The sequence below is a fragment of the Hippoglossus stenolepis genome, chromosome 9 (assembly GCF_022539355.2).
Source record: "Hippoglossus stenolepis isolate QCI-W04-F060 chromosome 9, HSTE1.2, whole genome shotgun sequence".
Lineage (NCBI taxonomy): Eukaryota > Metazoa > Chordata > Actinopteri > Pleuronectiformes > Pleuronectidae > Hippoglossus > Hippoglossus stenolepis.
Window position 1 is genome coordinate 4,252,826 of NC_061491.1, and position 135,661 is coordinate 4,388,486.

General features: G+C 40.9%; 5 protein-coding genes across 13 annotated transcripts in view; 4 read left to right on the forward strand and 1 right to left on the reverse strand.

Annotated features, from left to right (window-relative positions):
* Positions 1-12,836: 12,836 nt before the first annotated feature.
* On the forward strand, positions 12,837-25,045 carry hdr (hematopoietic death receptor). Of its 4 annotated transcripts, none has more exons than XM_047341442.1 (10): positions 12,837-12,981; positions 16,321-16,471; positions 16,648-16,776; positions 16,903-17,014; positions 17,149-17,240; positions 17,630-17,725; positions 18,756-18,796; positions 19,458-19,712; positions 20,926-20,959; positions 22,727-25,045. In XM_047341442.1, the coding sequence occupies exons 1-10, from the start codon at positions 12,964-12,966 to the stop codon at positions 23,035-23,037; spliced, it is 1,239 nt and encodes a 412-aa protein (XP_047197398.1). In that variant the 5' UTR covers positions 12,837-12,963; the 3' UTR covers positions 23,038-25,045. The 4 variants fall into 4 exon arrangements, with proteins under 4 accessions (XP_047197398.1, XP_047197397.1, XP_047197399.1 ...); XM_047341441.1 differs by lacking the exon at positions 12,837-12,981 and adding an exon at positions 14,328-14,491; XM_047341443.1 differs by lacking the exon at positions 12,837-12,981 and adding an exon at positions 14,328-14,491 and having other exon boundaries at positions 19,458-19,547.
* Positions 25,046-36,535: 11,490 nt separating this feature from the next.
* Positions 36,536-44,148, forward strand: LOC118115564 (lysosomal membrane ascorbate-dependent ferrireductase CYB561A3). Of its 6 annotated transcripts, none has more exons than XM_035166802.2 (7): positions 36,536-36,748; positions 38,212-38,359; positions 39,043-39,247; positions 41,525-41,733; positions 41,849-42,003; positions 42,114-42,282; positions 42,373-44,148. In XM_035166802.2, the coding sequence occupies exons 2-7, from the start codon at positions 38,219-38,221 to the stop codon at positions 42,397-42,399; spliced, it is 906 nt and encodes a 301-aa protein (XP_035022693.2). In that variant the 5' UTR covers positions 36,536-36,748; positions 38,212-38,218; the 3' UTR covers positions 42,400-44,148. The 6 variants fall into 6 exon arrangements, with proteins under 6 accessions (XP_035022693.2, XP_035022692.2, XP_035022696.2 ...); XM_035166801.2 differs by having other exon boundaries at positions 36,538-36,690; XM_035166805.2 differs by lacking the exon at positions 38,212-38,359 and having other exon boundaries at positions 36,539-36,748.
* A 4,636-nt stretch (positions 44,149-48,784) lies between these two features.
* loxl2b (lysyl oxidase-like 2b) lies at positions 48,785-90,562 on the forward strand. The gene is made up of 14 exons (XM_035165588.2): positions 48,785-48,943; positions 52,758-53,117; positions 53,420-53,595; positions 67,774-67,985; positions 72,734-72,950; positions 75,945-76,128; positions 79,810-79,961; positions 80,076-80,243; positions 83,062-83,227; positions 83,624-83,864; positions 85,033-85,148; positions 85,794-85,930; positions 86,032-86,143; positions 87,215-90,562. Coding segments are annotated over exons 1-14 (2,313 nt in total). The 5' UTR covers positions 48,785-48,942; the 3' UTR covers positions 87,286-90,562.
* Positions 90,563-96,283: 5,721 nt separating this feature from the next.
* Positions 96,284-111,876, reverse strand: LOC118115385 (golgin subfamily A member 7). The gene is made up of 6 exons (XM_035166497.1): positions 111,787-111,876; positions 110,414-110,539; positions 107,264-107,416; positions 104,427-104,528; positions 102,670-102,722; positions 96,284-98,252 (listed from the first exon to the last, which is right to left on the reverse strand). The coding sequence occupies exons 1-5, from the start codon at positions 111,793-111,795 to the stop codon at positions 102,681-102,683; spliced, it is 432 nt and encodes a 143-aa protein (XP_035022388.1). The 5' UTR covers positions 111,796-111,876; the 3' UTR covers positions 96,284-98,252; positions 102,670-102,680.
* A 21,267-nt stretch (positions 111,877-133,143) lies between these two features.
* Positions 133,144-135,661, forward strand: part of sfrp1a (secreted frizzled-related protein 1a) — a 13,588-nt gene continuing 11,070 nt past the window's right edge. The window contains exon 1 of the mRNA XM_035166350.2: positions 133,144-134,214. Coding sequence (XP_035022241.1) covers positions 133,692-134,214 — 523 coding nt within the window. The 5' untranslated portion in view covers positions 133,144-133,691. The remainder of the gene's footprint in view (positions 134,215-135,661) is intronic.

The window sequence follows — 135,661 nt, forward strand, 5'->3', positions numbered from 1 at the left end:
CTCTGTCTCAGGTACAGTCCTCAGTGGGAGCCAGTGCCACGTGAAAAGCTCTTCAAGCATTATGAAGACACCAGTCCTCACTGGAGACAACTCTTAATTTTACTAGCACCAAACCTGTATCCCACATCTTGTTTGAAAGTAGTTGTTTTTATAATTTTATTTTTTGTGAAATTAATGAGTATTAAGTACAATGATTTGGCAAGTCATATTTATATAGCTGTTTTAGTTCTAGCCATAAAAAATGTAATTTGTCCATTCTTGCATCTACCAAATAATATGGACAAACTATATTGAAACCTGGCTACATAATCTGCATCTCTACACTCTAATGAAATGAATAACAAACATGGCCCCATATATATACCATTAGTTTTCACTTGTTTGTTTTATCTTTTAATCGGCAAACACAGTGATTGTGACTGTGTAATTCCGGTCTTGTTGTGGTCGCTGGGGGGCAGTATTCATCTGGTGCAGGAAGAAATGCAGATCAACAGGTAGGTGGAACTAGAAAACCAACACTATTTGTTTATAAAACATACTTAACTAATTTAAAATCTCCACTTCAAAAGTTTAATGGATAAACAGCATGATGGGAAACTACTGTTCTTTGTGATAAACATATTTTGTTAGAAATATGATTCAGTTAATCCATTTTAAGATTTCTGTATGTTTTCTATCAGCAGACACAAATTTGAACAATGACTAACGTGTTAAGTCAGGTGATTAAGATCTGATGAATGATTTATAGAAATGGAAATCCCAGCTTTCAGTATGACACAATGTTTTCACTTTGCATGAATTATGTTGCTACCAGAGACAAAAGTTTGCCATCTTGAACAGATTATATAAATATAGTATTTTATTCTCTTACTGTTTCATTGGCACCCATAGATTGACCTAAAATACTGGACAAACAGTCAGAGCCTCCTGTGCAAATTTGCGTCTGTCACTGGCCATTATTTAGACCAGTACAACTAGTGATTACTTTGACTGAAAGGAAATATCAAACCATTACGAAGTGAGGAGCTCTGATGTCAAAGCCTGCGTTTTACTTGACACGCTGCGATTTTGTTCTCCTTGTCACAACATTGTGCATGTTTTATAGCAGTCTGGGCACAGAAAGCAAGGTGTGGCAGGTGATCTCACAGACAGACAATAGTTTCTTTGCTGATGATCTTGAATTAAGGCTTGTAGGATGGAATGTAAATAACAAAGCAGTAAGGTTCAGCCGGTAAGGTTGCATATCGCAAAACTGGACTAGCTTTCAGTTGCTTGACAGGTACAATAAATACCTTTCCACGTCAGGAAACATTAGTTCAGTGTGTCTGCACAGGCTGACCTGTGAAACCCTGCTCTCACACCACTGACTGCTGTGGCCACACATTTCTGTCCTTTGTTCCATCCAGTGTTGATTTACCCAGAGTTGTAAATTTCTATTCACACATGAATCTGATGGGCTTGATAGGGGAATTCCTTTGCTGTATTAATCCTCTGCTCACATGCTTTCTCAGACTGTGGGAGAGATCCGCTGGAGGAGATTAAAGGAGCAGGTGAGTCACGAGCAAAACGCTTTGCATCACACTGTATAATTAAATTAAAGTGCGGAGTAGTGGGCAGTGACAAACATTTTTTCGATCGGCCACTGTCAGCCCAACAACTGCCAATTGACAATATAATCAAACTCTGTCTGCAAATTACCATGACATTTGTGTTCATGAAGACTAAGTGATGTTGTTATGTCAATATGTGTGTGTTACGACACTGGGGTGCTGCACGAGCAGAAATTAAGAGAGTGAGTGGAATCCGATCGGCTGAATGAATGTGTGCAGTGATGGAGGGACATTCAACAAAAAGTGCTGGATCATTATGAAGTAATCAGTGTTAATAATGTGGTTGTGTTTTAAAACAAATTTTATATTCATAATTTTTTTAAATATATAATAAGTTCATAGGTTCATTTATACAGTGAATTCTTGAGGCACCCTCCCAAAACAGATGATGGACTCAGCCAATCACCAATAGACAATATATTCTTCCAATTGCCCAACTCCTAGTGCAGAGCAGTGGAATGAGTTGACTGCAAGTTTATGTTTAGTCAGATTCAATGTTTAGATGTCATTCAAATAATAACGATGAATGCAACAGCATTCATGTAGTTGTTAAAAAATAAATAAATAAAAACATTTCCTTCAAACAGGATCCTCTAAAGCATTACGCTGACAGCTGTCCCACTGAGGAAAGGGGGTCCAGAGAAACCCGGCTAAGCTCCTCTCACTGGCCACTGAGGAGAGCCAAATCCTCCGTCACTATGGAGGATAAGCACAAGCTGTGTGAAAGCCCTCGCAGCTCAGCCAGTAACTCGCACCACAGTCTAACTGGCCTGCCATCCGCCTTACCTGTAACCGCCTTCCACACCAGACCTGTGTTTGCCCGGATTGACAGAGGGCAGAGCGCAGCAGCAGCTTCATTCCATCATTATTGTTTCCATCCTGGCTCTTCCCTCTCACCTGCTTCCTCTTCATTTCTGTTCACCATGCTTTGCACTGTTAACTCTGCCGTCTGCTTACACCGGTCTTACAATCTCCTCCTTCCACTTTCCCCACTTTAACTAACCTAACTTTATGACACGAGTGCCTGAAATGTTCAATGCTTTATAAAAATATATCATGCATACATTCTATTCTAGCATGTTTGAGCTACTGCACGCTGTTCAGTCCCATAATGAAGTTTGATCAAATTCACTGTGGCAATGATGAATGCTGTACTAGCTGTAATGAGATTAATACAAATTCTACAAAAGCTCAAACATTTTATCATCTTTTTAATATATCCATTAATTGGCCAGCTTGATTTTCACAGAAATTGTAAATTTGTGATTCAGAGAAAGAGGGTGATGATCTTTAGGCTCCAGCTGCACTAAATAACAGTGGCTGTAGTGTTGATCAATCTGCGACTTAAAAACTCCCACAGTCTCTCACTGATCTGCTTTGGAACAAAACCTCCTCGTGCAGTCATGTTCCTATAATCGAGTGCAGCTTTATGTGCAGCTTTAAGTAAAAAACGGACATCTGATTAAAGCATTGTGAAACATGACCATCTCGTAATTGTGCTGCTCAGAGTTGTTTTTGTTTGTTATGGAAAAAGGGAGTCAATGAGTCACATGTTCCGTATCAACACTCTTACTTTGCAAGCTGTGTCGCCATGTCGTGATCGCAAAAGGTGAAAACACAAGCAACATGTTTCACCACTTATAAAACAAATGTCTGTGACTATGAGGGAAACCCAAAGCCAGCATGTGGACAACCAGTGAAGCACGCCCCAATACCACACCACTATCCTCTCCAAGCATTGTTGACCGCTATACAACGATATACAAGACAGGCTTTCTCTCTCCTAAAAACATGAAGATGAAGCAATACCGTGATATGCTAATAACTTCCAAAGTGAAAATGCTGTAATATTCATTTCAAGTCATATCGCCTCGATTTACTGGCCAAACAAAAACAGACTTTTACAGCTCAGTCGAGCAGGGAGCATGTGTCTTTTTTTGACTTTCTGTAGTGTTTTAAGATTAGTTGTATTCACCAAGAGCTGCAATAGAACTGAGTATTAGCTGATTGTTTTCCTTTTTTTATTATAGGAAGAGGGACTTTCCTAAACTTAATCCTGTGAATGGTAATTTGTTTATTTTCATTACTTCTTCTTAACTATCCTTACTCACTTCCACATTGGATTCATGTGGACATCTCGCCTCATCACTAATTTCAATTAAAAGATACCTTGTCCCTCAACTGGTTTTATATTTAAAGCAGCAGCTGGTAAACACAGAACACATACTGGTGCATCTCAAGAAATCATGGAAAAGTTCAATATTTTAAGATAGTGGAAATATATAATGGTCTGACTCATTACTCATAAACTAAAATGTTTAAATAATCTTGGTCTACAGCTCAGGTAATAAACTAGGGCTGTCAAACTATTAAACATTTTGTGTTGCGATTAATCACCATTTGTAAATATTCCTGAAAAATTCCCATTTTCTCTGTATATTGTTGTGGGAACGTAGAAAGATAAATGACAAAGTGGATACATGCATTAATGCTTTTTAAAATTTTTTATTGATGACAAGTCCAAATGATAGTTATTAAGATTGATAAATCAAACTAAACATACCACACCATAATTAAATGTGGCTGCTCCTTTACAAGTGCCTCTGAGCAAACATAGGATGATGTTATTTAGAATTTTTTTTTTTAAATCAAACTCAAAGATCCTACACAATTGGGACATCTTAGCCTTTTTCTCTCTATTGGATGGGTGTGAATAAAACTTTTTTCTTTCTTTTTTTTTTAAAACAACCAAACCTTACACAATTAAATGAAATCTGAATCTGAGCCCATCTGTAGAAGCGAGCAGTTTTGTTTCAGTTCACACTTAAAAGATGAAAATGAACTTGATCACGTTCATAGTTCATTTTTTATTGATGATTTCGTGTAGACAAACCTCCGGTCATGTGTTTGGTTATGAATCGATGGTCTCGGATCATGTCTGCGTGTCGCCCTCTCATTCTACTACTGAGTCCTGACTGTGAGCAGCCACGTGCCTCGCAAGTTAAACTGAGCACAAAATGTTGAGTCATTTTCATGATGTTTAAATGCAGCCTCACAAATCCTCTGAATCAAATAAACACTATAAATTTCATGTACTGATCAGGTCCTGATAACTAGTGATGAGGTTTATTAGTTAGAGTGAGAGCAGAGTGGGAGGAGGAAACAGAAACTCCAGCTCGGTACAAACCAGTTGCAGCTTTTGCTCTGATCATGAAGCATGATCACTGAGCAGCTGAGACCAGAGAAACCTGTGTTTCACTGTTCTTCTACAAAGTCACTGACCGCCGTTTTCATGAACGAGCTCTGATCTCCCTATGCGGTAAGTAATTGAGCTTCGAGTGAGTGGGGGCGGGTGGCGGTACATGGAGCGGCTGCTCATTCTGCGCATGCAGTTAATGCGTTAAAGAAATCAACGTGTTAATTCCAACAAAACAAAAGATATCTCTAAATATTGCAGTATTTAATTTTGCGTTGGAGTAAGTTACTTTTGAAGATTTTCAGGCAGAGCTGAATCAAGTCTGTCAACTTAATGTTGGTCAACTGTGTTTTCTCAAGTCCAAAGTCCCCACAGCTTTCTAGCAGGAGATGGAGAAATTGACATTTCTGTATTTCAAATCAATTTTAATTGGTTTTCGTAAATATTCAAATATTTTCAGTCACTGACTTTTGAATTTCAATGGCCAGGAGCTATCATTAAAAAGTGACTTTCCATAATATTCTAATTTGTCACCTGCACACACAAACATGAAAATACAAACATTCGAAAATTGTTGCATTGTGAGTTAAGTCAGTCGCTCCAAATGTTCATTAAAAATGTTCTTCCTACAATGACTTGACAACAGATTGTTGTTCAGAAAGCTTGAATAAAAATATTTTATCTTTGTTTGCAGGTGAAGAGTCTCTGAGGAAATGCTTCTCGGTAGTTTGAGGAAATTGAGTTCGCCAACACAAGAGAGATTCTTCCGTAAACTTGGGATCCACGACAACGCGATTGACAGCAAAGAGCTCCTTCCCATGAAGACAAGATCTATGAACTGCTGAATATTTGGGTGGAGAAAGAGGGCAGAGAGGTGGTCAGTTTGAAAACCTGCTGAAAGCATTATTTGATTTGAAACAGAGGCGAACAGCTGAGACGGTCAGTGAGAAAAGCTATTCAGGATGGTCATTACGTTGAGTGTCCATCAGAATCCGAAATACTTTATTAATCCCAGGGAGAAATTGTGTTTGTTCCAATGACTCCATGCAAGATAAGAAATATAAGCTTATAAGAGTGTATCTTACACTCACTACATTGAGATGAGTATCTAGTAGTGAGTGTATCTTACACTCACTACATTGAGATGAGTATCTAGTACACTCACTACATTGAGATGAGTATCTAGTACACTCACTACATTGAGATGAGTATCGTCTAGTAGTGATGTATCTTACACTCAGAGGGAGGAGTTGTGTAGTTTGATGGCCACAGGCAGGAATCACTTCCCTGTGGTGCATCTTGGTGGTTCAGTCTTGCACTCCTGAACGTGCTCCTGTGTGTTTGACCAGAACGTCATGAGAGGGTGGGAGACATTGTCCAGAATGGCATGTAGTTTAAACTGCATCCTTCTGTCTGTAATCGCTATAAGGTGGTCCAGTTCCCCCAGCATCACTGGCCTTCCACGGATCAGCTCTTGTTGTGTCTGCTGGCATCTGCAACCCTCGCTCAAGCTGCCCCAGCACACAACAGCAAACAGGAGAACACTGGCCACCACAGTTCATGAAACATCCTCTGCATAGTCCGGCAGAGGTTGGAAGGATCTCAGTCTTCTCAGGAAATAGAGGCGGCCCTGGCCCTCTTTGTAGAGGGCATCAGGTTCTTAGCCCAGTCCAGCTTATGGTCTAAAATGCCCCAGGTATTTGTAATCCTCCACAATGTCCACGCTGACCCCTGGATACAAACCCTCCTCAGATTCACAACCAGCTCCTTTGTGAGAGGTGAATCCTTTTAGGGAACGAAAAAAAGGGATCAAACATGAGGACTACTCACTTGTGAGTTCTTTTGTTGCTGAGTGCTTCTGCCCATCCAGTACTGGTTGGAGGAGCATTGTACAAACCACAGTTGTGTTTTGGCCAGTAGTCAATCTCTTCAGCCAGAGAAAAGACCACTACCAATCAACAGGGATGTAGTGTCATGAATTGGCATTAGCTTGTGTTGACTTCTGCTGCTGTGCAGGATAAGAGAAGGCATGACTAAGGAGTGCCCTTGTTCCTTCCCCCACAATGCTCCGTCGAGTCCTGTGGCATCACTTAAGGATAACTACGCATAGTGCTTGAGAGTATTAGTAAACATGCATTACTAATACCCGTCCAGCCAAAAACATGCTCGTTGTCTTCTTCAAAGTCAGTATTTTACTGACTCGCTGCTTTGGTCCTCAGTCCCGTTCACCAGTGCTGAAGGAGGAAAATGCAGCTTCTGTTAAGTTACATTTGGGTTTTAATTTGAAAGCTTATTTTACTTGAAATAGTAAGGCGCTCACACCTTCATGCCTGACTTTTAACAGAAGCCAGATGAAGATATGCTGATGTCTGTCATAGTATGTATGAATTAGAGCTTATTGATGTTCTTATTCTTATTTATTTGATTGTAATGTTCTCAGGAATTAATGCACTAACTGAGCAACACAAGTGTGAAGCATCATATTTATGGAAAGTGTTGTTCTGACTCTAACTTATACTTTGGATTGCCATGTCCATGGTTGTCTGTTGGTTTACTACCTGTGAACAGCTGAAATGTTTGTCTTTGGTCTGTGTTGTGTTTCTGGTCTGTTATTACACCTGATCACAACTAATGCTTCCTTATTGCATTAAATGCCTTGCCCAAAAGTACTTGGGGAAATTGGGAATGTATTTCTCCATCCCACAGTTTCCTTCAATGCTTGTGCCTCAGTGATATGTTGGTTCTGTTTTTATTAATTGATCTGTATAGCTGGTAGGGAACTACTTGTCTCCTTTGCTAGTAGAGTGGCTTATCACATTGTTACACCATTGTGTGTTGTTTGACACACTTTTTGTGTCTCTTTCTCATGTTCAGGTCGTACAATGTTGTTTAATCCCCTGACATATTTCCTTTTTATTCAAAATCTCAAGGATTTAGTTTTTACAAAGTAGTTACAGCAATGAAATATCAATCCACAAATTGAGCATCTGAGCAAAAACTGAACCTTCAGAAATAAACAATGTGAATGTGAATGCTGGGTGTTTTTTTAAATCCTTTTTATAAGTTTTCCTATGTGCAAAAACATGTGAAATATTGATACTTAATAAATGTGTTCTTGTTAAACATATAAAAATATATATTTTTAAAAGCTAGTCAAAAAAGACTACTAGGTTTAATAAATAACTTAAGTTTTAAGTAGTCATAGCCAGGCATCGTAAGAGGAGCATAATCAGTTCCAGTCAATTGATTTATATGTATTGCAACAGATTTATATTTAATTTGAAATGAAAGACTCAACATATGTGACAACAAAGTTTAGTCAAATTCTAATACATACAATCATAGCAGTTTTTATTTTTTTTTATTTCCCAGTGATGGATAGCCTCTCCTGACCCCCCGAATATAGAAGGGAGGTCAGTTCACTGCATCAGTGCAAAATGAATCGCCGTGGCAGGAAGGATGGGACGTGATTGTATCTCAGAATCCTCCTTGATGGAACAACATAAGACATTCAGAACTTGTAGCTTAGCAGTCAGATGGTTAAACAGGGCCAGAAAGACCGTGCCAGGGGCATTCTCGGACATTTGGGACGGAGAGATGGACGCTATTTTGGCCAGTTTATCATTCAGAAGGGCATAGTCAATGAAAATATTTGAAATTTTATAAGATTATAAGCCCTACAACAGTAAGAGATGAGGGAAACAGCAGATAGCAGAGTCCCACAGCTCGTCAGAGACTCTCACCTATATCCACCTCCAGTCCTTGAAGGGTTTTTACTCAGGTTTGGATGGAGCAGGGAGGGAGCTGCTCTCATGTCAACATATGAGGGGAATTCATCAGAACTGATCAAAGTCCAGAGCTCAGAGGAGCTGAGTCAGTGTGCTAAGTATATAGATAACTGACCACACCTCGTTATTAAATTAGAACCAGACGTTGTCGACAACAGTTCCAGTGTTGACCTCAGATAATTGTAAAATAGGATATGATGAAAACATGCACTCTTGTGTCAAAAGTTTACAGCATCAGTTCTTTTATTTACCTAGCTGATCGGCTATCTTCATCTTAGTGTAGAATATAATAAAGCCTGATAGTAAAGTCGGCCAACTGAATATCACTACTACAGTTCATTGTATTTAAAACAAATCTATCCATTGTAATTTTTCACAAGATGAACAATGTGGGAACTGAAAAACAATCCCCATGATCAATGGGATTCTGTGTTATGAATGTTGCTGTAAGGCAAACTTGTGACTTTTACCCATTCATGTAACAGTTGCTTGAAAACTACTTTTATGAATTATAATAATTGTTACTGTTTATGCTACAGATTAACTTTTTGGTAGATTGGACTAGTCATACAGGCCATAACCTGTATGCTGACGAAGTAAAGTATAAACACATGACATGATTGGAGTGTTAATTCTAACCTTGACCGCAGTCATTAAATTGTTTGGTCTGTTTAAATTGTCTCCTGAATGGGTAACAACCCACAGAGGCTTACATTTCTGAAACCTCCCAATGACCTAATCTTGAACTGAAGAGGGCCCTGGGATGAGAGGTGAACAATAAGTCCAGCTATTGCTTGTGCACATATGTACAACACTGAAGATACCATGACCTTGGATGAATGAGAATCATCACAGAGATATAAAACTCAAATAGGTTAAATTAACCTTATAGTTAAGCCCCTTTCCACTGGTCAAAACACACTAGGTCTCATTAATATCTGGCTGTTGTCTCTAATGGTAATGGATTCAATTGACGTTCACTCCTGGGTCAAATGCAGTAGAACAGCTCTGATGGGCATGTGAGAGAAAGGTGACACTTTCCTTCTCTCTTTACAACATACATGGTTTCACATTTTCTACCCAATCTACTTTTGATGTCCACGATGTCCTGTTTACTTCCATGCAGGTTCAATTTCCCATTTGCACAATTTGAGGTGAGGAGAGTAAACTGAGTTAATGTGGGGTTATCTTTAACTCTATACCCCACAGCACTGCTGTCAAAACGATTCAGCATGCTGCTTCCACTCAGTACTCAGTAAGAGAAGAAAATAAATTTGATTTTCTGTATCATCAAAACAAATCTTGACCTTGGTGCAACAGTAGAGCAGAAAGCACACACAGCTTATCTCAATGCAAAATTCATGTCTTAACCTTGGGAAAAAAAGGTGCCTCAGACGCTGCTGCCTCCTCCCTTGCCTTATCATCAAAAACACAAGTTCCAGCAGAGTGCAGGGGTAAACGGTGCAGAAATCCTTCCACGTGCAGTACACTCTGAATGATTTAAGAAATAAAATAAATACAAACAGACATGCGGTGTCAAATTTAGCATAGGTGATGTTGATGAGCTGTGGTGCACAGAAGAAGCCTGCAGTCTTTATTGAAACCATCAGTCACCAAATTATGAGTCTAACCTTTGAGTCTGCAACAGCACCATCAGGTCCTCATCATTCTCTCCAACCTCCAGCTCCAAGTTAGAGCTCCTGAAGTTCACACCCAAACTTTCAGGATCACCGTGTGTTGTTCTGTTTGCATTATATGCTGCATATCCCAGCAGAACACGCAGGGTTGAATCCACCCGTTTCCTGTTTGGCTCCATATCTGTGAGCTGCAGACAACTGCTCATTAGATAATGTTAAAGTAGCATATGCAGGAGAATGAGGTTTGCTACAAACTGTGATAATGCCCGACTTCATGCAGTTTGTGATGAGAGGCTTTGAACAACAGTCTGTTTTCCCCATTATCTTGAAGGGCCTCACAGCATAAGCGACCACTTAGTACTGCTGTTCATTTTACATCAGTAACTGTGATCCTGTCCTCATTCAGCTCAAAAACTCTGTTACTTTTATATACATATTCTGCAATGAGAAATGAACCGTGGCCAGAGTAAGAGATGGAGCTGTTGCTTCTCTTGAGAAGTGCAAGCAGTATTACTCAGATGCGTTGTATCCAAACAAAAAAGATAAAATCCTGTGCAAGGTAGTAATGCACTGGGGCCTATCCCAGCATGCATTGGGCGATGGCTATAGGTAAACCCTGGATATTCTATTACTGAGCTAACGTATAAATGCTGTTCAGACCTGGTATTAACATCTGTCCTGAGTGATCTGATCACAAGTGGCCGGCATTAAGTTCAGGTCTGACCATACACTGTATATCCAAAAGATGAAGCCTATGCAGAAGTGCTTGAAAGTGTAATACCGCGGAGATCTGGTAGGGGCTGGCTCGAGTTGGCTCCAAGAAATCTCTGGCTCCTTAGACTGCCATTCAAAAGACGCCGACCTCTCCCATGAAATACTCATTACTGAAACGTTTCCCCCGGGGGATTACGGTCTCATTCGCTAGACACTCTCCTTCTTATCAGAGATCTGGTGGTCCATCTTAAAATAATATCGTAATTAATTAAATTTTAGGTTTGGGTGCGTGTCTGTTTAATTGACACGCAGACTCTCAGATGATTGACAGGCAGCAGTTGAGACTAGAGAGAGATTTACTGGAGGAAAACTGGAGCTTTATTTACATCGTGTTCACTCAGTTCTCTGACATTTACTCTGATCCTGTCATTATTAGTCGATGGAGAAGGTTTTTACATTTTGACTGTTAGTTTGTTTTCGTTAGTTGTGAGTTCACCAGGATTAAAGCTTGTTCTTCAGTAACAGACTCAGAGGAGCTGATATCCAGTTTGTTCAGTAAGTAAACCCTTGTTCTCTTAAAGTTTTAGACTCTTTAGCTTCACATGTGTTCACAATGCACCACAAAAGTTACTGTGTGTTTCTATGTGTTCTGACTGAAGGACAGGAAACTGTTTGCATGCTAGTTACTGCCCCAGTGAACGATGCTAACCAAGCTAGCTAGTTAGCCGATAGCTTTGCAATGCTGGGCCTACCAGTTCCCTCAGGGCTTCTAACCTGTGTTTACCAGGTGTTTAAATTAAGCTTGATTCAACCAACATTAACATGGTGACCTTTGTTTTGTTTCTGCCACATGTGACTCAGTTTAAATTATGTGAGCTGCAATAATGTGAGTTACCACCACCTCTAAAACAGCAGAAATTAAGTAAAAGGTAAGAAACTGAACCTGAGAATGTAGAGAATCAAACACAAAGTTCTGTTTTACTGACATCTCATGAGAGGAAACTGAACACAAGGTGGTTTATTAACTTCATCATCACACCTCATCAAAGAATTAAGGATGTTGTTATCTAGTCTATCTTCTCCACATCCTGAAGAAAGGCACCAAATATTCTGCTCCATACCACAGGTCTCTCTTCTGTTGACACCAGTCATCAGATCGTTGGATGAGTTCCAGTTGTTTCACTTCCTCATCTTCAACTTCAGCTTCAGTCCTTCAGCCTCTGGTAGATTCACGGCTGATAAAAAAAAAAACATACAAAAGCACGTCAGCACAGAGAAATAGAAAAATAAAGTTGGTAACAATCAGACATTCGCACATAAAATCTGATTAAAGTAGAAATAAAGACCCTGGCACCAAGAAATCCAGCAACCACAGCCCAGGAGAAATCATAACACTGAATCTAATGTAGTAGACTTACTTTCTGATGTTTTCCCTACACAGTCAGTATAATCTGACAGCTTAACTACATAGACTTACACCTGAGTAACTTTAGACATACAGCAGGTCATCACAACAAAACACAGAAGGTTAATGCTACTGATTAACCACATGTAAGAAGGTACCTAAACATTATGTTAAACTGAACTATCACCACGTCCTTGTGGACTTCGTGGACTTTTAATAAAAAACTATTTTAAGGTGTCACTAAACTGTTTTTATAAATTGTACTTTCTTGATTCTTGCTGTTCTGGGTTTGTACCCTCATGGTTGATTGGACTTATTGTAAGTCGCTTTGGATAAAAGCATCAGCTAAATGAAATGTAATGTAGTCAAACCAAACCTGCTTAGCACAAGCGCCACTGACGTAGGACCAGGACGTACTGCGTGGTGTGTAGTGGGCGTGGTGTAGTGGGCGTATTAAATAGACCCGCGTCACACCCACCGGTCTCAAAGGACTTCCAGCAGCTCACCGGTCTGAGACAGGAGCTCCAGTGAATCCAGTAAAAACTATTTCTCCCGCTATTCGTTTTGGGATGAGTCTGTTCAAACCTGTGGATTTTCACCTTTATAACATAACATGACCTTCATCAGCACAGTAAGTCTTATTTCTGCTCTTTAACAGCGCAGTGCACAGAAGCTGCTGCTGGCTCACAAGCGTCCGAACTTTTCTCCTCACGTGTTAGTTACATTTCTCTCTCTCTCTGTCTGTCTGTCTGTCTGTGTGTGTGTGTGTGTGTGTGTGTGTGTCCCCAGAGTGTGTTGTTATCTGTTGTGTTTAGTGACCTGTCATGTGGATTATGAGTTGGTGTTAAAATGAGGTTTCCCGTCACAGAGCTCTTGTCAGAAAGTCTCACAGCTCCGTCACATTCACTGAGACTCAGGTGCGACATTCCTCGTCTTCCTCAGAAAACACACAGCTGAAGCTAACTCCGTCATTAAACACACACATGAAGCTACTCCTGCTCGGTGCTAATGAATAAAACGCAACCATCAACTTTTTACGCTCAAGCTGTGAACCGGTGCGTTTCCCAGTCTCTGCTGGAGAGTTGGTTATTTGGAAGCGCACCTTCAAGTTTAAAGAGAGGTGCTGCTGTTTCGACTGAATTAAATGGAGCCGATTTATGGTTTGGTTCCTAAAGCTTCAGAAGAGGTGCTGAATGTTTTCGCGGCGCTGTCTCGTGTATTCTGTTAAAAGTGAAGTAAATCCATTGTTTTTGAATGGAGTTCAGAGATCCTACCTGTCAGAGGTTTAACAAACCTATTCAGCGGTAGGGAGCTTACTTTTTACTGTTGTCAGCAGTTTTAAGCTGATTTTTATTTAATAATGGAAGCGTGGGAAGTCAAATGATAACATTGACAGTGTGTGTTTCTGTACTTGTGTCTTTGTGACGACCATTTTAAGCATAGACCCTACAGAGTGAGGACATTTTGACCGGTCCTCACTTCTTCATTGGGCTGTTTGAGGGTTAAGAATTGGTATTAGGGTTAGAATTAGGTCTAGGTTTGGGTTAAGCATTTAGTTTGGATGATCAAGTTTAGGGTAAGGGGCTAGGGAATGTATTATGCCAATGAGTGTCCTCACTAAGTACGTGTGTGTGTGTGTGTGTGTGTGTGTGTCACAGGTGTGTTCATGCACCGGAAGATGCCCTTGCATCATGTGATCTTCAACGAATAGGGCAGTGTGGCTAATGTTGGGAAATAATGGGTGTGGAATCCAATCTGGTCTATACAAACTTGCCTTATTTGGTTATTCCTTCATCCTGTACCAGGTATTGTCTGTATTTGGGCTCCTCCTGTTTGTGTTCAGCTGTTTTTTTTGTTTTGTTTTTCCTTACACGTGAGACCATTAAGTTTTAAACGTTATTCCTTCAGTCAGCAGTGGGTATTTCTCTCAGCGTGGTGTAGTGGGCGTGGTGTAGTGGGCGTATTAAATAGACCCGCGTCACACCCACCGGTCTCAAAGGACTTCCAGCAGCTCACCGGTCTGAGACAGGAGCTCCGGTGAATCCAGTAAAAACTATTTCTCCCGCTATTCGTTTTGGGATGAGTCTGTTCAAACCTGTGGATTTTCACCTTTATGACATAACATGACCTTCATCAGCACAGTAAGTCTTATTTCTGCTCTTTAACAGCGCAGTGCACAGAAGCTGCTGCCGACTCACAAGCGTCCGAACTTTTCTCCTCACGTGTTGTTAGTTTCATTTCGCTCTCTCTCTCTGTCTGTCTGTCTCTCTGTCCAGAGTGTGTTGTTATCTGTTGTGTTTGGTGACCTGTCATGTGGATTATGAGTTGGTGTTAAAATGAGGTTTCCCGTCACAGAGCTCTTGTCAGAAAGTCTCACAGCTCCGTCACATTCACTGAGACTCAGGTGCGACATTCCTCGTCTTCCTCATTAAACACACACATGAAGCTACTCCTGCTCGGTGCTAATGAATAAAACGCAACCATCAACTTTTACGCTCAAGCTGTGAACTGCGTTTCCCAGTCTCTGCTGGAGAGTTGGTTATTTGGAAGCGCACCTTCAAGTTTAAAGAGAGGTGCTGCTGTTTCGACTGAATTAAATGGAGCCGATTTATGTTTTGGTTCCTAAAGCTTCAGAAGAGGTGCTGAATGTTTTCGCGGCGCTGTCTCGTGTAGTCTGCCACGTTAAAAGTGTGTTAAATCCATTGTTTTTGAATGGAGTTCTGTGATCCTACCTGTCAGAGGTTTAACAAACCTATTCAGCGGTAGGGAGCTTACTTTTTACTGTTAGCAGTATAAGCAGATTTAGTTTGGATGATCAAGTTGAGGGGAAGGGGCTAGGGAATGTATTATGCCAATGAGTGTCTTCACTAAGTACAAACGTGTGTGTGTGTGTGTGTGTGTGTGTGTGTGTGTGTGTGTGTGTGTGTGTGTGTGTGTGTGTGTGTGTGTGCGCGCGCAGTCTATGGTTGCCACAGGTGTGTTCATGCACCGGAAGATGCCCTTGCATCATGTGATCTTCAACAAATAGAGCTGTGTGGCTAATGTTGGGAAATAATGGGTGTGGAATCCAATCTGGTCTATGCAAACTTGCCTTATTTGGTTATTCCTTCAGCCTGTACCAGGTATTGTCTGTATTTGGGCTCCTCCTGTTTGTGTTCAGCTCTTTTTTTTTTGGTGTATTTTGTCCTTGCATGTGAGACCAGTAAGTTTAAACGTTATTCCTTCAGTCAGCAGTGGGTATTTCTCTCAGCACCACCGGATCTCTGTGGTGAAGTCTGACTCTAAGCCTGACTTAAGGAAATCACCTTGTCCAAACATCTCCTCCTACTTCGTGCCAAAAGTATGTGGCCTGATCTGAGCTGGATTTATTTCATTGGCCGAGCGGTTAGAGGAAATGTTTCATCATCTCACCATTAAACAAGGATGTCCTTAGAGAAACATGACTCATTCTTTTTCTTTGTTGCATTTATATTTGAGGTGTATAAATACTTTGAATTACTGCGAACAAGTGTTTTTCCCCTATATGAGTAGAACTGATTTTTTCATTTTATACAAATATATAAATGATTTACCCACAGGAAGAAAAAGAGGGAAAATCTCCATTAAGCCATTTATGCCTTTTATATAAATGTGGTGTTGTAAAAGTGTCATCTTTTTTTATAATATTAACAAAGGAAATGGTTATGATTGCACACAGAAATTATTTGTGTGATCAAATATTCTGCTTTATTTTCTTAATTAACTGATGTTTAATTTATAAAATGTCCCAACATTTATGCCCATCTGAGTTTCTGAGAGTCCCATGATGATGCATTACAAATTGCTCATGGAAAGGTTAGGGCAGCAGCTAATGATTTTATTGTCAGTCTGTTAGTAATTAAGATTTGATGGACTCATTGTTTGCTTTATAAAATGTCCTGTGTAATGATCAGAGAAGTAAAACGATGCCATTTCTGTCGTCATCTGTCAGAGTTTTTCCGTGTTGGTCCTGCTCCTCTCAACCACTGGGGTGTTTCCGCGGCCCGGCATTGACTTTGGAAGCAGGACAAAGCGGGATGTCCACTGCACAGGAAATCTGCAGTACCCGAACGGCAACAATTGCTGCTTGAACTGTCCAGCTGGTAAGTCACATGGAGCAGAGTTTGATTTATTCCACTAAAGTTCTGTTATCGACTTGAATCAGAAATCCATCAGAGGAGCTATGGAGCTATTATTAAACTGAAATAACATGTTCTGTTAAATGTTGACAGCTCAGTTAAGAAGCTAATTAAAGATATTTTTGTTTTATGTGTGTTAGGTACGCATGTGACATCACACTGCATCAAAACCGGAGAGAGGGGGCAGTGTCAGGAATGCGACTACGAGACATACACTGAGCATCCCAATCACCTAAATCAGTGTCTCAAGTGCACAAAGTGTCGCCCAGGTAATTCTGCTTGACAGCTCGACAATTGATTGGAATGGCTGTAGAAGAAAAATCAATATTCAACCTTTTCAGAGCGCCTTGGGTATAAACTCAGACTTAACAGGGCAGTTTTTCTTCTTTTCTCAGATCAGGAAGTTGTAAGGCACTGTATGCCCACCCAAGATACGGAATGTCAGTGCAAAGCGGGAAGATTTTGTGATCCTCACCAAGCTTGTGAAATATGCAAGAGATGTTCAAAGTGAGTTTATACCAACAGCACACGACTGCTGCATGATTAATTTGTGGTTTATCATATGAAAAACAGATTTCTACTGTTTCGAAGTCTGCTTCACTCGTTTGAATTCCTTTTTGTTTTTCCTACCTCCAAACTAGGTGTGAAAAGGACGAGGAGATAGAGAGGAACTGCACCTCTACCACCAACACGGAGTGCAAGAAAATCCAGCCCAGCTCTGGCTCTGTCTCAGGTACAGTCCTCAGTGGGAGCCAGTGCCACGTGAAAAGCTCTTCAAGCATTATGAAGACACCAGTCCTCACTGGAGACAACTCTTAATTTTACTAGCACCAAACCTGTATCCCACATCTTGTTTGAAAGAAGTTATTTTCATTCATAATTTTTATTTTTGTAGAAATTCACTATATTAAGCACAATGATTTGGCAAGTCATATTTATATAGCTGTTTTGTGCTAGCCATAAAAATTAAATTTGGTCCATTCTGCATCTACCAAATATGGACAAACTATATTGAAACCTGGCCATAATCTGCATCTCTACACTCTAATGAAATGAATAACAAACATGGCCCCATATATGGTACTAATAGTTTTCACTTGTTTGTTTTATCTTTTTCATCAGCAAACACACCTGTGATTGTGATCATTGTAATCTCCAGTCTTGTTGTGGTCGCTGGGGGGGTGGCAGTATTCATCTGGAAGAAATGCAGATCAACAGGTAGGTGGAACTAGAAAAAAACACTATTTGTTTATAAAACATACTTAACTAATTTAAAATCTCCACTTCAAAAGTTTAATGGATAAACAGCATGATGGGAAACTACTGTTCTTTGTGATAAACATATTTTGTTAGAAATATGATTCAGTTAACCATTTTAAGATTTCTGTATGTTTTCTATCAGCAGACACAAATTTGAACAATGACTAACGTGTTAAGTCAGGTGATTAAGATCTGATGAATGATTTATAGAAATGGAAATCCCAGCTTTCAGTATGACACAATGTTTTCACTTTGCATGAATTATGTTGCTACCAGAGACAAAAAGTTTGCCATCTTTGAACAGACTATATAAATATAGTATTTTATTCCCCTCTTACTGTTTCATTGGCACCCATAGATTGACCTAAAATACTGGACAAACAGTCAGAGCTCTCCCAGTAAATTTGCGTCTGTCACTGGCCATTATTTAGACCAGTACAACTAGTGATTACTTGACTGAAAGGAAATATCAAACCATTACGAGAAGTGAGGAGCTCTGATGTCAAAGCCTGCGTTTTACTTGACACGCGTGGACTTTGTTCTCCTTGTCACAACATTGCATGTTTTATAGCAGTCTGGGCACAGAAAGCAGCGTAACTGGTCTGCAAATGGCAGGTGATCTCACAGACAGACAATAGTTTCTTGCTGATGATCTTGAATTAAGGCTTGGTAGGATGGAATGTAAATAACAAAGCAGTAAGGTTCAGCCGGTAAGGTTGCATATCGCAAAACTGGACTACGCTCAGTTGTTGACAGGTACAATAAAATACCTTTCCACGTCAGGATGTTTGCCCAGTGTCTGCACAGGCTGACCTGTGAAACCCCTGCTCTCACACCACTGACTGCTGTGGCCACACATTTCTGTCCTTTGTTCCATCCAGTGTTGATTTACCCAGAGTTGTAAATTTCTATTCACACATGAATCTGATGGGCTTGATAGGGGAATTCCTTTAAGTTGCATAATCCTCTGCTCACATGCTTCCCTCAGACACTGGGAGAGATCTGCCGGAGGAGATTAAAGTTGAGCAGGTGAGTCACGAGTAAAACTTTTTGCATCACACTGTATAATTAAATTAAAGTGCGGAGTAGGGTGGGGCAGTGACAAACATTTTTCGATCGGCCACTGTCAGCCCAACAACTGCCAATTGACAATATAATCAAACTCTGTCTGCAAATTACCATGACATTTGTGTTCATGAAGACCAAGTGATGTTGTTTTAAGTCAGAGTTTCCACATGTGTGTTACGACACTGGGTGCCGGCACGAGAGTGAGAAATTAAGAGAGTGAGTGGAATCCGGATAGGCTGAATGAATGTGTGCAGTGATGGAGGGAGATTCAACAAAAAGTGTTGATCATTATGAAGTAATCAGTGTTAATAATGTGGTTGTGTTTTAAAACAAATTTATATTCATAATTTTTTTTAAATATATAATAAGTTCATAGGTTTATTTATACAGTGAATGAATTCCCTGAGGCAACCCCCCCCCTCCCAAAAAAAAAAACGATGGACTCAGCCAATCACCAATAGACAATATATTCATCCAATTGCCCAACCCTAGTGCAGAGCAGTGGAATGAGTTGACTGCAAGTTTATGTTTAGTCAGATTCGATGTTTAGATGTCATTCAAACAATAACAATGAATGCAACAGCATTTTTAAAAATAAAAAATAAAACATTTCTTCAAACAGGATCCTCTAAAGCATTACGCTGACAGCTGTCCCACTGAGGAAAGGGGGTACGGAGAAATCCGAAGGCCAAGCTCCTCTCACTGGCCACTGGTGAGAGCCAAATCCTCCGTCACTATGGAGGATAAGCACAAGCTGTGTGAAAGCCTCAACAGCTCAGCCAGTAACTCGCACCACAGTCTAACTGGCCTGCCATCCGCCTTACCTGTAACCGCCTTCCACACCAGACCTGTGTTTGCCCGGATGCCCGACAGGAGGGTGAGCGCAGCAGCAGCAGCTCATCTCCATCATTGCTTCCATCCTGGCTTCTTCCCCTCTCACCTGCTTCCTCTTCATTTCTGTTCACTCATGCTTTGCACTGTTAACTCGGCTGTCTGCTTACACTGGTCTTACAATCTCCTCCTTCCACTTTCCCCACTTTAACTAACCTAACTTTATGACACGAGTGCCTGAAATGTTCAATGCTTTATAAAAATATATCATGCATACATTCTATTCTAGCATGTTTGAGCTATTGTACGCTGTTCAGTCCCATAATGCAGTTTGATCAAATTCACTGTGGCAATGATGAATGCTGTACTAGCTGTAATGAGATTAATACAAATTCTACAAAAGCTCAAACATTTTATCATCTTTTTAATATATCCACACTGGCCAGCTTGATTTTCACAGAAATTGTAAATTTTGTGATTCATAGAAAGAGGGTGATGATCTTTAGGCTCCAGCTGCACTAAATGACAGTGGCTGTAGTGTTGGATCAATTCAAGTGACTTAAAAAACTCCCACAGTCTCTCACTGATCTGCTTTGGAACAAAACCTCCCTCGTGCAGTCATGTTCTCTATAATCGAGTGCAGCTTTATGTGCAGCTTTAAGCAAAAAACGGACATCTGATTGTGTAAAGCATTGTGAAACATGACCATCTCTCATGTAATTGTGCTGCTCAGAGTTGTTTTTGTTTGTTATGGAAAAGGGAGTCAATGAGTCGCATGTTCCGGTATCAACACTCTACTTTGCAAGCTGTGTCGCCATGTCGTGATCGCAAAAGGTGGAAACACAAGCAACATGTTTCACCACTTATAAAACAAATGTCTGTGACTATGAGGAAACCCAAAGCCAGCATGTGGACAACCAGTGAAGCACGTCCCAATACCACACCACTATCCCTCCAAGCATTGTTGACCGCTATACAACGATATACAAGACAGGCTTCTCCTCCTAAAACATGAAGATGAAGCAATACCGTGATATAATGCCATCAACTTCCAAAAAGTGAAAAATGCTGTAATATTCATTTCAAGTCATATCGCCCCCCTCGATTTACTGGCCAAACAAAAACAGACTTTTAATGCAGCTCAGTCGAGCAGGGAGCATGTGTCTTTTTGACTTTCTGTGTTTTAAGATTAGTTGTATTCACCACGAGTTGCAATAGAACTGAGTATTAATGATTGTTTCTCTCTTTTTTTATTATAGGAAGAGGACTTTCCCAAACTTAATCCTGTGAATGGTAATTTGTTTATTTTCATTACTTCTTAACTATCCTTACTCACTTCCACATTGATTCATGTGGACATTCGGCCTCATCACTAATTTCAATTAAAGATACCTTTGTCCCTCAACTGGTTTTATATTTAAAGCAGCAGTTGGTAAACAAAGAACACATACTGGTGCATCTCAAGAAATCATGGAAAAAGTTCAATATTTTAAGATAGTGGAAATATAATTTGGCCTGGACTCATTACTCATAAACTAAAATGTTATAAGGCATTTTTCCATTTTAGTTTAAATAATCTTGGTCTACAGCTCAGGTAATAAAACTAGGGCTGTCAAACGATTAAACATTTTGTGTTGTGATTAATCACCATTTGTAAATATGCCTGAAAAAATTCCCATTTTCTCTATTGTTGTGGGAACGTAAAGATAAATGACAGAAAGTGGATATATACATTTAACGTTTATTTTTTATTGATTAAATTAAGATTGATAAATCAAATCAAACCAAAACATACCACACAATAATTAAATTTGGCTGTCTCTTTGCTATGCCTCTGAGCAAACATAGGATGATGTTATTTCGAATTGGGACATCTTAGCCTTTTCTCTATTGGATGGGTGAATAAAACTTTTTTCTTTTCTTTTTTAAAACAACCAAACCTTTACACAATTAAATGTGAAATCTGAGCCCATCTGTAGAAGCAGTTTTGAGCCAGTTCACACTTAAAAAGATGAAAATGAACTAGTTCACGTTCATAGTTCATTTTTTTATTGGGATGATTTCGGTGACAAACATCCGGTCATGTGTTTGGTTATGAATCGATGGTCTCGGATCATGTCTGCGTGTCGCTCCTCTCATTCTACTACTGAGTCCTGACTGTGAGCGTCACGACTCGTGTTAAACTGAGCACAAAATGTTGAGTCATTTTCATGATGTTTAAATGCAGCCTCACAAACTCTGGAATCAAACAAACACTAAGTGACTTCATGTACTGATCAGGTCCTGATAACTAGTGTTTATTAGTTGGAGTGAGAGCAGAGTGGAGGAGGAAACAGAAACTCCAGCTCGGTACCAACCAGCTGCAGCTTCTGCTCTGATCATGAAGCAGCTGATCACTGAGCAGCTGAGACCAGAGAAACTCTGTGTTTCACTGTTCTTCTACAAAGTCACTGACCGGCTGCTTCATGTGAACGAGCTCTGATCTCCCTGCGTGTGTCGCTCTGAGCGAGTGAGTGGGGGCGGGTATGGGTACATGGAGCGGCTCATTCTGCGCATGCGTTAGTTAATGCGTTAAAGAAATCAACGTGTTAATTCCAAATAAAACAAGATATCTCTAAATATTGCAGTATTTAATTTTGCGTTGGAGTAAGTTACTATTGAAGATTTTCAGGCAGAGCTGAATCAAGTCTGTCAACTTAATGTTGGTCAACTGTGTTTTCTCAAGTCCAAAGTCCCCACAGCTTTCTAGCAGGAGATGGAGAAATTGACATTTCTGTATTTCAAATCTATTTTAATTGGTTTTCGGAAATATTCAAATATTTTGAGTCACTGGACTTTTGAATTTCAATGGCTGTGAGCTATCATTAAAAAGTGACTTTTCCATAATATTCTAATTTGTCACCTGCACACACAAACATGAAAATACAAACATTCGAAAATTGTTGCATTGTGAGTTAAGTCAGTCGTTCCAAATGTTCATTAAAAATGTTCTTCCTACAATGACTTGACAACAGATTGTTGTTCAGGTGCTTGAATGAAAAACTTTATTTTTGTTTGCAGATGAAGAGTCTCTGAGGAAATGCTTCGAGTATTTTGAGGATATGGAGATCGACCAACACAAGAGATTCTTCCGTAACCTTGGGATCCGCGACAACGTGATTAAAAGCAAAGAGCTCCTTCCCTATGAAGACAAGATCCATGAACTGCTGAATATTTGGGTGGAGAAAGAGGGCAGAGAGGCTAGCCTGAACGACCTGCTGAAAGCATTACTTGATTTGAAACAGAGGCAAACAGCGGAGACGGTCATGGGGAAAGCTATTCAGGATGGTCATTACGTTGAGTGTCCATCAGAATCCGAAATACTTTATTAATCCCAGGGAGAAATTGTGTTTGTTCCAATGGCTCCATGCAAGATAAGAAATATAAGCTTATAAGAGTGTATCTTACACTCACTACATTGAGATGAGTATCTAGTAGTGAGTGTATCTTACACTCACTACATTGAGATGAGTATCTAGTACACTCACTACATTGAGATGAGTATCTAGTACACTCACTACATTGAGATGAGTATCTAGTAGTGAGTGTATCTTACACTCAGAGGGAGGCGTTGTGTAGTTTGATGGCCACAGGCAGGAATCACTTCCTGTGGTGCATCTTGGTGGTCTCAGTCTTGCACTGAACGTGCTCCTGTGTTTGACCAGAACGTCATGGAGAGGGTGGGAGACATTGTCCAGAATGGCATGTAGTTTAAACTGCATCCTTCTGTCTGTAACCGCTATCAGGTGGTCCAGTTCACCCCCAGCATCACTGGCCTTACGGATCAGTTTGTTGTGTCTGTTGGCATCTGCAACCCTCAGTCTGCTGCCCCAGCACACAACAGCAAACAGGAGAACACTGGCCACCACAGTCTCATGAAACATCCTCCGCATAGTCCGGCAGAGGTTGAAGGATCTCAGTCTTCTCAGGAAATAGAGGCGGCCCTGGCCCTTCTTGTAGAGGGCATCAGGGTTCTTAGCCCAGTCCAGCTTATGGTCTAAAAACACTCCCAGGTATTTGTAATCCTCCACAATGTCCACGCTGACCCCCTGGATACAAACCCTCCTCAGATTCACAACCAGCTCCTTTGTGAGAGGTGAACTTCCTTTTAGGAACGAAAAAAAAGGATCAAAACATGAGAGGACTACTCACTTGTGAGTTCCTTGTTGCTGAGTGCTTCTGCTCCATCCAGTACTGGTTGGAGGAGCATTGTACAAACCACAGTTGTGTTTTGGCCAGTAGTCAATCTCTTCAGCCAAAGAAAGACCACTACCAATCAACAGGGATGTAGTGTCATGAATTGGCGTTAGCTTGTGTTGACTTCTGCTGCTGTGACATGACTAAGGAGGCCCTTGTTCCTTCCCCACAATGTCTGCCTTGTCCTGTGGCATCACTTAAGGATAACTACGCATAGTGTTTGGAGAGTATTAGTAAACATGCATTACTAATACTTGTCCAGCCAAAAAACATGCTCGTTGTCTTTCAAAGTCAGTATTTTACTGACTCGGCTGCTTCTGTCCTCAGTCCTGTTCACCAGTGCTGATGAGAAAATGCAGCTTTCTGTTAAGTTACATTTGCCTTAATTTGAAAGCTTATTTTACTTGAAATAGTAAGTGCCTGCTGTCTTTCATGCCTGACTTTTTTAACAGAAGCCAGATGAAGATATGCTGATGTCTGCCATAGTATGTATGATGTCCATTAGAGCTTATTGATGTTCTTATTCTTATTTATTTGATTGTAATGTTCTCAGGAATTAATGCACTAACTGAGCAACATGTGAAGCATCATATTTATGGAAAGTGTTGTCTCTGACTCTAACTTATACTTCTTGATTGCCAGTGTCCATGGTTGTCTGTTGGTTTACTACCTGTGAACAGCTGAAATGTTTGTCTTTGGTCTGTGTTGTGTTTCTGGTCTGTTATTACACCTGATCACAACTAATGCTTCCTTATTGCATTAAATGCCTTGCCCAAAAGTACTTGGGGAAATTGGGAGAATGTATTTCCTCCATCCCACAGTTTCCCTTTCTTAATGCTTGTGCCTCAGTGATATGTTGGTTCTGTTTTACACTGATCTGTATAGCTGGTAGGGAACTACTTGTCTCCTTTACAGAGGGCTTATCACATTGTTACACCATTGTGTGTTGTTTTTGACACACTTTTGTGTCTCTTTCTCATGTTCAGGTCGTACAATGTTGTTTAACTCTGACATATTTCCTTTTTATTCAAAATCTCAAGGATTTAGTTTTTACAAAGTAGTTACAAGCTAATGAAATATCAAATCCACAAATTGAGCATCTGAGCAAAAACTGAACCTTCAGAAATAAAACAATGTGAATGTGAATGTCAGTGTTTTTTTTTAAACTTTTTATTAAGTTTTCCCTATGTGCAAAACATAGACATATTGATACGAATAAATGTGTTCTGTTAAACATATAAAATATATATTTTTAAAAAAGCTAGTCAAAAAAGACTAATAGGTTTAATAAATAACTTAAGTTTTAAGTAGTCATAGCCAGGCATCGTAAGAGGAGCATAATCAGTTCCAGTCAATTGATTTATATGTATTGCAACAGATTTATATTTAATTTGAAATGAAAGACCTTCAACATATGTGACAAACAAAGTTTAGTCAAATTCTAATACATACAATCATAGCAGTTTTTATTTTTTTTATTTCAGCATTGACAGCCTCTCCTGGACCCCCCGAATATAGAAGGGAGGTCAGTTCACTTTCCAATTATGCAAAATGAATCGCCGTGGCAGGAAGGATGTGAATGTGATTGCATTCCTTAGAATCCTCCTTGATGGAACATGTAAGACATTCAGAAATCTGTAGCCAGCAGCCAGATGGTTAAACAGGGCCAGAAAGACCGGGGTACAGGGGCATCTCCGACATTTGGGACGGAGAGATGGATACATTTTGGCCAGTTTATCATTCACAGAATAGTATAGTCAATGAAAATACTTGAAATTTTATAAGATTATACCTCACAACAGTATGAGATGAGGAAACAGTGAGATAGCAGAGTCCCACAGCTCGTCAGAGACTCTCACCTATATCCACCTCCAGTCCTTGAAGGGTTTTTACTCAGGTTTGGATGGAGCAGGAGGAGCTGCTCTCACATGTCAACATATGAGGGGAATTCACTGTGAACTGATCAAAGTCCAGAGCTCAGAGCTGAGTCAGTGTGCTACATAGATAACTGGACCACACCCTTGTTATTAAATTAGGAACCAGACGTTGTCGACAACAGTTCCAGTGTTGACCTCAGATAATTGTAAAATAGGATATGATGAAAACATGCACTCTTGTGTCAAGGTTTACAGCATCAGTTCTTTTATTTACCTAGCTGATCGGCTATCTTCATCTTAGTGTAGAATATAATAAAAGCCTGATAGTAAAGTCGGCCAACTGAATATCACTATTACTACAGTTCATTGTATTTAAAACAAATCTATCCATTGTAATTTTTCACAAGATGAACAATGAGGGAACTGAAAAAAACAATCCCCATATGATCAATGATCTCAGTAAGTTATGGAATGTTGCTGTAGTTAAGTAAACTTGTGACTTTACCTATTCATGTACAGTTGCTTGAAAAACTACTTTTATGAAATTATAATAATTGTTACTGGTTAAGGGTTACAGATTAACTTTTTGGTAGATTGACTAGTCATACAGCCATAACCTGTATGCTGACGAAGTAAAGTATAAACACATGACATGATTGAGTGTTAATTCTTAACCTTGACCGTGTCATTAAATTGTTTGAATTGTTTAAATTGTCTCAGAATGGGTAACAACCCACAGAGGTTACATTTCTGAAACCTCCCACGACTCAGTTCGAACTGAAGAGGCCTCTTGGATGAGAGGTGAAACGTCAAGTCCAGCTGCTTGTGCACATATGTACAACACTGAAGATACCATGACCTGGATGAATTAGAATCATCACAGATATAAAACTCCACAGGGTTAAATTGGTCCCTTGAGAGTTAAGCCCCTTTTCCACTGGTCAAAAAACACACTAGGTCCCACTAATATCTGGCTGTTGTCTCTAATAGTAATGGATTCAATTGACGTTCACTCCTGGGTCAAATGCAGTAGAACAGCTCTGATGGGCATGTGAGAGAAAGGTGACACCCAGGTGAACGTGCTGATTTGACAAGTCAGCAAGGTCAGAGAGCGCCTCAGTTGTTGGCGCGTTTGTGTCCTTGAACATGGCATCGGGAGGAAAAACAGAAAGGCAAACTCCTCTACTAGCAACGAGAAAGAAGGCAATCGTCTTTTTTGGCAGGTTTACCCACGTTTTAATAACCTGCATATTCCCCTCTTATTCTGGTGTAAAAGAGGTATTAGATTAATACTGTGTACTGACACTGCTTCAGGTGTGGCTTTCATCACATTAAATGACATTGTTCATGCAGCACAAAGGAGAAATCTTCCTCTGGGAATCAAACCGCAGCTTCAGGTGAGATTGTTTTTTCACATAGAAGACATCATCACTCTGGCTGTTCTTCTGTCATGTGCACTGAATTTGTCTCATGGTGACCACAGTGCTATTTACCAGCAGGAGCTCAGTGGGCCATAAGATCACTACAGAGCAGTGCTCTCAGTGCCACATCAAAACACAGCTCTGCCCAGTGCTGTGCCCTCCATGTGCAGCTGCTACATGTGGTGACAGTGGGTCGGCAGGGGACATGTAGTTTCCTGCTGAGTGTACAAACATTGGCACTGCTTGGAACTTTCCAAGGTTGATTGTTTATGGCCCTTTCTCTAAAAACACATTTCATCCCAGGGGTGCTGTGAGGGACTGGCAACAAGGGGTCACCAGGGTCTCATCTACATGCTTCACTGAAGTGTGCATTTCCATACAGCCACCATTCAGACTTCTCACTTGCTAATCATTTCTGTCTCGTTTCCTTCTTTCTTTCATTCTTCATTCAATAAGTTGAATAGCGCTCCGCATTCACTGGCCATTTACTCTCATTACAAAAGCAATTTTCTTACATTACCGTTATGAATGTTGATGGGATTTCTGTGGTCGTCAATTCAGATACTAGCCCCATGGGTCAAAGCCAGAGCGGTTAATAGAAGTGTCACAGGCAGCATTCAGCTAAATGATACCTCTGCTGTAACAAATCAGTTTTCTGACTGTAATGCATCAAAGGAATGCTCGCTGAGGACATTACTTAACATTGTGTCACAGGCGTGTAGTGTACCAGTCAAATTACCACTCAGGATATGTGAGGCGAGGTGTAGCTCTATTGAAGATCTGAGAGCTCAGCTGCTCAGTGGCAGTAGTACACTCTGTTTTAGACACCTTTATCACCGCGTATAAATGAGAAGTTTCCCCCGCATGACCTCTTTCAAAATGTACGTCCATCACCTCAGTGAAGGAAGGAAAATACATAACTAAAAATTTGTGTTCACACTTTTTGGTTGTGAAATCAAAACTGAGGAATCTAAGCAGCAAACCGCATCTAAGAAAATCACATACTTCAAACATCTTCAAACAAAACCCAAACTTCAAACAGCTAACAAACGTGAGTTTCCTCTAAAGCCACCTGATGTGATAAACGGCATCGACAGTGTGGTGCGACAAGGACAATGAATTTGAAGTCTCTCAACATCGAAGCGCTTTAATTAATTAGCTGGTGCCGCTGTGAGGCTACAATGGTCATTAATGACGAAAATTGATTTGATTCCAATTAGCTTCTGAATTATCACCATGAAGTACATTTAATATGAATGTGGTTGTTATTCTAACATGGACGCAATAACAAAGTTGACATATCTGATATTCACCTGATTATATTTAACATGTTCATCTTGTCAATTCATCCAGTATGTGAGCATGAACATTTTTGACCAGTTTGTTTTGTCTAGGTGAAAAGTCAGAGATCACAGAAGTTTTTGTCAGGCATCTCCCATTTTTCACTGTGGAACAAAACTGTTCCCCAACCAATCAGTAGATGTGCTGTTAAAATTGAACTAATTCAATCACTGCTTTTTGAAATAATGGTGAGATGTGAAATTACTCCACTTGAAAACCTGTCAATGAAGCTGCAATCACTGAATCACTGTGTGACAGCACATATAAAAGACCTGTAAGAGCTGTTGGAATTCAACGAAAAACATCTATTGGAATCAGTTTTATTTGTGGTGCACTGAAGTATTTGACCCTCAGACCTTAGGATTGTTGATGAAAATCACGTTGATATTGAGCATTTGGTATTCAATCAGGAACCACTTTACTATCAGATGATCATGATAAATGTCTAAAGCCATATCAAAAATCCTTGGAGTGCCTTTTAATGGATAGAAACCTCATGATTTAACCTTTCATATTCTGGTTAAATCTGGCTAGTGTGCAACCGCTCCTATGAGCCTGCCAGCATGACAGTGTGCACTATTATAGCTAAAAGCAACTGTAGCAAAAAAGTAATGTCAGAGTTTCTCCATCATTGGTAAAAGTAAGCTCGGCAACCAAACCCCATGTTAAGAAGATTGCTTTCTTCCAGAGTCCTTACAGTGTTTCTCAGTGATGTACTCCCAAAGACAGATTCCCGCAGATGGAAATAAGATGTGTATGTTTTGGCTGCAGAGCCCACGTGCACACATGAGAGGAAGGAGGCTCCTGCTGACCCGTCATCTCAAAGAAAGTAACAGAAAGATGTGGTTGATCCTGCACAAGAAAGATTGAGCAGAGTGTGACTGTGGGAAAACACAGGCTCGAGAGGAAGCTGCACAGCAGGGATGTTGACACGTTGATAAGTGAGTCCTACTTTTCACAGATATATGATATGATTCATTTTCATTAAAAGAACTGGATTACATCTCTACAATAAGATGGTTGAATGTGTCATCTAATTGTGCTTGTGGATCAAATAATTACAGGATTTTCAACATGAGTCCTTAATATAAATATTTACAGTATACACATGTATTTACTGTCAAATCATTTCTGCTTGTGCATATATCAGAGAGAAATCACCATGGCAACATGTTCTCATCACAGTTAACAACTCTTAACATTGTACTTACTGTACAAATGAATCTTTAATGTTATCCTGTGCCCCCTCCTCACCTACGCAGACCCTGACAGTCAAAACCAGGTGGGTCAACAACCATCTCAGGAGATGACTGGGGCTGCCAAAGAAATTGCCGCTCTTGGTGGAGAGATTCATGGATTCACAGTATCAAGAGCAAGAGAAATGGTACGGTGCAGGGACTCAAGTGATCCAGATCTGTGAAGTTCTGGATCTAAAGTAGGGATCCAAGAGAGGACTGCCAGGAAGTGGAGGGCAGAGGAAGCTGTTCAGAAAGCGGAGGCAAGGCTTCATCACAAGAGGCTGGTGGGAGTGGTCACACAAGGCTGAGCTGGGCTAGGATCCTTTTTCAACTGCTCAAACAAACACCATCAGTGAGCGAAGGAAAGGCCCTGCCTAGTTCAGGAGGAGAGGAGAGCAGCAGTGGAGGAAACAAGAAAAAAGCACAAACAAAAGGCAGTGGGAATGAAGCAACAAGTAATGTTGACAAGATGGAAGAATGAAGTCAAGAAGTAAAAGTGACCAGGGCTCTGCTTTGCAAAGCCACACCACATCCAGTGAACAATGTGCTCCCGAGCTGATTGAATCTGCACATATGGGGCCAAGCAAAGTAAGCAGGCCCACAGTGTTCAAAGCTCGGAACCCTGGTGCACATCTTGACCTGCTGCACAAATTCACTTGGAGAGGGAGGGTACTGATGAAGGCATTAGGTCCTGAAGACTGTCGCTGATGCCATCACAAGTTGAGTGGGTGAAACAGTCCCAACCCTCCAAAGCAAGCCTTGGTAAGAGTTGGGAAGCAGCCAAAAACCCACTAAAAGACATTCTGCAGGAAACCTGTCCTGATTTTCCGTGCTTTCTGCAGCAACATTCAAATGGCCTCCACTGTGTTTGGGTAGAGGGTGAAGTCTCAGAAGCTGCTCTCAGACTCTCCAGAGGATCCCGATGTGCGGACACGGCAGGAGGGGTCGCGATGATGCTAATAACTTCTGCAGCAACTAGACATTTTAAAACATTTAAGCTGCTTCATTCAATATTTTCATATAACCAATGGATCCCATGACTGTGTGCAATGTAGAAGAAATTGCGATTCATAACAAACCCACAGAGAGTTACCTCTGTGAGTTACTCCACATTTCCCCTGGTACATTGGTCTGAGATAGAAAGCAGATAAATGCTAATGTTGCTCTGTCTGCTGGAGTTGTACTCATGCCAGTGTTAGCTAGAATGTGAGCTTTGTTAACTGTCAGTTTGTCTTTTTTGGCCCCCATGTGGCCAAAAAATCTATTGATGCAGCTTTAAAGATATAATATGTAACAATTCAGCATTAAACTATGTATAAACTACAGACTTATGTTGAATATTCAGTTTACTTGTGTACTTACATAATCCAAAATGGTTCTAACAATGTTGAAACCCAGAGAAATCCATAATTGTATTCAAGGGAATTGGGCCTTTTATTTTGGTCGCCTTTTAATTTGCGTCTTATCTGTTTACCCGTGGCTTTGCCTGTCTCTGCTGTAACTTCTGGGGAAAACGCCGTATGAGGAAGGAAAAACACTCTGCTAGTCAGTTAGCCAGTCGGCTGTTTTTCCCTTCCACTGTTAATGTGAAAAAACTTTACTTACATTACCTCATCTGTCAGGTATATTTCATCAACAATGCTGGTAAAGACAGCTACTCCCATGATTCCGTGCTGCTTAATGATGTCGTCAAACTTGGTCTTTTGTTGTTTGTTTTTTTGCTTGAGTGACCTCTTGTGGCTGAAGTTATGTATTATACGTTAAAATGTTTTTCGTAATCAAGCCTTCAACAGGAATTTCTATTTTTCTCCAATTTGACCACAGTTTCCTGTGATTATTGGTAAGACCCCAAAAAGACCAGCTGCCTCTCTTGAGAATTCAGTGCCATTTTTGATAACAGCTCCATTGGCTCCTTAGTGGAGCTGAAGGCAGAGACCCAAAACCTCTAGCGTGTGTGTGATCATGATCCAAAAAGGCTCCCGGGATCACATTGACATCCAGTGGCAATATTACCATTGGTTCACTATGATGAAAGCAGTCTCACGACATTTCCCATTGCCACAACAGCAGACTTTTAACACAGCAGTGTTCACTTAGCATCCCTTCAACTTGAAATCACATTTGCATGACCATTCTTCCGACAGACAAAATGGTCTCACACAATTCCCCTCGCATCCCTGTAAGTGCTGTTCTAAAAAGGATGCTGAGTACTTCTTATGAGCAATTTTGAGTGAATAGGGGCTGATTTTGATGGAGGCGACGGTGATCACTCCATTCAGGCCAAGTAGGAAGGAGATAAAACAGCGTGTCAGTCTTCATACCAAGAGCTCTGTTCATCAGTCTTGAGAAGGGCATAAAAAGCCATTCAGTCTAACTATTTTGGCCTTCAGCAGTGAATTTCAGTGTTAAAATATGAGGCTATAGGAGAAAGTGTAAAATGTATTGCCTACTTGTTGTAAATGAGGAGATTTGGCCTGTCCCTTAATCTGAATTTGTTACACTGATGTAAAACTCTGCTGAGAATGAATTGTAAAAGGTAGAATAGGTCACTGTGACAGAATTCAGGATTGCTTTCTCAGAATAAGGCGAGGCCATTTCTCCTTCACAATGCCAGCCCCTCTATTCACTGCTGGCACAGTGGCTGCACACCGTAGATCAGTATGACATCACGGATTTGAGTCTTCAATTTGCCTCGGGGCAGAATGGTTCATTCCACACACTTTGCAGCTTAATAACCCAAATGTCAGTTTCAGTGGGATTCCCAGCGGGGATCATAATTCCTGCACTTTGTCTTTGAGGAGGGAGCTTTTTGACCTGAGCTGCTGCAGAATCCGACGGTCTTACCTGACGCCTTCTGGTGTGTGGGTCAGCAGTTCAGACCACTGACATGGCAGAGGACAAAACAGTTACATTTGAGTAGCGTTCAACACTAGAGCTGAAGACGATTGAAATCAAGCAGATAATGTAAGATTTTAATTTAATTTAACCTCTACTAATACAATTCATGTTCTGTCCTTTCACAGGATGGAGCGTGTCATTTTTCACTTGGCACATGCATCCCCCAATAAGAAATCTCTAATTTTAAGCCGCAAATCAGCTGTTCATTCATAACTAACCTATAATAAATAGGTGATTAACCCTCGTGTTTCCCACAGAAGAGAACACATTGCTTTTTGACCAGGCTACACTCACTTAAAGTCGTGGATTTAACTTCAATGCTGTTGAATAATGTTTTACAATGTTGTTATTTCCCTAATATTTAGTCTACCCTCCTGTAATTACATAATTATATATTAGCAAAATAGCAGGGTGAAATTGATTGTGCTGCCGCTCCACAGCAAGTGGTTTGCGCTCCAGGTCTGTTGAGCAGAGGGTGCAGCTCTTTCACACTCACATTCACAGCTGCAGATAATTTAAAGTCTCCAATTCACCTATAACCCCAATCTGCATATTGCTGGACTGTGGGAGGAAGCTGGAGTTCCCAGAGAAAACCCACAGAGACACAGTGACGACATGTCAACTCCACACAGAAAGGCTGCAGCCAACATCAGATTTAAACCTGGAACCTTCTTGCTGTGTGGCATCAGTGCTGACTGCACTGTGCCACTCTTCTTCTTCATTCCTACATCAAATGAGGGAAACTGGAACTCAGGTATGTTTATAGTCCTATTATCACCCTCACATATTTTGTACAGAAGTATTTGCAGATGCCGCCACAGTCTCAAGGCACCCTTTAACCTTCCCTGTGTTACCTTCCTAATAGTCAGTATCTCGTCTCCGAACCGTAGTTTGGAGCTCACTGGTAGTTTATCTGAAGTTAGGCTCGTTGTCTGGTAGGTAACCTACCAGACAACGTCCGGACGAAGGATGAAGAGATGTTGAAGTATCGTTCAGAACGCAGCCACTTTATTAGCCCTCCAAAACAGCAGCAGCAACATACAGGGGCGTGGACACAGTTATGCTGGAACCCTGAGCTTATCTAGACACTTTTACTGCCTAACTACTATCAGCATGAGCTGTACTGGGCTTCATTAGCCTGCAGGTACTCTTGACACACATCTGCGTCACACCGCAGTCATAACCTTCAAAAACGTCCTTTCTCTTTTCCACAACACCTCGGTGTACTACGTCATACCCATTGGCTTCTGTACTTAAAGGGACAGGCCAAGACTTTAACACCTGTGTACAACATATGATCGTCCCTGCATCGCTGCATATAACCCTATGATATAATCACATGTGCACGACTATGTCGTCTGAGGTTGTCAGTGGTTACCTCTCAGTGATAATGCAAAAATGATGGTGATAAAACTTCAAAATCGATTGTAATTGCTGCGTTTATTGTGCCATTAGTCAAAGCATCCAAGAAGGAGTACAAGAAAAACAGAACATGGACCCAGACGCCCCCTAACAAAAGCCTGGAGCTGTCCCACTGAGTCGCACAGCCATCTCTGCCCACTCTACCTAAGTATCCTCATCCTCCACCCTGTGCTGCTGAGGCCTGTCACACCGAGGAAGGGCAGAGAGACACATCTTAAAACATGGCTTCAAGGAGTCTGTCAGAGGATCTAAGAGACTTTGATAAAAGAAGGCAGGGACTTGTAGCCACTGACATCTTGATTTCTGTCTGTTTTAGAGAACAGAGACTCAGGCCCTTTACACTGTTTGATTTCAGTACATGTGCAGCATGTAACTAGATTAACTCTCAGCATTGGCGCAGATTAAAACGAAGAAATGATCCCATGATATTCTGTAGGAAGGGAATAAATGCAAGAGCTTTGCTTTGACTCCAGCTGGGGACTTCAGTGCATGTTGTCCACCTCTCCTCGAGTATTCTCTCTGACTCCAAAAACACCTACAACAAAAAAAATGATTGTAACTCTGGTCAGAGAAAGAGAAACAACCATAAAGAGCCTCAATATTTAGATATTTCTTATGTTGTCAAGAATAAATCTCAGCAGTCACATTTGAGTCCAACAAGGACAAGAGGCCCTTAAAGCACTCAGTGCAGGGAGATACTTGCTGAAGAGGGTCTTATTGTTGTGAGCTGGAGAAAAAGCTGCTAAATGAACCTTGAGTTTAGATTCTCTGTATCTGCCTGTGCTGCTGTCACCAAACAACTTGCCTTCACCAATTTGTCCTCACACATGTGCATGCATGTATTTTATTACTGTAAAGTGTGTGTGTGTTTGAGTCTCCTTGCACTGACTGCTCAGAGTTTTAAAAAGCCTCTGACAATGCAGAATAATGGTATCCTGCAGGATGCAGTTACTCACATTAATATTCCTCTTCTCTTGTATTGCCGTCCATGCTTATAAATAATCTCAATAACTTTGTCATTTTAATATTGCATTCCTTTCTTCAGAGTGACTTTGCCGCATCTATCCAGGGAAAACACATGAGAAATACCCGCTGGTGTATTTACAGCAATGTCTCATATTTATGCGCATTGTCCCCGTTAAATACACCAATAAATAAAAGAAATAATAAAAAAATAATATTTTATCATTACATATTTCTGATGCACAAGTTTTGCTCTGCTGCAAAATAAATTACAATGTAAAAAAAAGTGCATTACCAACTTCAAATTTAACTCAGAGCGATGTCATTTACACCATGTTTTTAGCATAAATGTTGGGGGGGGGGAATGTAAATGATGAGACGTTTCTTTTGTTTTCTTACGATAAAAGTAATGATTAATGATTTGGCTGCAACACTGTTTACCCCTGAAAGTCCAAAAGTGTTTTGTGGACTCACACACTTCACCCACCCCTCCATCATCATAGATAATGAGGGAGTTTTCCATTTTGGGTGAACTATCCCTTTAACCGTTAGCAACTGGGCCCAAGACCTTCAGGGGGCCTGAAGGCTCCAGGTTCAGTGCAGCAATTAGTTTATTTGACTGGTGGCAATTAGTTTGCTAATACTGCTTTTACCACTAGTGGCCTTATTGGCACATCTACATGTGCGGATCTTGTGGAAGAGTTGAAGTCTGGTTTTAATGACTGTATTATTTTAGTCTATATGATCCATGGTGTTTGGTTAACACAACACACACACACACACACACACACACACACACACACACACACACACACACACACACACACACACACAGCAAGAGTAACAGAGGTCAGTGATGGCTCCTCTGAGGGTTAATCTGGCTCCAGCCTATAGTGTATGCAAACTAATCAATGAAGTAATACCAGCTATTCAGGCTGCAAATAGATTATGCCAAGGGGAGCCAGGAAGCCTTATCAATAGTTGATTAAAGGGTTTAATTAATGCAATTATTTGTCATTTTATGTGAAAACCTTCTGCCATAATTTGACTTTTCTGCATTAACAATAATCATACTGTGGCCGATATGTGCCGAACAGACAAAAAGACCATACATCTTGTTCTCAAAGCTGTAACATGCACTAAATTAGATTTACTCCCTCTGAATTCTTTCATTGATCATTCTGAGGCTGCAGCACAGTCTGTTAAATATACAGAATGAAACAGGTCAACTACCGAAAACTGATGCATCGCTTTGCAGATTCCAAAGAGACAGCGAAGGCAGCGTCACGCACGGCCCACATGTCACCTCACAGCAGAGAAAGACTCAGACTACAGCTGCCTGCAGGTGGCGCTGTAAGACAACAAATCTGTTCAGGTCAGTTCCCTCAAGCAGTGTGTGTTTGTGTTTGTGTGTGTGTGTGTTAAACAATGCCAAGTATTGCAACACACACACACACACACGTAGTAATACAACCACATTTCCCACAAGGCGCTGCGCTAGCGATAAGGAAATGGGTCAAGTGAAGTCAGGTACCTCTTCCTGATTGTGGAGTGTAAACTCAGCGATTATTCACGACCCTCTACACGTCGCCTGTGGTCTTCATGGATGTGGAGGGTTTGTAAAGCAGGTACACAACTTTACTCTGTTTGATCACGTGACATGTCAGACTAAAAGAGGAACTCAAGGTGAGTTTGAGGCGTATCTGTAGAGAGCTGTGTGTGTGTGTGTGTGTGCGTGTGCGTGTGTGTCAATAATTCATCAGCCACCGTCATAAAGAGGAAACGCTGTAGCTATCATTGATAACTTGAGGACCTCTCAAGACTTTATTTAAAAAAACAAGTTTAGAGGAGAGTCGACCTCAGTATTACCACCGCAAAGAGTAACAAGAAGAAGAAAGTCTGCGGCCGAATAGTTCAAATAATCTCCGTTCCTAAACATTATTCCTTAACCGGAAGGAAACCGTCCCATGGTCAGGGACAGGTGTGAAGGGGACGGAGAGCCACGGTGCGGCGGAACGAGCCCATGGACACACAGTCTGCCTCGGGACCAACAGCGCTCATGTGTATGTTACCGGAGTTTCACATCAGTATGTCGGGTTCCCGGTGTGTTGTGAAACTTTCTGAGTTGGTCTCAGTTCTCAGTCGAGGTGTCAGCTCAGGCTGTGACTCACGGTGCTGTGACTCTGTGGCTTCATGTGGAGCTCACACAGAAACACTCACACGCACGTCTCTCTAGAGTTGTGAGGACACTCAGTGACATAATGCACCCCCTAGCCCCCTGCCCCTAGCTCCCTGCCCCCTAGCCCCTGTCCTAACCCTAACCATCATAACTAAATGCCTAACCCTAGTGTCGCTTTAAATGTTTCTGCTGCAGTGAACTGTGAGATGAAAATGTCTCCTTTGCGTTCATAAGGGATGGTCCAGTGTTTCCTATGCTAAAGGAGATAAGTCAGGCGGCATTGAAGCTCCTTTCCTTATCATTTAGAGCAGAGGTCTTCAACAGGGGGTCTGCGGAATTTTTGGTTGATTAGACAATTTTCTATATTTATAATTGTTTTTTCCAACCAATTTTTCCCCCCACAAATTTAAATGTCTTTAAATACACCTTAACATGCATCTGTGAATTATTATAATAGCTCAGTGTTGTATTCAAGATGTATGTTTATAAATGGCAGTGGCACGGCCACCCTGTACCTTGCACATGTTTAAAATAAAAACATGAATATATGAACCTGTGTATTATTTGAACAGCTTAGTATTGAATGCACAATAACAGGGTAGCTATGTTTATACATGACACTAGGCCCAATTTAATATAAAACACAATTTTATACAATTTATATAGTAGGGGGTCCCTGCTCCATCTCTCCATCAGTTTGGGGGTCCTTGGCCTGAAAAACGTTGAAGACCCCTGATTTAGAGAATTCAAACAGCTCTTGTAATGGCGGCCGCTCAAACACTTCGAGGTTCTTTCACTCAGTTAGGAACCTTCTTAAGCAAAGTGGACTATTTGAAATATGTCAGTCACACGTGTTTCTGACTGTGCTTATATCTCTACTAAGTCTGACACTGTTCTGTGGTTTGTCTGTGTGGAGCAGATACTATTTGGCTGATTAGCCCCAAACTGATCAATGTGTCCCGCTCCCCAGGCAGCAGATGCTGCAGGGCGGCCCCTCGACTCCCAGCTGCACCTCCACCCCCCCAGACTGCTTCCCCCTCAGCCTCCGCCACACGGCCGAATGTAGAAGTGAGACCTCGGCTGAACCAGCCAACCGCAAAGTCAGAGCAAATAACACAGTGAGTGTCGGGTTAAAGATTGACTGTGGCAAATAAAAAAAAATCGTCAGGTGCAGCTATGACTCCTACATGATGAGCAGCTAAGCTCTGTGTTGTAAAGTAGGAAGTGCACAGTTTTACAGCAGCTGTGGATAAGGTAAGGTGAGCAATACATTTCCGTCAAATCTTGAGCTTATAATACAATGTTGAGCTTGCGTTGTTGAATTAAGTGGTGGTTCAAGGTTAAAATAGCTCCAGCCATTTCTGCTGCAATATAGGTATTTTCTGTTTTTGTCCTTCCCGCCTATCATTCTTTTAATTTAGTAAATACTTAAATTTGGCAGGAAGCTGATCTGCATTGATCTGGTGAATATGTTGAGGTTAAAACATCACTGAAATTTGGTCTCTTAATGTGTCTTTGTGTCTTTTAGCCTATTAGTCAACAGCATTTCCGTGAATATTTAATACATGATTAAATATTCACAGTTTCACACTGAGCTGTAGTCATTGAAGTATTGTTGAGACAATGGATATGTGTGACCCAATTGTCTTGTAAGGAACATTTAGTCTTCCTCTGGCCTGATCCGTACTAACTTTGCAGTGACTAACTCATGTTGGGGTTGAATCAGCCACACGACCATCTCTCTGTCTTACCACTGCGCTGCCATGCTGTTCTGATTTTATTTTTATTTTTATCTGTTTAGCTGACGGATCTCTCCAGGATGAGGTCCACCGTGAACTTTTACCTATGCTACCTGCTGTGCCTGTGCCTGGGCTTGGCCTGCGTGGTGTGCGTGTGTGTGTGGAACAGCCAGTGGCGCGGCGGGTTCGCCTGGGACGGCTCGGCCCTGCAGTTCAACTGGCACCCCGTCCTGATGGTCACAGGCCTGGTGGTGGTGTACGGCATCGGTGAGTGACTTTTTCAATTTGGATCTCTGAGTTTCATTTCTGTTTCTCACTTCTTCACACACACACACACACACACACACACACACACACACACACACACTGTATATACATAGACACATGCCACAGTAATTCCTCTGTGGTAGTTTTTCTACAACAGATGTTTCCATGACCAGATCTGCATGCCGAAGTGTCCTTGGGCAAGATACTGAACCCCAAATTGCCCCTGACGGCTGTGCCAGCTGTGTGTGAGTGATGTGTTGACAAAGTGCTGCACATTGATGCACTGCATGAATGTGTGTGTGAATGGGTGGATGGCCAAACCGTACTATAAAGATTTCAGTGGTCATTATCACTAGAAAAAATGTATTACACACACACACACACACACACACACACACACACACACACACACACACACACACACACACACACACACACACACACACACACACACACACACACACAAACCGATTCAAAAGGTGAAACAACACTTGTAATGTTACATGTTACAACTTTTCAAATGTTATCAACATTCATGATTTATACTTTGACAAGTTTCTGTGTTTGACAGAATCGTCTGTGGTTTTCTTTTTAAGAATTTTTCTGTGACAGACAGATTTTCATTTCAAAGGTGGTGGGGGGGGGAGAGAAGAGAGAGAAGAGGCGAGGAAGCGAGAGGCGAGAGAGCGAGAGAGCGAGAGAGAGAGAGAGAGAGAGAGAGAGAGAGAGAGAGACACAGACAGACAGACAGACAGACAGACAGACAGACAGACAGACAGACAGACTTTCCGACACAGGCGCTCTCTGACTGTGTGGTCACTCCTGTTTAGTCTGTATTACCTGTTTGGGCGGAGTGACTCGTCGACTTGTTGTCATTGTTATTGGTGTTTAGAATTTTGTGACATCATAAATTCCCTCCAGAGTGCCACATGTTTTCAACTTGACCAGGTCTGAGTAGCCAGAGCCATAAGAAACACCTGTGCAGATGCTTTAACATGATATAATTACAGCCTACATGAGCTTTCTGCTTTAACTATGACTGAACACATGTAGCCTCCACTTTCCATCTTTAATAATAAATGGTTAAAAGATTATATAGGCTGCATAGATTGTCCCTGTCTGTGACCTGTCTGTAAAACTCTAGTAAACGTTTTTTGATATGTAACCCGATGCAGGCTATAATGACAGTATATCATGTTAATGGTTAGCAGAACATCAGGTAAAGGGCTGTAGACCCACAGTCTGTGGGAAGTAATTTTTTTACAGTGCACACCCACTCTCTCTCTTTTGCTCTTTGACCCTCTGAGTGTGGAAAAAAGAATCATGTGGCTGTTTATGATGAAATGAAAGTGATCGTCACATGGCCGTGTAAAGGCATTGTGGGGGGCCAGGGCTCAGCTGAAGACAAAGGGCACCCCTCTCATAATTTTTTATAAAAACAAAGTAAAATACTGTAAAGCATCTTTTAATTATTTATTTATCTAATGAAGTGCCCATACACGCATATGGACGTTACTCAACATATTTCTGCAAAATGAATTCATTCATTTATCATAAGAACAGGTAACAACAAAGAAAACAATGGTGTATACAATCATGTATAATTTAGTGGTCTATAGAATAAATATCCATCCAAAACCAACTGATCTTTAAATTGTGCTTGGTTTGTTGTGTGTACTACACAGGAGCCTTTTTGAATTAAAGTTAGAATTATAATTTGAACAAACGGCAAAAAACTAACCTAACTAACAGTGATAATCTTACTTTGTAAAATTCTGCACTACCAAGGTAGAAACATTATAACACTGCCTATACAACATGCTCAACTAACAGAGCTCAGTCGATGAGGGCTGTAAACAGCAGTATTGATATTATATCCTATGCTTGGATCACCATTATCCAAGGTAAATATAGAGGTAGGCAGTGTGGAGCAGGGCAACACACAACGTTCCTATTAGTTTGTTTTGCAACAGTAATTCACACGACTGATCTACCAGGTTACAAGAAGATCACTAATGCTGTTTATATGTATATATGACTGCAGTTTTTCTAATGAAATACTGTGTACTGTATACTTAACAATTCAAAACATAAACATGAAAAACCGCCCGGGTCCATGACAACAGACATTGGTTCACACAATATTAAGAATAACAAGCAAAAATCACATTTACAAATAAGCTAACTCCATGCCTCCTCCTCATTGATATTGTTCAGACCTGAACTGAGTTAATCCTGCTGACACATGTGTGTCTCTGTTGGTGCCCCCCCCTGCAGGAGCGGTGGTGTACCGCATCCCCCTGACCTGGGGTCAGAACAAACTGCCCTGGAAGATCCTTCATGCTGCACTGATGCTCATCGCCCTGCTGCTGTCAATCGTGGGACTTTGTGCTGTGTTTGACTTCCACAATGCCAAACACATGGCCAACCTCTACTCCATACACAGCTGGATTGGAATAACTGCTACCGCTCTTTTTGCCCTACAGGTATACGAGTTACAATACACAAACAGAATAACTTCATAGGTCAAATGCAATAAGGTCAGCAGACATTTAATTCTGCTCATTCTTTCTGTGGATGTCTATTCGTTTGTCCATGTAGTGGGTGGTAGGTGTGGCTGGTTTTCTCCTGCCCTGCTCCCCTGTTTCACTACGAAAACTCATGAAACCCGTCCATGTGTGGATAGGAGGCAGCATAATGGTGCTCAGCATCGCCGCCTGCATCTCCGGAATTAACGAGAAACTCATCTTTACTCTGTAAGTCTTGTTTTTACTGCCTTTCATGTTTTCCATCTCGGTTCAAATTTTTAAATCCTCCAACAGTGAACTGCGGTGTCAGCGCTTGTTTTTAAAGTTTTTCTCCACAGTAAAGGAAACACCAATGAAACTCAGCCGTACTCCAGCCTTCCACCTGAGGCCTTGTTAGGAAATTCATTAGGAGTTTTGATCGTAGCCTTCGGTTTGGTCGTCCTGAAGATTTTGTCCAACTACACATGGCAGCGACCGGACCCTCGGCCGGAGGATGTGGCTTATGCGGTCAGTGCGGCTGATAAAGCATTAAAATAGATTTGAGGATTTAATTTAATCGAGTATTTAGTCTTAATCCTTATCTGCTCTCTCCCACAGCCATTGTTTCAAGAAGAAAATGAATGAAGGAAAATTCCAAAATGCTCACTGCATCAAACCAGGCAGGGAGAATCTGCTCATCCATCACAGATCAGAAGAGTCCAGATAGCTCTACTCTGAATGTAAAATGAGCTGCCTGGAGCTTGTAAGAATGATCTGCTTCTGCAAATATTTATTTGAAATTTTATTTAATGTTGCTTTTTTTGCTCAAAGAATAAAAAAAATGTGTTTCATGAAGAATGTCCTGTTGTGCAGTGCGATGCAGCTCACCAATAATGAATTGTAACTTTTACTTTATTGCGGATGGGCCAAACTAACACAGGTTGTTGATAGCTGGGCCATGTACTAAAATATGTTGTTCACTGCAGAGCCACATGCGCGGGGTTGGATCTACTACTCATCCAGCTACTAATTTTTTTTTAATTTCTTTATATATTTTATAAACATCCAAACTTCAGTTAAGGTTGAGTTAGCCAAGGACATGTTCCACCCATTTTGCTCTGAATATTAGCAGGGTTAGGGGTTAGGGTTAGGGTCAACATATATTTCATTTATCTATGCAAACTTTTCATCACCCAACCCTCAAAGTAAAGGTGCCAGATACTAAGGCAGTTGGTGTTAAATTATTATTTAACTATTACTAATCTGTCATAAACACTTTATGGGACACTTGGGAACAAAGAAAATTTGACATATTTATATATTTTCACGTTTTTTAAAATTTTTTAGATAAGATAAGTTTTTCTTAGCACCACCGGCCTAATGTTTACCTGACTGAGCTCTTGCACTGTGTCGGCACTAGGTCTATGTTCATGTTCTGTGGATCTGAGGGTGAATAGCTTCAAATGTATTTGTGTTGTAATTCCTTTTTAGATATGATAATAAAATGGCTCTTAGAATGTAAGTTCCCCGCTTTGGCCTATGAACTACTGGATCGTTAAATTTCACTTGCATGTGTTTTCGAGGGACACCTTCTTCTATCACCAAGATAAAGGATCAACCGTTAAAGTTTTGAAAAGCTGCCATTTACTATAGCACCATCATGAGGTCAAAACTTGCAATACTTTTCCATGACTATATCTGCAGAACTATTGCCATTCCCATGAGCTTCAGCTGCAAAGTCAGCACATGTTAGCATTAGCGTAAAATAAGACCGCAACTTTATACTATACCTGTTTAACATGAACAAGTTGGCATTGCAACTGGCAATCATTTTGATGTTAATAAGTACTGACTCATAGATCTACCAGATTCTGTTTTGTCTCTGCCTTGATGTGCAGCATTTGGTTTCTGTGGTAAAATATTGAGACACTTGATGCAGCCTGTGATTTACAATCTCATTGTATGAATCAGGTACCAGTAAACCACTTACTGGGAGAGAGGGTTGCATTTAGTTAGCAGAGTTATGTCTGTCCAAGTTTAAGAATATATCTCTAAACTAGCATGGCGCTAAGAATCAATACTTCCGACAAGACCCAACAGCCCCCGTTTGAAAGCACATTTATATTCACCAGATTCATGGTAATCCTTCTTGTACTATCTTTATTCCAGTAGGTACTGTTATTTGTCTGATTTAATTTTGAAAGTTGACTGTTAAATGTAAGACACATCTGGTAATGAAAATGTTTTGTCCGACATGATTCTGTATTCTACAGAGAGCTTTGTGTAGAACGAAAAGCTGCAGACAAAGACCTACCCTGTTCCTCTCAAAAGGATTCTTTACTCTGTTTTTCTATAACTTTCACTTTATTTGATCAATAAATAATCTGAAGTTCACAGACTAGAATCTGTCAAAATCTTCTTATCAGATTTGGTTCCATCTGCTGAAAGTCAGCCTTGTTTAGGAAACACCAAGAACAGCTTTCATCCTCTCCCTCCAACCATAATGAAAGCAAACAATCTGGCAGCTCCAGTAAACTCACATCTCTCTTACTGAGATCTGTGGGAGGATTTTCACTCTTGACCTTTAATGTTTACTGCACGTTTACTTCTGTTGAAACTCAAACAATGACACAGTTGAGATCTTCTCTAGACTCTGTACTGTTGCCCTCAGATATGAGCTGGAATATGGCTCCATAGTGAAAAACTAACACAAACACGAATTCGGATGGTGGCCTCAGGTGTGATTCAGCGGATACCCTTCCAATCGACACCTCAAGGTCCACCACACACAGACTGTCCAGATCTCAGTGTTGCCGTTAAAAATATATTTAAAATCTTTGTTTGGCAAGACCACTAAACAGAAGTAGAGAAAACCCAGGGAAAGTCTGCAGCACAGCTATCAACATAGAATTACTCAATGAAACCGCTGAAACACGAGATGTGTCACAGGTCCAGGTTCTGACGGACTGCAGTGACGTGAGTTGGCTGTAACCTTACAGGACCCGATTGATTCATAATGCAGTGATTCTGAAAAAGTCTGAATCAAAGGAAAAGTCCGACATAATCCGATATAAAACTATTTCTGTAAATCTGCCCCGAGAAAAGGAACTATATACTATACCTCTACCACATTATAAAGTTTGTTCAACTGTGCAAAACCTGTGTAACAAGCCTGGGTGAGGCTACACTTTACTGTCACAGTACTGCTTTGACAAACCTTTAAAGTCAGATAATCCAGTATGTAGCTCTTATAGCGATAGAAAAATAATTAGTAAAGTAAAAGTAAGGTCGTCTAATTATCTGCACCAAAATGTACAAAATCATAGATGTCAACATTATGAATGTCTATATATATATAATTATCTTCATCCTGGTTATTCAACAGTTTTTGTAGATTAAATAACTGAGACCTGTGAGAGTTAGAGGTGCAGCTGGATGTTTGGTAACCAGGCTAGCTGTTTCCCCCATAGACTGTATAAAAAGATGGATGACACAATGGCTCCGCAAAAGTGAGGCTGGCTGCAGTATAGATCATAAACCTGGCCTCTTCCATGTTAGTGGATGGGACATGTACCAAACTAAACAGTCAAAGCACATGTATGAAACATTTTTCTTGTCCTGTAGGGAGTTATTATCACACTGATTCATGTTGAAGTGCTCATTTTTATGGTAAGTTTTTTACTAAATAGTTAATTGTTGCTGTAAAAACAGGGGTGAAATATAATCGATAAGCTGAGGCTGACTCATGATTGGTCTTTCAAGTATCAGTGTGACTTTGTTACACTGATACAACAATCGCCACTGCACAGACTCTGGCTCCCAAACACATGTAGCCTAAATGATGTATACGGGATGTTTTGACTTCACTTCTGTAGTGGGAGGAAGTGGAGTCACATCCTCCATCTTTATTTGCAGTCTAAGGTTTCCTCTCCCAGTCTTCATGCTGAGCTAATCTTACCACTTCTAACCATAGCTTCATATTTACCATGACCAGACATGACAGTGGGAAAAGTGTTATCATCTAGTCTCGAAAATATTTTTTTACCTCCACAATATCCATTCCTTCTCAACCTATGAGAGGTACTATCATGTATGTGGTAATGTGATGATGATGTATTTACTCATTCATACCTAGTTCAAGTAGCTTCCATGTATCTGGATCAGGCCTACACAGGTAATGAACAAACGCCACATCAGCAGTACAACTGACCAAACCCTTGCCAAAATGTACCAATACTGAAAATCCTGGTTATAATATCTGTTAACGGATCGGTGAAGAATCAGGTGGCATTTTCAACTTGAGCCCAGGTTTGACAACAGAGGTTGCAACTCAAATGTAGGAGTAGATAAAGTGAGATATTGACAAACTGATTATGTTGATTATCATTGCAGTAAGTGTCATCTTTTTCTCAAGATGAATGTTCTGGCAGCGGTGTTGAAACAGTGTCTGCGGATGGGGCTGAGAGCACATGATCATCAGGTTGAACAAACATCTCAAGGAAAACTATAAATGGTAAGAAACCTGTGTTATGAGAGACATGATGATTGTACGAAATGTCACAAACAGAAGCTTAAACAACAGAGCGAAGCAAACCAGACTCCCCCGTGTTTTTCAAATGACAGATATTCAAGACACTTCCCACAGGAGTGCTGCTGAGGCCAAAAGATTCCATGCAACACCACAGCTGTCCCCACAACACACACTGGTTTCCTCTTGTTCACAAGAAAACAACACACACTGCCAAGTCTGCGCCCCAGGGATGAGCGGTCTGGTGTCATGTTGCGTAGGAGATATCTTGGAGGAGAAGGTGACTGAACACATTATTTTCTAATCCAAGTGAGAAGCCAGCGGCAGCGCATTTGTTTTACTTGGCAAAATCCTGCTTCACAGTTTGTTCCATTATTGAAAGCAAGTAAGTCCTATTTAACACTAGGTGGCAGCAGAGTTTAGTCCAGTCCAGGGTTCACTTACAGCAAGGCTTTATACAGTATACTGCATCCATGCTATGTTAATGTTTATGTTATGTCTCGTGTAAACATTTGTTGACAAAGACTTCCTATTTAAAAGAGTTTCCTTCATGTTTTTTCTTTGGAAAACAAACTGATGTTTGGAGAGAGAGTAAAGAATGGTGAAGAAAGTCTGTTACAGTTTTATGTGTCATTGATGTTAACTATATGCATCTCTATAGTGCCACATGCAATTCACAGTGAATGAATATGTCAATTATCGGCATGCCTCTTGGACATGTGTTCCTCTTTGGTTTAGAATTTGGTGCATCTCTCATTCCAAAAATGAGACAAAAGCAAAATAACTCTAAGTGTAATCATCATCTTCCATCCAAAAGCACTGGGAAATCCCCAAAAAACAAAACATATTCAGACTGTTTGAGTGCTAATGCGTTTTGAGGAAGTAAAACTCACAATACAATATTTCTTTTCTGTTTTCTTAGCATTCACCGACATAGTAGACTGATGAAAGTCTATACATGACTTAGTTTTTCTATTGGGTCCTTATTCATGAGTACAAGGTATGTATCGCCTACAACTGAATTGCTAACTACGTATAGCATTCTCGCAAAAATAAAGGAACAGTGAGGAATAAACCAAAATTTATAGATTGTCTTTTCTTTAGAATTTAAAAATTGTCAAAACATTTAAATATTGGCTGTTATTTTGTGTGGCCTATTTAGCATGTCAAGCTATCAAACTTGTAACCTCTGAAAACTGAGTTGATGGCCACTTGGGGGCAATGAAAACAAGCTGGGTAACTAAATATATTAATTCAATTTTCAGGTTTTGTATATAAAGAAAAGAAAAGGAATAAAACATATGTTTACTTCCACCCACTATCCAGAAATGAACCCAAAAATATCTCAGATACGATCACCACCATATTGTGCATTTGTGCATTTGGCTATCAAGGGATTGTGCTGCAGTAGTAAGGTCTGGTTGGTACATGCTCGACCAATCACAAGACAGTTTCAGCTGTTCTTAAAGCATCAAATAACTAATTCAAACCAAGTTTAGTGGAACACTTATACATCAACATGATAACAACTTAAAATGACAGAAACTTGAACTTTTTAGATGGTCCATCTCCTAACCATAAACAAGCAGGATTTATTACCTATACCGTCGACTACCACCAGATGGCGATCAAGAATATTTGGCTTCACTTTAGGTGAGCAGTCATGTCTCCATCATTATACAGTCTGTGGTTTCCTCTTTGCACACATTCTTTAAGTATAGTTAAATTATAATGTAGGTTGGGTTAAAAGCACTTTTGGTTTCCTAGAGACATTTGCCCAATTTTCTGTAAGCTAAAGTCATAGGCTTACTTATAAGTACTTGTTTAGCTTACTTGTTTTTTAAAACAACATTTGTATGTTGAGTCAAAACAGCCCAACATATATTGACCACAAAGTTTCCGAAAAGAGACCTCGGGAGAGGATACATTATTTGGCAAAGCAGATTTTCATCCTGCAGAGATTTGCATCCCCCAGTTTTTTCAGCCAGGACAATTAAACGTGTGAAATTCTCATTGAAAAGTCAAACACTGTTACCAGCGGATATTTGGGGTTGTTTTGACTCATTATTGAGTTATAGTCTGAGAAATAGCCCGAAAGAAAAAAAAAATTTTTTTTTTTAAATTGATGGCTGAAAATTGTTTTTGTAAACATCACGCAAAACCTTTTGTGAAATCTTTTCGCAAAAGTACATGTTTTTCCAACCATCAGATTTTCTCTCCATGTCTCTTTCTGGGCTCCGTAGAGAATAGATGGGGATGCAAACTCTTGAACCGTTAAATACACAGCTGCCAGATAATTCATTCACAATGCAACTTTATTTCTACAGCTCTCTAAACCAAGTTGTTTCTCATTAATAAACACCATCAAACGAGATGATATCGTTTTTTAAACGCTACATTGAGATGATCACGTCTGGTGCCGGGTTTCCGCTGAAGCTGTGCGCGCTCCCGCGAGGTGCATGCTCTCCTCGGCGGGGAGGCAGAACTCGGCACGACACCTGTGAGGTCATCGTGGAGGCGGGGCCCCTGCAGCTCGGGGATGTGCAGGAGACGGAGTGAAAGTTTGGGGAGAGACAGCTGACCGAGGGTCCGAGCTGCTTTCAGCCTGTTGGTGCAGGAGCTGCAGGACTTTCAGAGCAGGAGACCAGCGACACGAAAACAGTAAGTCCGGCCTGAGCCAATCAAAGCTGTCACAGTGGTCCTGTTGTGAAGACTGTGTGTGAGTAGATGTTGTTAATGGGCTGTGATGTTACTGCAGGGCTTTCATTGTCTTCAGCTCTGGGCTTCAGTGGCTGCACCATGATGGTTTAAACTCATTGTGGGATGATGGGGTTTTTTTTATGCTTAAAGACCAAGTAAGTTTTGTACATGATTCTCATTCATATCTGAGTTATTACCACTTGTATTGCATGGTACCACTACATCTAGAGCTTGATTGATCCGTTAATGGATCATCAGAACATCAGTCATCAACAACCCTGGTGATCGATTAAGTGTTTTTTATGTGTCAAGTAAAAATGTGAAACTTTTCAGGGTTGCAGCTTCTCCAGTGTGAGCTTCTCCTCTGTTGAACACACTTGAGTTTCGAATTGTTGGTCACACAAAAAATAACCATTTTGAAGGGGACACCATGGCCTCTGTGAGCTTTTTCTTTTCCTTTGCCCTTTCATTGACTAAACCATGAACTGATTCATTTGAATAACTGCAAACAGATTAATGAATAATGTAAAACAAGCATTAAGTGCAGCCCTTGTCACATTCTCAGCAAAAAGTGGCACCAACTGCAGGTAGTCATGCAACTATTAGTCTTTGGTTTTTCTTTTATCTAAAACTATTCATCATTTATTATTATTAATTGAAATAAAGAAAATGTCGGCCTAAATCTAATTCGGTGCATTTCAATGTGGAGTTCTTGTTTTCTGGTGTGTACATGCAGTGAAGCTGAGTGCTGCAGAGAAGGGCTGAGGAGAGGCTCCATGCCGACATTCTTATAAACTGACATTTTGACCTTTCAGCCGATGCGTATCCCCTGCAGCAGCAGGTGGGACACGTCTGGCTTCCATGAAGGTGAAAGTCCCACCAACCCTTCTTAAAACACAGTGGTGCTTACGTTGAGATAATGTGGTTTTTGGAAAGAGCGACTTAGTTTAAAGTATCATAATGATATATGATTTTGTTCAAAAGCATCAGTGTTTTTGAGGCTAGAGGCAGCGGATGTTTCAGATATCAAGGTTTCCTGAAGGAAGGGATTTGTTGTGCTGATCGATTACATGTTGTCAAGTGGCTGCAGCTTTCTGAACTTCAACTCCCTCCCCCCAGATATCATTAAAGACATTATTTGTTTTCTGAGCGTGACATGAAAAAGCTCTCATCTAGGAGGAATGAGCTCCTCTCAGGTCTGCATGCATCTCCTCAGCTGAACCTGTCTTTAAGTGTTAATGCTGACGCAGTTTATTTTAATGACAACACATTGGCACATTGCGAGCAGACCCCGAGGCTGTGGGCTCCACTACATCTGCTCGCTCCGTTATGTGAGTGTTGTTTTGAGCTTGTGCAACCACTGCCACGTTACAGTGAGCAAAGTAGGAGTAGGAGCCCTGCAGCCAGATGTTTTTCACACAAAAGCAGAAAAGTTTGATTAATTTGCAGGACACGCAGCTTTTGACGAGTTGGTGGGTGATAGTGGCTTTGTGCATATTTTTGAGATGGGCATGGGTTTGACTGACAACAGACTCTAGGTTACATCAGTTTTTGACTTGGAATTGGGATTTATTCTCTGTCTTTAGAGGCAGGTAGGAGCTGTGGCCATTTATCAGTATTTCTGTGTGGGAGTTTGGCTTTACGTCACCCTGCTGGCGTCAGGCTCCACTCCAACTTCTCTACGACTCAAAGTAAGCCATCAGCTCTCCACACGCAGTGAAACAACATAAGATAAGATTATCATAGTTAGTCCCACAATGGTGGAAATTTGCAGTATTACAGCAGTAAGAGTCGAAAGGCATCAGCAAGTAATAATACTTAAGTGTGAGGAATATAAAAAAAGAACGAATGTAACTAATATGAACTGTGTAAAGACAGGGAAAATATGTGCAGTGTGATAATATGCACAGTGCATGGATTGCACAAGAACTGTTGATATGAATATGACAGATGAATATAGCACAGTGAATATTGCACAGTTAAGAGTTAAAGTCCGTGTGGCAGTTGACCATGCCACGGGGCTCCCACCACAGCAGCCAGAGACAAACCATTCAGGTTTTAACATTTTAACTTTATTCAGAGACCAGGTGCAAACACAAACTTAAAACTCTACATAAAGAAGCCAGCAGTTTCGGCTGGCGTGTTAGCTTTGCAGCTCAGCACTAGTGTCTCTCATGAGTCGCTCTCGTGCTCCTCTCGTCTCTGTCTTAGTTCCATGCCCCAGCATCTGTGTCTCTCTAGTGTGTGTCCGTGTCTCTGAGTGTCTCTCTCTCGATGCAGCTCACCCGCTGCCTTTTAAACCTGAGGATCAGTCAGCTAACAGCTCTCACCTGCGCTCCTCTGGTGCAGGTGACCCTCACCTCCACAGTCCATAATGGTGGTGAATATAGTTTTTACTGGGAGCAGAGCTGGTTGTACAGTCTTACTGCTGCAGGAAGGAAGGACCTGCGATACGTCTCCTTCAGACATTTAGGGTGAATCAGTCTTTCGCCCTGTGCTGTGATGGTGAACTGTAGCCCACAGGGGGTGGGACTGGTTGTCCATGAGAGATGACATCATCCTCCTCTGTTCCACCACCCCCACTGGGTCAAGCAGGTATCCCAGGACCGAGCTGGCCCTTCTAATCAGTCTGTCCAGTCTCTGCCTGTCAGCAGTGGAAATGCTGCTGCCCCAGCGAACTGATGCAGATGCCAGTTCTTTGGTTTTCCCCGGATTGATCCTGAGGCAGTTCCACTGGCACCAGTTCACAAAGTCCTGCGCCAGTCCTCTGTATATGCAAACTTATGCAACTCTTTAACTTCAAAATGTTTTATTTTACATCATCTACATACATGAAGCCTTAGAAAATGGAAACATTTGTTATAAAAGTGCCCCCATTTGCTGCTTTAAGCCCACTAAGGTTGTTATTAATGAATAATGCCTTGCTGAATGGAAAGTAACGTGTTCTACTTTCACACACAGTCTCCAGTTTGCTGAAAAGGTATAGAAATTAAACTGCCTCTGGCAAAAGTAAAAAACAGATATTTTGGGGTTATAATTCTGCAAACATTAACCTTTAATCACCTTATAAAGATGTGCAATCATCTAGCCCACATCCAGCAGACATGGAGCAACTTTCGCATTTATTTGGGGCGCCTGACATCCCTCTCATTCACAACAGCAAACATCCTGCTTCAATTCAACCTGTCCAAAGGTTTTAGGAAAGACAAAATGCTGAAGAGCTCAGCTGGGATGTTTTGAATTGAGCAGTGTCAGGACAAAGGCTCTGTTGCTCTGAAGGAAGCTGCAGGGTTGATTCTCAGTTACCTTCTCACGACACGTCACACGCACAGTAGTCATTTAATGCACTGTCAACATAAACAAATGATTTTGATAATCTGTTGCACAACATCAGTGATGGCTCGCTGATTAAATAATCCTTCCACCCATCCGTCCGTGCGTTTATCCTTTGAGGTCTTGGGGAGACTGGAGCCAATCACAGCTGACATAGGGCAATATTGTTCAAACTATTTTGAATTGAAAATAACAATATGTTTATTTACATAGTGTGTCTCAAGACAAAGTTACAAAGTGCTTCACAAATAAAAACGCACAAGTAAGAACACATCATACACAACATACTGAAAAATAATCTTTTTGTGTAAAAATGTCCTCCCATTGTTCTTCTTCAGTCTGATCCTCTGTGATGTACAGAACAGATACCGCTGTGAACAACCATCTGAGACATTACCGAGGAGTTTTCATGACTGCTCCTCTCTCTTCCTCTTTTCAACAGTGCCAACCAAAATGCTGACCACCAACTACCTGCCTTGCTGCACAGTCATCCTATCAGTGCTGTTAAAGCTGACCCTTGCCCAGTATGAGCACCTCGGCTACCCGCCGGGCTACCCGGACCCGGAGCAGGAACAGTACTCGGCCCCGCAGCTGTCACCAGACACACCCAGGATCCAGCTCCGATTGGCTGGAGATAAGAGGAAGCACAACGAGGGCCGCGTGGAGGTTTTCTACAATGGCGTGTGGGGAACTGTGTGCGATGACGACTTCACTATCCACTCCGCTCAGGTGGTGTGTCGGGAGCTGGGCTACCTGGAAGCCATCTCATGGTCTCCTTCCTCGAAATATGGGAAAGGACAAGGTGGGTGCTGTAAAGCACTGTTACCATGGAAACACACATTCAATCTTCTCATATTCCTTAAAATGACACATTATATCAGGTTTTTACTCTAAGATGAATACTGGCAGCACATATTATTGATGTTATGTATGCAATTCATGACTGATTTGTCATATTATTAATCGGAAAATGACTCAAGGTAAATGTTCCACAGCCTATAATTCCGAAGAAATTAATTTTCTTATGTTGCCTTTATTTCCATCACTAAATGGAAAAATTCCTCCTCATGGAAGCACTGACAAATCTCTCTTTTGTCTCGTCAGGAACCATCTGGTTCGACAATCTCCACTGCACCGGCAAAGAAAGGACCTTGTCGCTGTGTCCGTCCAACGGGATCGGTGTTTCAGACTGCAAGCACAGCGAAGATGTAGGCGTGGTGTGCAGCGACAAGAGGATTCCAGGATTTAAATTTGTCAACACCTTGCCCAACCATGTGGAGGTAAACATGCATTTTCACTCAAGTCCAAAGGCTTTGTGCACTTTTGTTTTTACTGGTATTTATTTCTAAGGCAAAGGACATTTGTGTGGTGACACCTTGTCAGCTTGCTTGGTGACAGCTGGGCTTTATCAGCCGCTTTTCTTTTAGTTTGTCTGAACACAAGTTCCTAAGGTCCTGCTCAGACAGTGGAGTTTGACACATTATTGCCTTCAGCTAATTAATGATATTTATCATTCAGTCCATTACTGTACATACATGTTACTTATGGATGTATTCAGACATGTTAGTTCAGGAAAAATCGGAAAATATTTATTTATATTTTTATAATATATACAATCCAGACTGTATCAGTGATTGTTTTTTAAAGTTATTTCAGCCTTGAAGCGTAAATAATTCCAGAGAATCTGCAGGTCTTGAGACATTAAGTTGCGGTGCCGTAAAAGATGAAGGTTAAAAAAGCGCAAAATTGAAGCAGCAAAGGCCAAGTTATCCTGACTTTTAATTCCTGTGACGAGTCAAGTTCCGAAACATCAGTTGGCTGGAAACAGCTCTGTAATCCTAGAGTCAATAACCCAGCCTCACTTCTTTACTAATACTCCTCTCTAAATAGCTGGCGGTGAGAGTGTGTCAGTGAAAGTGAAGTTAAACTGGTAATTATTAGGTGTTGCACTCGTAACTGTCAGAGTCGTCTGGAGCTGACGGACCTTTAAGAGCCACCAAAAGCAGAATGTTATCTTTCTGCTCACTGAGCAGGCCTCATGAATCCACATTCCAACGTTATGAGCAAACTGCACAGCAGAGCTCACTCTCTGCTGCTCTCTCTCTCTCTCTCTCTCTCTCTCTCTCTCTCTCTCTCTCTCTCTCTCTCTCTGACGCTCTCCTCTGCTACTTTGGAGAGGCTGAAAACTAATCAAGCATTTTTAATACCATCCTCAAAACACGTTTGGACAGCTCAGCAGAGCTTTTCTTGTCTTTTCCTGAAGCAACGGGGACGATTCAGCGGTTGCTATGGAATCGAAGCCCCACCCCTAAAAACTTGTCAACGAGTCCCTGAGCTCGTCACTTGTTAAAGTAATTTATAATTTTTGAATAACAATATCAATGAGGAAGCAGCAAGGTTTCCATCTCAATGTATGATATGATTACTACTATGAATGCAGGGGGACGTTTGTTTTACCTATTTTACCTCAGTTGCACCCTGAGGGGAAAATTTGCAAAAGTCACATTCAAGCGACCGAGACGGACACATGTAGTGTCTGAAACGGCCTTTGATGTCCTGGATAAAGATATGTATCACCAGTTAACAAGTCTGAACACTTCATTTATTTTCTCATAGGTTCCTAATTGTGGCAGTAGCAAGGTTTCCATCTAACTGTATCACAAATTTTAACCAAATTTCAAGTGTATTGTTGAAAGAAATGACAAAATGTATCAAGTCAATTGGAATGTGAATATTAGAAGTTGGTTTGTTGAAATGAACAGCTGGTGGCACTTATGTTCCAGCCCGTTGCCATCAAACCACTGCAGAAGAAAAGGCGTTGTAATCAAACGAGCGCTAGTCAAACATTGAGGAATAATGTAGAACACATGATGGAAACATGACACCGAAACACTCATTGGAGAATCAAGGTAATGCCTTAACACAGTGCTGATGTTTTCGGAGCAGATCTGTTTTTATTGCTCTTGGCAGTATTATGCATTTATCAACTTTTTTCCACCTCAGCCAATTTTCGAAACCTGTTTTGCGATATATGAAACCACTGCAGAAAAACTCTGAACACTACCTGCTCAGCACCAGGCAGTGGAAAGACACTGTCGAGCATATAGCAGCTTTAGTGGAGACCAAAACAGAGCTACAAGAGAGTGAATAATGGACCTTGGCTGAATTAAATCTGCAACTGGTTGATATCAAGTTAATAAAAGGTGTTAATATGTTAATGTTGAGTTCAATAATTGTTTCCAGTGCCTCCAAGTGGCCAAAAAGTTTGAATCTACTGGGTTCTGTAAAAGAGCCGCCTTCCTAAGAATAAGTACAAGTAAAATAAAAAAGTGTAATGTAAAATGTATGCAGCACAGCCAAAGATCTTTTTATTTCACGCACTTCTTCTTTGTCGGAACCCGGCACCTACATTACCCACATTTGGATAATGTAGCTGATGTAGCCACGAGCCTGTGCCATCAAACTCACTACTGTTCTCCACACACCCACAGATCTCTTTTTCCATTTTCAAACTAGTCTTTACCTCCACAAACCTTTTTCACATATGCAGTATTACCCCCCCAACATATGTAATCTTAAAGCTGTGGGAGTGGACCCTTTTAGCTGACTTCCTGCTCTGAGGTTTTACAGACACAAAAGGTAAAGAGATGTCTGTAGAGGTCTAGACGTCTGGAGTCAAGCTGGGATAGCAGCAGAAAAAAAAAGAATCAGACTCAGCTTTTCCATTCACTAAAAGAAACCCATGGACTTATCATCTGGAAGTGGTAATCTGGTGACTCACCCACGCAACATGCTAGGGTGTAATGGCAGGATGACGACATTTGTCATTTTTGTGGTACGGGATGATTAGTAGGCATGTCGCCGCACCACTACTTTCTCAGGTGATGGTTAACCGCAGTGCAACGGTCAGCCTGTCAGCCACTGAGGAAATGCCCAGAGAGTGAGCTAAGAGGGAGGTGAAACATGAACCCTCGCATGCACGTGTCGCTGACCTTTGACATGTGAGCTCCGGCTCCACTTTGCGTGGGCTTTGTCTTCTCCACATTGTTAAAAATAAAAGAGGAGGTGTTACATTTTGAACGTTTCTATTTTGGTCCTTGACTGCGTTCTCATGTGGTCAGGATAGTTCATGGGTCTGCACGGATTCCAGCGACTTCATGTTTAGCTCCGCCCCTCAGTCAGCTGGACAGTAAACATCGTAGGTTGACACCCAGTGTTCAGTTCTGCGTCTCTGGAATATTTAGCGCCGCATCTCGCCAGTGTTTATTTGCGCTGTATGTTCCTGCCGAGCTTGGAGGAAGTCTGCTGCCTCGCCTCGACCTTTCAGTTCATGCAGAAGTGGATTGCATTACATTCCGTCTCAAACCTCTTTCAACATTAAGAAATTCTGGGGTTTATGAAATGTGATGGTTCGCAGTGCCAGTTTCCACAATGGTCCAACAGACTGCCCCATTTATCCAAATTATGTGAACAGGGATTCAGTCACATTTCTCTACCTAAGTTCTTCCAGTGAGCACACAGCAGGGACAGAAGCAGCAGTCAGAAACATCTGAGGAAAGAAAGAGGGATATTCAGAGCCATTTGACCTCATGGGCAAATGACAACTTGTCTTTGTAGACCGGCAACATTTCAGAAATGTCTGTCAGCAGTGTAGAATGTCTTCAGAGATGTAATTAGGGCTGAGAATCGTAATCGCTGTAGCCACTGTCTGTGCAAATATCTTCAATTATAAGTCATCAAAAGCTTTTGAAAAGGGAGAAAAAACGGTGATGGACTCCCCAACTGGTCTGGTCTGCTGGTCTCAAATGTCCGGGTAAGAGGCTCCAGATTATCCGCTTGACCCCCTAGTGTAAACTGCAGAGAGTCCGGGGAATTCGATGGGAGAACACAGCAGGAGATCCCCAAAGGATTCACCCCAAGCGAGTGAGTGAGGGGTTGATGACGCTTCTAACACGCAAAAATGAAAAAAACTGACGAAAAGAAAACAAATATCTCCCGGTGAAAAAGCGATGTCATACACGTAGAAGACAGCGACGAAGATGCAGATGTCAGTGTCGAGGTGCTGTAAACAAAATCGCGTTATCTCAGCAGCGGAATTAATACGTCACTTCCTGCCCCTGCCTGCTGCACCCAGCTACACCCCCCCTCGCCTGAATAATGCGTCAGTACAGAGAACCACCTGCTGCGTTGTACACGTGTCAAAGACAAACTGTGGGTAAAGTCCGGACCCAATTCTCCCGACATTATCCGGAAAATGTCTGAAAATGACTTATTTGAAATTCTTCTGTCTCTAAACAGTGTCCTGCTGCCCTAGTTGGTTAATGGATCAGTCTCCCAGTCATTTTCTTCAGGACATTTGTATGCCTCTGTTTGATGTGAAGTGATGTGAAGGATAGAGCGAAAACTGGGTAAGGGAATGACTTGTGGTCAAGCCGGCCGGGAGTCGAACCAGTGACCTGCTGCTGATGGTTTATGTATGGACCAGTGTAGTACAACCCTGTATGTCACCTCTCTGGCCACACACTATTTAATCTGATTATATGGACATTGTTTCAGGAAACATGTAATTTGCTTGTAGAGACAAATCCACAGAGAAATATCGCCCGAGATCTGTAGACCCACACACGTGTGCAAGTGTCTTTTTACCCAATGCAAGTTTTGTTGACGTGCTCTGTTACTGCACTCAGCAGTTATCCTCGCTCTCGTCGAGGGATAAGGGCAGAGGATGTCTCACCTGGTGCATCTTATTAACCCCTATGTGGCACACTGGGATTTGTGAATATGGGCTTTACAAATACATTTTGATTTGATTTGAAACTGGTGTTTCAGTAAACCCTTTCTAGGTCGTGAATTTGTTCAGTGAAAACATGTGATCACTCATTGTTAAAAAACCTGGAGAGTGGAGGAAGATCTTGGTGATAACAGATGCCTAAAGGCCACATGACACATTCCCATGATGCTTTGCTCAGTTATCCTCTGAGAGACTGCTCTCCTGTTCTGACAGATCTGCTGTAGGTGTTGTGTATGAACATGTAGGGATGAAATCACTGTGTGGGGATTAACGGAACCAAAGTGCTTCTCAGTATCTCTTTTCTTCTTTTACTGCAGCCTTTCTCTTCCTCTCCCTCCATCCTCTCTTTCTCCCCTGCCCTCTCTCCCACCAAGCAGATTTTACGACTCCCATTTTCCTCCCTTTAGTATTTTTTTCCCTCTGAGGCCATTAGGTCAACTCTTCCACTTTTCCTCCCTGTAAACCTCTAACCATGCTGTGGTGTGGCTGTCATAAATAACAGCCCCTCAGCAGGTCTGTACTGCTGACTTGGGCAGATACATGACTTCCCACAATCTTACAATGCTTTTCAAAATATAAAATTATTTTTCACATAGCTGATAGATGTTTCTGTAGCGAGGTAAAGGTTTTCACCCAGAGGCATCACATTCCCACAGTACTATGTAAGCGGATGTTTAGCCTCTGGAGATTCTAAAATTAAGCACTCCTCTACTATGAGAGGAGAGTGTGGCTTGTTTTCTATTTCTTTTTTGAAACATGGATTTTAAGTTCTTAATTGGGCTCAGACAGACAAGTAATCTCTCATTGTTCTGAATGTTTTTATGTCTTTCTCATCGCGTGCAGAACAGATTGGTCACGTTCAATCGACTGTGTGAACTTGTCTGGTGTTTTTCACCCCAGCCGTCCATCTGTTCTCTATCACAGTGTGTAACATGTGTTACACAAGGGTGGACAACAAAATCACACAAGTAATCTGACCTGAAGTCAGGATTAGTTACATTTTAAGTCGTATTTTTAACTAAGCTCGGGAATGTTTGTCAAACTATTATTTCCAAGCTTGTTAGTGGACCATGAGTTGGGATTTTTCCAAGCAGCTTGTGTGGTGTTAGGATGGATAATGTCAGTCATGAAATTCAGTCTGACTTTGGTCCAGGACATTCATATCCTGTTCAGGAAGAAATGTAATAACTCTGGTGATCCCATTCTGTGCCACATCCAGCTCAAAATATATTATTTTAAATCCTTTAGTTGGTGAATAAATCCCCATCAGCGTCAACTTTACTCAACATTTCTTTGTTGTTTAGCACAGCACATGGTGCAGGTCTGTCTGCCTGCTGAGGACTCTATGCTTGTTGAGTGAACGTGCACAGTGAAAGTGGTATCTGCTGAGTTTTTGTTCAATCCTGCCCGAGGACAGTAAAAACTTCATGGGTTTTCTCCCGATGCTGCTCTAACTGGTCAGTTAGACTGTGGCAGACGGTCAATGTGTTTGTGTGAGTGTATGAGAGAGGGAGAGAGAGAGGGAGGGAGAGAGAGCGAGTGAGCAATGGGGCCAATTAGCGCTGCACACAGCTCCACAATACATATTTCTGTTGCGTAAACATTATTTGTATCATTATGAAACCTTGGCAGATTTCACTACGGCCGCCACTGCCCTTGGTAAATAATGGGTAACACTGGAGTGACGTCATGCATGGTTCAAAAATGCATTTTCGAGGTACCTCTGCATCCTATTGTACTATAGACACAACCTAGAACTTGTATAGATCAAAAAACACGTCACCATCATTCGTCACCATATGGTATATAAGGGATGTGATGATGATCAGTTATGGCATTACTGAAATATTTAAAATATTTCTTTTAGCCAACGGTACAATGTTTTCATGCCTGAGTGTGCATACCTCCGGTTTTGTGTTTTGGCTCCGATGGTGAAAACCACTGACATACAGTAGATACAGTACAGAGGAAGAAGAGAGGAAACACAACAGCTGTGTTTATTCATTTCTGAACAATGTCTCATCAGTTTAAGCAGCTGCTGTGTATTTAGTCGCTCTGTCACTCTACACTTTGTCTGCTCAAACATTTATAATTTACATTGCTGTCAATAGATAACAATGCTTTTACTTTGAAATCAACTGATACCAGTGTCACCATCCAGTCTTTATTTTCCACATGTTTTTATGTCACTTCAGCTTTAATGCCACATAAAAGCAATTCATTTCCATCAATCATTCACGGATCTCACATCGGTTTGGGGTTTGTCACGACTCTGTGAAACATCTGTTTTCAGTTTGTTATAACAAAAGGCCCTTTTTAATGGACTCTTAAGGAGGAGCTGCACACTGCGACGCAGCATTCTCTGCATTGTGCAAAGTCTGTGACAACACATCAGCTCTGGGTTTAAATTAGACATGTTTTGAAAGTCGGGATAGGGAGATGTAGACAATGTAGAGAACGGGCAAAGCTGAAAATGTCTGTCGGCTCACTGACATTCTCAGAAACAGGCTTGTAACTCAATAGCACACTGTATATGAACCCAGTGAGTAATTTTGTTGCAGATGTGAGGTGATTTCTGCTGGCAGAGTGTTTTGCTGAAGACCTTTATTGGAACCATATGTTCCTGAGCTCCATGCAGTGGAAACTGTGGACTGCAGAGGACTTGTGTAGTGTAGTAAGTGAAAAAAGAGGCCGTAGGAAACCAAAGGTAACTGAAGCTCTCAAACTCGTTTGCAGAAGCAAAGAAATGATCAGGACTTTGGTCTTCGGCCCACCTCTCTTTACCAGAGACTTTCCTTCGTTCAGTGAAGCTAGAGGGAACCATGAATCCCTCAGGGTTGGCATTTTGGAACCATTTTCAGAACATTAAGACAACTGTCAGGAAAAAGGTTTTCTTTTGTCTGGTAAAACAAACAGGCTCCTATTCTGAACATGTTATTATTACACCTGAGAGGAAACATGTGTAGAATGGTTCAAATGAATGGGCTGAGTTGAATATCTTTGCGACTTCAACCAGAACTTTTGTACAGAAGCATATAGCTGCCATTCCAGAAAAAAACTGATCCGTATGTGATGTAGGTTTGTGATGTTTTCCATGTTATAACATGATATTTTCACATTTTCACAAACTTAGCATATACTATTTATCTTGTTATAGTGCGAAAACCTTCACATTATAGAATGATAAATTCCTATATTTTTATAAACTCATGAATAAGTCCATGATAAATCAATGAATATGGCCCATTGACAGTGTCTGATGAACTTCTACACCATGCTTCTTGGGTCCTGCTGTTAGTGAGCATGGTGGCTCATATTGTGATATGTGTGCAAACACTAAGCACTGAGGAAGAATTTGTCCAAGCCTCTGGAGGTAGTGTTTCTTGTCATTGATTCGCTGGAGGGGCACAGACTGCTCCATGGTAGAACTTAATCATTTCATATGAATGAGCCATATTCATTGATTTATCCATTCTCCACATGTTTCATCATTCTAATATGATATTTAGGTCATGACAATATGGGAATTTATCATCGTATTTATCTTGTTATAAGGTGAAATGTTTGATTCAGAGATTTGCGTCTGTACTTTTGACAGTAAGTCAGGGACAAGGAAATTCTTTCCATTTGTCAAAATAAAGAGTGGATGTTGCCTCGCTTAATTTTGGACTAAAACAATAACTATGGAAGGGTTATTTTAACAATGGCGTCTTTAAAGCTGCTTACTTAAGAGAATCGGAGGAAATTATGGAATAAGGTGCTGTCTTACGGTTGCAAATTATGGACACAGTGGCCAGTCAGGTGGCCTCTTATTACACTGTGCAGCTTTAATCGTCCAAACACAGGCAGTTGTTATGGGAAACCTCTGGAGTATCCACACAGTAAATAGTGCAGGTTAATCCTCAAAAACTTGCATCATCAACCATGGAGACCTTAACAAATAAACCTGCTTCAAATAGAAAAAAATTCTGTAGGTTTCTCAATGTGTTTGTTTTAATCAGAGATGACTTCACTCTGTAACCGCCTTCAGAAGTAGTGATGCCTCATCGGCTTTGATGTGATTCATAGCTGTAGTTTTCTTTATATTTATGTCCTGTGGTCCGCAGACAAGCTGGCATTAAATCATTTGAGTACATCCCTATTACAGCCGTAAGTCATGGCAGCATGGTTTTGTCAACACAGTCTGAGAGCTGAACCTCATTTAAGTGCAGCTTCAGTGAAGGGAAATAATCTGGTCCCAATACATTTCCTGAATTGTCATCTTCTTATCTCAGCCATGGAATTAGTTTGAGTGTTCACAGATTCAGATGGTGTCGTTCTGTTAAATGTGAGTAGTGTCACTGAAAGTGTTAAACCGCAGGAAACTCAGCTCCATGAGGAGTGTCAGGCTGTTTTAGATGCTTGAAATATAAAAGCTGCACTATTTGATCATTTTATTTTCCATCAGTCAGCTTTGCAGAGTCTTTGAGCTTTTTTCCAGTTGTTGTTTTGCTGTCACAGATCACAGAAAGTTACTTTTGTTTACGTCTCACCATTCTACGTCTTATGCCAGCCACAGCCGACAGCTGTTTTCAGAAAAAGAATATGTGCTTCACATATTACGCTGGAAACACTTTGTTTCAACACTTTCCTGTTGTTACAGGGCAGCGTGGTGTAGCAGTGGTTTGTATGTTTTTGTGGATGTTTTTTTTCTCTGTATCTCAGGCCTGTGATGGACTGCCAACTCGGCCTCTCACCTAACGTCTGACCCCTGTCCCCCTCAAAGGATAAGCGCTTTGATAATAGATGGGATAACCCACTGTGTGCTACCTGCCCAGCATCAAACAGTCAGGGGTGTGGGGGTTCAAACACAATCAGATATCTTTCCTAGAACTTGCTGGCGACCAAAACAGAACTGAAGGGAGGGTATATATTGGCTTATTAATCAGGACGATAGAAGCATGAGTCCAGATGAAATGTTGCTCTGTGACTGTTGGGTAATGACACTGACATATTAGACAGTTGCTATAAAGGCTAAAGGCTCATTTATGCTGTCTTTAAATATGAAAAGAAATAAACATCCGTTTCAAACGATATAAGCGTCATAGAGTTGAGATTTTCCAACAAGGTTGTAATAATGCACCTTAAAGAGGCAAAAGTGGTCACATTGAAACTAACCCACAATTTCTTCCTTGTGTCTTCTAATCGTCTCGCTGGAACTATTGGCTACACTGCCCCCAATGATTTCCGGTGGTACTGCTCAGTTTTGTCCGTATTAGCTTTCAGAACACGTGCACATATATGAAATAAATTAACACGAGAGTATGGACAAATCGCTTTGTCCATTTCCATATACGTATCTAACATTTAGCATTAATGACCCTTAACAGATAGCTTACTATATGTTCATTTTGTTCTTTTGCCCTCATGTGTTACTACACAGTGCTAGTACTACTTTAGTCATAAGATTTAACTCTGATTCCTTCAGAACCCCTGTGCAGTGTTTCAGGACATAATGTTTTGCTGCTTGAACCTGTGGCTTCCTGCCTACACAGGGAAGTTCCGTATTTAGTCTTTATCAAAAGAGAGATTCCATGAGCAGGAATTATGGTTTGTAGCAACAAAGGAGCTATTGAAACGGAAAAACAAATAGTAAAACCTTGAAGTAGCCTCTGTGAATCAGAGCTGTGTTGCAACAGATTGAGGCACCTTCGCCCCTGCTGCATAACTCATCTCACTAATGGCTTTTCCATCTGTGCCACTCCTCCCTGCCAAGCACGGACTCAGGGAAGCCCCGCCACCACCAAACCATTTTCTCCAGACTGTGCCGCAACAGGGTAACTCCTGTCGGAAATCCTTTGTGCAGCCAAATAACATATTTTGTCTGTAAACAGAAAGGTGAGGGCCAGGTGAACACTGAAATGGATTAAGAGAAATGACGTGGGTGAGGGTGGAGGGAGGAGGGAGGAGGGAGGAGGGGGAGGTGGGAGGCTGGCACGTGAACCCACCAAGGAGCAAGTTGGCTCTCATGTTCTGACCTCAAAGCAGTCTCAAAAAATAGCTGGAGCTGTTTTTCTTCACATTTTCACATGGACTGTCTCTTGCGCAAATCTAGGTTTTACGTTTCTTGTGTCTATGTTTATTCAACATTAAATCTTGATATTTGAGCACAGGCATGTTCGTGTTGGTCCTGGTTGGTTTGAATGTTTAGCTACTGTCTGCATTTACTTGCTCATCTGACTCCGGGCATGTGGCTCCAACTTGTTTTCGAGCATGTCTGCCACCGAGTCATGTACTGTTTACCCACGAAACCCAGACAAGGTTGTCATCCCCACATTTCCACTCATTATCATTTTCCATGATTTCAGCCTGTATTCGGTTTTATACATCTGTGCAGTCCAGACCTCGCTGCCTCTGACCACAGTGATTAATGTGGTTATCTTTGGGAGAAAATAGCAGAGGTTAGAAAGGCTGAGGACTCACAGTTTTCGCTCGGATAGCATCTGCCATCCCTGGGAGGCAAATGCCAATTTAGGAAACCCTCCATTCTCATTATTTGATGTCTAGGTTATTCTTGGCTGTATATGAGAGGAGTGTGTACCAGTCCTTCTGTTGAGCAAAGCAACGTATACCCCCCTTCCAGCCGGACTCCAGCTCCCTCCCCTCAGCCTGCACTGTCACGTAGCACAAGAATGTGGGTTTGGACTATGGGAGAAGAAAATGTTTATTTAATCCCTGCAAAAGTCGGAGAGAAAAAGCTTGGGGCTTTCTTTTTGACAAAATAGTTTTACTGAGATGTTCAAAATACTATGTGCTTTTTTGATAAAGCAGTCATTCTTGATTAGACTCGTAGTTACAAACATAGATGAAAAGTTGTTGAACTGGTTAAACGTACGTAATCAGAATCAGAATCAGAACAGAGACCCCAAAATCCTCTGTGTCTCCAGTAGTCTGATGCAAACACATCACAGGATACATATGTACAGTAGCTGTAGAAAACATGTGCGCTACAGGATGTAGGGGAATACATTTCTGAGTAATTCAGAGGCCCACAGGAGAACAGGGGTGCACGTGAAGGCCCCATGAAATGAAAACTAGATTTTCTTAATCCATTGTCCCTGTGTCAATTGGTAATTCATTTCTCGCCAAATATGTAAAAAAAAAACAAACATCTAAATTTCTGTCTCTCCTTTTCCTGTAAAATGGTTTCAACATTTTTGATGACTCATCCTGCCCTCTCGGTGTTTACACATTCTGTGTCCAACAATAATACTTTCTGGAATTTTTACCTCCTTCCCCGTGACTATACGTCCTGCCACTTAGTGACCAGCGCACACGGACCCATTCTGTCCGATTCCTCTGTTAAATGTACAGACGTAAGGGAAATCGGATAGAAGTCCTCGAAAACAGAGAGAAGGCTGTCGTCATGACTTTCCATGTTGAGCTGCTATAGTTACTGTCAACTCTGCAGCAGGGGTGGGACCCAATTTAAGTCTTAACAGCAGTGGTACTTGTGGTATAGACACTACATTGGAATAACACTTTATAAAGTTGTTATGCTGAACGTGTTGGCAAATATTTTTCTTTATACATCCAGCAAACAGGGTCTAGTAAGATCATTAGCATTTATTAGTGTTTCCAGCCACTTGACAAGTTTAATCCGATATTCATCCGCCTTTTACCTCTGTTTTGGTCTCCTCCACTTTCTGAGTATAACACCTGCCTCCTGCTTCCCTGTGTTCCCCAGCGTGTTGTTTGTTGTAAAACCAATGGCCTTAAAACCAAATAATGAAGTGAAATATGTTAAAAAAGAAACTCCATAGACCTAAGGAGTACTGGAGAGTTAACTTTGAGATTAAACATAGCCATCCAATGTGATACAAATATGGATTTGTGCAGTTTAATGTCTTTACAAAGCATTTAAAAAATATCCATACTTTTTTTGTGGGAGTATGCAAACCATACAGTACACCAATAAAGTTAATGACTGAAGGCCAATTTACTCTGTAGGTGTAGAGTAGGTTGAGCGTTTAGCCGTGCACAGTAAAATGCGCAAAAGCCGGCTGTGGCTCAGGAGGTAGAGCGGGTTGTCCGCTAACCAGAATGCCTGCAAATCGATCCCCCATTCCGCATGCAGAAGTGTCCTTTGGCAAGATACTGAACCCCAAACTGCTGAACCACAAAGAGCAGTGCATGATTGATGTATGATAGAGAAAGTGCTGCACATTGATGCACTGTACGAATGTGTGGGTGAATGGGTGGAGACAAAACTGTACTGTAAAGTGCTCTGAGTGGTCATCAAGACTAGAAAAGCTCGATATAAATACAGACCATTTACTATATACCTACCTAGAAATAAAACCACACACTACAGTGTATGGCTGATGCCATCTGCAACAACTCTGATTGGTCAACTCCATGTCTCCTCAGTGGCCAGATAAGCTCACAAAAGTCAGTCTCCTTCTGTCTTGATAAGTTCAACGGTCCTAGACATTCCTGTTCTCCTGGGTTGCAATAGTTCAAATATAATAGCTATCATTTATTAGCTCTGACTCCAAAATGGTCCATTCAGTTTCAGTCGCCACCTTTCAAAGTAAACATGCAGTTTTTAACAATTAGTCCTTTTCCTCCGGACTGGATTAACCTGCTTTAGCCGGAGCCACATCTAAATGATATGTGCTCCTGTTACAGCCTCACAGCAGGGAGGAGTTCTGCTGTGGTCCTGCTCGCTAGAGTCAAACATGGCTCGCACCACTGTCCTCCTCTGTCCCGAGCAGCTAAAGTGATTGTAAAGACGTTTAGAATTTCTACCGAAATATCTGTGGTTTGAAATGTTTCTCCTGTGTTCCTGTTTGTTCTTCCAGGTATCAGTCCCAACAGATAAAAAACCCTAATAATGTTTTAAGCAAGTCATTAATTATCACTTAGAATAGTCTATGTTAATGAATGGAACACAAAAATATACACCAACACAAAAAAACATTTGGTGGTCTGTCTAAGTGTCCAAGGCCTGTACTGCTGGAGCCTGCTGCTGATGTTCATGTAGAGGACGTGCAGCGTTTGGAAAGAAAAGGTCTTCTCGTAATCTTGCGCTGCACGTGTGCTCACTCTGCTGTTGGTGCATTTTTATCTTTATTGACTGCTTTCCAACAGCGCGCTGAAATGTGCTTCACATATTACGCTGGAAACACTTTGATTCCTGTTGCTTTTAAAGCCAGAGACAGGTACAGGGCAGCCGTGTCGCAATGATTAGCGTTAAGAAGGTGATTTACTGTAAAAATGTTTGAGCAGAGAAGATTTACAAGCAGTGCGCAGAGAGCTGAGCTGCTGTGTTACAGACTGGACAGGGGGGGGGTTAACATCTCTGATTACATGTTATGTAACACAGGAAGTGCTAAGCAGATGTGATGTATAGTGTGCTTACATCACATCGGATTTCAGAGGCCATAGAAGGAAGGTCCTTTATGGCCAAACTAATCTACTTCTCAAATAACATATACAGTATGTCTATTATGGAACAAACCATATGTAAATATATGTTTGGCAATGATTTTCATAGAGCCACTAGGACATACTTTAGTTTTTCTATGACGTGATACATGTAATTGAAAACAGTTTGCTTTATACTTCTACATCTGCGATTGCATTTTTTGACCTATGTGCACATTTCTCAAAATATCATCCACAGAACATTGATATTCAAGTGGAGGATGCGCGCATACGGCCGATCCTGTCATCGTACCGCAAGCGTATCCCTGTAACAGAGGGCTACGTGGAGGTGAAGGATGGGGGTAAATGGAAGCAGATCTGTAACAATGAGTGGACCCAGTTTAACAGCAGAGTCATCTGCGGCATGTTTGGCTTCCCCGGGGAGAGGAAGTACAACGCCAGAGTCTACAAGTAAGTGTTCCGCCGCAGTACAGTTTGTGTGGTAGTGGGTCACTCAAAGAGGAGAGTGGGATTTTGAGCTTCATTCACTAGTGGCCACTTGAACAGAAATTCAACAGAAATTCATGATGTTTTCAGGTATTGTAAGAATGTGAACAACAGCCGAACGCTGTAAGCAGTTGTTTTGTTGGATAATGCTAAAATCTGGCTGTTTAGTGTGTATGAATATGCATTTCCACGTCAAAGCAAAACAATGACCACACATTTAGGAAACACTGCTGCCCAGGTCAGGCCTCAGGCTAAAGTCCTGATGCAAGATTTTAGTCCTTCCGCATTTCATCCGGTGCTGTGTTTCCATGATGCTTTTTCCAAATTTGAAATTGATTTAATTTTTCTACACCTCAAGTAGAGGTAAACATGGAGCAGTTCTCTGCTTGTTGACCTCATGTCAGTGCAACATCTCAGCTGACATGTGAACTCTACTGAGGGAGTTTCAGAGTGGCAGTTATCTGACCATGTGGTGGGTTTGGTTTACGACCTCAACCTGACACTCAAAACGTACAGCTTGTCAGGCAGCTCTGACCTTAATGTACTTATCATAGTCCCGCTGCTCTTCTGCCATCAACATACAGTTCTAATAGAGAGTTTACACTGACAATTTGTACTGTTAACATGTTGCATGACAATGAACTTGTAATATATGTATCAACAATTTATCTCTGGTCTTTCAGTCAAAAGATACAATTTGTTTAAAACGTATAGTAACCCTAACACTATGGTGTCTCCATACCCTCTACCCAACACAGTAATGAATCTGTAAACACTAAAGTTATAAAATTCAGACAAAGGTCAAAGGTCAACAATCACAAATGGTGCACTTGAATTTTATTACCAAGACAACTACTTACAATGGAGTTAGATCAGAGGGTAAAAATACACTGGAATAACCCTGAATCCTGCATCTTCCAATGTGTGGATTACACGTTTGACATCAAGCCCTGACTCCTGTTTTTCCAACATCGGTGCATTCCACAAAGCTGTGGTAATGTGCGAGTGACTGCTGAGGGATCTAAATCTTGCTTACATGAAGACGACTGCCGCCAAATGGCCACGGGTTAATGGCGGTGCTCCATGAAACCTCCAGTGCTCCAGTTCTCCTTGAATTAAATGTTAAGCCTGAGCTGGAAGTTTCCTCTGCTTTAGGTAACCACAGCAGAGAGACAGCTCCTACATCTTCTCGTCAGCCCGATCCAGCTTTAACCCATGAGACATGCAGTGTGGTTTTACAGGAAGCTCCGGTCTCTCTCAGGCTCGTTTGGTCATTTCTCAGTTTGATAGCATCTGCCCATCTCTTTGTGCCCAGTCAACACAATCACAACTCTAGGCCTCTGTATTTAACATTTACTGATCATCAGCAGCAACTTCACAGCACATCTGTAATAAGACAATAACAAAACCAGGTGATTTTCTGAATGCGGACTTAGTGGATGATGTTACCAAGAAAGCTAAGATGTTGATATCTTTAGTTTTTTCTTTGAATATATTTGTATTGCAGGATCTAAATACTCCCTCAGCACTCAAATTAAGGCTAAAACATTGTTTTTTAATGTTATGTTTGTCTCATGGTCAACTTCTGAACTCGCTTCTATCAGTGCTTTACTTGTTTGTTTGTATCCAGGGTGCAGATTTTAACAGGGCACTTATGTTGCTGGTGCGGAGGCAACTGCCCGAAAGACCAAAGATAACACCGATTACTGTACATGAAAGACTGCAACATGTAGTCTGAAAAAATAGCCTCTGATGTGTGTATCTGCTGCTTGTTGGTTAATCTCCCTGCCCAGATGTGGTTACACACTGTCACTGCTCATACATTCCATTAGACCTCTGATGTCAAGGACTGAGAAGGAATGGGTCAAACCTTCCCATCTATCAAATCATTTCAGAAATCCCTGTCTGTCTGTATGTGGAAGCCGTTCATCTTATCAGCTTCACACTTGTCATGATTATTGTTTAAGGCCCAAAAATGTGCAGTATTGAATTTGGTGTGATTGTGGAATCGTGATGTGTTCAATATTAAAAGGCCTTGAATGAGCAGGCGGCCAGTGCTCTGCAGCGGCAGCAGTGGCCCCTGGGTTCTGTGGACTGACCTGTGGCAGGTCTTTACTTACCGCAGCTCAATTACTGCAAGTCACTTTTACAGTTTCAGAAAGAAAAGCTGCCTCCAGCATCAACCACAGTCCAAGCAAACAGCTAATTTCAAACAGGCAGGTTTGCAATGGGTACTGCACTACAGTCTATCTCAAGTAACACAGCAAACAAGCCGACCCCCAAAATCAGAACAGTGTTCCTAGCATGGGTCAAGTTCTAAAACACTGCTACAGGCAGCTTTTTGGTGTCTTTTGTCAAACTATGATGTGCCTGCTAAATATCTCTGTCTTCTAAACTCCCAGACCAGAGATTACATTTGCAGCCCAAGATGACTTCAGGAATGTTGCTTGAGTTATGTCCTCGGACTTGAGAAAGCTTTTTCAGGGCCACAGACGTCCATTAGGGTTAGGGTACAACGTAATCCATACAGTTACACAACAGTTTTCAAATGCTGTGACCATGATATGTAAAATGAATGTTCACTTTTATTTAAAGGCCAACATTATCATTTATTTTGAGCTGGAAGTTACACATCCCGTTCAAGTTGATCAAAGCTGGTTTTTTAACAGATTTTTGGCACAAGTCAGCGTTCACAGCCTCAGGACCACCAGCTTGTTCCAACACCGCTCCGTCTGAACACTGCTGAGAAGCATCACAGCTCCGTGCAGATTGCAGAGGAGGCAGCAGAGTCTTCTGGCTGACTCAGATCATTAGCCTTGGACAGCTCCCAGTCTGCAGCTTCCTACACGCCAGCTCCCAAATGAAAAACAAATGCTGCCTTTAATCCCCTTTTTCACGCACACCTCAGACATGAGACACAGGGATGTGACATGCCGATCTGCAGACGAGCCTTATTAAATACATAATATGGGCTCAGTAATAATTAGTGAGCAGGATATTAGCATCAAGGCAGTGTCATTAACCCCGGTTCAATCAAGCTCTTAGCTAACCTTTTGCTTTTGGTATTAATTACACAATATGCTAATGTAATTAGCATAGGTCTAGTTTCATGGTGTCAAGATACAGTCTGATATTAGACTAATCATTTCTGTTTGAATCTTGATGAATGTCTCAATTATAAGTTAAATCACTGGCATTTCAGAAGATTGCTAATTCAACTGCAGGCTCAGGTTAGTCGAATCCTTATTCACTCGTGAATTTCAGGGTGTTTCTCTGAGATGAAGACTTGTAATTAACATGAATTATGAAAACTTAATTATACATAAAACACCTTGTTTTTAACGCAGCATTAATATGAGCGCAGAGCTACAAGCTGAACATCACATACGTTTTACATGAAGCCTAACAAGTTGTCATGCTAAAGTAAACAGCTCCTGATTTACACATTCAGTAGACACTGCAGAACATTAGCCTTCATTTGGATTTATTTATATTGGATCTATAGATCTTCTGCTCTGTCTATGTCTGTGTGTCTTCACTGTTCAGTGCTGGCAGGTAGTTTACATTCGGCCTATCAGACCTTTTTTTGTCAAAGCTGCAGCTGAAAGCAGGGATGAGATGGAGGGAGTTAACCCAACAGTAAAGTTGCAGGCATTCAAAACCAAATCACACAGGGTGTCTGTGCAGCCTTAAAACATCGAAAACGTCTCAACAACAATCATCTGAATTTTGGGCCCAGGTTTAAATATTATGTACCAGGTCTTCAATGCATTCAGGTTGGGCTTGATTTTATTCTAATGTTCATTTAACACCTTTCCATGTTTTTTTTAAAAATATTTTTTGGTGGCATGCATATTTTATCTAGGTACTTAGATATACCTAGATTTTAGCATGCTGTAATAAGACCAACATGGAGCTGATAACACCCTGCTCAGAACTGATCTCAGCACACTTGGCTTGGCTATGAGAAAGATTATGGATACCTACTGTCTCTGCCTGAAGTCTGGGACATAACACAGCCTTTTGAGAGTTATTCTCTACTATGCTACTTCACCTTCTGGGGAAGTTATTCTGGGATATTCTTTCATATCTGTTGTACTTGATGTAGGTCTTACATTTGATTCATTATGGTCTTAAAAAGGCCTTAATACTTTAAACATTGACACACTTCTCCATTATGCTAAATATAGTTTCTTGTAATCGATGTTGTAACTACTTAATTTTGTTGATGTGTTTAGCAACACGTGAGATCTATTGTACTTCTGTCTGTCCTGGGGAAGGGATCCCTCTCTGAGGTTTCCTGTTAAAAGGTTTTTTGGGAGGTTTTTCCTCACTCTTGTTACATTACATTTCTTTTATCCAAAGCGACTTACAATAAGTGCATTCAACAACGAGGGTACAAACCCAGGACAACAAGAATGAAGCAAGTATAATTTTCTTCAAGAAAGCCAAACTCTAAGGTGCTATATGTAAGTGCCACATAAGTGCTACTAAATATAGTGGGGGCTTTTTTATATTATTTTTTTTTAAATAAGGGTTAAGGACAGAGGATGTCACACCTTGTTAAGCCCTATGAGACAAATTGTGATTTGTGAATATTGACAAATATAGTTTGATTGATTGATTGATTTAATAAACTAAATTGAAAATATAACACGTCTTATCCCACAGAGAGTCAATGGATCTCCTCTCTCTCTCCTCCCTCTGTCCAGAATGTTTGCTCGCAGGAGAAAACCCACATACTGGGACTTTGCGGTCAACTGCACTGGCAACGAAGCCCATTTGTCCAACTGTAAACTGGGCCAGGCTACGACGCTGAAGACCAATGGCTCCTGTACGGATGGATTGCCTGTGGTGGTGAGCTGCGTGCCCGGCAGAGCCTTCGCACCGGCGTCCATGACGGGATTCAGGAAGGCCTTCAAACAAGAGGTAAAATCCTTCATGGAAATCACTCCCACTGTGTTGGACAACTGACAAAACATATCATTTCAGACAAGCCTTAATTTATTCTGCTATCATTTTAATGTCATTATTTCCGTTGTCAATTTACTGCCATTATGAAAAATTGCGGCTTTGGAGTTCTTTAAACCATAGACTGTAAATAATGGTGGACGATGCATCTCTGCTTCCTCCCACTGAACATAAGTGAAGGCAAAATATCCCACATACAGGTGCTGCTATTTTGCACTGTCGACGACATTTAGAGCCAGAATCTGACGATGCTCACACTCGACCACGGGAATCAGTCTCAGCTGTCAATCATGTCTATTTCTTTAGCATTAAATAACAAATTAGAACCAAACACAAATGAACACTTAATCATATATCAGTGTGAACTACTCAGAGGTGTTGGCTTCACTTTTGGGAGCTCTAATGTCATTCATCTTTATATAGAGTCTATAATTTACACAGACATAGGTAGATTTGTATTATATTCATTAATGTTGTCTTAGTATAACAAGCCACTGCATCAATACGTGGGTACTGCACAAGCTTTTACACACTTCTCCGGGTCCATGGACACTGTCAGTAGACCGAAATGATAAACAAAGCTGATACAGGAAATGACTGCAGCGGCTCACTTCAGTTCACTTCAGTTCACTGGCTCTGATGTCGAGGGTGGAGGCTTAAATGTTTCACCGAGACATCCAGACAATGCTGGTGTTCAGAACACAGTGTGACTCTGTTAACTGCAGCTGTAGCCGCTCCGGATGTTTTTCAGCTAAATGATTTGCCATCATCATCATCTCTGGGCTGTCGCAGATGACATGATGTCGTGACATTCTTGGGACAGACAACAACATGTGTCTCCAGACAATAGCTAACTTCTCCTCTTCCCAAATATCCTCGACCAGGAAATCCAGAGGTCCAGAGTCAGCGAAACTGCATCATGAGTTTTATGACACATTTTACACTGCGCACAATTTTTGATGAATTCACAAAAACTTTGTTCAGCGCTGTGTGGTTGATAGTTGATATTTCAGATTGAATTGTAAAAGTACCAAATCACAGAGGCTGACTGCTACGTTTTTTTAATGCTCCGCTTAGATCTGAAAAGCCAGGATGGAAAATATTTTCTTTCTTTCCCCCCCTTTCTTTCTTATTTCTCAACTTAAGGGGATAGTTCACCGAAAAATGAAAATTCACTCATTATCTACTCCCCACTATGCTGGAGGGGTGGGTGAAGTGTTTGAGTCCACAAAACACTTCTGGAGTCTCAGGAGTAAAGAGTGTCGCAGCCAAAGTGACCTCTTCTTCAGATGTTATAAAGCAACAGAAAAAACGATAACATGACTCCTTACTGCTAAGTGATTTGTGGACTCAGACACTTCACCCACCCCTCCATCGATATAGTGGTGAGTAGATAATGAGTGAAGTTTCATTTCTTCGTGAACTATCCCTTTAAGTTGCACCGGGAACATTTATCCTTGTTTTGGGCAAGAAACATCTTTTATCTTTACTAGCCAAGGCAGGATATTTAAAACAGCAGTGGAAACATGGTTTTCCCAGTTTTGCAAAGAACTTGACCGACCTGCACAGACTGACCTTGTGACCTTCCATCACCTTTGGGATGAACAGGAGCGACAAATGCCAGCCAGGTCTTATCACCAAAACCTACATTCATCTTCACTAAAATGTTCTTATGGCTGACTGGGAGTTAATCCTTCCAGCCAAGCTCCAAAGTCAGGGGGGAAAGCCTGGAAGCAGAAGACGCCTGTGATTTTGGACTCACAACAGTCATTCATGGGTGTAGCGGTTGGGTTTTCACATATTTGGTCATGTACTGTGTGTGTGTGCAATCATAATGATGATTCCCCTCCAGCTCCAGGGAGAGGAGTTCAATTCTGTTCCTGAATCTTGACCTCTGGCCTCACTTAGATAGAGTAGAAGGTAGAAGGAGTTTTTCTCATAGCACACTTAAAAGGTCTTAAGGCTCTGAAAGACGTGGAACTAGATTTGGCAGAGAAGAAAGAAAGAGAAGAAATACTTCTCTTAGTGACAGAACCATTAAACCGACATGAATATCTGTCTGAGTGACTCCGTCCATGTTCTGTGCAGATGCAGGAGCCTTCCTGCTCTCTGTCACGTTCCCCAGCTGAGCTACGTGCCTGACATCACGTCCCACAAATCTCCCACTCAGACAGTCTGACTCAAAGCATTTTATTACAGAACCTTTAGGAAAACACATGTCTGATAAAACTGGTTGTATCCGACATCACATATTTTGTGAATATGTACGCTGAAGATACATTAAATACAATCTATGCTTTGTATTATAGTAGTTTATTCCATAAAGTAGGTAAAACATTATTCAGATGTTTCCAAAATTCCGGATTAAAAGCGCTTTTGAATAATAAAATGTTATAAATAACATAATATAAATTATACTAGGTTTTATTAAATTTTACAAATACGATCCAGAAATGCAGCAAATTCTCACATTTGCGAAGCTGGAATCAGCAAAACCGATTAATAAAGTATCAAAATGTGTTGATTTGTAGGATTATGTCACATGCAGTGGTTGATGAAGATATGAAGTCTGTCATGTTTCTACCACTATAAGGAGGAGGAGGTGGAAGTTATGGTTTGTTCCAGAGGCCACACATTAAGACGTCTGGGTTTTCCTCTGTGAATACAAATAGTAGTAAGTCAGATTAAACTGTGCTACTAATGTGTTTACTAGTAAAATGAAACATTTCCAGTTGGTCTAAACAGTTAATGGGAGAAGCACATTAATGGCATGTGGTATAAACACGAAGCCACCCAGCCTGCTGCCTCAGCTCCCCCGTCAGAGGGAAAAGTAGACGTTCCCAATGTTCAGCTGAGTCTGTCATTTAGGAAAAGACCAGAATAACTCAAATATGTGGTTTGAGGATTTGAACGTTTCAGCTTTTAACAGTGTCTATTTTTTGACCTCTTCAGCAAGTGCTGGTTCGTCTTCGTGGTGGGACCATCGTAGGCGAGGGCCGAGTGGAGGTGCTGAAAAACGGAGAGTGGGGCACCATCTGTGATGATAACTGGAACCTGCTGTCTGCCACCGTGGTGTGTCGAGAGCTGGGCTTCGGAACGGCCATGGAGGCCCTGTCTGGAGGCCGCCTGGGACAAGGTGCGGTGGTTTTATGTTGCACTTTTATTCATGCCAGAAAAGTGAGTCTTTGTTTCCAGGCTCTTCTAGCTGCACATTTTTAGGAGTTTTTAAGAGCTTCGAATGAAGGTAATGCACAAAAACAAGCCTGCAATATAGGAAACAGTGCTGCTCTCATTCCCCCTCCAACTCCACCACAACCCCACTTCTCCTGTGATAATTAGCTGCATAATGACCAACCAATCAGCAAAGAATAAAGACATGAGGTGTCCGCAGCACGCTCGTGTTTAGACAACTTGAAGAAACAGGAACAAAGACCCCGTTGAGTGGTCCGCACTAAGTTCAGGTCTGAACGCACCCAATTGTGTGAACAGATCAGATAATTCAGATTTAGGAGGCGGTCTGGGACACATGTTGCCACAATCTTTTCACTGTGTGATCCGTGCTGGGCCACATATGAAGGACCTCCTCTGACCTCATCTGACCTCATCTGACCTCCTCTGACCTCCTCTGACCTCATCTGACCTCCTCTGACAGTTTAATTGTAATTTTGCACCTCTCAGTGACCTTATTTGATTGGTTTGTAGTCATCCCCACAATATCAACACTGATCACTACATAATTATTAATAAATTATTTTCATAAATTGATAAAATCTTTATTCATACCTGAGCACATTCATTGAGTCATTCATTCAGCCCCTCCTGACTCCACCCGCTCTCTTTCTCTTTCTCTCTCTCTCTCGCTCGCGCCAACACACAGTCACACGGTGACACTGGACACATCTGTAAACCCAGACTGGGTGAAAACAACATCATTTGGTCTTCACAGACAGGTTTATTTGTGTATAGAGCGGGGAAGTGAGATCCGACCACAAGTGGTCACAGGAGACACATTCAGGGCTCATTTTAATGCTGATACACGTACTTGATGCTGTCCAAGTGTGATCGGATCTCTCAGGACAGATGTTATTCGGGTCTGAACATGGACAAAGTACACCATGGACCTGAAACAATCCCAGGCCACTGAGCTCACATGTAAACTGTATACATGACACGTGATGGAAGGTTATGACTGTGTCGCCAAACCAAACATTTCATGCAGCAGTTCTCCTTTAAGCTCGCCCTCCTCATATCAGCCCTTTGTGCCGCAGAGCCGAGGATGATGAACTCACGGAGCTGATTTAGCTCAGTGAACAGGATTAGTTACTCTGTGCAGGTCAGTGAGGATGGGAAACCATCCCTGAGCTGATATCAACTCAGACATCTCTCTGCGAGGAAATAGGAAAACTCCCGTGTGCCTTCAGGTTTGAATTTAGTCAGTGCGCTGTAAGAGGGAACAGAGAGTCGAGGCTCAGCGGGACTGTGGACAGAGCCTGTGGAGAAACATGTTGCTACTGAAAACACAAACCACTCACACAATATTCTGTTCAGATGCTGAATGGCTTGTTGTTTGGATTGAATCGGTCATAGAGGAAGTTTTTATTCAACATTAAAGCTGCCTTCTCTTTTGGCCACTTGGTGTCTGCGGTATGCTGAATTTAGATCTGTGTTCAGACTGTGGCTGCGTGTGACACTGGGGTAGTCGGAGGTCGAGTAACTTCGACGATCAGAGCTAGTTTGTGGCCCAGACGAGGGCCTCGTACATGTCGTTGATTCAAGTTTCATTTCATAAACAAAAATGTAAATAAACAAAACTATATATGGTTATTTTATTTTATTAAAAAAAATAAAGCTTTTCGTGTTCAAATTAGGGCTGATGGGACTTTAAAAAATGGTTTGATTAAAATTTTTCATTTCGATTTACAAAAATAAAAATAAAATATAATGACCAGCAATCAGAAACTAAAGAAAGCCCTGTTTGTATTTCCCTCTTGTTCATGGAACCTGGTGAGCACAGTCATGTGCATTCCAGAATGCAGCAGCTCGACTGGTCTTTAACCTGAGTTCACTCACACTACTCCGCTCCTCCGCTCCCTTCACTGGTTACCAGTGGCTGCACACATCCGTTTCAAGACACTAGTACTTGTACCGTGCTGGTTTTAGGTTTTCAGGTCATAGTGCTTGTTCCTCTTTGTAGACCCCTTGTCCTCTCTTCTCTTCATTGCAGTTGTGTTGCCACGTTCCAAACAGGGGCGGATCCAGGAGTGGGGCCAAGGGGCACTGGCCACAGCTGAAATCTGATTGGCCCCTGAAGTGCCCCTGTCCTGTCAATAATGACTTAAATGAGGACCTTCCTGAATCAGGAAGTGTGTATGGATATTGAACATATATAAATGGCCCCTCTGTGTAAATTGTGGCCCCTTTATGGCCCCTGATTTAATAAGAATCCTAGATCCGCCTCTGGTTACAAAATATCAGCAATAAAACACACAAACTCATTAAGTATTAAACTAAGACCGAAGCTGCAGAGGTTTTTTACAGACTAGGTTTCAAATGAGCACATATTTTATTTTTAAATGTGTAAGATAAAGTTAGTTCTTACTGATGGTTTGGAATGAGCCTAGAGGAAGACAGGTTTCTTTTATTGTCTAGTTATTTTATAATTGACGGTCTCAGTCGGAGCAGCTTCACTTTATAGTCTCCTCTGACGACTACCCACACTGCACCAGTGTGGTTAAAACACTGGCTGCATGGAGAGTTTTACAGCAGAGAAAGTGGGTTTGTCGGGACCCCCCCAACAAAAATGTGCCACTGACCCCCTTTTCCGAATGACACACTCAGCAGATTCCTCTGTGCTATATGGTGTTTGAAAGCCTGAGCTCACCTGTCAGCAGAGTTTCTACATAAAAAATTGCAGTTTTCTTTTTCATAACATTGAAAAAGAAAACAGGGACGTTGCTGCTCATTCCAGTGATATGAGACATGGAAAATGTTTCTTCTCCAGAATCCTTTTCCATCATGATTTCTCATCAGTGGCTGTAACCTCGTGCAGTAAAAACAGGGGCCTGATGGATACTTCATAGTAACTCGACATTCTGGGAATACACTGATTAGTTTTCTTGCTGTAAAATATATGAGAAAATTAATGTCACTGTCCTGCACGTGTGGCGAATAGAAAGCTAAAGATATTAGCCTATATCTGAGCTAACTTGTTGCTAGGTTATATTTTTACAGTGCACTCATGTGGTGTCATGTGAAAAATTGGACAAAATAGATCCCGACTGCAATAAAATCACGTCAAGTTTTGTTGATGGCAAGAAATTAATTAATTGTGCGTATTCACATATTGCATATCATTATTTATTTTGTATTATGAGAGTGGCAGACATTAGTTGGAAGAGTTATTTATTAGCGCTGATGTTTATAACCACTGACACCAGGAAATGTACTGGGACACAATCATATATATCACATTTAAACAAGGTGAATGCTTCATTACTTATAGAACATGAAAGTGGGATCAATCTTCTCATGTAACTGTCATCGAATAAAAGTATTTTCCTAAATATCCTCAAATTATGTTTTATGTTTATTTACTATTCTACTTTTGATTCGGTATCAGAGCTGTCAGACACAACACAGACATCTATCAATATCACTTGTTTTCCCTTCCCTTCAGTGGGGAACAAAAGAAAGAAAGAAAGAAAGAAAGAAAGAAAGAAAGAAAGAAAGAAAGAAAGAAAGAAAGAAAGAAAGAAAGAAAGAAAGAAACCCCAAACCATCTTTTCAAAACAGCTTCTTTTGTGTGTGTGCTTTTCAGGCATGGGCCCGGTGCACATGAACGAGGTGGAGTGCTCAGGATTTGAGAAATCCATCACAGAGTGTTTCTTCAACAAGGAGTCTCTGGGCTGCAGCCACGAGGAGGATGCAGCCGTCAGATGTAACATCCCTGCTATGGGCTTCCAGGAGCGGGTCCGTCTCAGCTTTGTGTGAATCAAACATGAGCTCACTCAAACTGAGCCTGCATGGACACGAGTAACTTTTTACCAAATACATGATCTAAATCTGTATTTCTCATGGCTGCAGCTGCGTCTGAGCGGAGGTCGTAACCCCTTCGAGGGCCGTGTGGAGGTGATGGTGGAGAGGAACGGCTCTCTGGCGTGGGGGACGGTGTGCAGTGAAGGCTGGGGAACCATGGAAGCCATGGTGGTGTGCAGACAGCTGGGCCTGGGCTTCGCCAGCAACGCCTTCCAGGTACGAGTGCATTTTGGGTGGAAATCCCCCTCCTGTGTCACCCCCCCATTACATTACATTATTTTATTTTATATTATCGTCTGTTATTAATATAATTTTATTCAATTTAAATTCATTATCAATGTATTATTTCAAACTTCATTAGTATTTCACAGTGAACCACTTATGTTGCCACTGCAAAATAGGAAATAGCATTTATTATTATTGAACAACAAGTTTCATTCACTGATTTCCTTTATTTCAGTGAAAAAGCTTTACTTTAAGAACATTTTTATCAAACTAACATTTAACATTTTCAACAATAGTTTTGACATGAGTTTAACTCATGGAAACTTCACAGCAAAGTTCATATGTTTAAAACCTAAACTTCATAACGTTCATATATATAAAATGACATCAGATGTGAGGGAGTTTTGTTTTGTGACTCCTGTGGATTAGAGAAGTAAAAGCACAAAGCGAAAGAAACCATCAAACTTGCCTCTGTGCAGGCTGGACTGTAGACGTCCATGTGCCGGTGTGGAGTCGGACTGAGAGAGCTGCTCTCTGTCCTGACTGCGTCCACAGGGTCTCCACTGTCTGCCAGCCGCTCTCCAATGCCCCCGCAAGCCAAGACAAACCCAAACTCCGAGTTCCTAAACATAGTGTGTAGGGCAGAGGAGTGGACGTGGTGTAAAAATAAACCTGCCACATCCCGACTTCCATTTCAGAGGCTTCTCCTGATTTGATCTACATCAGTTTGTTCTCATATTCTCTCTTTTCCTCTGCCCTCCTTCTTTGGTCAAGCTCTACTTCCTTTTCTCCTTTCATACTTCAAACTGCCTCCACATCAGTTAGTCGTCTGTTTTGATTCGCAGTCAGTGAGCTTGGATCTTTGGTGTAGATTAAGGTCTAGAGGGAGTTGAAGTTAACTGAGTTTGTTTTTTCCCTTTCACTGTCCAAGTGGCCACACTCAGGTGTTTGCATCACTTTCCTGTGCAGTTGAGGGTTTTCCATCCAGGAGTCAAGTGGAGCTCATTTTGACCTTATAAATAAAACACTGCAGTCAACAGCTTTCCACTTTCTACTCGCCTGCCTGTAAAAGTAATGAATGGAACATTGATTTAGGTGCATAGAGACGGCATAGACTATTAATGAGAGTGAACATTCACAGTGCATGTTTTCAACCCTGAAAAACAAGCTATGACAGAAAAGAATAGTTAAATCCATGTGCGAGCAATTATTTGTTTGTAAATTGAGATGTACTTATAATTATATATTAATATACATGAATCAGCCTTAGTGGCAATGCCACAGACATATTGTTACATTTATCTACTTGTCTAGGTAATACAGGGCAAGATATTAATTAATTGATACATAACTAAATTCAGGTTTAAAAACACTTTAAACCTGAAAATTATAACTGGTAAGTAAAAATTCCAATGAAAAATGTTAGCATTTATACTTGCACACAGACTCACTGTCCTGTGTTTCTCTGTGCATGTGGTTGCCAAGAGCAACCAACCGCTCTCTGTCATTAAAAACTGATAACTGTTTACCGCTGTCCAACATTAAGATGCCCCTCTCGTCTTCAAAAGGAGGAAGTAGGTGTCTCACTGAGTTTAAAATGCATCGTGATAACAGTAAAAGTGGCTGGGGGGGGGTTTCATACTAACAGTCTGTGAAGATGTTTACAGAGCTGTGGAGCTAAGAGCTTTATGAGTGGACATTGTATAAAGACAGGATGCAGAGGAATAGTCGTAATACAAGTTCATTTACAGTGTCACAGTATAATGTGAGGCTCATTTCTTTATGTGGCAGCTCATGACATCACCATGTTGATAGTATAGACACAAGTTGCACAGCAGGTCTCCTCTTTATATATAAAGAGTTTATAGGTCATTATATTCTTTATAGTAACGTATGTAAAAAAAAAGTCCTATTTGTGTTATACTGTGTTTAATGAACATCATCATTACACTATTGCCTAAGTCACAATGCTTTTAGAAGGATAAGGAGCTCCATCTAGTGGTCACTGTGGAGAATCGCCTTTCCTCGCAACAGTTAATGGTTAATACTGGAAACATTTTCATTCTCTCCTCAAAACAGAGCAAAATGTCATCTTGACATCACCACAGTAAAACATTCTACACATTTATGGATGATTAAGGATTATTTTATTATGATAGTTAGTTGCTGAACAGATTTGTATTAATTCTCATCTATGATCAGCCCATATGTAAACTAATATGATGCCTTTTTTCCTGGTGAAACGACCAAGTAGTTCATAAAGAGTCAGTGTTAATGCTTTAATAATATGAAGTTCAGTAATATGATACATAAAATGAAAGACAATCAAAAAGGCCTGTTTGCATAGTAAGTACATTTGCTTTTATTACCAGAAAGAAATTTGTATTTTACTCTGTAGTCTCTAAGGGAGTATTTTAAAATACAAATAAAGTATTTCTTACATTGCCAGAGAAATGACGAGTAATAATAAAACAATAAAGAGATAAGAATGGTTTTGTTGATGGTGCTTAAATAAGGTTTCACTGCAGGCTCACTCTTGTGTAAAATCCTCCCACACGTCAAAATATATCTAAAATCTTGATTAGCTCTGATCACTGAAGCATCTTTATCATATCTGAAGTGGATCATAGTTGCATCCAAGTTGTGATATTAAAGATAATCCTGCAGTCTGGCTGGGAGGAGTATCATCAGTCTGAATTATCAACCTGATTTTCCACGTGAAACGACTCTCTGCAGTGTTTACAGACTGTGATTATACCAGAGGTGGATGACATGTCAGCCGTGAACTGAGGCTCCTTCTCTCCAACAGGAGACGTGGTATTGGCCGGGGCAGGTGAGTGCGGACGCTGTGGCGATGAGTGGCGTTCGCTGCTCCGGCACCGAGATGTCTCTGTCCCAGTGCCTGCACCACGGAGCCCACCTCAGCTGCCCGAAAGGAGGGGGACGCAATGCTGCTGGAGTCTCCTGTTCTGAGAGTAAGACTCATAAACTCCTTCTGTATCTTGTGTTATGTGTTCATATGGAGTAGAAAGGTGGTTTCAGGCCTATGGAACCTACTGTAGGTGAAGGGTCGTGCTGAGAAGTCATGGGAGAGATTGTCTGTGGCCAACTTAACATTCACGCTGAAAAGCTTTCAGAAAGGTTTTACAAATCAAGTTTTACCAGCATATTCAATTATTGGAGAAACTCTATCTTAGAAAGAAAAACATTTGCATTGCTGAAAAATTCCTCCTGAATCACAAGCAGAAACTGCTCATTTACTCCCCTGAGCTCTTTTGTGGCCAGTAAAAGCCATTTCTCTGTGTTTCTAAATAGGTTTTGGTTCCATCTACTTCTCTGTGGGTTGCTTCACATGCTCTTCTCTTCCACAGCGGCTCCTGACCTGGTGTTGAACCCTCAGGTGGTGGAGCAGACCACCTACATGGAGGACAGGCCCATGTTCATGCTTCAGTGCGCCTTCGAGGAGAACTGTCTGGCCTCCCCCTCCAGCCAGGCCCCGGCCAACTCCTACCGCCGCCTGCTGCGCTTCTCCTCCCAGATCCACAATAACGGCCATTCGGACTTCAGGCCCAAAGCCAACAGAAACTCCTGGGTGTGGCACGACTGTCACAGGTCAGTGTCCCCGAGTACAGGAAGATTTCTTCATGTGATAACTCCACAGTAGCTCAGTCTTTCTTCATTTACCAGAAACACAATCGCAAGAGAACCGTTTAGCATCACTAAACCCATGGTGACACTGGGGAGCTGAGCAGAAGATGACTGATGAAAGCTGTATGCTGACGGTTTCAGAAATCATAGAAACTATGGCAACTAATTTTTTGTTAAATTTAAAGAAAAAATATTCAAATTTTAGTCATTTACAGTTTTTCTTCACAATTTTATAATACGTCTGAGGAAAACGTGATCATTTTGATAGTCTTACCTTTTCACCATTGCTAAATTGGCTTCGAGACACCAGAAGTACTGTAAATATATGCACCCAAGCAGCGTTGTTCTCACAACTTAACCACTTGAACACCAAGCACACAAGTACACATCTTCCCACATTGTGACCACAAGCTCTTGGGGTTCCATCTGAAGGGAGCATGTACACACAGGGGAGGCTAATAGGATCGGATGGGATAATAGGACACAGATGAAACGCGTCAGGGCAGCGCTGACGATCACGAGAGGGAGACAAAGACAGGAAGTCAAACCACCAAGAGACATAGAGCGCTTAAAGGAGGGGGTGTTAAAGACATTCAAACTGTGTAATATTGGCAGCACATGTTCATGCACGTGACATTTAACATACAGGATTTTTTTAATTTTATATAGATCACCGAGTTTGAACTTTATCATCAAGAGACTTGTTATTGAATAATATTGGTTGATAACTGAAGAATTAGGAAAAACAGGTAGAAAAAGAGAGAGAGGGCTGGCTCTACATTATGACATGTTTTTCCCCTCCGCACACTCTGCTGCTGCCCTGTAATTGACCGTGTGGTGTTCAAGCTAAAGCTGCTGCACATACAACCAGTCCCACATTTTTGTGGTTCCCGTGTTGGCTGCAGGAACAGTTGACTGATGCCAGCTTCACACAGCTACCAGCTTTCACACGTCAAACCTCTGGCAGCCCTGACAGACGGAACTCGAGAGAACAGACTCACGCTGGAGTCAGACCATTTAAAGAAGTGTTGTGCGTCGCAGGTGCCAATTTCTGTGTTTTTTTTCTCAGCAGAGATTAGAGCTGCAGTAAATGTCAAGTTCTTGATGAACTCTGTCTTCCTGTGTTGTTTAGGCATTATCACAGCATGGAGGTGTTTACACTCTATGACCTGTTCAGCCTCAACGGAACCAAAGTGGCTGAAGGACACAAAGCCAGTTTTTGCCTGGAGGACTCAGAGTGTGATGAAGGTGAGAGTCCCAGCTGATTCCTGGGGAAAAAGTCGCTATCAATCATTTTGTTTATTTCAACAATGAGTCAAATGAGTATGTGTAATGTGAAAGAGGAACTTGTAATTGTAAACCAACAGAGAATTGTCACTGTGGTCTGCTGTTCCACTCAGATCTAAGGAGCTTGTTTAGCATCTTTCAGCTCATTGTTTTGGTTTTTCTGGCCCACAGCTTATCTGTTTGCTCTCATCAAGCTTTAATAAACAGAAGAACTGAGCTCTACCTGCTCTGCACCATAGATCAGGCACGGTTAGCAACTAGCAGTTGTACATAGTGGGACCTTTAGCCACTAAAGAGCCAGATAACTTTGTTAGAGACCAAGGCAGAGGGAAAAGGAGAGTGACTATAACATTCATATTCATCAGCTGCCCTCAAACACTTGCACACTGTCTGCAGGGTGAATAAATGAGCAACTCTTTACTGCCATTTTCACCATAACAACTGTATTGATTGTGATTATAATGTATATATGATAATATGTCAATATTAAGTTTCCAGCATGCAACTGATCCAAGTCCACAAATTACTGTAATTCATCTTTAGAAATTATCGCAGTTCTTTTTTTTCTTAAATGCCATTTTTTCATTTTGTAATGTGTCTTTGCAGGTATTGAAAAGAGGTATGAGTGTGCTAACTTTGGAGAGCAGGGCATCACGGTGGGCTGCTGGGACACCTACAGGCACGACATCGACTGCCAGTGGGTCGACATAACTGACATCAAACCTGGAGATTACATTTTCCAGGTAAGGTTTCCTGTGTTCCTCCGACTAAAGAGGGAAATGATCCACGTGCTCGTCGTACTGGCCTCACACATTCAACCTTTCATCTCATTCATCTCTCACAGATAATCATTAATCCAAACTACGAAGTGCCAGAGTCAGACTACAGCAATAACATTGTGAAATGCCGATGTCGATATGACGGCCACCGTGTGTGGATGTACAGCTGCCACAACGGTAAGACCTCGCAGTGATTCCGAGGATCATCGATTGTGCTCCTGATTGAAGAGTTGAACCTTTTCTGCTGTTACACCGCAGGTCACTTCACAGAGAAAATGTAATGTACATGTCATTATTAAGCACATTTATTTTGATACTGTGTAATTGTTGAGCTTGATTGCTCTGATAAAATTGAAGTTACCCCCAATACATCATATTAGTAGTTTATCTTAAAATATAACTTTTAAATGAATTAAGATAAATCTATGTGGTAAAGAAAAATGACAGATTATTCAAATATCAGTGTTAGTTTTGGCCTTGATTCCTCTCAGTGAAAATAACATTGAAGTGTCCAGTTTAATAGCTGAGATCTGAGAACCTGCTGACATTGCTACAAAGAAGTCACACAGAATGAATAATCAGCATGTTCTCATAGCGAATTAGAGGTTCGCAGAAAACCTCAAAATATCTCAAAAACAGTAGTTGATTTGACCAGTTGTGACGTTACTTCATTATATTGCACAGTTCTTATGAACACTCATATCAATCCATTCCACTAAAGATGCTCTGAGGTTCATTATTTCATCTTTTTTTCCATTTCACTCTGCAGTTAGTCTGATCTGTTCTGCTGCTTTTCTACTTTGTTAAATGCTCTGTCTTGATTGAATCATTCATCTTAATGATGTACTTATCATTAGTTGTACTAAATTAATAATTTTAATTCAAAGTCCACTTTCGTGCTTATTTGGGACTTTCAACCACACGCTATGTTCTATTTTTAGGAAATGTAATTGTAAGTGTGGGACTTTGATCATGGTGAAATAGTTTCATATGGAGGGTGGGATTATAATACCAGCCTCTGCTATACACGATTTGCATATAGAGATTTAAAGATGTGGTTGAAAGCTCTTCAAAAATCGTTGTAGTATTGAATTCAGTTTTATACGTATAGAACCATATCTCAACGTATCTATTATATGGTCAAGCGGAATTTTCTAACTCTAGTATTTCAATATTTGAAGCTGCTATCAGATGTGAAACGAGGACAACGTGTATGGTGGTGACTCTGTGTCTGCTGTTCTTCTACAGGTGGCTCATTAAGCACTGAAACAGAACAGACGTTCCCAGGCCTCCTCAATAACCAGGTGACCCACAGGTAAAGACAAACCAGAGGAGAGGAGGTAACCGGCCGGTCCCTCCAGCAGGGAAACCGCGTGAAGCCAGCAAACACTCTGCATCTCCATCAGTGGTGGCTCCCTCCTGCTCGCCCTGTCCTGGTCCAATCAGCTTTTCCCTTTATCCTTGTGGCAGCAGCTTTCTTTGGCCCTCAACCCTTTATTTGTTCTACCAGTAGAAAGAATATTTGATTCCCCCTCCTGTCCAAACAGAGGCAGCTGCAACCACGCTAACACCACCCTCCCTGGTTAACTTCAAGAAGCTCTCTGTGTACCCTGTGTTTTTTTTGTTTTTTTAATGAGCGATGAAATAAACCTGCTGGGAAGTGGCAGCTATTTAAGTGCAGCACTGACGTGCAGCAGTTTCTTTGTTCAGAGATCACCCTGGAGAGTTTGGATGTCTGTGTCAAGTCGCCTGAGAGGGATCATCGATAACGACAGCCTAGGAAATAAATGCAGTTTTATTCCACTATTTAACAGTGCCTTGTTAACTCTGAAGTCCCTTTATAGAAAAAAAACAACTATTCGGACAATTTAGATGAGACACACTAGTGAAAACATCACTAGGATTATTTTATATTCAATATCTGTCAATCGATCCCTTTCACCTAAATCTTACACACTAAACCTTTAAGTGCATTAAAGTTCCCTAAAGTATTTGTTTAAATAGTTGTAGACATTTATCTCTGATCTGCTTTGCAAACTACCTGGACCAGACAGGAGTCTGCATTAAGTGTGAAGTTCTAGCATTTCAATGAGCAGGTGTTTGTGTGGAGGTGGTGTGAGTCAGGAGAAGTTCTCAATTCATCAAAGAACTAAATTATGTGAGCAAAGAGGTTTACATTTTTACCTGCACTGCCAGATATTGTAAACAGAGAGAAGCCAAATATTGTGATTCAGATTTGGAGAACTCTCTGTTCTCTTCCCTGCCACTAGGGGGAAGATTTGCCTCCAGACGATGTCTTGTTCTGACATGTTCGTATCTATTTCCTCTTTCTGATATGTAGCAATGGTTTGTTTTTTAAGCTAATATGGGACCTCATGTTTCTTTTCTCCTTGTTCACTACTGTTACGAAATGTCCATATTCAGAACATTTGTGTTCAAATGAACATTTTAAAGCTTCCTGGTTTGCCTCACTGCATATTGTAATACTGTAAGTAGCCACTAGGGGAAGCATTTAACTACAGAGAGGATTGAAACACTTCTTTTTCACCCTGGTATTAAGTTACTATTTTACCATAATCCCTTTATTTAGACCAGCCTTTTTCCCTTTGTAGTTTATTTTAGCAAGTCTCATCAGAACTGTAATTCCCCAAAATAACTACGCTTTAATGTTGAACTCGTGCTTAAGTGAGACTGAGCAAATGGCAGATTTGTTACAAAATATCACACAAAGTGCTCTACATGAGCAATTCACAATAGAGAACAACATCCCCTTCTTGTGTTCCTTGTGCATTGGCTTGTGCATGTATAGAATGACTTCACATAGCAGTGTTACCTACATAAAGGCTTTTTCAAACAATTCAAATCGTCATAATTAGTGGATTCATTTGCTAGAGAGAAGATGAATATTATTGAATTTTGACCAGTGAATTTGTGCTTTTAGCCTCTAACAAGCAGTCCTGACAGTCCTGAACTTTAGAGGGAAAGACTTGCGAAAAGTGTCGCAGTTTATTAGCCTATATTTAACCTGCGTTTGTTGTAGTGTGAACTGCTCCAGAAAAGGAATCGTCTGCACACGGCTTCAATACAGGAGTCATTCTGTTTTTCATGTTTAAGTGCCCAAGCAAAGCTAACAAGATTTTACTGACTGGCGACTAGCAAACTTGTTAGCAGCAAAAGCTTTATCTTTCCTGTTGAATAACGTTTTATTGAAAAGAAAAAAAAACACGGATGTAAAATGCAGGGATAAATAAGCAGAAAAATCGAGAGAATCAGTGGGAGATCAGAGGATTTGTGCCAAAGGTTAGCTAACTAGGCCACCAGCTACAGCTCCGCGAGTATTCGTAACCAAGTTTATAAAATATTTCATGAATATGTGAGGATTATTTTTGCTGTAACCGTTTCTGATGTGACCCGTTGTGATTTCACTGTTATCGTGACTTACTTTACAGACGAAGCAGACACAACGCAGAAGAAGACAAACTCTGAACAACCCGTGTTAGCTCTCTTGCTGATATGCTAATATAAGTTTTTTCTTCTTATCTATTGCACTGACATGTGTGGGGGAAATGCTACTAAGGCATAGGGATATGAGGAAAAGATGAGGGAATAGCAACATTTTCAACATTTTTCTCGGACATATTCTGAAGAAAAAACATATTCAATTATATATTAACTTACCATTGAATAAAAAAGAACTTTCATGGCCGTGATCATTCCTAAACACGCTGGCAAAAACGCTGCAATCGTGAACTAGATTGTTCGTATGGAGTCTTCTGGTGAGCACAGCATGGCCCCACCTGGAGGCAGTAATGCACCTTATAGCTTGGCTGCATGAGAACACCAGGCAGTTTGCAGGGTAGATGCTTTCAGCTACAGGACGTTGTAGATCTTCAAATACAACAAGAAAAGGCTACTTGTCCTATTTGTGTACTAGCCAGTGGCAGCTCAGCTGTGAAACATGTGATGTACACCAGCACGGCCATTCGGAGGCTTTGAAGCTGTTTCTCCAAAGAGCCTTGTTACTGCTAATAACCAAAACAATAACGATATCTTTATTATGACTTTGATTTATGCTTTATGTCACTGTAGTGTGTCCGTAGGGTTTCCCTTGGCACAGTGTTGGCTCCACATGAAGCTCATGGGACTGTGTTACAGCAACAGGCCTTTAAAGAAGTGCAGAGATGTCCGCCAGTTCCTCTCACTGCTTTATATGTTCACAAAGAATTAGAAGAGCTGATTCCATCCTGTTGCGACACAGATTCCATCTCCCCACAACAGAGAGGACCAACAGCATTTCTTTATGTTAAGACAGTCGCAGTTGCAGGTTTTCTTTTTTTTCTTTTCTCACAATTAAAAAACACTTTCTGTCATTCAGATTAGGTTTATATAATATTATTACAATATTGTACAATAATGTATGTGAATCCTAGTTTATTATGCTTTTTATAATGGTGCTATCAAACTGGCCCTCTGTTTTCTGAGGGTACAGTACATGTTTGAACAGCTACATTACGTGTACTAACAGTATACTTGAACTGAGCGTGATGTGCTTTGTGTTTCCAAATATAATAAAGGTCAGAGTTACGGAGCAACCAATCCTTGCTGTTCGGTGGTCTTCTTCAAAGAAACGTTTTTTTAAATTGTGCAGACTGTTGTTACAAGAGCTGTAATTCACTGCTGATAGCTGATATTTCAGATATTTTCATCGGCATCATTCCCAAACTATATTGTATGGAAAGGTGGAAATATGTGTGCAGTGCAACACAGAGGAATTCATTAATACACATAGTGACTTCATTGTAACACACCACCATCTGCTATAGTGGCTTTAGCCTCTGTGATGAAGTGCATGTTGTTGCAATGGATTTCCCAAGATTCTTTTCTCCACATATGTTTACCTGGGGGAGGGAGGAACAATCAGTCTTTACACTGCAACAGATGGGATTTTCTTACCCCATCTGTGTCAAGAAGTGAGATGATACACATGAGATCTGGGAAGCCGTACGTTTTTTCGCATTTCCTATAAAACCTCGGAATGGTTGTAAATAAACCTTCTCCTCCAAATGGGGCTTCATTTCAGTGTTTCATTACCAAACAATGAAAGTGGAAGAGAGTGCACAGCCAAGCCTGTCTGCCAATGGCTCTGTTTGTTTTCAGGGAAAAAGCTGACTCAACTTGAGCAAGTAAAAAAATATGTAAGCAACTCATGATGTAAACAACCTGGCATGCAGACACATGCGCAAACAGAAACGTCAGCATAGAAGAGTTCGAACACAGCTTGCATAGGAACATACTATTACAGGGTATCTGCAGATCACAGAAAGTCTTAGAAGCATTTAATTCTGAAAAAAAGTTATTAAAAAGTCTTACATTTAATATATAAAAGTTTGAAATATTTTGTCTCCTATTGAAAGTAATATTAGCTGTGTTATGTTTTAGTTTATGATAGGGAACATTGTTCTCCTGTAACCTACCACATCAACCACAAGTGAGACTGACATGACAGTGAGGACAGGAACCCTGCAAACAACATAACAAACAGAACATGAACTCTCTAAAACCCAGCACATAATAAATCATGTTAATGTGATGTGAATTTCAGATAATAAGGAAAATAATTCAAGTGAACACTTTCTTGTGAAATGATATCTATAAATATGCGGCTTTGTCAGACTGAGGACTCCAGGTTTTCTGAAATCATAGCTGTTAGAAGAACAAGAAATCATTTTACAGAGGAATAGACAATACGTTCCTCAGTAGATGTGATGGTGCTCCAGAAAAATATTGGACTTAAAAAAAAAACATCTTTACAACGTCTTTCCCAGAAAAGTCCCAGAAATATAATACAATAGACCTATGTGACATTAATGGTTACCATGGCAAATTCTTTCCTGTGGTGAGATCAAACAGGAGTCTATAATGGTGCAACACTGTCCTCTTGTGGCCAGAAACACGTACTGCAATATTTCTCTCTAGTAGAAGTGGGCTACATTCAACTGAAATATGCATTATATTCACTTAACACTTATTCTGTTCTCTGTCAGGATGTGCTAGAGCCTATCCCAGGATGCATTGTGGTAGAAGGGAGCTGCTGCACCCTCTATATAGTCACAGGTCTTACAAACAAATCTACACAAACACTCAACGGGGGGGGATTGTGATTGAGCAACATGTTACTTCACTGTGGAAGACAAAGCCACACAAACACAGGGAGAACACGCAGCTGTGGGCCGAAGCTGCTTCACCCAAACAATGCGAGTGGTACATCTACATACTGAGCAATCTCCTGTTTCCCCATGTGCCACAGACAGATCTCATTTCAAAGCCCACTGGCACAGGGGAGGGATGTTTACAGTAAAGTCCAATTATACTTTTTCTGCCAGAGTACATCCAATAAACCATAAAGCCGATGAATTACAGTTGTCATAAGTATAGTCATTTAGAACTGACGCAGTAAGCTGTCCCAAATCTTTATGCGGTCTTTAAATTACGGCTGCTTTCTGTGTAGGAGAACACTAGCTGTGGATGTTGGACGAGAGCCAGACATCCTCTGTTTGGGTAATCTGTTGTGCTGCAGTCTAAACTGAGCTGAAGCACGCAGAGGGAGGACCCAACGCTGCCGCCACCGACGCTGCTGCTTCCCAGACAGATGTGACGGTCACGAGTTTTAGACAAAGGTAGTGTCTCCTCCGGCAAGATGTGATGTTTGGCCGTCTGTAGTTCATATCTGATCTCAGGCATGGCTGTTAAAGCAGGTTGAGATAAACAATAAGCAGTAGATGCATGGAGGTGAATATTTAGGCTGTCATTCAAATCATCATGTGAAAATAACTCCCTGTTACTTCTGCCTGAGATAGATTTTCTTAATTATAGCTTCATTGTGTCTGTGATAATTTTGAGAAAACACAAAGAGGGGCAGAGTCACATCTCACATTTCTACTGAGATTATGCCACTTGTACGTCTGCCGGGGTCAATAACTATCTCTCATACCCAAGTGGAGAACAGTGGTGCCAAAGAAATAACGTGAAATTTGTAAGTCAAACAATAAATCAATAAATCCATCGGCAAATTTTTCATTGACGTCAAATTTAAACAAAAATACCAAACATTTGTTCATGGCTGGTTTTCTCAGTCTTTTACGATTGTTAATGTAATATCTGGGATTGTTAGTCAGACTAAATAGATTGAATACATCATAGTCTGACTTTTCTAGTCTTTTGACGATAACCGTTTCACCCATTAACACACACATTCATACAAAAAAAAAATGTCTGGAGTAAGATGGATATCTATGAGAACAGTCTGAAATTGATCATAGAGCACAATCCTTATTCTGTGGAACACTGTTTAAAATCAGATTATAATCCACAGATAATGATAAAAATAAAAAAAGTCATCATCGCTCATCTTATTGTCACTTTTATAACAGAGCCCTGTGTGATGTCACGATTTCCTTTGACAACTTAATTGGCCTTTGCAGTCTATTGTTGATCCTGTAAACTACATCTCGAGCACTTAAATGCACTTTTGCACAATTTGTTATTTCTGGGGTATTTAGTCAATCTGCTTTTATTTTGAAACCCTGTGTAGGCTACCTATATATCTTCTAGATATTCATGGTGTGCTGCCTATGATCTCAAGATTCAAACATTTACTGTACTTCCAACTAAACCTCATTGATTCCTTAAGATTGAATTGTTTTAGTCAGTGAGCGATTCCTGCTTTTTCTATGTCATGGAACAGTGAGAGATTAAAATATCAGCATCATGTATCGTCTAGTTTTGCGTCAAAAAGAATTTGTCTCCTACAACAGACGTTTGCCTGTTGTTTTGAGAAATGTCCCGTCTTCCTGTATGAGGCTGCAGAGAGCTGTGACCGTGTTTTATACGTGTGTGGTTGGCAGAAAAGAGAGGGCAGGGGCTCCCACCGCGGCCCTGATATATAACTATTTTACGGGTTTATTAAAGGTAAGTTGGTGTGCTTCCATATCCTAAATCCTGATTCTTACGTGGTTTGCTTTTCATGTCAGAAAAGCAACAAAGAGCTACTCATTTCGGCCTGCAGCTTTCTATGGAAGTAAACAGCTAGAAACCACAGTTTGTTGCAGTGGGAATAACTGTAAAATACAGTAGATCTCTATAATGTGAAGGGTTTCGTGAAGGATTTATCACATTTCCAGATTGTCTTTGTCAAAAACTCCATGAAATTCTCCCCCAAAAAAGTGACAGGAAAACCACGGGAGGGAAATATGATTAGTTCATTTTTTCCACTTCTTTGCTTTTATAAAACAAAGCAATTATTGTCAATTTATTATTTTATATTATCTCCCCGATTTAAGCAGCATTATTTCTATCCTCCACTTTGGCTGCTTCTGCATCGTAACGGAACATTGGATTGTCATCCTTCCCTGGTCCAGACAAAGCCTCATCTCAGATCAGATTTCCACCAGAAAAATGTGCTGAACTCCTCCAGGTTCAGGTTGAAGGGTTTTTATGGGTTTGTGAGCCAAATAAAAAACAAAGGCAGTAATGAGGTGCAACACACACACAAACCAATATGTGGCTCATAATGTGTCATAAAGAGAAAATAAAAATATGATGAATTAGAAAGCAAATAGAAAGCAGCGATTCCAAGATCAGGAGGAATGTAGTAACTATTAGGATGCTTGAATACAAAAATAAACACATTTCAAATGATTTTTAATGTAACAGTCTATGCAAGAACATTCTTGGCCTTAGAAATCTCAACTCAAGGTCCATTTTTTATTGTGTTTGTGGCCAACATGCACCACATCCTGGACAGTTTACCAGTGCATCACAGTGTCCGCAGTTTTGTCCACAAAGCTAAACTTGGACAGAAAACTTTGGAAGACTTTACACAACAAAACACAAAGAAGGGCTGGATTACAGCAGAATATAAACATTACCCTCACCTGAGGGCTCCAGAGATTTGTGTTGTTGTGAACGGTCTGAGTAGAGAATCTCCTGCTGCGTTGTTCATATGTAAAAGGCAACGTCTGGAGAGAGTGTGGACCCAAGTGTGTAAATGTTCTCACGAGAGACTGGATCAAACTGAAATGCACCTGTTGGGGCATTCTTTGGCTTCCATACAGCAAGAGAGATTCACTGACAAGTTGAAGAAGTCCATGTCCACCCCACCCAACCCCCTCTACCCACAAAATACAGAAAAAATATACATATGGCAAAATACTAAATACATGTGATTTGTAGCAGCTACTTAAGACATGCATATGTAAGGTTCCCCTGTGGAAAATGCAGTTATTTATTTGACATACGTACCATTAAATATCAACAAGGAAACAGAACTAATGTTTTCGGTGACATATTACTACACCAAATGTGCAATGAAGCCGCAGCCTCTCAGGCCCAAGAAGGCTCAGGAACCCCTGGGGCAGTTTCTTTTCTCATGTCGAGTCAGTAGCCAATTCAAAAACACAACTGTAGAGAGACCTCGATAATTTATAACAGAGGACAAGTTAAGGCAAAACAGCTCATCACTGACGGAGGGAGAGCAAAGTGAGCCGCAAACACATTCTTCTAATTTATTTTAAGGTGAAAGATGCTTTTTTGATGTTTGCCATGGAATTTGAAGGTTTCTGGGAAATGTGGTGTTAATTCAAAAGAAGTCGAACACCATGAGAAGCATTGCCACTGCCCTGAGATTAAAAACAGCACAAATCAAATTTGCTTTTATTTCACAATAAGTGTTTTTTTCCCTCTTCAAACACTTGTCTTTAGGATAAGATCTGTTATATTGGTTAAGAAGTTCATATGTACATTATATCATAGCTTTGTTTGAAGAATGTAGATGTAATAAAGGAAGAGCAGGGTGATGCATTGAGGAGGCGAGCCATCCTTTAGCTGAAACGATTTTTTTTTATCTTGCTTTCCTCTGACAAATATCGGTTTGTGGATCCAACAACTTAAGCTTAGGTTCAGGCAGCTAAAGGATGGCTCTCCTCCTCAATGCATCACTCGGCTCTTCCTGTGAGAATGTAGCCTCATGTGGTCAGGGTTCACCTCCGCTGTGAGAAATAGTGCCGCTCTGGTGGAATCAGGAGAGCTTTCCTGCAATATAACTCTCAGAGACAACACAAAATACCGCCCTTGAAAACGAACCAAGTTGAGACGAAGCCCTGGAGTTCGCTCTGCTCTCGGTTTTTCACGGCTTTTTGGATCTAAATCATTAGAAGCACCAAGAACTTTGTGTCTCGTGGCTCCTCTCTCAAGTGTCTGTGAAATCAGAAATGTGCATTAACACTCAACACCGAAAGAACACCAGGGGCCAGCAACGGGTAAAATATGTACCAATTTTATTCATGAACATACAACTGGATTAATAACACATTGAAATTTCAACTGAAAAAAAAGAACCTAGAACAGTTCGATTAACTGAACTCCAGATCAATTAAGTATGAGCTGACACTGTATTTACATAACTGTAATTCAGTGTTCATCCTTTAGCTATGGCAATAAAAAAAATAAAAAAATACTTGAACATGTAATTACATCATAATTAAAATGGGTTCCTGTCCACCACGTTCACCAGACGGCATCTAAACATTTCCAGCCGTAAGTATGACAGTATATTCAACCTTGAGGTTTCACAGATAACAATTCTCCTGCTCAAGTTACAGACGCACAAGAATCCTAATTCTGGAATTCTCTTGCTTGTTAGCAACAAGAGAAAAAGTCCAGAGCTGACTGACATTTTCTCACTGTTGAGACCTGGTCACACCAGAGTGTTAATCCTCAGCATGGCTTGGTAAAATATTAGCTCTAGAAGTTTGGGAACAATCTTCATTCAATAAAGGAGTCACTCAAGATGGAAAATAAATCACTACGAGCTAAGCTAACATTCATATAGCACACTTGTTTGCGCCTTAGCTTTGCTAGGTAGCTAATAGCAATACAAAATATATTATGCAAAATATATATTTGTACCATTGACTCTCTGTCTGCAAACCTTTTTTTTCTGGTGAGTAGTAGTTATTTCTCCAAAAGAGGAAGTTAGCAAAGGTTCACATTAAGCTAATAAAGCTTCCTCCACTTTGGAGTCTTCGCCTCTCATTTCCTTCAAAGTGTCTAGGCCAATTGGTCAACAGCACAAATTTGTGCGCAAATAGTGTTTACCAATGTTGAACATAATGCGAAACATTTGTGCTTATTTGTATACGAATCACATTGATGCCACTGGAATAAATCTGAAATTTCTGTAAAATCCTGATGTGACCAGGCCTTCAGATTGACACAAAGGCAACATTCAAAGCCATTACAGGCACTGTCAACTAACAAGAGCACTTTTAATATAGTCATAGGCAATATCAATAATGTATAAATACATATATGCTTATTAGAGTGAATGAGTCAAAAATCAACAGTAGTCACCAAACACTATGCATGGCACAGTTTAAATAAAAATAACCATGAGTCGGAAAGAAGTATTAACAATGGTACATACAAAATGCAGAGCAAGCACATGGTTAGGCTTTGAGCGACAGAAGAATCAACACATAGATAAGAAAGATGTACATAGATACTCTAATTTGTGATTGTTTGACTTGAATGTTTGGAGCCTGACAAAGTTTAGGCGTCAGTTATATTCAAGGTCAAAGCCCATAAAAGGACACATGCAGGAAAGGTGATTTCACTGTTAAGCACCCTTGAAAAAAAGATACATCAATAAGCATAAACGCAAATGAACTGTGACATGCTGCACATGCACATAACCAGAGTTCACCTTTTTTTGTGTAATAGATTTCCTCAGATCTGCCAAGACAATCACTTAAAGCAAGGGAGTGGGGGAGTTGTAGAAATCTTCATTAAAATAAGTTACCCTGTGTTTTGGCTTCATTATTAAAAAATAAAAAAGAACTTCCAAAATGAAAGAAATATGTAAAAGTTGATATTTCCACATGTATTAATAGATTTAGTCCTAAATGAACAAAGGATAATTACTCATGGCTTCAAGGACGCTTTAGTGAGTCAGTATTTCACATTCTTTACCTTTGTCCAACTAAATATAACAGACTGTAACTCTAAACTATTAAATAGAGACAGAGATATCTCAAATAAAATAATATATGAATAACTGTGAGGTACCTAATTTTAAACTTGGTCATAAAGCATACTCTGAATGGGACATGCCCATGACAGCTCGTGGGAAGGGACAGATTGTAGAGACGCAGTATTCAGGGTACAGGACTGGGTGGTCCTCTGGGAGGTGGGCACTGGTAGTGGGCTGCTCCGCTCAGCCAAACAGCAGCTACACAAACACAAAGATTAGTTATTAACATGACAATAAGTGGGAAACCCCGCACACATTGCACACAAGCTCTCACCCAAGTGCACGTGCAGGGTGCGCGTTAGCATCGGTGTGCATTAGCATCGCTACATCCGCTAGCATCGCTACTTTCTGTAGCAGACTTTTGGGCTAAAAACGTGGTGTAAATGACAGTTTCGAGTCAAATGTGAATGTCGGGGCTTACGGACACTTGGATGACACCAGAGGAGCAGTATGGAGGCATTTTATGTTTTTTTCCTCTTGTTTTTTTACGTTTGAAGAATTGGTCACCAGTTACTTCAATTGTATTGGATTTGGCTCCTGAAACTCCAAAAGTGTTTTGGGGCCTCAAACCCTTCACCCACCCCTCCATCGGCATAGTGGTGAGTAGATAATGGCTTAATTTAGATTTTTTTGTGAACTATCCCTTTAACCTGAAACTTTGGTTGAAGCATGCATTTAAATTGACAGTTCCAATGTCTCTAAATCTTCCGCTGACAGTTTGCAGAGATTAACCTAAATCTGACACGTCAACTGGCTTCATCAATAACACTTCAACTGAAAACTCCTTTCAAAGCTTAAGCCTCAACGACGATTCAGACATTTCGTTGCTTCAACTTTAGTGCGCACTTTTGAGGGTTTCAAATTAGATTTGTGTGTTCACATATTTGTGATATTAGCTGAGACTTCAGGTCACATAATGAGACGTGGTTCCTAATATAAATGTAATATCACTTTAGGATTTAGTCAGTACAGTTCTGTTATATTATAATTAAATATTCAAACTAAACCATCATCGACAAAACAGATTTTGCTTTGTTTCAACAAACATAAAATAAAGAGAACTTTTGATTTCAGTCTCAAAAGAAAAAGCAAGAGTAGTTTTGTCAGGTACTATATTTATAAAGAACATGTTAATATAATGTACTTTGCATTGAGCAATGTGCTAGGCAAATGCTTAATCAATGTGTTAAAACAGGCAATTCCAATGAACAATATCTGGTTGTTCAGCCTGTAAAAATATTCTTGACTGGTGAGAAGAAAATCCACTTCAGATAATGACAAGAACAACAAACCAATGTTGACCTTGTCCAAAGTTCCCCACTGACACTAAATATTGTGCATGGTTGTGCAGCCAAGGTTTGCAGGCATAATGTGGCCGGTCACCGAGTTTGTACACAGAGCCTAACGACACCTTATCAGGAGCAGAGTGTCTTTTGGCCGAGATGCTGGGACACCGACCTGGCGCCATCTGCCTCTGAATGAATGCTCAGCAGTCAGAGGTTGTATGGGCCAAGTCTGTCTGGGGAAGGTCAGGAGAGAGGATGGGAAAGGACGGTTTGATAGATATGTGATTAAGGTCTGGAGTGAGAAATAACTGGAGGTAATGGGAGAGAAATAAAACTAGCCAAAACTAGAATTACTGACTAGCAACTGTGTGCCTCCATCAACATCAGTTTTGGTCAAATGGTGAGAAGTAATGTACTACAGTGTCAGTAGTAAACAGCTTATATTATAATATAGAGCAGTTATGGATCCAAATTATTATTCATTTAGAATCACGTTTCTGAAGAATGAATCCAATATGCAATCTCTTTTCAGCTCTGTTTCATCCACACCTGAGGAAAGTAGCTGATAAATGCTCCACTCTGTTCGCCAGCTACCTGCTGAATGCCGTTCGGTTCTGGCCAATGCAACTTTTAATAAAAGTCTGATATAGGTCTGATACACTGATACATCAGTCTAAGCCTGGAGGAGACAGAAGAGAAGAGACTGGGGCAGGATTAGGAGGCTTTAAGGCTGGGTAGGATGATATGATGTATGTGTGCTCAGTCTGCTTGCTGGCTGTGGTTTACTCTGTCTTTGACCATGGCAGAGCTCCAGTGCACGCTTCTCTCAACAGCTACTTATAAAAGACCTGGGTTTACATTCCTCAACAGGTCCTGTATATGTATTGGAGCTCTCAGTAGGAATTTCAAATGAGGAGATTACTCCCTGTCCCTACATCTGTGTGGTGGTAGGGCAATGGTTTATCCATTCACAGGGATCCTTGAAGTCAAACATTTTGCCAAACACAACATTCCCCATGCGTAAAATATTTATGGGGTATGTCCTACTCTGCCTGATGGTAATGTCGACGCTACAGTGCAGACTGAGCCCGGTCCAACGTTGCTACAAAGTACTTTTCAGTATGATTTGGGCCCAGCCCACCTCAGGATGACACCATGAAATGAGCTTCCCTCATCTTTTTTGTATGCACAAGAGAAAAAGAAGGGATTTACTGTACCAGAGATTGAAAGAATTTATGGGATGAGATGTGCTCTCCAGTCAAAACCCATGAGGCATCTGCCAGGGTGAAAGATCTGCAGATATATAACAGACATCTGTGGCTGATGATCATACTGTGCTGACGTCTCCGGCTGTTTTCTTATTCAAACCAAACAGTGTGTTGTGGGATGTTGTCTTTCATAAGTGCCATGAATGAAAACAGCTGAGTGACCCTCTTAGTTAAACTAATTTTTCAAAAGAATAATCGAGTAAGAGAATATTTCTTTGGAAAAAACCTTTGCAGGAAAAGGGTTCCTTTCAAACCAAAGACACACCATCATATCTCAGTCATTTCTTGGAGACTTTCTGGATGACATGGTCTCAATAGGCCATTGTGTCCACCGTAATAAAATTTGAGGACAAGAGGGAAAATGGGAAATTTGCGGCTTATGATAGTAATTTAAGACGTTGAATTTTGTTTATTGAAATTGCAGGAATGTTAAATAGAATGAGGTCCTGTGTTACTATATGAGCTGAGTATGTCTCTAACATTTTACCCAGTGAACATTGGTTGAATCCGTCTGAGCTAATGTAACCAGACTTCCATTCTGTCCTTTCTCTTCAAGGCATCAACTCGACAGCCAAACTAAAACAGCCCTGTGTGTATACAGGTTATAGTTATCTCTCTCTAAGTATAGAACTTGCCTCACTCCCCCCCAGAAACCACCCTACCCTTTAAAATCAAAATGCAGACACATTGTATTTCTGAATGAAGTGAGCCTTTGCTGGGAACCTTCCCCAAATTTACAGTCACAAGCAAAGATAAAAGAAAACCCAAGAGACACTTCCTCCAAGGTGCCTTCGCCACAGGCAAACTATAAGAGCCTGTAGCTTTATTGTGGTGAAAACTACTCTTGCACTCTGCTGCATTCTATTCTATTTCAAGTCAATTCCTAGGGCTGCTTGGTATTGATGATACAGCAAAGGTATTGCCATATCTGTTAAAAACTGTACAACACTAAACTTTATGAAAGTCAGCTTTTTAATAGGAACTTTATTTCCTATGACGTACGACATCTGGACAGTGTGTGCGTGTGTTGCTTCCCAGCAGGCCCAGTGGCCGTGCCAACGTGCCAGGAACAATGGTTACTAATACCTTACTAATACCTTGCCATCCACATCCAATGTATGACTCTATTCACATTAACACCATGAAATGTGAGAAACTGAATATTAATTAAAAACAATATAAACTAATTACTGCAAATGTAAACCATAAACAAACAGCTATTTATACACACATTTTGATACATTATGTGGAACAGGCAGGTTTTTTTTAACATTAAAGATTTAATTTTCCTTTTCCTTGTTTATTTTCAATTCAATTGAATTGTATTTGTATAGGGCCAAATCATAATATACATTATCTCAAGGCACTTTACATAGAAGGGCAAGACCTTTTCAGGCACTAGCCAAACTTTTCAAACTGAAGCCATGAAATCTGACTCTCCAGCTTCCTGGGACATGAGATGAATGACGTAGAAACCTGTTAGCCAGTAAAGTAAACAGGGAAATGGGCTATTTGAACGAAAATGAAATAATTGTTTGATTACAGCCACTTAAAGACGTGTAACTGCAGTGAATGTCACATTGTGCCAAATGACACATACTCACTGTTTGGGTTCAGCTGCTGGATTTGGCTCGTGTGTGTGTGTGTTCTGGACAGTGAACTATATGTGCGTAAAGGGAAGTATGTGACAAAACACTGAGTAATCAGCAATGTGAAGTCATAAAGTACGCTAAATTATCCTTTAAATGTTTAATGAAACAATTCCCCTGACGGTAAATCAGGTGATTAATTTGACTCACAGATGAACAAGGCTTTAGGTTTGATGTGTGATTTTGACTTTGACAGCAGAGCAATTTGTCAAAAATCTACAGCAGGGCATGTAAAGAGTGAACCCTCTTATATTACTGCTCTTTGACTCAAGCCCTTTTCTTTGTAATATTTCCCCAAAATTAAGAAGAAAATGTGTTTCATAATTGAATGGTGAATGATCCAGCACCAGGTCTGTTCCAGTGATAATGTGTAAATCTTTGATAAACAGGGAATGTTAGTTATGAGACTCACCGTGGCAGCTTTTATCTCGTCAGGCTTCTGTCTTCAAAGATGGTGACCTCAATCTTAACAGGATTCAGTCAAGTACAAATATCTGGTGCAAGGTTGGGTTCATTTTGCATTTAATGAAAGCGAACTGAAATTTGCATTCTCCTCACTTTTTAGATTAGGAAAAACAAAATGTAATGACACTGCAGCAATTACTGGATACCTTAAATTCTTTTTCCTGAGAGGATGAAACAGTTATTGGAAATAAATGTGGAAAAAGTAACTAGCCGTCACTATATTCCAAGTGTCCTTGGACAAGATATGGATCCCCAAATTTCCCCTGACGACTGTGCCAGCTGTGTGAGACTGTACTGTAAAGCTCGGAGTGGTCATCAAGACTAGATTAGACTACATTTTCCAAAAGCCCTGGACTTCATCAGCTCAACAGAGGAGACGAGTCCATGAGCAAGTTGATGGGTCACTTCAGACATCATGTCCATAACAACACAAGGACACTGAAGTGAAACTCGTACATAGTTTAAAGGAGCAGAGATTACAACCAGAAAGTTAAAAAATGACTTGATAAGAGTCATGAACATGGCAGTAACCAGGTTATGATGACTAAGTACTTACACCACTGGACTTGCAGCTTTTGGTTTGGAGCTGCAGTTATTTCTGTGCTCACAAACTAATCGTTGTTTAACTTTTAAAAAGAAGACGTCTTGATTTCTTATGTAAACGATATTAGTGGATGGAGATTTTTCTTATAGAAAACAAGATGGATGAACAGAGGCTGTGACATTGTGAAATCCGATCTCTATAGCAGTGCAATTTTAGAGGGGGGGTGTTGTAAGTGTTTCGAAAAATATATAAAACTTTCCACCCAAACCCCCATCAGTGACATCATCATGAGTGGTTTGGTTCATATGTTAAAACAACAGTCCAGGTGAGACAGTCCTGTCAATCTCCCAGTGTTCCTGTGCACAACTCAGCCAAGCAGCTCGACAGTGCCTGAGAAATAATCCATATCACTGTCCACCTTATAAAATCATGGGCAAAAGAGGTAACAAAGCTCAGCTGTGAACAATTTCAGTCATATTCTGTTATCCCTAATCTCCCATTGGTGCTCAGTTGCAATTAATTGGGATGTTGAGTCACCCCACACACACGCTAGTTAGGCCAGGATGTTGGTGCACCCGCTGATTTTATGCAGATGCTATGGATTACATACTAACTTTTATCTGGTGTTTTTACAGGGTATCCCTACATAGCACTGGATTTCCTGTAAGCTCCCCCGACTGCTGCTTTCCATTTTCATCCAGCAGTTACAGGCAGAGACATGGTGGGGGCAGAAAGCCTGTAAATCACTACATCTATTAGGTCATTGTGAAAGCTCCTTGTTCTACTTAAAAATGTGGTGTGATTACGCTCACATTTCCTGGTCTCTGGGTATGACTTACGAGTCAAATTTGCTCCATATATTCCATGTATCATTGCTCTTTGCTCGACATGATCATTCTTGCACAACAAGGTTGTTAAAAACAGTTTGACCCTTCACTCTGACTCCAATATGTTTGTAGGGTTTCGAAGTTTAAGCCTAAGCGTGACCATTTTATCATGTTGCTGTGGGGAAAGAGTCTATTTATGGGGGTTATTATTTGTAGTTTATTGCTAAACAGTTACACAGGGCTCACTAGTCAAGGCTGAGGAATATTAACACCTGTGTGAGAAGATAAGAAACCTTATTTTCTGGCTACTCCAGACACTGAAGTGAAGGATACAACTCGCAGGCCTCTCTCGATGGGGTCTGTGAGCAGGAGGCCTCGTGGCGCATAGATCTTGTCATTCTGCTCCTGAATGTACTTGGCAATCTTCTTCAAAACCTAAAAGGGCAAAACAAATCACATTTTCAGAGATTATTTCACATTGACAGTTATAATGGAGAATGGTCTTTAACTAATAGCTACAAATATATTGGTGATAGGCAATTATCAGCCTGACCGATACACAAGTCGGGATCTACTCAAAATCTACCGTGAAATACTTCACCAAGCTGAGGTTTTCTCAACAGACCATTTCTGAACCATGACCTGTACATCACACTGAATATCTGTAGTGAGATCTGCCATCATGACCAATGTCTGAGCTCCCGAGGGCTGCATGAGTTCAGCTATGTGATAATTTCCATACAGACATACTAAATTAATATATTCTAAAGTAACTCCGGCAACCCTGTGCTGCTCAAAAATGGAGTGAACAAGGTGGTTGAGTTGGTTGAGAACACAGAGGAGATTGTATTTGGTTCACCATCTGACTCTCATAAAAATTCCTAATAATATCCACATTGAAAAGAAATCAAGCAGGTTTTTGGGTGTAATAATGATAAATCGTCTGTTATTCCACTGACTTTGGAGTGCAAAAGGACAAAGCACAGAATTTATTTTCTCTACAGCTTTAGGTCGTTTGGGAGAGTAGACTAATTCTTCTTTGTGTTTTATTTCTGTGATCTACCGTGTTGTAATGTCATATGCAATAAATGTTTTCGTTAAGGTCAAAGCTAGTCCACCTAATAAGAATCTGCTCATAGATTATTAACCAACCTCTTATCAATCAGTCCGTCACCATGACATAATAAGGTTGACCAAAGTCACTGTCTCTGACCCCAATTATGTCCTGAACAGTGAATACAAAATGATTCGATGTTGAAACTGGACCTCTTGCTTTCGTGCAGTAGAAACTGTTGCTACCAGGAATCAAACTAGCAAATCTCTCTCTGGCTAAGTAGGCAACCAGAGGATCCAGCTAGCTAACCCTTCACATTCTTCAGCTGCAGCACTGAATAACAGACCATAATAATAACATTTTTACTCTGGTAATGACCAATCAATTTATATTGCATGAAGCCCAAACTGAGCCAAATGTTATTTTGATCCCCGTTCACTCCTGCTAACTAAAAGATGAATTCATATGACAGGAAAACACAAGTGACATACTGATCCATTTACATTCCATATGAGCTGGGCCAAAAGGTATTTTAGATGACTATAAATCTTATTCATTTGCTCGATTTAACAGAGCTAATAACATTTTGATATACAGCCAAGCTAAAGGATTCCACGCAGCAGCAACGTAACTTCTTACAGTACACCCCCACTTAAATCATCTCCAATGTCTTTTATACACAGTGTTAGTAGTAAGTCTACATGCACAAGCCAAAACAACACAGAGCATCTTTACTCAATCTAAAATGGTTGTTCATTATTAGGGCTGGGAATCTTCTGAAATGTTTAAATAATTACCTATTATAAGTTTTGTTACCAAAATGTTTTGGATAACTATGTTTGAGAAATATAAGCCGATGTTTTCCACTTAAAGGTAAAATATGTAACATTTTCAAAACACTTGCGACTTTTGGCCGATAACTGAACTGCAGTCAGCGTCCTGTTCGGGTAAACATCAAACTCACATCCTGGGAAATGGTCGCAAGACAAACATATTTATTAGTAATTCTTACCTGATCGCAGTTATTTTAGATCTTGACATTATTGGTTCAATAACTATGAAAGTTTCACAAAATATCTGTTCATTATTTTACTTAACAATTTGTGGTGCAAAAGAAGAGTGCTGATGTACAGTGTGGATCTGTTAGTAAGTGTTTGGGGAAACTGTCTCTCATTCTGAGTGGTTTTCATTGTCTTCAGTTATTATTGACTTTGTTTTGTTCCGTACATTTGAGAACTAAAGTTTTTGAGTATTTATTAATGCTTTTCTGAAAATAAATCTGCAAATCAGAACATGATTCATGTCTGAAGATATTGATTAAATTCTATGACATGCCAGAATTTCAGTTCTTTTAGACAAAGTTTTCTTCAAACACTGTATTTGCAATACAGCTAACTAGACTTACTGCCTTGCAGTTGAACGTCGTGGCCGACCAGTCAAGTTTCAGAGAATGAGTTATGTTTTTGAAGACCATTACGGTTTCACAGTTAAGTTGACCAAGGCCAAAAATGTGTTAGTTTTGTGAGGTCACAGTTATCGTGACTATTAAAAATAAAGGCTCCAGGTTGTGATTATAGTTTAGGTTGGACGATAGACATGATTATAGAATGGCTGTTGCTGTGAATGTATTTATGCTTGTAGCTATTGTTGTAGCTATTTTGATTAGCAAAATAGCCAGCCAGTCACAGTCTGAGCTAATGTTATAACCAGTAATACCTGTATAGCTACAGCATTAGCTGCCCATTGCAAGAGCTACAGTCATAGCCAAAGCCACAACCACAACAGTAGCCAGAGAAATAGGTTGTGTCTGAAATCACTCACTAATCAATATATAGTACACTCTATATTTAATTTTGTAGAGCTGTCCAGGTAATATATACCATCGTACATTGTGCTCCTGTTAAGTGTTAAATAAATACCTGAAATTTTTCTTTTTCTTTGAGCTCACTATAAAGTCCTCTATGTAGAAGTCCCTATATACTGAATAGGGGGTAGTGAATGAATGGGTCATTTCGGACACAACCATAGACACAGGCACAACAGCTATGCGAAAGTAAAAATTCTGCTTCCCTCAGCTGGTTACTTCTGCATGAATCTAACATGGAAAATGTCTCACCTTCTCATAGTGAGTCTCCATACACAGGAAGACGGTATACGCTGTGAGGCAGGCCAGACAGCCTTCGATATACGACTGACTTCCCAGCTTCTCAGCTTCAGCATACAGGTTATTGAGCGTCCGCACAGTCTCCTCAAACTGTTGTTTGTCAATCTAAAATACATGGAAACATAAAGAACAAAGGGTTAAATCATTGGACAGGACTCAGAGCCAGGTGTAATGCATATTTGGACAGTAGTGTTTAAGAGCCTCTGTCCGGATATTCAAATGGAAACACTGTCTTCTTAGCACCAGATCATTTTCTCCAATGCTTTCCATCTCTAGATAAATTAGGGGCTGAATTTTCTTGGACTGGTCGTATATCAAGGGAATTCTGGGCTTCGTTCCCGCACTGGAAAGACCTCCTGAAATTATTAGGATGCCTTGGCCATATGACCTGTGAATGTTTTCACTTAGCGACTGACACGAGAGAGGAACTGAAAGCAGGACGCACACTGTGAATCCAGGAAGGAATATTAATGGGTTCTCCTTCTCCAGTGGCACAGACGCACCTTGAGCAAGATAAAGACGCGTCTCTGCAGTTCTGTGGGCCTCTGACAGCTTTTGGGCTACAAACTGGGAACCACGGCTGGCTGATAATCAAACCAGCGTTTCTCAAGAATTCCTCAAATGAAAGCTTGCTGAAGGGATGAGTGATAGAGGGCGGAGGACATTTGGACTCAGAGGCTGTCTCGACTGGGGTCTTGACACTAGTCCCATGCTGGCCCAGGGTGGATCCGGTGATCTCTCTGTGATTCTAAGGGGGAAAAAGAAAGAGCCTCTAGACCAGACGGGGAGCAAGCCAGGGGCCTCCTGAGCCTCTGAAAAGCCTCCAATGTTCTGCTTCTTTGTGCCCAAGGAATGCAACTTGTTCCAACACATCAGTGTTCTTACGCATGTTTGGTACCCACCATGGAAAGCCTTTGTTCTCCTTCTAATGTTCCAATTTACAGGCTACAATTCAAACCACATTTCTCGACTTGAGCATCTCTCCATTACATCTGATGGAGTCATATTAGGATTCAAAACATGTTAGATGAGTGTAAAGCTGAACAAATTCAAGTGAGGAAGGACGTTCCCCTTAATGTGACTGTCACAAAATATAATTACAACTTTAATAGAAGTATTTGACACAGGTCAGGGGAAACTGTCGGTTCACAATTAACGAGACACTTGTGAATGGTCTGGCAAGTTAGCATCCAAAAACATTTAGAAAACTCTTTGCTTTCCCAGTTCTCTGGTGCAGTTTTCCAAAAGTATTAAAACTGGAATGAGCTACCAAAAATAATAAAGTCCACAGCCTCAGGTGATCGTCTTAAAGAATTTTATGTACCAGAATGCAAACCAGGTCCAAATATATGGTAAAATCAGCCATTAGGATAAAAATGTTGGCTGAAAAAACATGAGACTTTTTCATTATTGTGTTCTGCAAATATTCTCACAAAGTGCCAGGTATGGCCAAACTAAAAATGGAAGCAACAGCTTGGCATAACACTTCCTATTCTATTAACTCGGATTTCAGCAAATCATTAAAAAAATATATGTGGGAAGAAATGTGGGAAGAACATTTCATGGGAGGGAACTTAAGCTTTTACCTCACAGAGGAAAAGCATTCTTTATTTTTCTAGTTGTTATATGTGGATGTGTTTGAATGTGTATGCATATTTAAGTGTGCATGTGTGAGAACTGAATCCTCCCCAAAAACATGGGAGACCACCCAATCAAGAGGGAAGTGCCAATAAACCACCAGCGAGCGGTTTAAGTGTTGTGGAGCTGCTCTTTTCATGTGGTGCATGCATTTCAAAACTGGAGCTTTATGTCCTGCGAACTCTGAACTGTTTGACTGGCAGCGGCTTTATTGTGGCGTACAGCCTGCTCAGTCTCAACGACATGCTCTTCCTCCTTCACATCATTACAGATGCCTGCTGTAAACCCACTTCCACTGTGGTTCAAACAAGGACACAGTCCAGCAGGGTTCCTCTGCAGGAGGTACAGACAGTATTCTTTGGCTCTATGTTCATCCTGATTTCAACTTTTGTTTTTTTAGGGCCAATACAACAACTGTGTATTATGATATGGACAGTTTGCCTTGATAAATGCACCATTCAGCTGTGTTTTCCTGGACATTAAGCAAAACCATAATGCTCATCCATTTTCTTTGACAGCATTTGTGATATTTTTCTGAAGATTGAGAAGAACCTAAGTCAGAGTAGCTACTATCTGCTGCTAAAGGGTGTTTCCCTTGGGGACAGGCAGAGAAACACTCTGGTCCTATCACTAGTTCCTCACAGGACTCACAATATGTCGATTATTTGTCGCTTAAATCTAGAGGTCAGTCCAGAGTATTTCATCACGTGCACAGATTTTAACACTGAAGTGCCAATGAAAGAGATCCTGTGTTTAAATCTGCACTCTAAACCAATGCGTATGTGAAGAAATACTGAACTGACCTCTCGATCTAAGCAGCAAATAATCTACACACTGTAGGAGTCCTGTGAGGGACTATTGATCAGACGGTGTTTCTCTGCCTTTCACGTGCATGTTGGGAAGGTTGCCAGCTCTCACTTTGACTAAGAAAAGGAGGCACATATGTCAAGGATAAAACAGAGCCAGAGTGAAACCAGATCGTTTTAGTCCTGTTAAGTAAAAAATTGCAAATCAAAATCCAACTGACATTTGTAGCTGCTCTAATAACTAAAATATAGCCTTAGAAGAGAGCCGTTCTGAACAGTCTGCTCACTTCATATGTTTAGATAAGGACAGCAGATTTTTAAAAAAAAACGATTTGTTACAATTTATGTTTTTAGTGGAATTTAACAAATGCTGTTTCTCCTAAGAACTGGACTTTCATGGCCTAAAGGTCACAGCTTAAAGTCAAGATTGCGTGAGAAATTTGAGGGGAGGCATCAGTTCATGTCTGTAACAACAACAGGACGGAGACAACTGAACGCAGCAGAAGTTTTTATAGAGCACAAATTACAAATAGTTACAGTTATGACTGTAATGGATGATGCGGAGGCGTGACGCTGATGGTGTTCTGCCAACCATTTTTATGTGTTGGTGTAATGGAACAGCTCATTCTGAACAGCACAGTGTAGAGGTGCATCGTACCCTGGTCTCCAGCTCAGAGGGGAACTTGGTTTGGAACTGGCACACGGTGCCAATCGTGTAATCTCTCTGGAGGAAGACTTTGGCAGCGATGGCTGCCTGTTGCCGCATGTCCTGCAGGCTGTGGGTCTGTGGAAAGGACAGATTACAACTTTAATCATCTCTACAACTTTAGTGACACCTGAAAAATAAAAATCATTTCAGTAGTAGTAAAGGTAAATGTGGTAGAAACAATGTCATCTTCAAATTACACATTTATTCCTCAGACATTTTACAGGAAAACATTTTGAATTGTTTGCAGGTTTAAGGCTTCAAACGTGTCTGATGATGTGACAATGATTTTATAGATTTATAGATCAATCATTTGGTCCATACAGCATTAGAAAGCATAACATACAAAATATCCATCACAATATGTTAGAGAGCCTAGGATAATATACTCTAATGCATTGTTTTCCTTGACCAAAATCCCAACATGTTTAATTTGCAGTAATAAAAAAAACAGGAAAAGAAACGCATTCTCACGCTTGAGAGCAGTGAATCAGATCGTGTTTGGCCTTTTTAATTGAGACTCACTTTAATTATCAAGACATTTTCAAACCATCTGAATCTTCTGTCAACAAAACAATAACAGAAAAATCCCTGCAGCTCTACACAGGTGTGAGCAGTAAAATGAATGAGGTCTGAATGAGCTGCTTCCTCTTCAGGATCCTGACTGTCACGGGCCACTGGGACATTACATGATCAATATCTTTGTCTTTTTCCAAACATGACACGTCAAAACGTTTGCTCGGAAATAAACACTGTCTGATAATATATATGCAGGCCTGGATTCTCCCAGTGCGGAAACCTGGTGATGCTTCACATCTGACTGAGAGGACTTTGTATTTCCCTGATGGATTGACTGGTCCTTTCAGCTCCACACCATCTGATGCACTTATCGGCCTGATTGGTTCCGTTTCCTCACATTTATGTGTGATCTCTGATTCCATCTGCTGTCGTTGAAGAACACGCAGAGTTATTCCTCCCTGCCCTGGAGCCAGTGAGTTGTTTTCACGGTTCCGTCGTGTAGACACACACGGAATTAGCTGTTAGCATCTGCACACAGCTCAACTCCTTGTTAAAATAGTAAACGCACTGTCGCCATTGCCCCTCACACGAGTCGTTTTGTAAATACTGCAGCTCGTTCGTGTCAGTACAGGTAAACATTATTACAGGCGAGCTAGCGAAAGACCGGTTAGCTACCAGGCTAACGCTGGTTTGCGTCTGTTTCTCTCAAACACACTCCAAGAAAATAAAACTCTGACAACACGAATACACATTTAACAAACAACGTACATATGAAAAAATAAGGTTGGAAATCTCCGTTGGCTTACCTCTGCCATGTTGAACAGTGTTTCTGTTTATCTTCCGCTAGCAGCTTTAAGCATGTACCTCTAAATATCTCTTCCGGGGGTGAACTCTTGTTTCACAGCGAAGGTTCCGGGTCCAAAATACTTTTTACTCCAATATGTTAGAAATATGTATTGTATTTGCAGATTAAGATTTCATAAATATAAAATACAATGCTTTTGAAATAATATACATACTATTATATACATATATTATAATATACATATATTAAACATATAATATATAATATATATTGAATAATCCATTGCAGTCAGCAGCAACCTAAAATTATCCATAATGTATAATAAAATGAGTAGTGGGTACTTTTATACTTAATTTAATGCAGTATTTTAATTTATAATGCAGTATAGTAAAGTTAAGTAAACTATCTGAATACTTCCTCCACTATGACATGTGTCACATCAAACACAGTGTGCAGAGTACACTTTATAAATCAATCTATTCTTGCCACTGCATCTTTATATATGACAAAGGGGTTTTAAAAGCAAATAAAGTTTCATGGTTTTACAAATTGACTCACCAGTAGTGGTGGCCTGAGGACACATATACATAATTAAAACCAGAAAGCACTAAAGCATCATTTAGCAGACATGCACAAACACTAGAAATTATTATTGGTGTTACTTGATTTTCTATTAAAACGTGACCATGATGTGACTCAGATGTTTGTTTGGTTGAAATGAAGTCAGAGGACAACACAGAACTCAGTTTGGGTTTTGGTTTCCACAACAGCATAACACATCAATACCAGAGAGACTGGGAGAGAGGCAGATGCTCCTGGACTTGGACCATCAAAGACCCAAAGAGCCACAGTTGTGCCAACAGATACATTTACAAATCTGAGTAAGAACCCATCGTTAAAACAGACTCCAGGCCTGGAAACAAACAGCACACAACAAAATATTGTATTACTTCAACATTTGGAAAATGTTGCAGCCATCCAGATAGGTTTGTTTTCTGAGAGTCAAGCAGCCACTTAACCCCTGTAGAAACGCGATGTGTTGTATAATAAGCTCAACTCGCAGCAGTAAAAGAATCCTCCCCACTTGCCTCGAAGAGCATGAGAGCGACAGAACAACTTTGGCAAAGTCAGGACAGATTTTCACATCCTCGCAAGAGCTGCTTTTCACTTTGGAGATCTGAGTAACTTGCCCATGAGGAATGCATTTTTCACAGTCATCCCATGCATCACGAGGCCTGGGCCTGGAGTAATTAGTGGATCTGTATGAATGTAAAAGAAGAAAAAAAACAGCTATTGCTCCTGCACCGGGCTTGTTTGCCTCCTGGCAAAGGGGGGTGGGCCTTTAAAGCCCCTGTCCTCTGTGATGGCCGGCGTGGGAGAGACCTCTAATGAGCACCATTTGGAGCCCTCATTTACAACACATGCTGGTTAATAGCCCAGGACAATAGTTTTACTGCCGCCCAGGCCACTCTTCCTGAAGTGGCTCTCTAATGGAAACACAATACAACCTCTCTAGATGACCAGCTCGGCCACAGTCCGCTAATTACAGAGAGAAACTGCAGCTGGATCATTCAGCTCAGTAAATGTCACTCTCAGAGGGACTATATGCCCTTTAGTGGAAATCATGTCAGTCACCGAGAACAGGTAAAGCATGCTACACTGCCCACTGCAAACAAAGGGGAGAACGTGGCACTAACACTGAAGTGTTTGAGTTCCACTGGGGTAACGGAAACAAAAAACAAGTAATTTTTCGTTTTCATGACTTTGCATGCGGCGTCTTGAGCGTAACCATAATTACTCACATCTCAAATCTTGTATTGAGCATTTATTGCCGAAGATGGAGAGAAATTAAAAGGAGCATCTCACACTAAAGAGTGGATGAAGCACTGAAGGTGAAAAAAAAAAGAAACAAGGGGACTTTCTCATCACCACTTTAAAGCAAAGTGCCCCATGCCAAGACTCTGGACATGATCCAAATATCATGTACAAGTAAGTACAGCTTTGAATGACTTCTATTTTACATAAGTATTTTTGTTTTATGGAGCTTTATGTGTCTACTCCCTTACATTTATCAGGCAGCTATAGTTATATTGAGATTTAAATTGTACACACAAAGTATATGATCCGTTTGCAAAATACTACGCAATTCTGTGGGACGAACTGACATTTTTTTATATAAAGACACAATAATAACAAATAGTGTCTGAGATGGTTGCAGAAAATGAATAATTTGGTAGGAAACTTTTGCTTTTGTTTCTTTTTTCTTCTTGGTGTTTCTTTCTTCCTCTTTCTTTTTTCCACATGCTTGAGGAAAAGCAAATATATAGACAGACTGTGTGCACTCACCAAATTTTTTTTCACGTAATAAGAATTCATACAAAGTTAGTGCTCTGGCCATAAATTGGCCAGAGCTGAGATCCATTAGAAGCCACGCTGCATTTGCTTTTCCACAGGAAGTATTCCCCCTCGCTGGCACAGATTGGAAGTGAGTTGGAGGAATAGTTTGCCACTGATACACTGTTTGTAGGAACGGGCCTACATATGTACTAATGCGAGTACCATGAGTGAACACAAATGCGAATGCGAAGCGAATATCGCAGGTCAAAGTTCAAGAAAGTTGAACTCGATCGCAGATTTAAATTACAACAGAAAGCAATTCTTTTATGTCCTCTTTGCTCTTTGCGATTTCTTCTTCCACCACTATAGCTCTCCTAATAATCTTAAAGGGTTAACCCCTTAACCCCTAACCCTAACCCATACAAGCATATTTGCTGGCCTGCCTATTCCCACTTGGCCGTTTTGAACCGATCCAGATCACACTGAGGCCTTTCATGCCTTGGCCGGCGATCCACACATCCAGGAGTCCATCCAGACACAAGCTGGTTCCTTTTAGCCTGAGATTTACAGTCATTTGACTAACAACTAAGGAGCTACAACTGGAATGCATTACCATATTCACGACCTCGACTGAATGTTAAATGGGAGTTTTTTTGTGTGCTGCTGTTTTGAAATCCTTACATCCCATCTCTGACCCCAGAGCTCCAACTGCTTCCCTGTGAACACGCACTGAAAGCCAAGAAGAAACAGCAGCAGCAGCAGAATCGTGCTGAGCTGTTACTGACAGCAGCCAGCGTTCACATTTGTTTCAACGTGTTTTATGCATTAACATTATAAACATGTTATTGAGATATCTGTGACTTCTATTGACCTCTGTTGGCAGTCTGTGGAAACTGCAGTAGTTTGAACAGATCTGACACACGATGGCAAAGAAACAAAAAATAATGACACACGTTTTAGAGCGAAGATGAATTAGGAATTAAAACAGTTTTTTTTTAATAATGAATGAGTGCATCAGATAACAACGAGGACAAAAACGACTAAATCCTTTAAAAATATTACAACTGTTACGATACAGAAAAAAACCAAAATGTAATTGTGAAGTTAAAAAATATATATCTAAGCAAATATTGCAATTAATTAATAAAGTACAACATAAAAAGTGCAAATGCAGTTTAATGCATTAAAAGTAATAAATCAGGGCATTAACACATAAGGTCTTCAATTTATTTTTGCATTATTTGGACATTATTATATCACATGTATCTTGTAATTCCTGCAGCTTTAGATTAAATGTAATAAAACAAATGAATTAGAGGAAATAGAATTAGAGAAACAAACAAAAACAAGTAATGAGGAAGGAAGAAAAAGAACACAAATTTATTGAAACGCAGAGATGATTTAAAGACATGTATTCAAATGCCAATGAATTTCCAACATTAATTGCACTGATTTGTTTCATTTCAGTAGTTAGTACTAGTAGTTTTATTTAATCTTTTCTACATCTCCTTTTTTATTTCTCTGCCATTTTTTCCTCGACTTGTGAGCCGTTGAAAATGTCAGTAAGTGTTGAATGTGTTGAAATTCCAAAGTGTCGATGATCTTCTTCCAAATCACACTGGTGAATAAAAGACAGAAAACTCAGCACCTGCCCACATAATGATTACGCGATTGGCATTCACCTCCACAGATAACAGCCAAATTAACTAATTTAACCACATAATTTAAGTTTTTTACTTTAGAAACTAAGGCATTTCTTAACAGCTGAGCACAAATGAAAGAATTGAGAGATTTGCTGTACTTGATGCAGGAATGCCTTAGTCACACGTGGTTTATGTTTACCACTCAGGGACACTCCTGCCACCCCACATTACCACGGTAATGACTTGATGTTATTACCTCACCTCCATATGACTCACTTGCATCAGATGTGGTCAACGGCGTGCATTCAACCGCCCGTGGAAATTCAAACATTCGCTCTCCTCAAGATGCCTGGAACGTATTTAAAGGGGGAATCTACATGCCTCTAAATGTTTATTAGCTGTTTAATATCCTGTTTAGGGTGTCTTTTATCAGTTTGGTGCTGTGAAGTCCCTGTGTTAAGTCATTGCTTCGTGAAGCATGGCCTATTATGTGCTGATACACCCAACTTTTCCAGTAAAAATGAATATTGCACACTTTATTTCTGGTGTTAAAAGCTTTGTTTCATGGAGCAAAATATGACTCCAATGTGTAGACTATAGAAAAGCAGCCTATTCATCGCGGCAGGATGTGGGTTGCCCTCATGTTGGGCATGTTTTGACTGTGACCAGGGAATCAGATTACCTCATATTTCATTCAGCAGTCTGAAGGGCATTAATCATCCCGTTAAATCCAGACACTTTTATAGCGCTGGTTGTGAGAGCGCTTATAACCCACATAACTCTGCTGCTCACTTAAGACCTATGTACCCAAACGTCCAAGTTAACAAGCAGAAATCTGCACAGCTGGCCACCGCTCCACTGCTCCTACCTTCCTTCACAAAATCACTGGCCAAAACTTTCTCACTAATAAAGTGCGATCAATTCTGTTGTTTTTTCCCCCTGCCTGCCTGGTTTTGTTGTCCAAAAAATCTAAAGCTAACAGTGAAGTGGTTAAAAACTACAGAGCAAACTGTCCTGATTCTGCTGCCGAAGAACTACTGATACAAACAGTCAGGATGAAACCATGTTTCCAATGCAAGGTCTTAAAGAAGAAAATCCATCCATCCATTATCTGTACTGCTTCTCCTGTTGAGGGTTGCAGTGACAGCTGGAGCCAGTCCAGCGAACATTGGGGTACATCCTGGACAGAGACACACCACTCTTAAGATGCATCATCTACGGGTCAATCAATTTATTCACAAGGAACATTCATTAAGATAGTGATAAACGTCATAAAGAAAGCGTGATTATAACCTAAGATCTTTGCACGAAAACAACTTAAGTAATAATCACAAATTTTCGGGAAATATCTTTTTAGAAATCTTATTGATGCTCGCCAGAGGAAAAGTTATTTGTAACTCAGCTGACGTGCTTTGCCCTGACCACATCACTTCAGGGTATCGTGGCAAATAATTAAAATTAGTTATGAAAAAGCTTTGAATAAAAAACGCTGATAATTGGCAACAACATGTTGTCAAATGAAGAAATAGAAAAAGTAGTTTTACCTAATAATAAAAACAACCCTGCAGAAGAGGACCACTATACATGGTCACAAGGTCCCTGACCCTGACAGTCTTCACCCCTGAGATAATGAATGTTGTTATTTCTGAATTAGTATAATTTTTGTGTTATTTATACTTTTGCTTTGCTAATTTTCCAATGCATTTGAAACAACCTGTTCTGCCTTATTGCTTAACTGGGTTATAATGTTTTAAATGCACTTGGATGCAGGGGTTTGATCTTATCACATGCTTACGGTGTACGGCCAAAAATACTACTGCAATTAGTTTAATGCAGGAATGAGACGCTTGTTATTGTCTCTCAGGGAAGAGACCACGTAATCATGTGGTGCTGATTGGTTAGATACACACAGATGTTGTAGATAAATGTTAGAGCCTATGGCAACATGCCTGTCCTCCCTTTAAACAAAGCAGGCATTGTACTAAAACTGATTCTACTATTTAAAAAAACACATATCCTTAATCAAAGCTCCATTTTCCTATTAAATATTTGATCAGGAACATGCATTCCTTGTTTGTTCGATATATCTCTGGCTTTTTTTTTAGAAATGTCCATGTGTTCCCTGCACCAGGTAAAATGATGTCAGTAATAGAAGCGTGGGAGTTTCTTTGCATGTTTAGTAAACTGGAGGAATAGTCAGCCTTAGTTTGGCAGTCGTTTTCACAAATGTCCACGTTTTCATGTTTCAGGTCAGCGTTACACCTGCCACTATTGTCACTGCATGTACAGGATCACACTTCTTTGGACATGTTGGAGTTGTGATTATTTGAAAATGTGGACACACCAGTTTAGATGTTTCCTCTGAGACATCGCTTCCGAAATCACATTGTGAACTTTGTATTTGGGTTTCATGTCACTCTCAAAATTCTACTTTTTCCACATTCATTGAACCTTTAACCTTAAGGACATTTAAAAAGCTGGAGAAACCAGGAAAAGTGAATTGATTTTTGAATGTACCACTAAATCCAAGCCCTTTCTTTCAGACCTCCCTCCAAAGCAATAATAAAATGGTTGTACTAGTAAAAAAGAAGACATAAAGAAGGAAAAAAATGGTAAAATGAAAAAGCTAAATGGTGTAAGCACAATGTTACTATGGTATCTGGCTTGAGCTACCATGGAAGTTGTAACCATACATGCAAAGTAGAAAGATAAATTCTAGGTACAGATTTAAACATACATGCACACATTAAAAAGTAGGAATACAATATGATGTAACTAAAATAATGCATAATAATAGGTGTGTAGGTGTGACAGGTATTTTAGTAGGACTGGTTTGCAAACACATTTTTTTAAACACAAAAGTCAGGGTTCATCCTCTGGGGACAATGAGTTACCCATCTATCCAAAAGTTGCAGAGATATTTCAGTCTGCAGTTAAGAGAATCTTGTGGGTTTTTTACTTACAGTGAAGACTGAAGAGAATTTGACTATTGTGCTGAAAACCCGTAAAATACATGACCCACCATTTTTATGTGTAGTTGTCTCTGTCTGTCACTGTGGTTTAAATCATCCAATGGGATTGTTTCTGCCAGAAGAGTAGCTCTGTTAGTAGATGTTCCGTTCAGCCTCTTTAACACTTTATCTTTGCTTCTCATCACATGTGAGGAACTGCGAGCGCTCAGCCAGCACAGTAAACGTTTATCTGTTGCACAATTTGAAATACCACTGAGGATTAATTGCATTTTATTGTTTGGAAGCCTCGCTGCTTTGTCTCGACTCATACCAACTGCAACGCCTGGCACGAGTTCTCACCCCTCTGAGAGAGAGCAAATTAAAGTGATCAAAGCAAACCACAGTCTTTGCACGGATCTCCCTCCCGACACACTCACAATTATGAGCTTCATAAGAAACTTGACAGACAATCAGAGTGAGTGACTTGCGTAAACCGAGCTGTCTGGAAGAGCGATCGTGTTTATCCCTCAAAACCACGTGACATCAGACATCAGGGCCAAGATTGAATTGTCTTCTCTCTCCTCTGGCTTTCATTACCTCTACTTAGAACACTGGGTCTTCTGTAGGGAAACCTTACGTTCCATGTAATTTTCAGTAGTTTCTGCCAAACACTAAGAGGCTGAAAGAGCTCGCTGTCAGAGCAGAACTTTCACAGAGACTATTGTTTTATGACCATTATCTTCATCTTGAGATTTCATTTCTATTCTTAATGTTAAGAGTTCTCTGTAGGAGCACTGAGAGAAATACCAAACTGTAACTGGTAATTGTGAGGTGCAGCCATGATTCGAACCTTTAGGCTTTACTCCTCCAAGATGAAAACCATAGTGATTAGATTTTATGGCAAATCTTTGATTAAAACCAATAGTGCGGTAACTAATTCACCACAAGAAACACATGGAAATAATTATTAAATAAAAAATGTATGAAAGGGACATCACCTGCATGTTTAACGTTGTAAATTGAAGGTACAATCAGTCAGGAAGGAATTGAATAGAATAGAAAAAAGACATAGGACAAAAGTGCTAAACAAGAAAAACAAGAAAATAATAATACAACAAATAAAATAATGCATTTTTAAGAAAAAAGGAAGATTACATTCTTAGCACTTTCAAGAATGTGATTATCATATTTAATTATATGTTTGTTTATATATTATTTAATTGTGCAATTACAGTTTTTAAAGGAAGAAGTGATTCAAAGAGTGAAACGCTGGTGACAACCAGTCTCGCCCAGAAGCTAAACTACATTTATAAAAAAAAATGTTTAAATAAAATGCAAGAATTGCAGATTTTGGCGAACAGTAGCATCCCAACACTCCAAAATAAATCAAAATTTGGACAAGGTATGAAGACCTGAATAAGAAATATGTGTAAAATAATGTAAATATAATAATGTAAATCTTGTCCTGAACACTAACAAAAAGGTTTTTCTTGCAGAGCCTCTCTTCAAAACAAGAATCCATTTTGTTATGAGGAGAAGTTGCAGTGGGCGGATGTAGGGCTGCATGCAGACGTCATGGACACGGGCAGGTGATTCCATAAAGCAGAACCTTACTGACACATGCACGAGGGAAGTATGAATGAAGCTTACGGTTGCACCAGGACGAGATCACGCACTGCAGACTATATATGGTCAGTTCAGACAGATTTGAAAAGCGTCTTTAAAAAAGCCTTTTATAACCTGAGACGTAACTGGGAAATAAGTAGGAAATGCCTTCAGTATTAACACTACTGGATGTTCTGCAGCAGAATGCTGACGACTTGTGTCACTAAATCCCTCAGCTAATTCATTGGGTCTTTATTTAATGCTCCAATACAACTTTGAAGATAAAATACAGCATTTGCAAGCATCAGGTTCTGACCTCAGACACGACGTGTGACAAAATAATCCCAACTCAAGGCTCACTTACAAGCTTCAGCTGCATCTAATGTCTCTCCACTACACAAGTCTTCTATAGCCACCTCATCTACCTCCACGAAAAACAGGAAAGCTTGCAAATTACCTATAAAATGCTGAGTAAGTGCACCTGGAATGGCGTTTTGTGTTTGAGCCAAACACACTGACAGAGCGTCTCTCCAGATGATCAGAGCCAGGACTCAGGGAGTCCAAGCCCCACACCACACTGCGTCCATGACCCCAACATTATGCGCTCTGTTGTTTGAGGTTTCTGCAAAGCAAGCACTTTGCATACATTTGTAATTTTATATATATTATTACACAACAACCAAATCAAATGACAGGTTTGAGGGTTCAGCCAGCTGCCTGCTGTTTGGGTGCAGGTAGCGGTGGAGAGAAAGCTGAGCATGGCTGTTACAGTAGCAGTATGTAGCTGGTAGGGAGCAGTTAAAAAGCACCTCAGTGATCCCCAAGAAGGACAAGAGTCTCATTGATTAGTCAATGGATATGGAAATGCAATGTACAATGACCCTGAGATAAGCCACCCTGCAGCCCCCAAACAAATCCATGGGGTCTGAGTGTGGGGACCCAGATAGAAGGCAGGGTGTGCAGAGGAGGAGGAGGTGGAGGGGGTATATCCATGTGAAACCAGCCCAAACAAAGACTCCCTGTTTCTGGGGCCAGACAACCCCCCACCACTCTTAGCAAGATAAATAAATAAATACAAATGGAAAAAGAAACCATATACGCCCACTGAAAAGGCCTGTAAGAGAGTGACTGACAGACAATTGAAAAGACAAATTGTTACATTGTCTTTGAGTGGGGGTGGCCAAGGGGTTGATGCGCAAAGGTAATTACGATGAGACGTGAACCAGGGGGTCAGGGGTCGGAGTATGTGTCTGACCCCACGTTTTAGGCCATCACCGAGGAAGAAAGAGGCTCTGAATTGGCCCAATGTCTCTCTTACCCCTTTCGCTAACTCCTGCATTGGTCACCTAGTGACACAAAATGTCTTAGCTCTCTTTTGGAGGGTTTTCAATACTCTTTCTTTCAAAACCCTTTCTGCTGCAAAAAAAAAAAACACCAGATTTTTTTCTGGCTGAGCTGAAAAACGCTTACAAGGCATTTGTCCTGCAGCTACTCACCCATGTTTGATTTAATTGCTTTTCCACCCCTCTGTGCCACAGCTCTCAGCAGCCCGGCTCTGACGGACAGTGCTGGAGGCCGGAGGGGAAGGTACTGTTATTTTGACAGTCAGGCGAGGAGACAAGGTTGACCTGACCCACGCTCACTTGGCTGGCTTTCCCATGGTGCTGAAGGGGCTGGGAACTGGATGGCTGGGAATAGCTCCAGTCATCCCCACATCTACTGGAACGTGGATTCAAAGGACCTCCTTTGGTTGAAAAGGAGCAGGAGTTGATCAAGACTAAGTTGTCTGTGTTTGTGTCTTCTCTCTGGCTACGTCCACACCAACACGTTTTTATTTTAAAAAATGGGTTTGAAACTAAAATAATCCCCATCCAGATAAGCTCCCTATTAGAAATAGCATCCGTCCATACTAACACGCCTTTATGTAGACTGGGCACGCAACTTTAAAATGCAGAATTTAATGGTTCAACAGCTTCTATAGCAAAGACAACAAGGTCAGAAACATTTACTATAGTATCCATGTTGCATTCACCACTGGTCATCAACACTGTTTTCTTCTCGACAATTGTCATGTGATAGGAGTGTAATGCATTAATGAACGGTATGTCATAACTAGGAAGGAGACAAATGTTGGGGTCTGTGTCCACAACTTTCAGTTTCTGCTCATAAATTGTGACCAAACTAAAACATTTCTGATAGTCTCCACTTTAAGAGCTCTACAACTTTAGGGTAGTGCGGATGCCAGGTGCGAACATGAGCTTTAAAAGTCAAACGGATTAGCGTGGTTGTAGTTTGCATTTTCAAACCCTCAGTTCTCACCAAGGCTGAAACTTTCTTAACCAAAGTTGGCCTTTTGTCAAGCTTTAAAACATCAGCCAGAGGTGTAGCAGAGTATTTAACAGAGAACAAACGAGTCCGAACTAGACAGTAAGACGTGTTATTTGACCACATCTTCTGAAGTGCAGGACAGTATTGCACTCAGTTGTACACTTAAAAGGGCCCTTAAGTAGTTTAACAAGTGGAAAAAAAGAGCTAGTGTGGGGAAAACAATCCCTGGCTCTTTTCTTACATCTGCACAGCTGATAAATCGCGAGGTGAATTTTGGATTGTTCATTTCAGAAACGAAATGGAAAGTTACAGAGATCATAAAGGTGTAGGGGGAGGGGTTTCAGAAACCAACTCACCCTTCCGCAAACAACTTCTGACGGAGTATAAAGACGATTGTGTTTTTAAAAAAAATATGACAAGGCAGAGATTTTGCTGTTTTATAATTTGATCTCCACTAATTCCGGGAGGAGACATGTTGCTTATTAACTGCTAAATGCTCCACTATATGTTCACCAGGTCATCTTGTCCTGCTTTTCATTTTGTTGCAGAGCTTCATCACCGAAATCAGTCTCTCAATGTACTTGAGGCTGGCACATGCGAGGTCCGGTGACGAAGGAAAAAGTTGTACTTTAAATTGGCATGCTCAAGCATTACCCAACATATACATGAGTAATGAATTGTTTGATCAAACTGCTAACCAAGCCATGGAGCTTGCAGCATTCTAAACACATCACTTACCCAAAATGAGATTAAAACCAGTGACAGGTTGGCTGGTGGCTGATGGCTGGATACAGTCCAGTGTTTTATGCTATATGAGTTGGGGAAGATAACAAGAGGAGGGACACTCTGATCAATTAAAAAAATGTAATAATTTGGACAATTTAACCAAATGTATCTGTTGACTCTTTTGTCTTTTATTCTTCCATGTTTCCTTGTTGTTTCAATTTTAACCCCCCCTGTTATATGTATGTAAAATAATTCATCTTTGACAAAACAGTCTAGGGGTGGAAGGGGGAGGAGCGTTCAAGGAAACTTTGAATTTGACAGATTTACCTAAAATGGTGTCATACACAGCGGAGCAGAGAATCTCCAATTGTGGAAGGTGGTTGAACTCAGGGCAACGTGCCTCCCTGATGAACCCAGTGGGTTCCTGTTGAACCCACACCAGGGTTGGTTTTGGAGAGAAAAAAAGGGAAATAACAGGAAGGATTCCCGTTTAGTTGATCGAAGATGGGAATGATGCACTTGGCCTGTGTGGCCTCAGCTTTGGGGAACAGCTCATGATGAAATGCAGTTCAAGCTGCTGGCACAGAGGGGCTCTGTCTGGACATGTTTAATGCCCCACCACTGCGGCTGCTCTCTGCTGAATCCTGATGTTTCAGGGCCTCACCGACCAGGCGCATCATTTAATCTGAATTTAATTTCATCTAATGTGCAGCTTGTAATTGCAATTCGTGGCTTTAGTGACATGTAATTGTTTTACATGAATCATCTGCTGCCAGTATGTGAGCTGGAGCACCGGTAGTAATGAGGCACACCTTTTTTTCACCTTTTTTTTTTTTCATTCGAAAAGCAATTGGCTATTCTGGATGACCACAGTGTTGGCAGTTTCCATTTCTTAAGTGAGAGTGAGAAGAAAAAAGGGCCCCACACGTCTCTATTTGTGTAGGATTGAGTGTGTGCGTGTATATGTGTGTGCGGGAGGTGTGGCAACTGGGTTTGCTTACCATCACACATTGCAGTTGTAGCGAGGGACAGGACATAATCGATCGTGTGAAAAATGGCTCGACATTTGTTTTTCAGGAGGGCGGGGTAGGGGGCATTTAGCTTCTGCTGTCACAGAGGCTCATTAATTGTAATGTTTATGCATGTTAATGTTAGCCAGAGCACGCTGTGAGCCCTGCTTTGTGTCAAGCAGACAGCATGCCTCCTGGGACAGCTTGGAGGGCCGGGGGGTGTGTGGGTGTACGGCAGAGCAGGGTGCCACAGAGCCCATCTCTGTGTCCGCAGCACAGTGTGCCCTGTGCGTGCTGGAGGCCCTCGACTGCTTTCACTCAAATGGTTTACCTACCTTGAGAGAGTGCTGCAAAGATGGAAAGTTGCTTAAAGGGCCCCGTAAAGAACCTCCACTCGGGTATTCTGTACTGTAAATACTATTCTTCAGTCACAATGTTTAGATGTGAAGTTGAAGTGGAACATGTTGTTGGAGAATGAAATGGAAAACAGTGTTAAAGCTTCATTTAACGTAATATAAATAAATGTATTGGTGTAATTCATCTAAAGAAATCCTGTCACATCACAACACTGAGCGACTGCGAGAACACTCCATCATTGCCAGGTAACTGTAATGGGTTATTATTCTTCAAACAAAGGGTTTTTCTAGTCACTAAATGTTCGTTGAAGCCCACTGGCCTCACACCTCTCCAACTAAAACCGAGGAGGCTTTTATCCACAATTTATCTATTGTAACATTACGGAATCAAAAATATGACAAATACGTCTATTTGACACATTTATTGGCCTGGTGTGCTGAGGTGTGAAAGCAGAGACTATCTCATTTTTTCCCATTCCTTGCAAAAAACACTACCATGTATTCTTCTGTGCGTTCAGGCAAAATAGACAGAAAGTCAAAAAACTATTAGAAAATAAATCAGACACACAGACACAATGATGCATCTTTGTGAGTTCAATCGAGTGTGTTGCAGTTTTATCAAGTTTTGGAAACAAATTAGCATGGATACACACTCCACCATTTCTTTTCTCTTTCCATTGTTTTCTGTCACCAAGATATTTCACGTGTCTTTATTGTGTCTGACATGACTGAGATGATATGACTGACTAACACATCTTCTTTTTGTGATGTCACGTAATGAGTCAAAAGTGATCATCATGGACAAACGTATTGATGAAGAAGTGGCTTCTTCAGTCTGTTTGGCAAGTTGCAATAGTGACCTGATGATTTACCACTGGTTAAATTCGGTTTGCAAGTCAGAGTTGGCCAAAATCGAAAAGTATTTTTCCTTCATGAGCTTCAAATGTGGGTATGAGTTGGCTATAAAAGTAGTAAACCAACGTTCAGTCCAGAGAAAGTTGGACTCCATAGTCCCAATGTTGGGATGAAGAATAATAAACCAGCCTGTTTGATTGGCCAGACTGTGATGAAGGAGGACATGTGAAGTCACGTTGCCACATTTCAGGATACATAGGAGATAGGTCTTTCCAATCAGTTCCCTGTTTCTGCCATATGGATCTACCAAAGTGCAAAGGTCATCAAGTTCAGCTTTAAAACCTATGAATAGAAAGTCCTGGCTGATTAGGACTCACACTGACAGAGTGAAAGATATTACACGATTCTAAATTCATACCATGAATTATGATGATGAATGCGTTGCCTGGGCTGAAACCGAGTTCGTATAATTATGCACAGATGTACGACTTTTAGCTTCACTACCCCCCTCTCTTAACCACGTACACACAGATCGTCACAGCACTTCCTTGACTTGGATGTCTCGGGTTTTTGGTACTCGATGTCTTTCAAGATTATTATTTGTTGTTTTACTGGAATTCCTCTTGGCGGTTTTGGCTAGCAAGTTGGAGAGCACAGATACAATCAAAATGAAACCTTTTCATTGATACATAACAACTGTGGACATGGCAAGTATCTGAGAAGGGAAGCTGGCTCTGAACAGAGGTATCTGCAAACTGAAGAGGAGCTGCACACATTCAAATTGGGTTGGACTGGTCTGCTTCCTGAGTTAGGATTTAGCAGACTTGCAAAAAAGCGTTCCTTACCCAACACATATGCAGAGCCTTCAAGAACTAACAGAACAATTCACTTTTAGCACACTTCATTAGGTTGTAGAACTTCAAATGATCATTTTTGCCCATTAGTCCTCATGTTTTTAGATATTGTTTGCAAAATCAGGTTTCCTTTGAGGACCTTTTTGCTGTGACCACATATGATAGGGATGGTATTATCCAGGTTTTCATAAATTCAACTTGGCAAACTCCACATGTCTTATGTAGGTCTGGTTTTGGCCAATCTACCATTAAGGTGTAATTGATGGATTGCTGCTGAGATTGTTGTCCTTCAGGCAGGCAGGACTTCTGAGGCTCTGCCATTGAGGGCCCAGTGGTCCTCTCGATGACGAAGGTCCTTCTTATTCAGTTATTCAATTTGGCCTGATGGTTAACACTAGGAGGAGTCCTGGTGGTTCCAAACTTCTCACATTTCACAATTACTGAGGCCGATAAGCTCCTGGGGACACTAAAGTCTGTAGAAGTGCTTTTATACCCTTGCCCCGATCTCTGCCTTGCCATAAAAAAAATTCACAGAGGTCTGGAGAGAGTTTCCTTGTATTTAATGACACACAGTGCGGATTGTGGAACTTTATATACACAGGTGAAGGCCTTTCTAAACTATACCCAATCATTTCACTTTGCAAAAGGTGGAGTCAAATCGAGTTCTAGAAACTACTCAGGGAAAACTAAAACAAACAGGAATCACCTGGACCATGATTTTAAGATCTACAGAACAGGGTCTGAATACTGCACATGAGAGGTTGTTGTTTGTCCTTGACTGATGGGCAAAATGACAAGTTTATCCATTTAAAATCAGCTCCACAACACACTAACGTTTACACAAGCTGCAGGGATCTGAGCAATGTCTGAAGCCCCTCTAAAAGGTGGGACACACACGTGAGAGAGATCTGTTTGTCTCCCTGACACATATCAATCCGTCATTTCTGTCTTGTGGGTGCACATGTGATGAGAGCTGCAGAAGCCATCCAGCTCACTGAGGTTTCCTCTGTACTTTATCAAGTCATTGGTCTCGCTCATCCACTCTGAATCAGGGGCATTGCCACAAAAAAGCTCCCATTTTCCTTTCCAAATTTGCAGTGGTTACTTGAACTATTTATGTGGACACGGACTGAGTGAAAGTACATGCTAAGTCAATTACAGAAGAGTTTTACTGGTGACGTTCAACAAACAAAAACAGTCAGTTGGTGTGGGATGCAGCTTTATGACTTATGGAAACCTACAACGAGCTGTCTCACTGTCTGTGGGCCAGATAAGCGCTCGCTCCCCCCCCGCTGAGCAGTAATGCTGCCGCCCCAGCACGATGTATGAGTTATGTGAGAGGTATTTTGGCCTCATTCTTCTAGTACACAGGAGCATCATTAAGCTAAAGTAAACACAGACTGTTTCTTCTACTCTGTTTTATTCTCCTCTTTATCTTTATCCAAATGTCACAAATGTCCTGCTTTAGTCATGGCGAGGGCAACGCAATCAGGCAAGTTATCCCAGGCAGACATGCAATGTGGCTCATCGTCTTCCAAAACTGACTCACACAACAGCTTGGCTCACTCTCATTTCATTTTGGAGCTCACAACTGGTAGCTGTACTGAAATACAAGGGGTATTTGTGGTTTTGGCTGAACACTTTCTTCTGTAAGATAAATTAACGGAAGAGCTACATAAGAAGCACCAGCTTCTGATGTGTTTTATCATAGACTATAATTTAATAGAGGGTTGTATCAGTCTGCCTCCATGAAGCTTGGATGATAAATCTACCCCTGAATCTTGTTGTTTTATGTGGTCTGCACAAATCTCTCATTACAGGCTTAATCAAACTGTGTTTAATGTGGAATCTTTTTGATTTGACTCTCTGCCGAAACAAAGTTGACACCAGGAGTGTTAATTACATTAAACCCACACCCTCACAAGGAGTAAAACCCAAGAAAATGCAACCGCAGATGGACACTTTCAATTTGCTCTGGTTTTCTTCAGTAAGTTTAAAATGTGCTTTATGATCATCGTTCTCATGTTTTATCCTCTGAAATCTGCAATAGAAATGGTCCACCGGTTAATGAACCACAATAAATAAATGTACTGAAATTGTGTGTTCACCACATTTTGCTGAATAAACAAATAAAACATGTCGATCCAAAAGATTTCTGAATATAGAAATGTGAACAGAATATTCCTTAATGCTCCGTAAGTTATTTGAACGATCTTAGTTTTTTAGTTTGGAGATTTCTCTGCTCCTCTCTCGCCACTCTCTGGCTCCACTGCAGATGATCAACACGTGTTTCACCACAAGTAATGAAACATAGTGACGTCATCGTGAGCTTACAACATCGTGAGGGAGAGGAGAGCTGCTGCAAAAAGACGGAATGTTCTAACTAATATGGCTTTTGTTTTAGATCGATCATGCAAACAACAATGTGACAAGTTAAAGGGTGCTAAGGGGTTTTCACAAGATTAAATTTAAACAAAGGTAAATTAGGCAATTCATTTCCTTCCCATTGCCAGAAGAGGAGTTTTTTTTTTTCACCGGGTGCATCACAAACGCACATCACTGTCTTGCCAATTTAGCACATTCACCTGGGTGTCATGTTTCCATTGTCACTGGATTTTTTGGACCAGTGGAAAAGGGGTTTCAATCACTAGTATGGTCAAACTCCAAAAACTACGGATCCTACATTTCCCATGATGCAACCAGTATGCATCTTGTCATTAAATCCTCAATGTAAGGTGAATACTGATATCAAACTCCACAAATGCAGACTTTTTTAGAAACACATTTGTAGTCCGGATTCCCAAACCCAAATTAGATCATCATCAGGGTTTTTTGCCCCGATTTTTCCAAAGCCACAGAAGATATCTTCCAACTGCTTTCACAGGATGAGCTGTACTCTGAACGGTTAATAAACTGATCCTGATGTTCAAAATTGGTGGAGGGCCCTTTGTATAAAACTTACAATTCAATAAAATAACTTTGGAAATAGAGAGACGTATCTTCTGGCTGTCAGTCAGATAGAAGTTGTAAAGATCCGGTAAATTTCAAATGGCTGTAAGCTACTCCTCAACTTCTTTGCTCTTACCATCTGGTGCTATTACTCATGGAACCAAAGAGAACAACAAAAAGCAGAACAGGCACGCATATCTAATTGGCTGTTGACATGTTTAGCCATGGCCAGCATTTCCAGCCAAATAGCATGTTGACCACCCACACTTCAGTCTAGCTTCCTTACTCCACTCCTCTGTGTAGCAAATTAAAAAAACGTGGAACTTTTGCTCATGTTGTATGTATTTATTTCCACAAGTTCAAGTTTGTTTTTTAGTTTCTCAACAGAGAAGAGAGAGGACATAGTGAGTAATGAAGTTACACAGTAAGTCACGGCCGACAGGCGTTACAGTAAAAATAGCTAAATGTGATAATTCTTAGCTTAACAAGAACATTGTGTTTTTTTTCTGTAAAGTATTTTGTTACTCTGTTTTCAAAAGTGATATACAAATATATTTCATTGCTATGTTTAATATTTTGGATGAACCGAGAACTCACATTTCAAAGGGTTTTTAGATCCTGCAGAATATTACCACATATACTGTAAAAGTTGCCAAAAGTATTTTCTGCCCAAATTAAGTAGCCAGTGTCTAAATTCCTCTATGGTGGGTTATCCTCCGCTGTGGTGACCTTGATGTACCCATAGCTTCAGGGACATTAGCCCTGACAACAGACATTCTGTACATTTTACATTCACATAATCATATATTCCAGGTGAGTTGGCTCAACGAACTGTGACCACAGAAACCGCTTAACATAAAATTAGATTACTGCAGAAAGCTGACACACATTCACTGAATGTCACATCCAAAAAAATAGGATGGAAGACAGAGGGGTTTGGAAAACGATGACGTAGACACTCCCAACCGCTTGCTGATTGGGCCTTTCAGTCACAACCTAGCCTTCGCTGATCGGACAGGCTCCCTATCACATGACCCTCTTCCAGAAGGAAACAGCAGGCATCAACCTCAGCTTTAGAACGCAACATTAATAATAATTGCATGTGCTGACGCTGTTGTCTTTGCTAACATCTGCTCTTCAGCTAAATTCCGCATTTCACAATGATGCAGCTGCTAGCTTGAGTGGGAGATGAGTTATTATTCGGTCAAGTCCAATGGACATCGGCACACGCAAAGCCCACTGGACCTGAGTCATGTTAGTATGGACGGGGATTAAAACTGATACTGAGTCAAAATGCTCATATGGACAGAGATCATTCACCCATGGAAGGTCACAACCTTTTATCATGAGGCGTGTCTCTTGAGTGACTTTAGAGAAAAAGATCAATCAACCTGTGATCACTGAATCGATGCCACAGAGCACAAGAATAAAACTCAGCTTTGTGCGCTGTATGGAGCCCACTGAGATCTCCTGGTGTTACCTGACAGAAAGCAGGTGTGCTTGTTATTTCTGTATTTGACCATGCAGTAGGTCGTAATAGAGCCTTTTCTCCAACACCATCCCTCATGCCCAGTCAGTCCGCGCCTGGTGTCGTGCTCTGGAGGAGGTCCAGTGTTTAGCCACGCAGCGCTCGCTGGTGACAGATGCCTAATGACATACGTGTTCCTTCTGCCATGGCCAAAATGCCCTTTCATGGCAACACACGCACATGTACAGACGATTGCATCTTTAAACACTGGTGAATATAGATGGATAGTCTGCCTTTGGGAAAGTCCCAGAGGCCTGAAAGTCCAAATATTTAGTCTCTCTATTGATAGTGACACACTGTCACAGTTTAGAAAGTGAATGTGGCAGCGATAACAGCGACATCAATGGCTTGCATGTGTTCATATCTGCTTTTGTTTGCAGAAGACTTTACTTCCTCATATGGAAAGTAAATGCAAACCTCCCTCCACTTGCTGCATTTCTTTGTCTCGCTGAGGTTTTGGCTTGTTGCTGTCCGGCTGGTGGTTTTTAGCACGGCCTATCGCTCCTGACAGGAGGCTATGAGCAAAGCCAGGTCTGGTCTGAGGGGAAAAAATGCCTCCTGTCTCTTGAATTTTAAGTCTGCTTTAGCAACCGTCTACAGACAAACTGTTGTTGGATGCCATCAGCCCACAAAGTCGTACCCTTATAAAACCCATTGCTGTCAATTTGAAATGTTAACAGAGAGGTGTTGTCTATAAAATGCTTGGTCTCAGTATCAGCACACAACTCTTTGGTAAGCAGGATGTTATGCAGAGGGATCAGTTAATTCATCATTTAATTCATGAGTTTTTATCTTTTTCAAATTTCAGGTTTCCTTGATTCTTAACTTTTAAGAATGTCACCTTTTGCACGCAAATGATTGTGCAATTTTGTGATTATGGTGCAGTCCAATCCGTCCATGGTGCATAATGCATTTAACATTCTCCAGGCTGTTGGTTAATGTTTTTGTCCTGGCCTCGGTTCAAGAAGCGAGAGAAGAAGAAAATGTCTAGGTGAGCCGTGTCCTCTGCAGCGGAGACAGCTGTAAAACACATTGATTTGATAAATAAGGTCCACAAAGCCATTACTCTGAAAGGTCTGCATGTGCTGCATCCACACTTAAAATCAAATTAAGTGCTTTGTTTTGTTCCTTTTTTCTCTCTCGCTCTGCAGGGACTGTTAACAACACAATGGAATGTAAATTGGGCCACATTTAAATAGAGGGATTTCACACCTTCAGTCTTATCATGGAACGAGGCAAAGCTGGGAGGAGATGGACAGCCACGGTTCAGCAAATTGACTTTAGCCTGTTGTTTGTAATTAGGTTTGGATAAAGAAACGTTTCCACAGCGTTTGCACGTCCAGCAAAGGAGCTGTGAGCCCACCAGCCCCCATTTGATAAGATAATGTACCCGAGAGCTCCTCTTGAAAAAACTGGCTCAGCACTGAAGAACGTTACTACCAAAGTTACATTCTTTTGCAGGGAGTGTGGTAGCTGATTTAATAACAGAGTAAATACTTTTTCTTCTTTTTATTTGGGAGGCGCCTTTCTCTGTCCGTCAGGACTCACTGTGCTCCCTCTGACACATATTTGGAACCACTGGAATGAAAGTCAGCCCTACACCCAGTTTGTGCATCGTGTGTGATTTGAGCTGCAGAGCTGAGAATTGACTTTATAAGATAAATATAAATATAAAATATCTGCAGACATTTTTTCTTTCTCTCATTTCTCCCATTTGTGCTCTTTTGCACTTAAATGGTATAACTGCATGGTTGTTCACTCTTTTTTCACAAAAAAACAGTTTGTAAATCAAACTTAAAAAATAACAATGAGTGATGCCAAGAAAGAATATTTTAAACTAAATAATGTTTTTCAAAAAGATCAAGGAGATCAGTTATCTCTATCCTGACCACCTATATAGGCCTGCTTGGGTTGATAGATCGAATAAACAATTTAATCCAAGTGCAGATTGTTTTTGGTGTTTCTCCAACACAGCAGTAACGTTTGTCAAACAAATTCTGGGTTATTTCCTGGTCACTCCCCTACAAATGCATTGTATTTTCAGATGTGGCAGAAATGCACAAACTAGGTTTGTTATCCACTCATTCTTCTGTAAATGTATAATTTCTAAGTATTAATAAAATGTAGGAGGAGGAACTTCAACATCCTCAGAGAGACACAAGTTGTTTCCTGTACCACACTCTGGGAAATGGAACGAAAACAAGCCCCAGCAATTCCGCAAAAGATAATATTGTGATAGACACGTTTATTCTGCGTAACAAGCTTGATAATTACCCACATGCCACATATTATCTGGAATCCCTGGTTCAATATAGCGTTAAGATAAAGGAAGTACGCGCAGGGGAGTAAAGCAGGAGTAGGGAGGCTCCTGGAGAGTTTTTACACAGTGGGTAATTAAGAGCTTTGACTGACAGCACAGTGCCAAAAGGCTCAGGCGCGCACCGATTGGCCGGAGAGCACTTTACAATCTGCTCTTTACCAAGCTCCGCGCAGGCAGAGCGCAGTTACCTCCTCAAAGTCTCACAGGAGCAGGACGCACCGGAGAAGCGCGACGGGGCTGCAGCCAGAGGAGAGTGCCCGCAGTGTGGACTTTACCCAAACCAGACACTCGGCACATTTTGCGCACGTCGATCAGCAGAGCTCAGCACCTTTCTCCCTCCATTTGTTTCATATAATTCCGATTTTCTTCATGAAGTGAGTCTCTTGGTTCGCCTGTGTGAGCCGCACTGAGCTGCATTCACGTTATTTTTCGCAAAGAGAAACAATGAGGTCCACTTCGGAGTCGTTCTGGAGGATGGTTCGGCTGGCGGTGACGGTGGCGCTCCTGTCAGTGTGCAGTGCCTCAGAGTACGAGTACCTGAGCTGGAAGTCGGACGCGTACAACCCCGGGCGCGGCTACGGCAAACCCCCGCAGTGCGTGGACATCCCGGAGGAGCTGCGGCTCTGCCACAACGTGGGCTACAACAAGATGCTGCTGCCCAACCTGCTGGAGCACGAAACCATGGCCGAGGCGAAGCAGCAGGCCAGCAGCTGGGTGCCCCTGGTGCACAAGAGCTGCCACCCGGGCACGCAGGTCTTCCTCTGCTCGCTCTTTGCGCCCTTGTGCCTGGAGCGGCCCATCTACCCGTGCCGCTGGCTGTGCGAGGCCGTGCGGGATGGATGCACCCCCATCATGGAGTCGTTCGGCTTCCCCTGGCCGGAGATGCTCACCTGCGACAAGTTTCCCCAGGACGACGTGTGCATCGCCATGACGCAGCCCAACGCGACCGAGGCCACCAAACCGACAGGTATTACGCACAGCACAAGCCTCCTTCCGCGCGTTCCAGATGCTCACACATTGTCAGTATTTAGTATTTATCACTTTTCAACATTTATAAATCGAGACAAACTCATGGGACTGTGCATATTGCTATTTCAAAATGGTTGATTTAGGTTCGTATGCGGTGTCCGAGTGTTTGTGGGTCAGAGAGCAGTTCCATGGCCATCTGAGTGTTGGTGCTTCTTGCTGCTCATCAGCAGCCTGAGAGTTGCTGATGGAGGCTGAAACTGCCCTCACATTTATAGTATAGTATTTGTTCTTGTATTAATTTCAAGGACGTGTCCCATCTGGTTGAAACCTGTCTCTGTCTAATTAATACTGGCACATTTACTTGTTTTTTTTTATCACTGTAATATCTCATTGTTTGTTACCATCAACTAATTTAATGTTTTAGTCCATAAAATAACAAACTGTGATTTGGCAGAGCACTGACCCAAAACCAGAAGTTTCCTGAGAAAAGTAAAATTTCTAATCATTCTGATTTGCATTTAGTTAAATGTTCACTTTTATTTTCCAACATGTTGAGGAGCTGCAGTTTTAAAGCTTTTCTATATTCTGCCAGGAATTCAATCAAAAATTTAAGTAGGCCTACAATTAGATTTTTGCCTTGGGATGCCATATGCTTCAAAGTAACCACTAAGTGCAACTTTAATTTTGAAAAGTAAACCCCCTCTTTCTACACTACACACACACACACACAAACACACACAGACACACACACACACACACACACACACACACACACACACACACACACACACACACACACACACACGCACACACACACCCCAGGTTGCTCACAAAAAGAAAAAAAGACACAGGACACAACCTCACTGGTGTTTTCAGTAGTTGCTTCGGCCTCAGTCACATATCACACATCTTCAGATGCCATGTTTTGTCTATACCACCAGTCTCTAAATTCCCAAAGAAAAAAACGGTTAATTTATTGTGATTTAAAAAATGCAGATAAATGCAGCAAATCATCCCATTAGAGGAGCAGGAGGTTTCATGTTGGGTAATTGACTATTTCAGGATTTCTTGGTACAACTAACTATTGACCTCTGAACATTAGCCTCACTAACCTTAGTGCGAAACAGCCACCACTTTTGCCACCGTGTAAAAGTTGACACCGCCGCAGTTTAACAGGCTTGAGAATGTTATTTCAGCAGGGAAGGTGTGTTTGCAGATGCAAATCCCAACACAAACAAACCAAATACAACCTTTTGGGTGAGGAGGGTGAGGGGGTGGTGGTGAAATCAGCCGTGAAAACCTGGATTTGATCCCGTTTTAACAACGTCGACCCTCCACATCTTAAAGATGTTCTCCTGCAGTTACTGTAGTCATTTTCAGTGTATGATCTACTGTAGATACTCTTTCATATGAACGTGAAGTTGCTTGCTGATCACTCGCTGGGA

What these genes read in the sequence shown, in the direction of transcription:
- LOC118115564 (XM_035166802.2), top strand. Translation starts at nt 38,219, where the DNA reads ATGCTGCAGGGCGGCCCCTCGACTCCCAGCTGCACCTCCACCCCCCCA. An exon ending in GGTGGTGGTGTACGGCATCG is followed by an intron (nt 39,248 to 41,524) that starts GTGAGTGACTTT and finishes CCCCCCCTGCAG; the next exon opens with GAGCGGTGGTGTACCGCATC. An exon ending in CGGAGGATGTGGCTTATGCG is followed by an intron (nt 42,283 to 42,372) that starts GTCAGTGCGGCT and finishes TCTCTCCCACAG; the next exon opens with CCATTGTTTCAAGAAGAAAA.
- loxl2b (XM_035165588.2), top strand. An exon ending in CTGGAGATTACATTTTCCAG is followed by an intron (nt 85,931 to 86,031) that starts GTAAGGTTTCCT and finishes CATCTCTCACAG; the next exon opens with ATAATCATTAATCCAAACTA. An exon ending in GATGTACAGCTGCCACAACG is followed by an intron (nt 86,144 to 87,214) that starts GTAAGACCTCGC and finishes GTTCTTCTACAG; the next exon opens with GTGGCTCATTAAGCACTGAA.
- hdr (XM_047341442.1), top strand. An exon ending in GTGCACAAAGTGTCGCCCAG is followed by an intron (nt 16,777 to 16,902) that starts GTAATTCTGCTT and finishes TTCTTTTCTCAG; the next exon opens with ATCAGGAAGTTGTAAGGCAC. An exon ending in ATATGCAAGAGATGTTCAAA is followed by an intron (nt 17,015 to 17,148) that starts GTGAGTTTATAC and finishes CCTCCAAACTAG; the next exon opens with GTGTGAAAAGGACGAGGAGA.
- LOC118115385 (XM_035166497.1), bottom strand. An exon ending in CCTCTGAGCTGGAGACCAGG is followed by an intron (nt 107,417 to 110,413) that starts GTACGATGCACC and finishes CATGTATTTTAG; the next exon opens with ATTGACAAACAACAGTTTGA. An exon ending in TGGAGACTCACTATGAGAAG is followed by an intron (nt 104,529 to 107,263) that starts GTGAGACATTTT and finishes TTGCCCTTTTAG; the next exon opens with GTTTTGAAGAAGATTGCCAA.